The 121,896-nt window shown below is 46.4% G+C and overlaps 1 protein-coding gene across 2 annotated transcripts; it reads left to right on the top strand.

Moving 5' to 3' along the window:
• The first annotated feature begins 7,786 nt into the window (after positions 1 to 7,786).
• On the top strand, positions 7,787 to 95,343 carry ufl1 (UFM1-specific ligase 1). Of its 2 annotated transcripts, none has more exons than XM_038799552.1 (19): positions 7,787 to 7,956; positions 12,476 to 12,621; positions 14,433 to 14,461; positions 15,110 to 15,207; positions 26,063 to 26,177; positions 28,861 to 28,991; positions 29,998 to 30,056; positions 34,418 to 34,564; positions 55,253 to 55,428; positions 57,805 to 57,984; positions 68,787 to 68,910; positions 73,311 to 73,427; positions 74,874 to 74,994; positions 83,678 to 83,844; positions 87,066 to 87,196; positions 87,671 to 87,751; positions 91,207 to 91,292; positions 92,361 to 92,541; positions 93,447 to 95,343. In XM_038799552.1, exons 1-19 carry the CDS (start codon positions 7,880 to 7,882, stop codon positions 93,669 to 93,671), a joined length of 2,391 nt encoding a protein of 796 aa, XP_038655480.1. In that variant the 5' UTR covers positions 7,787 to 7,879; the 3' UTR covers positions 93,672 to 95,343. The 2 variants fall into 2 exon arrangements, with proteins under 2 accessions (XP_038655480.1, XP_038655481.1); XM_038799553.1 differs by having other exon boundaries at positions 68,796 to 68,910; positions 93,447 to 93,671.
• Positions 95,344 to 121,896: the final 26,553 nt, after the last annotated feature.

The following is a 121,896-nucleotide window of genomic DNA, read 5'->3' as shown; positions in this document are numbered from 1 at the left end:
AATCTCCAGTTAACTTCTCTTCTGCTGATAACAAACGCGAGTAGTCCAATGAACATTGAAGGCTTCAGACGTCTGCGGTAATTTACAACAGGGCCTTCATGCATTCTCTGTGACCAGCTCACCCAATGTTAGCTCATTCGTCTAAAATCCCAAGACACATATCAAATGGCACTTAGGAATTGTCCCATGATGTACTAACCCTAACAGCCCATGATACGTTTAGTCCAAATTATATATTCTTCACTACACCAAACTAAAACTATTCATGCAAGATCAATTTCCCTACACCCCTCCCCAGCCCTTGAGAAAATGGCAAAGTGCAGAATGGCAGCTACTCCATTACAGAGTACTGTGCATCATTTGGTAGAACTCATCCCATGCCAGTTTCGTAGATACCCAGCTCAACTCAACGGTGCACATCATCTGAGGTACTCTCTGATCAACTCAAATCCCCTGACTTCCAATTCTGATCAACATCACCCCCTCACATAAGGAGGGACATTGGAACAAGAATGCTCCTGGGAAATTTACATCAAGCCCACCTCTACACAAGGACCTCACCAATTTATCTGTTTGCTTCCCATCACACTAGCCTGTATGGCTAAGACCACCATTCCAAGGAGATAACAGCCCTTCTAAAGTCATGGATTGAATAACAGTTTGGAGGTAATCATATGTCTGCTCCCTGATAACAGAGACTGCAGCTCCCATGTTCACCTCCACTTTCAATGAATAACCGTTTACCAGCAGTTCCACGATTATTGGGACGACCTTGATTGTAATAATGTGGCTTAGTAGCATAGTCCGTTTCTGGTACTGGGTATACCTGCATGGTGTGGACCATACTGGCCTTGATTTTTTAAAACTGAACAGTATGCATCTTGCCTATTCCTATAACTTTGTCTTGGTTGTGCCCTTTGGCAGTGCTTGTAATAGTCTATCTTTTGCCATCCACAAACCTTCAAAGCATGTTCCCTAGTATTTTTGGAGGGGGGGATCATTGCATTTCCTTGGCTGCCAGGGTTGTGCTCCGATATTATAATTAATAATTTGACATTTTACTTGCAGTTGAGGAATGGTCAGTGTTACATGAGGCCCCTTCCCCTAGCCAGAAGATATTGCTGTCCGATTTGCAGCTCCTTTTTCTGCATTTTCCAGAGAAAGAGGTATTTTGATGGCTTGTTTAAAAACCCAGATTGAGTTCTGGCAAGACTTTTTTGGGGTTGTCAACTTGTTTATTCCGCATATCAATTTGTCTTGCAACCTTTTGTTCAGGGATGGTCCAAATTCACAATATTCTTCAATTTTCATAATCTGGTCAAAGATTCAGTGACAGGTTCCCCCAGGGTTCTCCCTGCTGTGTTGAAGCTATGTCTCTGGAGTATAACAGAGTGCTTCGGATCATAGTGTTTTTTTTTACCAAGTCTACTAACTCGTTAAAAGTCTTCGAGTCACGGACATCAAGAGAGGTCAGACATTTTATCCCTTTATGATCCCTTTCTGTTTTTCATCTCCATCGATATTCAGTAACACACACGCTCTGTGTATTGGGCCCAGTCTTCTCTGCTTGCATCGTAAGGTTCAAGTTTACCAAAGGAAGCATTTATTTTCTTACCAGAGAAGCTGCTTGCTCTCGACAATGAAGGTTGTTCAGAGAGAAAAAAAAACTTGTTTACTCCTCGTCGTCAATGTAATAATGTCGCCAAGACCAGTCTTCTGACACCATACCCATTTAGTTACATAATGGATAAGGTCGCAGCCATGACTTACATCACACAAGTTTCAATGCCTGGGGACCTACAGAATATTAGCCGTTAGAGCTGTGGGTTTTAAACCCTCGCTGTTTGTTTCCCATTGGGCGAGCCTCCGCCCACTCAATAGGAAAGTTCACACTCCGTGAGATCTATTGATGATCACCTTTATCCTTTTTGGCCACCATATCACTATAGATGTTCAAAATCATGAGGAAGTTGGACAGCGTAAATAGGGAGAAACTCTCCCGCTCATAAAAGGATCAAGAATGAGGGGATCTATTAAAAGTGATTAGCAAAAGAAGCAAATTTAGGTGAGAAAAAAACTTTTCACAACAAGTGGTTGGGTCTGGACTGCACAGCCTGAGAGTGTGGTGGAGGCAAATTCAATTGCGATGTTCAAAAGCAAATTAGATGATTATTTGAATAGAAACAATGTCCAGGGATATGGAAAATAACAGGCAGGAGAATGGCACTAAACCACGATCCTACAATGCTTGTTTACATGTAGAAAATAGGAGGAGGCCATTCGGCCCTTTAAGCCTGCTCTGTCATTTGTTATGATCATGGCTGATTATCAAGTTCAATACCCTGATCTCACCTTCACCATATACCACTTGATCCCTTTAGACCCAAGGGGCAGGATTCTCTGACCCCCCCCCCCCCCCCCCCGCCGGGTTGGTGAATCGCCGGGGGTCGGCGTGAATCTCGCCCCGCCGGCTGCCAAATTCTCCAGCCCCACAAATTGCCGTTGACGTGAATGGCGAGGACCGGCGCGACGGTATGAACCCCTGCTCAAATTCTCCCGGCCGGATGGGCCGAAGTCCCGCCGACGTGACCCGTAAATTAAACCACCTATTTAACGGCGTCAACCAGTTGTGATGGTTGACGCCGGCCAGGGCGGAGGTAGGTCTCAGCATGGGGTGACTTCAGAAGAAGTGACGGCGCGGCCGCAGTTGGTGGGGAGGGGGGTGTGTGTGTGTGTGTGTGTGTGGGTGGAGTGAAGGGGGCGAGTGGAGCGGGGGGTGAGCGGGGGCGAGTGGAGTGGGGGGGGTGAGTGGAGTGGGGGTGGAGCGTGTGGAGTGGGGGTGGAGCGTGTGGAGTGGGGGGTAGAGCGTGTGGAGTGGGGGGGTGGGCGTGTGGAGTGAGGGGGGGGTGGAGAGGAGAGGCCGGTGAGGGGGCAAAGTGCTGTGGTGGGGAGGAGAGGGGAGTGCTGGGGGAGGGGGGGGGCGAGTGCCGGGGAGGGGGCGGGCGAGGATGTTGTCCGCCGGCCAGGTGCCATTTTCCAACAGTCAAACAGTCGCGACCATGCAGCCCATGGCACCTGTCGGTGGGGGGGGGGGGGGGCGTTACGGGCAGTGATGACGTGTCGTCTATCCCTCCCCAACCCCCCACTCCCTGCGGGCTGGTATGTTTGCTCATCACCCAGCGATATTGGCCTCAATGGCGGGTGCCGCACTTCTACATGTTGCCCTGGGGGAGCTAGAGCAGGAGCGTGCCAGGGAGGCGGCGGAGACGCCCGATGAGGCCCCGTGTGTATCGGCCCCGCTCATCGTTCCAGGGCCTCACGGACGGGGCATGCAGGAGACTCCGGATGAGCCAGGAAACTGTCGCCTATATCTGCCACCTGATGGCACACCTGAAATCAAATGAATGAAAATCGCTTATTGTCACGAGTAGGCTTCAATGAAGTTACTGTGAAAAGCCCCTAGTCGCCACATTCCGGCGCCTGTCCGGGAAGGCTGGTACGGGAATCGAACCGTGCTACTGGCCTGCTTGGTCTGCTTTAAAAGCCAGCGATTTAGCCGAGTGAGCTAAACCAGCCCCTTGGCACCGCATAGCACTGGGGGAGGACACCCTCTCCCCGTGGCCCTGGATGGGTGGCGGGTGAAGGTGGTTGGTGGTGCGTGGGTGGGGGGGGTGGGGGGGGGGGAGGCCAGCACTGGAGTTGTCTGACATCTCGTAGGCATCAGTGCAGTGACAAGATGCCCTATATGCCATTGCAGACCGCTACATCCAGTTCCCTGTGCACCGGGCGAGCCAGGATGCCCGGGCAGCGGGCTTTGCTGCGGCGGCCAGGATGCCCATGGTCCAGGGCGCGATCGATGGGATGCACGTCGCCGTGCAGCCACCTGCAGATAACAGGGCCGTGTTCACCAATAGGAAGGAGACCTATTTCATGAACATCCAGGTGGTCTGTGACCACCGCATGATCCTGCTCATCTGCGCCCGATACCCGGGCAGTGTACATGACTTATTCGTACTGGCGCAATCTTTCATCCCCAGCATGTTTGAGGGACACACCCCCCCCACCCCCAGCTGAGGGGCTGGCTGCTGGGCGACAGGGGTTACCCGTTGTGGCTGATGATGCCTCTACGGAGGCCACAGACTGACCTGGAGAACCGCTACAACAATGCCCATGCAGCAACCAGGGGTGTAATAGGTGCTTTGGGCTGCTGTAAATGCGTTTCAGGTGCCTGGAACGCTCTGGAGGGGCCCTCCAGTACCCGCCAGATAGGGTCGGCCGCATCGTTGTGGTCTGCTGCATCCTGCACAACATAGCCCAGCAGAGGGGCGATGTGCTGCAGGCAGAGGAGGGGGAAGGTGAGGAGCAGCAAGACGAGGCGCAGTCTTTCCCAGATTAGGAGAATAGGGGCAATGGTCAGGAAAGATGAGCTGGACATGGACGTGAGGCTTCCCACTGTTACCGGCTGGGCCAGCGGGCAATGGACAGGCTGATAGCCGCCCGGTTCACTGACTGGAGAGCGGGGGTGGCGGGGGGGGGGGGGGGGGGGGGAGGAGTGGGAATCGCCGAGCATGGGCACAGACTGCACACCACGGCACCAGCCGACCACCCGCATCCTCCCCCCCTACCCGCGCACCACCAACCACCTTCACCCGCCACCCATCCACCTCCCCCACCCACCCACCAATCTCCCTCACCCCCCCACCCACCCACCACTAACCACCCTCACCCGACCCATATGCATACCACCAACCACCCTCACCCCACCCACATGCATACCACCCCTCCATTGCACATCCACCTGCGGCACAACGGGCCGGGCTCACACGGTCGCCGGTGGAAGGGTGTCTATTGCAGGCCATGGAGGATGATGACAAGCCGCTCTACAATGAGCTCTGGGCTCTACATCGTTGGACAATGTCTGACCCATGGCCACAGTATCACCCGCAACCCGGACCATCCCTGCATGCGGCCGTGACACTGCAGCGCACGGTCCCGTCCTCTGCCCCGGGGGATGGCGAGGGTGACCCGGGGGGAGGGGGGGCATACTCACCTGAGGCCGATGTTCTATCACCCATCACACACACACACACTGGCGCTCACCTCACAGCACACCCCTGCACGCATTGGACAGAGCACAAAGGCAGCTTCTGTAGGTGTGAAAGTGATTTTAATAACAAACAGTTCATACACGTGCCCTAGCCCCTATAACTCATTTGTGCCCTGCACCCGTGCCAACTTACTCAGTGTCTAATTGATTGGCCTTACGAGCCCATTGACTATGTCTAGGTGGTTCCCCAGATGGTACAACAGAACTGGAGGTGGACTCCTGTGATTCCTGCCCTGTGACTTGGGATCCCTTTGGCGGCCGTTTCCTGAGGCGGCCTGGCCGAGATGGGCCAGGCTGCGGCTCAGGCAACTGGGATGGCGATCTGCCAGCCTGTCCTTCCCGTTGCTCACCAGATGCATCTGGGACGGAATGGGGCGCGGGAGTTCCAGATATCGCGATGTTCCGGGACCTCCCCTACTGGGGGACCCGGAACAGGCCTCAGCACCTCCTCCTCCCCACTTGGAATGCCCGATGGCCCCTGGGCCTCTACATGGGTTGGGGATGCGAACGGACCGATCATCTGACGGCCTCCCGACACCTGGCGCTGCCAGTCCGGGAGGCCCACACTGGTACCAAAAAGTGTCTGCCAGTTTGCAGCCGTGGAGCTAAGGGAGTTGGCCATCCCTGTCTGTGTCTGGGCGATGCCGGCCAGCACCTGGGCAATGGCACCGATGCCCTCAGTATAGGCCTGCTAAGACTGGGCCACTGCCTGCAGAGACTGGGCCACTGCGATCTGCCGCTGGCTCTGGCTCATGGCTGCCTGTGAGAGGGCAGCCATATCCTAGGCCACAGACGCCGCCTGCACGGAAAGCCCCAGGCCTTGCATACTGCGACCCATGTCTGACACCGTCACCACCATTGCCTCTACCGCGGACGCCACCCTTGCGGTTTAATCCTGGGTGGCACGTATGACCGGCACCACTCCCTGCTCCTGCACGTGGGTGGACTCCTCCACCTTCGTCTGCAGCTGCCGCAAGCTGGCCATCACCCTCTTCGATTGTCCCTTGGTCCGTGACTGCATCGGGTCTATGGGTGGGGGTGGTAACTCCAGGAAACGTCTAGGCGGCAGATGGTTGCTCGTGCCGGGATGCCCTCTGACCTCCCGGCCCCTCGTCTGCTCCTGCCTCCACCTGCTGTACCGGGACGGCTGTGTTGTCCACACCAGTTAGTGTCCCACAAGCCTCATCGCGAAACTGCCCAACCGAGATGAATGTCTCTGCGATGGCACAGTGGCGTAGTGTCGTGCTCCTCATCCTACCCAAAATCCCCTTGAGTGGTGGTTCTTGTCCACCCGTCCCCTGTGTGTCAGTGTCCTGGGTCGGGGTGTCCTGGGTCAGCTGCAACGGGGTCTGTGGCTGTCTCCCTCGTCGCTGGGTGTGGCCCACCGGCGTTGCCGCACTTGCATGAGATGGGGGCGCCGTCTCCCGGGTGCTACGGATCTGTCCCTGGCTCGTGGCCGCCCTGGATCGTCCTGGGGATGTCATATGACTGATGGGCTGGGTCTGTCCCTGGCTCGTGGCCGCCCTGGATCGTACTGGGGGCGGTCAGCATCCGCAGGGACGGGTGCCTCGACGTTTGGTCCTGCAATACACAATACAGCATGTGTGGTTAGACACACAGACGGGGATCCGTGGCAAGGGGGATATGGGGGGGGGGGGCAGGCCTTGGGGGATCTCACAAGGTGGTGTGCCCCGACCTTTGCACCCGCAACGTCCTGGTCCTCGGGTCCGCCTGCAAGTTTCAGGGCCCTCTCTGGGGGGCGGGTGGGTGGCAGGAATAAAGGGCAACAGTGTTAGGCAGAGATGTACATGCGGACCAGCAGTAAGAAGTCTTACAACAGCAGGTTAAAGTCCAACAGTTTCAAACACTAGCTTTCGGAGCACTGCTCCTTCCTCAGGTGAATAAAGAAGTTTGTTCCAGAACCATATATATAGACAAATTCAAAGATGCCAGACAATGCTCAGAATGTGAGCATTTGCAGGTAATTGAATCTTTACAGATCCAGAGATAGGGGTAACCCCAGGTTAAAAAGGTGTGAATTGTCTCAAGCCAGGACAGTCAGTAGGATTTCGCAAGCCCAGGCCTGATGGGGGATGAATGTAATGCGACATGAATCCCAGTTCCCGGTTGAGGCTGTACTCATGTGTGCGGAACTTGGCTATAAGTTTCTGCTCAACTATTCTGCGTTGTCGCCTTGGAGAACGTTTACAGATCAGAGGCTGAATGGCCTTGACTGCTGAAGTGTTCCCCGACTGGAAGTGAACATTCCTGCCTGGTGATTGTCGCGCAATGTCCGTTCATTCGTCGTCGCAGCGTCTGCATGGTCTCGCCAATGTACCAATATATTGCCCCAGTTTTTCCTACATGCGCAGTATATTATCCCGGTAGCTCCAAATATAACCCCACAGTACCTCCAAATATAACCCCACAGTACCTCCAAATGTAACCCCACAGTACCTCCAAGTATAATCCCACAGTACCTCCAAACACACCCCACAGTACTTCCAAATATAATCCCACAGTACCTCCAAATAATCCCTACAGTATTTTGATAACTACAATTGTTCTGCTTTTCTATCTCAAGATTTGGAACACCGAGTCGGTCCACACGGCCAATCGGAATGTTGGCCCATCATAACACAGAGAACAGCCAATCAAAATGCAGAGCGAACGGCCAATCAGAGCAGCGGGAGGTTGTGCCGGTGACGCAGCAGCGCAATGTGTTGACGTGTGGTTGTGACCCAGCTGGCAGCCCGAGTGTAGGCCGCAGTCATGGCCACAGACTGGGAGGAAATCAGGCGCTTGGCAGCCGATTTCCAGAGAGCGCAGTTCGCAAGCACCGTGCAGAGGTACCGCTGTGCATCTTCCATTCGTCCCCCACTCCTGATTGTACCTGTTTTCCAGGTTAACCCCTCGCCAGTACCCGGAGACTCCCTGTCGGCACGGAATGACCAGCGCTCCCTTTCCAGAATTAAACTGGGCCTGAACACCTCCCTCTCTCGGAAGGGGATGCGTGATTGTTTTTAGGCCTCGGCGACACTTCTGCTGTGTGTGTGAAGTTTGTTTTCTTAGTTATAACGCACGGCCTGTCGTTGTTTATGTCTATTGACCAGTGTGGAAAGTTAAACGCGACTGCAGCATTTACAATTCGCACAAACATTTCCATTGACAGATGGCACAGAGCATTCAGCTTGTCATTTTGTATTAGCAAACCTTGCAAATGGAGAAAAAATAGAAATTTAGCTTAAATTATTTTGGAGGTTGTGGCTGCAACCATATGTTTGGAGAAGTTGCAGTATTTAAAAGTTCTTGGGTACACTAACAGCAGTTTGTGTTTATGTAGGGGCTTTAATATAAGAACGTGTCCTAACCTGAAGGACTTCGGGAGCATGACGAAAAGCAATATGATACACGTCAGAAAAGGATTTTAAGTGACTTCAAGGAGGATAATGAGATGGAGAAGCGGTTAGGTGGAAGGAGCTGAGCAATTTTAAATTGAGGATGCTCAAGAGTTTGTAATTAAGGATTGTGTAACTGACAAAGATCATAAAAAGAGGTGAATGGGTAGAAGAATTTTAAAACAAGGATAAGAACTTTAAAATCAAGATATTGCTTAACAGGAGTGGGTGTGAAGCAAGGGGGTGATAGATGAATGGAACGTGGTGTGATTAAGGCTCTGGGCCGCAGAGTTTTGAATTACTCCAAATTTATAGTAGACTAGTCTAGAGGTAACAAAGACATAGGTTTCAGTAACACAAATTGAGGCAGAGTAGAAATGGGCAATCTTACCAATGGAGCAGGGGTTGGAAGCTCATCTTGGGATCAGATACAATACCAAGGCTGTGAATGGCCTTGTTCAACATCAGAGAGGGATGAAATTGGTGGCAAGGAGCAGTATTTGTTTTGGGGATTGAAGACAATGGCTTCAGACTTCCAGTATTCAATTGGAGGAAATGTCTGATCATACAGATCCTGAGCAAGCAGTCTGTGATTTTTTTTAAAGTGGAGGACTTGAGAGAGAGTAGAGGGTGACGTAGAGTTGGGTGTCTTCAGTATATATGTGTAAACAGCTGTGTTTATAATGCATTGATGTCAAACCTCACTTAAGCTTGCAATTTACAACTCTGTCTTTGGATCTGGAATATGTCCAACTGTCTAAGCCTGAGCTACAAAGTAAATCAAATTCAGCATTTTAGATTGTGATCTGAGTTCTCTCCATGGTCACAACTGGGAAAGATGGATCCAAAAGTCCCTCATTATTGGTACACATTTTACCGACTTCAAGTTATTCTTGCGTACCTTACCAATCTAATTAGACAAGACTGGAATTTAAAATGAAAATAAATGTGGTTAACAAATCAGATCCCAAGGAAAACTCTTAACAGATAATTTATAGAATCACTACAGTGCAGAAGAAGGCCATTTGGCCCATCAAGTCTGTACCGACTCTCCAAAAGAGCACCCTATCTACATCCATTCCCCTGTAACCATACAGCTCCAACTAACCTTTGGAAGCTTGGGGCAATTTAGCATGGCCAATCCACCTAACCTGCACATCTTTGGACTGTGGGATGAAACCGGAGCACTCAGACAAAACCCACGCAGATAGCGGGAGTATGTAAAAACTCCACACAGACGGTCATCCAAGGCTGGAATCGAGCTCAGGTCCCTGGTGCTGTGCGGCAGCAATACTAACGACTGTGCCTTTTCTTTAATTCAAAACCTTTCAATTTCAGCTCTTTCAACCATCATGCATGCACAGGATGGACAGACAGAAATATAACAGTAGGACAGTAGGCCATTTAGCCTTAAACCATTGTTTAACTACAATTTATCAATCTCACATTTACAATTTAACAGTTGATCTCGCATCAGTTGTCATTTACGGATATAACACCATTTATATGTAGAAGTGCTCATTAACTTACCTCCTGAACGACCGCTCTCATAATGTTTAGGCTGTGTCCCTTAGCCCTAAGCTTTTTTCTCCAAATTGAATATGAAGAAACTCTCAACTTTCTTCAATTCTTGAAAACTTGTAACAAATCTCCCCTTAACCATCAAAATTTCACAAACACTAGTTTGTGTAATCTTTCCTCTAATTTAACTCTTAGGGCCCGGATGTCATTCTGGTAAATTTACTCTGCACTCCTTCCAAAGTCAGTGTACTATACAGGATTATTGTGGGACACTACTGGTCACATCCTGCTAATTTGAATACCACCTCTTTATCTCTACTCTATTCCCTGCCCTCAGCCAATTTCCAAACTTGCTCATCATTTGACTTCAAATCCGTGAGTTCCATCTTGGCTAACAATCATTAGAGATTGGACTTGACCAGATGCTTTCAGGAAGTCCATCTAAAATACTTTAGTCCCCTTTTTATATAAAAAAAGTAAGGCTTGTTGGATTGGATTTGGGTTTATTGTCACATGTACCGAGGTACAGTGAAAAGTATTGTTCTGCATACATTCCAGACAGATCATTCCATACATTTAAAAAAAACATACTTAAATACACAATGTAAAGACAGACACCTACATCGGTTGAAGCATATGGAGTGTAGCATTAGTCAATAGAGAAGATGCATGGAGAGATCAGTTCGGTCCATTAGAGGGTCATTCAGGAGCCTGGTAACGGGAGGGGGAGGGGGGGGGGAGAAGAAGCTGCTTTTGAATCTGTTAATGCGTGTTCTCAGACTCTTGGAAGAGAGAATAACCTGTGTGGGAAGGGTCTTTGATTCTGTTGCCCACTTTCCCGAGGCATTGGGATGTGTCGACAGTCAATGGATGGGAGGTGGTTTTGTGTGATGGACTGGGCTGCATTCACAACTCTCTGTAGTTTCCATTTGAAATGGAACGATCATAACCTACCCTTTGCAAATCCAAGTTGACATGTTCTGATCAGCAAAAAATTTTCAAGATGTTTAGTCACCCAACTGGAATCAAAGAGTTCAGTAATTTCATGACAGCAGATGTGAAATTAACTGATTCTGGTTTCCATCTCCCATCTTTCTCAAAGAGCAGAGTGACATGTGCAGTTTACAATCTAATAAACAGTTTTTGAATCAAGAGAACTTTGTAAGTTTGTAGTTGGTTCTTCAGCAACGCTCCAGCCACTTCCTTGGAGGACCATTTGGACCTGTACTGACTCATACAAGCACCGTTGCAACATGCAACAAGAGTTGAGTGTATAACCAGCTTCATTTTTATTAATTCAAGGGATATGGGCTTCACTGGCGAGCCCAGAATTTAATGCCCATCCCTCATTGCCCTTGAGAGGTGATGGTGAGCTGCCACCTTGAATCTCTGTACATATTGTGCAGGTACACCCACAGTGCTGTTGGGGAGGGAGCTCCAGGATCTTGGCCCAGTGACAGTGAACGAACAGCGATATATTTCCCCAAGTCAGGATGATGAGTGGTTAGAAGTGAAATTTCAGATGATGGTATTCCCATTTATCTGCTGCCCTTGCCTTTCTAGATGGCAGCACTTGTGGGTTTAGAAAGTACTGTCTGCATCTTGCAGGTCAATAAAGACTGCTGCTACAGGGCTTTGGTGGTGGAGAGATTGAATGTTTGTGCAGGGGTTGCCAATCAACAGGCTGCTTTGTCCTGGATGGTGTTAAGCATCTGAGTATTGTTGGAACTGTACTCATTCAGGCAAGTAGGGAATATTCCATCACATTCCTGATTTGTGCCTTGTTGATGGTGGTCAGTCTTTGGGAGTCAGGAGGTAAGTTACTTGCCACTGGATCCCTAGCCTCTGATCTGCAATTGCTGCCTCAGTATTTATATGGCTGGTCCAGTTCATTTTCTAGTCAATGATAACCCACAGAATGTTTGATAGTAGGGGATTATGCAATGATAATGCCATTCAATGTCAAGTACATTTCTTGTTAAATGATGGTTTGTTGATAATATCCCATCCAAGTGAAGAGCTTGCCGAATAGAAGAAAAGAAAATCATGGCAGGTTGTGAAAATTGTAGTTATACTGTAGTGATACTTTTCAGCAAAGTTCCACAATCCTTTAAGTCATGTAATTGTGCCAGGTTACATATGTCTTGGCATGTGAATACGGAGGAAAATTCCGGCAACCATTTCAAATGGAAACAAACAAAATCTCATGAAAAGTTGTAACATAATTCTGGTGACAAAATATATCTTTTTAAGAATACCTATGCTAAATTATGGAAGTTGTGTGGCATCCTTAACATTTATTTCAGGGCTTACTGATACAAACCATAGCCCTATTTATTTTATGGTTGCCATAGCTAAATTCTATATGTTTCATAAACATACTCTTGAGAACTGTGTGTAATTACACGGCATATACTTGATTCTTGTATTTCACATTTTATTTCTGCAGGTTGTCTGAACGAAATTGTATTGAAATTGTTGCTAAATTGATAGCAGAGAAACAACTGGATGTGGTACACACACTGGATGGAAAGGAGTACATCACTCCTGCTCAAATTGCCAGGGAGATACGAGATGAACTATATGTTAATGGAGGTGAGTGTTGGATACAAACTTGACCCGAGTTGACCTTAAAAGAGATTGTGTAAGATCTACATGAAGTTAAGTGTAAAAACTACAATTGGGTTGGCCATAAAACCCTGGTTATTTTATTACCAGTCTTAAGCTTGTTGGGCATTGTTAAAACAAAAAAGAATTTGAAAGCATTTAGCAAAATTGCTGATTATTGATGAAGCTATTTGTATTATTAAATGTGTTACATTTGCTCTGTTCCATTGAGGACATCTTTGTCAATCTGCATTTAATAGGAAGTTCCCCTGAAAATGAATCCACATTTTACTGCAATATACAAGATAGGAAATTCAATGTTGAAAACCTTGCCTTCGCATTACTCCCGTCTCACAATATTTACTGTTGTAGGAGGTGTCCTCCAGTGTACTTTTAATGTATTTTCATGGTGTGGGTGTCACTGGCTAGGCCAGCATTTATTGCCCATCCCTAATTACTCTTGAGAAGATAGCGGTGAGCTGCCTTCTCCAACTACTGCATTCCATGTGGTGCAGGTATACCCACTGTGCTGTTTGGGAGGGAGTTCCAGAATTTTGGTCCAGTGACAGTGAAGGAATGGTTATTGCCTGGCACTTGTGTGGTACAAATGTTACTTACCACTTGTCAGCCCAAACTTGGATATTGTCCGGGTCTTGCTGCATTTTGATATGGGCTGTCCATATCTTTCCATTTCCCAAATCATTGCTCTCTAATTTTTTTTTGCCATTTTTCTTCTCAGTAATTAATATTTCTTTGATCCAGTGTCATAATTCAGAAAATTAGATATTTTGTAATAACTACCATAAATACTGATTGAATTGTCATTTCTGTATTTTATTACCTTCGTTAAAATACATTGACCAGAAACTGAACTGGGCAAGTGCATAAATACCGTGGATACCAGCGCAGGTCAAATGCTAGGAATTCTGAGGCGAGTTACTTGCCTCCTGACCCGCCCCCAAAGCCTGTTCACCATCTACAAGGCACAAGTTAGGAGTGTAATGGAATACTCTCCACTTGCCTGGATGAATGCAATTCCAACAACACTTGAGGAACTCGCCACCACCCAGGATGAAGCAGCCCGCTTGATTGCTACACCTTCCACAAACATTCAATCCCTCCACCACCGACCAACAGTGGCAGCCATGTGTACCGTCTACAAGATGCACTGCAGTAACTCACCAAGGTTCCTTCGACAGCACCTTCCAAACCCATGATCACTGCCATCTAGAAGGACAAGCGCATTGATACCAGGGAATCCCACCACCTGGAGGTTCCCCTCCAAGTCACTAATCACCCCGACTTGGAAATATATCGCTGTTCCTTCACTGGCGCTGGGTCAAAATCCGAAACTCCCTCCCTAACAGCACAGTGGGTGTACCTGCACCTCAGGGACTGCTGGTATTCAAGAAGGCAACTCACCACCACCTTCTGAAGGGCATTTAGGGATGGGCAATAAATGGACATAGTCAGAGACGGCCACGTCCCATAAATTAATTTTTAAAACTTTTACATGAAGGTCACAGTCCTTTGCTTGAACTTGATATTTTTGTCCTGAACTAAGAATTGAATTTAGGATGTACCAGCACTGCATATGGAATATTTTCTATAGTTAGTTTCTAGCAATTTATGCATAGTTATTTTTCAAAATTATATATTTTTTAAAAAGAAAAGCTAGCGGACAGATTTCAAAAGTTATGCCTGGATAAATATTTTTTAAAGACTGAGTTGAGCTTATTTTAATAGCTTTTATGGCACAGTTATAAATTCCCCATATAGATACTTCCTTTATATTTCAGGGAGGATAAATATCGTGGATCTGCAGCATGTGAGTATGTTTATTAGGAACATTTTTATTAAGTTTTATATCTACTTTTGACTGCTTGAAGGATACAAACATTAGTATGGTAACATCAAAATACAATCTTAAAAATAATGTTGATTATTAGTAATTGAAACATTGCTGCACTGTGAAACACGCCTGTTTTACAGTTCAGATGGACCCTAAATGTGATATAAAATCTTTAAAAGGTCTTGATTCCCTGGTTCTGTCTTCAGTAACCAAAAGCTGGGGATACTTTCGAACCAGGACCTTCACCTGAAAACTTCAGTGCCTAAGGAAATTTAAGGGTGAACTCACAATATCCCATGTAAGAGCACTAGTTACTAATAGGTTTGTAAATAGTCGCTACACTTCTTGTAATTCACTTATGTTTTTCAAAGGGATTATGCACCAAAGGTTATCTCTGCAATTTTCTATGGCAAGTGATAGCTAACACGCATTTCAGTAAATACTTAGAAGGGCAAAACTGAATAAATGTTAAATGATTGCATATTATTTCATGTAAACAAATCTACAAACCTTTTCCATTCAAATGATGCAATTTCCCCCAAATACTTGTGTTTTATTCTTCATTGATTTGTACAGTCCAAAACTAAAAATCTTAAAAGAATTTTTTTTAAAACATTTTCTCAGATTCTTAATGTGGATCTAACTCACATTGAGAGCAAAGCAAGTGATATTGTCAAATCAGACCGAAGTATCCAGCTTGTTTTGGGCCAGCTGATTGATGAGTAAGTATTGGCAATCTCTTAATTCTAGTCGGCATTTTCTTTTTCCAAAAACAATCTGAGGATTTTCGTCAAGTAAAAGTGATGGTGATAGGATTTCAAAATTATAGCGACCTCTGCTTCTTTCGTTTGAAATCTAGACTCTCAAGTTCTTAAGCCTTCCAGATACCCATTTCCTTCATATTGCACACTGTCTCCTTTACCTGCCGGAAACGCCCTCCCATCCCACCTTCCCAGTTTTCTTCAAATTAATTTTGTCACCAAGCCTACTTCCTCATCATCCCCACTGTTAATTATGAGCCATTGACGTGCCTCTACTACGCATCTGCAAGTTCTCTTACTGAACTCCTGGGGTACATCAGCTCCCAATTATACTCGCACCTTTTTACCTCTCCCTCCTGAAAACTATCCAGTTGGATGCCAACTTGTTCAGCATACTTAGAATGTACCCATAGCATTCCATTCACATGTGACCATTGTTTGTTGTTCATTCTTGCCCTTCCTGTCAGCTTCAGCACTTGTCCTCTATAAATAGCTCCCCTCTACTGTCTGTATTCAAGACACTGCTCTTGTAGCTCAATTTGTTTCAACAAAGGTGCCTCATCTCTTCCAGTGCCAACCCGTCCCAATCATGCATGGTCAGTTACTGCAAACAATTTGTATGGTGGCATAGGAAAGGTATTTCCAATAGTTAAAGGAGAAAATATATATGCATGCTGGGTTAATAATGGAGAGTCTAATTATTTATTTGGACAGTAATGTGAATTTGATGAACCTTTTGAAGGGGGAAAACTAAATAAAGCAAGTGAGGGGTTCAAGAAAGGAATTTGAGAAGGATGGTCCAGCCACATGAAAGCACAACTGCCAGTGGGAGAGGCAAAGATGGGCAGATTGACAAGAGGGAGAGTCAGAGAACAAAATCTGGGAAACCAGATGCTTGTGTGATTGGAGGAGGCTGCAGAAAGATGCCAAGGCCATCATGGGATTCAAACAGAAGGATGTCAATTTTTAAAACGTTTGGCATTGGCAATGGGAGCCGATGTTCATCAGCACAGGCAAGGTGATGGGTAAGTGGGACTTGATGTGAAATTAGGTAAGAGCAGTAAAATATTGGATTAGCTTAAATGGATCAATGGGTGGCTTATCTGGGCGTGTTGTTTGATTAGCAGATGGGCAATGGAAAAGGTAGAAATGGATAATGTTAAGGAGATAGAAGTCAAAAGTATTTAAGATGTGCACTTCCGGTGGCGGCTGTGAAGGAGTAAGTCGCACATTTGGTGGCTCCCGCTCAGGTTGGGCTTTTGGACCTTTTCCCCTGATTTTTCTTTACCGGACTTGATTTGAAAAATCGATGATAGAGACAATTTTGTACTAGATTCCCACATCGGTGCATGGAGAGGAGGACTAGAAGTGCTCGCAAAGGCAGAAACAGACGGACAGAGAAGGCTTGGGCTCAAGCTGCAAGGGGAGAAAGCATGCTAGATGACCGGACCTCTGGATTGTTGACCCAGGGTCAACCGAGCAGCTGATGCAAGTTATCGAGGAGGGCTTCGCCAAGCAGAAGCGGGTCTGTTTGGAACCGATTAAAGAGTCAATTGCGCGACTGGAACTTTAGATGCCCAAGATCGGGCGATCCAGAAAGTAGAGAAGCTGCTGGCTGACCCGGAGGAACATTAAACTGCGGTGGAGCTGGAGGTGGGGATGCTGAGAGACCAGCAGAAAAGGCTCCTGGAGAAGGTGGAGGACCTAGGGAATAGGTCCCACCGGCAGAACTTGAGGATCGTTGGGCTTCCGGAGGGTTCCAAAGGAGCAGACACTGGGACATAACGTAGCGGACATGTTCGAGAAGCTGCTGGGAGATGGGGCATTCTCCCGACCCTTGAAGGTGGACAGGGCTCGCAGAGCGTTCGCGAGGAAGCCGCAAATGTGAGACCCCTCCTCTCCCCCGAGGGTAATGGTGGTGAGATTCCACAGGTATTTGGATCAGGAGCGTATTTTACAGTGGGCCAAGCAAACACGGAGCTGTAAATGGGAGAACAGTATCCTGTGGATCTATCAGGACCTGAGTGCGGAGGTGACCAGGAGAAGAGCGGGGTTTAACTAGATCAGGTCGATCCTTTAAAAGGAAACGGTGAAGTTCGGACTGCTGTATCTGGCCCGTCTCTGGGTCACGTACGGGGAGCAACATTTTAATTTTGAGTCACCTGAGGAAGCGCTGGACTTCTTGAAAGGGAAAGGACTGGTGGCAGACTGAGAACTTTTGAACTTTGCTGCAACATTCATGTTTTAAAAAGTTTTTTGTTTTGTGGACGCTATTTTTAATGCCTTCTGTATTGGTTTGGAGCCAGTTGCAGAGCTGAGTAAGTTAAAGCTTACATTTACACTGTTGGGGGATGAACGTGTGTTTGTTTAGATGCTGGATCTCTTGCTTGATCTTTTCTTTGTTTAGCATTTTATTTTCTGTCGGGCAATTGTGGTGGGATTGTTTGTCATTTGAATATGTGTCTATGATCAAGGGGGAGGGTGGGGAGGTAAAAATAGGTGGGGGAATGTCTGGCGCCAGGGTTGGGGGCCACCAAGCTAGCTGGACGGGCTAGCTCACAGAAGCATAGTTTGGGGGGGGGGGGGGGGGGGGGGTGAGCAAATAGAGATAGATAGAGAAATACAGCACAGAACAGGCCCTTCAGCCCACGATGTTGCGCCGAACTTTTGTCCTAGGTTAATCATAGAATTTTGGACAATTTTTCATGGCCAATCCACCAACCTGCACATCTTTGGACTGTGGGAGGAAACCGGAGTACCCGGAGGAAACCCACGCAGTCACGGGGAGGATGTGCAGACTCCACACAGACAGCGACCCAAGTCGAAATCGAACTTGGGACCCTGGAGCTGTGAAGCAATTGTGCTATCCACAATGCTACCGTGCTGCCCTTAAGAAGTTAACCTACACTCCATTATTCTACCCTAATCCATGTACCTATCCAATAGCCGCTTGAAGGTCCCTAACTTTTCCGACTCAACTACTTCCACAGGCAGTGCATTCCATGCCCCCACTACTCTCTGGGTAAAGAACCTACCTCTGACATCCCCTCTATATCTTCCACCATTTATCTTAAATTTATGTCCCCTTGTAATGGTGTGTTCCACCCGGGGAAAAAGTCTCTGACTGTCTACTCTATCTATTCCCCTAATCATCTTATAAACCTCTATCAAGTCGCCCCTCATCCTTCTCCGTTCTAATGAGAAAAGGCCTAGCACCCTCAACCTTTCCTCGTATGACCTACTCTCCATTCCAGGCAACATCCTGGTAAATCTCCTTTGCACCTTTTCCAAAGCTTCCACATCCTTCCTAAAATGAGGTGACCAGAACTGCACACAGTACTCCAAATGTGGCCTGACCAAGGTTTTGTACAGCTGCATCATCACCTCACGGCTCTTAAATTCAATCCCTCTGCTAATGAACGCTAACACACCATAGGCCTTCTTCACAGCTCTATCCACTTGAGTGGCAACTTTCAAAGATCTATGAACATAGACCCCAAGATCTCTCTGCTCCTCCACATTGCCAAGAACCCTACCGTTAACCCTGTATTCCGCATTCATATTTGTCCTTCCAAAATGGACAACCTCACACTTGTCAGGGTTAAACTCCATCTGCCACTTCTCAGCCCAGCTCTGCATTCTATCTATGTCTCTTTGAAACCGACAACAGCCCTCCTCACTATCCACAACTCCACCAATCTTCGTATCATCTGCAAATTTACTGACCCACCCTTCAACTCCCTCATCCAAGTCGTTAATGAAAATCGCAAACAGCAGAGGACCCAGAACTGATCCCTGCGGTACGCCACTGATAACTGGGCTCCAGGCTGAATATTTGCCATCCACCACCACTCTCTGTCTTCTATCGGTTAGCCAGTTTGTTATCCAACTGGCCAAATTTCCCCCTATCCCATGCCTCCTTACTTTCTGCATAAGCCTACCATGGGGAACCTTATCAAATGCCTTACTAAAATCCATGTACACTACATCCACTGCTTTACCTTCATCCACATGCTTGGTAACCTCCTCAAAGAAGTCAATAAGACTTGTAAGGCAAGACCTACCCCTCACAAATCCGTGCTGACTATCCCTAATCAAGCAATGCCTTTCCAGATGCTCAGAAATCCTATCCCTTAGAACCCTTTCCATTACTTTGCCTACCACCGAAGTAAGACTAACTGGCCTGTAATTCCCAGGGTTATCCCTATTCCCTTTTTTGAACAGGGGCACGACATTCGCCACTCTTCAATCCTCTGGTACCACCCCTGTTGACAGCGAGGACGAAAAGATCATTGCCAACGGCTCTGCAATTTCATTTCTTGATTCCCATAGAATCCTTGGATATATCCCGTCAGGCCCGGGGGACTTGTCTATCCTCAAGTTTTTCAAAATGCGCAACACATCTTCCTTCCTGACAAGTATCTCCTCAAGCTTATCAGTCTGCTTCACGCTGTCCTCTCCAACAATATGGCCCCTCTCGTTTGTAAATACTGAAGAAAAATACTTGTTCAAGACCTCTCCTATCTCTTCAGACTCAATACACAATCTCCCGCTACTGTCCTTAATCGGATCTACCCTCGCTCTAGTCATTCTCATATTTCTCACATATGTGTAAAAGGCCTTGGGGTTTTCCTTGATCCTACCCGCCAAAGATTTTTCATGCCCTCTCTTAGCTCTCCTAATCCCTTTCTTCAGTTCCCTCCTGGCTATCTTGTATCCCTCCAGCGCCCTGTCTGAACCTTGTTTCTTCAGCCTTACATAAGTCTCCTTCTTCCTCTTAACAAGACGTTCAACCTCTCTTGTCAACCATGGTTCCCTCACTTGACCATCTCTTCCCTGCCTGACAGGGACATACATATCAAAGACACGCAGTACCTGTTCCTTGAACAAGTTCCACATTTCACTTGTGTCCTTCCCTGACAGCCTATGTTCCCAACTTCTGCACTTCAATTCTTGTCTGACAGCATTGTATTTACCCTTCCCCAATTATAAACCTTGCCCTGTTGCACGCATCTACCCCTCTCCATAACTAAAGTGAAAGTCACAGAATTGTGGTCACTACCTCCAAAATGCTCCCCCACTAACAAATCTATCACCTGCCCTGGTTCATTACCAAGTACTAAATCCAATATGGCCTCCCCTCTGGTCGGACAATCTACATACTGTGTTAGAAAAGCTTCCTGGACACACTGCACAAACACTACCCCATCCAAACTATTTGATCTAAAGAGTTTCCACTCAATGTTTGGGAAGTTGAAGTCACCCATGACTACTACCCTGTGACTTCTGCACCTTTCCAAAATCTGTTTCCCAATCTGTTCCTCCACATCTCTGCTGCTATTGGGGGGCCTATAGAAAACTCCCAACAAGGTGACTGCTCCTTTCCTATTTCTGACTTCAACCCATATTACCTCAGTAGGCAGATCCCCCTCGAACTGCCTTTCTGCAGCTGTTAATCTCTAATTAACAATGCCACCCCCCCCCCCCCACCTCTTTTACCATCCTCCCTAATCTTGTTGAAACATCTATTACCAGTGACCTCCAACAACCATTTCTGCCCCTCTTCTATCCAAGTTTCCATGATGGCCACCACATCGTAGTCCCAAGTACCGATCCATGCCTTACGTTCACCCACCTTATTCCTGATGCTTCTTGCATTAAAGTATACACACTTCAACCCATCTCCTTGCCTGCAAGTACTCTCCTTTGTCAGTGTTACCTTCCCCACCGCATCACTATGTGCTTTGGCGTCCTGACTATCGTCTTCCTTAGTTGCTGGACTACAGATCCGGTTCCCATTCCCCTGCCAAATTAGGGAGATGTTAGGCTTATCAGAGGGGTCAATTTACATTGTGCTGCTACTAGGGGGGGAGGGGGTGAAAATGTTCTGCTGACGAGGGAGGGACTGTTGCTGAGGGACAGAGAGGAGGTCGGGGGCGGAGGCTGCCTGGGGGCGGGCCGGTGGAGGTGCTAGGTACGGGCTGGAGACTGGCCCAAGAAAGGTGATGGCTGATCGGCGAAACGGGTTGGGGGGGGGGGGGGGGGGGGGGGGGGTTGATGAGCCCCCCAACTAGGCTGATCACCTGGAATGTACGAGGGCTAAATGGGCCGGTCAAGAGGGCATGTGTTCGCGCATTTGGGAGGACTGAAGGCAGACGCGGTAATGTTGCAGGCGACACACCTTAGAGTAGCTGACCAGATTAGATTCAGGGAATGTTGGGTCGGATATGTCTTTCACTCGGGACTAGACTCGAAGACTAGAGGAGTCGCGATCCTGATCAATAAGCAGGTGGTGTTTGAGGCAGGAAGAATAGTCTTGGATGTGGGAGGCAGGTACATTATTGTCAGTGGGAAATTGGAGGGGGTGCAGGTGGTACTAGTAGATATGTATGCACCAAATTGGGATGATGTGGAGTTTAGAAAGAGGATGCTGGGGAAGATACCGGACCTGGATTTGCATAAGTTGGTCATGGGAGGGGACTTCAACACAGTTATTGACCCTGGTTTAGACCGGTCAAGATCAAAAACGGGCAGCAATGGCAAAGGAACTAAAAGGGTTCATGGAGCAGATGGGGGGGGGGTGTGGACCCATGGAGATTTGGGCAGCCGAGGGTGAAGGCGTTTTCCTTCTACTCACACGTGCATAAAGTGTACTCCCGGACTGATTTCTTTATTCTAAGCAGGGCTTTACTGACGGGGATGGTGGACACGGGGTACTCAGTGATCTCAGACCATGCCCTGCACTGTGTTGACCTACAGGTTAGTAAAGACAGTAACCAACGCCTGCACTGGAGGTTGGACATGGGTCTTTTAGCTGACGAAGAGGTGTTTGTGCGGCTGAGGAAATGTATTCAGAACTACTTGGAAGTCAACAACACGGGGGAAATTTTGGCAGCGGTGGTCTGGGAAGCATTGAAGGCGGAGGTTAGAGGGGAGCTGATACAGGCCCACAGGGAGAAGGTAGACAGGGCAGAGACGGACCGACTGGTAAAGGAGGTATTACAGGTCGACAGGAGGTATGCGGAGACCCCAGAGGCAGGGCTTTTAACGGAACGGCGGAGGCTACAGGCGGAGTTCGGCTTGTTAACCATAGGGTGGGCGGTGGAGCAGCTGAGAAAGGCGAGGGGGCGATTTATGAGCATGGAGAGAAGGCCAGCAGAATGCTTGCACAGCAGCTTAGAAAGAGGGAGGCAGCGAGGGAGATAGGGAAAGTAAAGGATGGGGATGGGAACCTGGTTGGAGACTCAGCAGGGGTGAAGAAGGTGTTTAAGGAGTTTTATAGTCGGCTGTATGGGTCCGAACCCCCAACAGGGCCGGAGGGGATGAGGCACTTCCAAGGGGGCTGAATTTCCTGAAGGTGGACGGGAAGTTGGTAGAAGAGCTGAGGGCCCCCATCGGGATGGAAGTGATAGCGGAGGGCCTGAAGGCCATTCAGTCGGGTAAAGCCCCGAGGCCCAGTGGAGTTCTATAAAACGTTCTCTGGGATATTGGGGCCGTTGTTGATGACGACTTTCAATGAGGCAAGGGAGAGAGGGGTGCTTCCCCCGACGATGTCACAGGCCACGGTTTCGCTGATCCTGAAGCGGGACAAGAACCTGAAGCTATGCGGGTCCTACAGGCCGATATCCCGATTGAATGTGGACGCCAAACTGCTGGCCAAAATTTTGTCCTCTAGGATTGAGGATTGTGTTCCGGGCTTTATTAGGGTGGACCAGATGGGGTTTGTTAAGGGAAGGCAGTTGGTGGCCAATGTAAGAAGGCTGTTAAACATGATTCCCCCGGAAGGTAGGGAGGTGGACGTAGTGGTCGCAATGGACGCAGAGAAGGTCTTTGTTCGAGTAGAATGGGAATATCCGTGGGAGGTACTGGGACGGTTCAGATTTGGGTGGGGCTTTATTGACTGGGTCAGGTTGCTGTATTAGGCTCCTGTGGCATGCGTACGGACGAATAGGAAAACATCGGACTATTTTAGGCTGCATCGGGGGACGAGACAGGGATGCTCCCTCTTTCCACTGTTGTTAGCCATAGAGCCGCTGGCAATTGCACTGAGAACCTCAGGGGTCTCGAGGGGGCTGGTCCGAGGGGGAGTGGGGGCTGTTTGACCACACAGTCTTGCTTTGCGTAGACGACATGCTCCTGTACATATTGGACCCAGTAGAGGGGATGGAAGAAATCATGAGGATTTTGGGGGAATTTGGCCGGTTTACGGGGTATAAACTAAATATGGCGAAAAGTGAGATGTTTGCCGTCCAACCGAGGGGACAGGAGAGGCGACTCGGGGAGCTGTCATTTAGGGTGGTAGGGGAAGCTTTCGGTATCTAGGCAACCAAGTGACGCGGGAATGGGAACAGCTTCACAAACTAAATCTGGCCCGACTAGTCGACCAAATGAAGGACAATTTTCGGAGGTGGGACACGCTCCCGTTGTCACTAACTGGGAGGGTGCAGACGGTGAAGATGGCGATCCTCCCAAGATTCCTGTTTCTGTTTCAGTGTCTCCCCATCTTTATTCCGTGGTCATTTTTTAAACGGGTCAACAAAATGATCACTGGCTTTGTATGGGCACCCCGCGAGTAAAGAGGGGGATGCTTGAGCGGAGCCAGGGAGAGGGCGGGCTGGCACTGCCAAACTTCAGTAACTACTATTGGGCGGTGAATATAGCCATGATCAGGAAGTGGGTAGTGGGGGGAGGGTCGGCTTCATGTAAGGGCACCAGCTTAGGGGCATTCATAATGGCGCCTCTGCTGTTCCCGCCGGCACGGTACTCTACCAGCCCCGTGGTGGTGGCAGCCCTGAGAGTCTGGGGGCAATGGAGGAGACATGTGGGAGCGGGGGGAACATCGGTTTGGTCTCCAATCTGTAATAATCACCAGTTTGCTCCGGGAGGGATAGATGGAGGGTTTCGGAGAGAGCAGGGATTGAGAGGATGGGGGATATGTTTACAGAGGGGAGCTTTCCTAGCTTGAAGAAGCTAGAGGAGAAATTTGGATTGGTGAGGGGAAATGAATTCAGGTACCTTCAGGCGTGGGACTTCCTATGTAGGCAGGTTCCAACCTTCCCGCTCCTGCCACCTAGGGGGATACAGGACAGGGTATTTTCCAGAGGGTGGGTGGGAGAAGGGAGGGTCTCTGACATTTACAAGGAACTTATGGGGTCAGGGGAGATGCAGACTGAGGAGCTGAAGCGCAATTGGGAAGAGGAGTTAGGAGGAGAGCTAGAGGATGGTCTATGGGGGATGCGTTGAGTAGAGTCAACACGTCCACAACATGTGCCAGGCTCAGCCTGACACAATTCAAGGCCGTTCACTGGGTTCTCACATGGCAGTGGCCTGGATGAGCAGGTTCTTTGGGGTAGAAGATAGGTGTACATAGTGTGCGGGTGGGCCAGCGAACCATGTCCACATGTTCTGGACATGTCCAAAGCTTGGGGGATTCTGGCAGGGTTTGCAGATGTCATGTCCTCGGTGTTAAAAACAAGGGTGACACCGAATCCAGAGGTGGCGATTTTCGGGATGTCGGAAGATCCAGGAATCCAGGCGGAGAAAGAGGCAGACATTCTGGCCTTTGCTTCCCTGGTAGCTTGGAGACGGATATTATTAGCTTGGAGGGACTCAAAGCCCCCGAAGTCAAAGACCTGGCTAACGGACATGGCTAGCTTTCTCTGTTTGGAGAAAATCAAGTTCGCCTTGAGAGGGTCACTGTTAGGGTTTGCCCGGAGGTGGCAACCGTTTGTCGACTTCTTCGCAGAGAATCGTCAGCAGAAGTGGGGGGGTTAGTTTAGCTTAGCGTAGGGGGTTAATAAAGGTGGGACCTGTAAGAGAGAAAGATGGCTTTTGCACTATGTTTATAGATTCATGTACATTGTTTATTTTGTTGTTGTTGTCAAACCAAAAAATACCTCAATAAAATGTTTATTTTTAAAAAAAAGTATTTAAGATGTAAAGGATATGTGGTTGGCAGCTCAGCTCAAAGTCAAACAAAATGTCGAATTTACAAACATTCTAATTTAACCTGAGACTGTGGCTGGGTATGAGGATTGAATCTGTGTTGAAGTTATGGAGTTTATCATAGACGCTAATGGCATCAGTCTTTCCAATGTTTACTTCAGTGGGAGCGAAAATTAGTCGGGGTGCAAATTGGTAGCGAGTTCACTACAGGCCGAGTGTCCTTTTACCTGTAATTCCAAAAAACACACTTTTTTGAACCTCATTGGCTTTCATCACACGCGGGAAGTCTAGTTGTTTGTCTGCACTACCTTGCTGCTTTTTGTGGAGAACATGTAAAAAGGTAACTTATTAATGTACCCTGTATTGCTTCATCAGTTATACATGTTACTTTTCTTACCATTTACTTTAGACCACAGCTAGCCTAGTCTATTGTAGTAAGCTTAGACCACAGATAGCCTAGCCTATTGTAGTAAGTTTATATGCTGTTTCCAAAAACGGAAGTTACCTGAGATCTAAAATGCAGTCGGCCCCGAGGGTTTTGAACAAAGGATACTCGATTTGTAATACCTGTTTATAAGTGATAAAGCTAAAATAACCACAACAAATCTTTTTTTCTTCAACCTTTTACCCCAAATAAATTAAACATTATGAACAACTGGATCTGAGGAAAACTGACAAGTATTTAATAACTAACCATGCAGTTCTCACAGCATTTTGAAAAGTTTAATTTTGCAATATGACACTGGTGCATATTCATAATCATTGTAAAAATCTATGCTTGTTTGAAGTATGTGTTAATCTGCAGTCAAATGAGTATGTTAATAAGCTCAAAACATAAAGACAGAATGTAATATTTCTGTCACTTACTCAGAACCTACCTGGATCAGATGGCTGAAGAGGTAAATGACCGACTGCAGGAAGCTGGACAGGTGACTCTAGCAGAGCTTTGTAAATTGTATGACCTTCCAGCTGACTTTCTAACAGAGGTGAGTAGATACTATTCCATACATTGCAATTAAAATTTTTGGGATAGCTAATGTACAGTAGTAAGGAAAGGATCAAGCAGTAAATGCTTCACTGACTATTTCTAACGATTTAATTTTAATTACCTCCAATTTCCCAGGTAATAAAACTGGCATGGTGTGTTACTAAGATCGGTAGCCTTGAGTAATCAGTTGCAGTGGGACCACAAGTGTTGATAAATTGGAATTCTTATATATGGACTATAAGAGATGAAGGGCTTGTTAATGAGTAATGTTAAAAACTGATGATGCTGGATAACCTATCCTGTGGCCCTTTATGGGTTCCTTTGAGGTTGTATGCTATGTACCAAGAATGCTGTACACATGAGATGCTCAGTGTGTACAATGGAGAAGGATCAAGGTCCATTCAGCTTTTCTTCTATCATTCTGGTAATAGCATGAAATGTGCTTCGATAAGCTGACCATAAACTTTAGAGAGAGGTGAGTTCATTTCAGTCCCACGAAGTTTGCACTGCATTTGATGAACAGAGGTCGTAAAGCTTCTGCAATCTTTTCCCAACACCTCCCCTTCCCCTGGACACGGGATCCTATAAAAGAAAACCCATAAGTATTGAAAATCTGAAATATCAGTCAACAAAGCAAAATGTGCAGCGAGTCAGCCTATGAAAGAAAGCTAGGTTATCTTTATTCTGAGGGTTTCAGGGTTAACTTTATTCTGAAGAAAGGCTGCATCTAAACTCATGAAATATCTCCACTTTCCTGAGATAGTATAGCTCCAACAACACTTGAAGCTTAAAACCCATCCAGAACAGGTAGTTTGCTTGAGTGGTACCTAATTCAGCTGCTTAAACGTGCACTCTGTGCACCCGATACACAGTAGCAACAGCGCATACCACCTACAAGGTGCACTGCAGCAAACAAGGTTCCTTTGACAACCTGTTCCAAACATGATTTCTACCAGGCAGAACAACAGTTTCCCACTCCCCTCCCCCAAGTTATGCAATATCAGAGCGTGAAACTATGTCATCATTATGTTGCGAATCAAAATCCCTCCTTTGCTGTAGCTATATCACATGGACTGCAAATGTTGAAGAAGGTGGGTCACCACCACCTTTTCCAACAGAAATTAGGAACATTAGCCTCACCAGTTACACTAGTGTCCCAGAAAGAATTGAAGAAACAACTGCTGCCTCTCAAAAGCCAGCGCATTATCGACTGCCGATCTTGCCCCTAACGGCACAGTGACACAGTGTTTATCACTGCTGCCTTACAGCTCAAGGATCCCGTGTTTAATTCCCGCCTCGGGTGACTGTCTGTGTGGAGTTTGCACTTTGTTCCCATGTCTGCTTGGGTTTCTTCCGGGTGCTCCGGTTTCCTCCCACAGTCCAAAGATGTGCAGGTTAAGTGGATTGCACATACTAAATTGTCCCTTAGTGCCAAACGTTAGGCGGAGTTATGGAGATAGGGTGGAAGTGTGGGCTTAAGCTTAAGTAGGATGCTCTTTCCAAAGGCCAGTGCAAACACGATGGGTCAAATGGTCTCCTTGGGCAGCGTAAATTCTATGACTATACACTTGCAGCCTTTTGAGAGCCGTTATCAAATGAAAAAAGGAAAATTGCTTATTGTCACAAGTAGGCTTCAAATGAAGTTACTGTGAAAAGCCCCTAGTCGCCACATTCCGGTGCCTGTTCGGGGAGGCTGTTACGGGAATTGAACCGTGCTGCTGCCCTACCTTGGTCTGCTTTCAAAGCCAGCGATTTAGCCCTTTGATACCGCAACAGGCTATTGTGGATCATAATTTCTCCCCAAACTTTCAGGACAACATACATCTCTACATCTGCTAATGGACGTTCCTGTCCGAAGGTTTCCAGCCAATTAAAAACCTGGAAAGAACTTGAGGTGCCTGAAGGATTATGGAGCTCTGCATCACATCCATAGGCGTAGTAGAAAGGAAAGATGGTCAAGGCAAATGGGCAGGGGAAATCAGGGAGAAAGAGAAAGGAAGGCAACAAGTGAGTTGTATGTGACCGAGAAATGGAAATTGAAAGAGGGAGAATAATCATTTGAGAAAGAGGATAGCAATGGTGTAAATAATGGTTGAAAGTGAAATAAGACCGGAGGGAAAACTGGAGCTATCGAGAGATGGATGGAGAGATAAATGGAGACGAGAAGAGTGATGAAATCACAAATCCAGGCCGTGAGATCAGTAACGAGCAGCATGTGGGTAGCAAAGCAGTTAAAAACATTCCTGTGGGCTTAAGAGCAACAGAATTTGATGGGTCGAATTTTCCATGCAACCCGCCACGTGTTTTGCGGAGCTGGCCCACCATTTGCCGGTGGCGGGATCTTCTGGTCCCACCATTGTTAACGGGGTTTCCCGTTTAATGCCACCAAAAACCAACGGTCGGGATGTACCATTGGCAAGACTGGAATGTCCCACCGACCATGAGCGGCTGGAAAACTTCAGCCTATAACTTGAACAGGACGTTCAGCCTCACTTCAGGAAGGGAACACAAATCAATTTTGCAGTATAATATTTCTATGTTTATGAAATGACACATCCTTTGACTTAACCGGGGCAGATAAACTGCTAAATTGTTCACTTTCCAAAATGCATTCAACATACAAAATCTGAATTGCTTCTGTGCATCCTTAGCATTTACATTTTTTAATTTAATTTTTAAAGGTATTGTCACAGCGCCTAGGCAACATTATAAATGGACAAATGGACACTTATGACCGCGGAGTCATCTTCACTGATGCTTTTGTTGCTCAACATAAGGCACGGGTTCGTGGGCTTTTCAGTGCAATAACCAGGTCAGATTTAAGGCATTATACTTTATTATCCACACAATTAAGGAGAAAAGTGAATAAATTCATGTTCAAGTTGATACTTGCAGTAAGACTGTACGACATGAACTAATAGATCTAAAATGTGTATATTCCAATTTATTCTAATAATAATCGCTTATTTTCACAAGTAGGCTTCAATGAAGTTATTGTGAAAAGCCCATAGTCGCCACATTCCGGCATCTGTTCTGGGAGGCCGGTACGGGAATTTCTATTAGTAAAATATTTTGTATGAATGTGATCGAACCCTGCTCACAACATGAATACCTGTAATTTCCACTTTACTATTATCCTCGAAGTCTGCTCTTTTCAATAGATAGCTATTCATTTTAGACCTGTAATTTTGTATTATCAACTGCATTTGTTAACTTACATTATGTACACTTGATTCTGACTGTATTTTTTCCCTGCACTGTTCAGGATGAATTCTAGATTATCAGCATAATCACTGTTTATTTTGTACTGATTGTGTGCTAGAGTGAATTCCTCTTGCTGCTTTGTTGGTCCAGTGGTAAAGGAATCTGCTTTGTGAGGGGGAAAAACAGTTCTCTTTCAGCCTTTTCAGGTTATCAATTACACAAACATTTATATGCCAACTATATTACATTGCCAGTTATAACAATAATTCAAATCCGCTTTTAAAATCGTATTTGTCCCTGTGATATTTGCAGTCTGTTGCATCATTTTGGAGGAGATCTGTTTTTGCTGATAACGTAACTTTCTTCTTTGAAACTTAAAGGACGTTTTGGTCTGGTTTTATTTATCCTTTTGTAATTATTTACATATTCAATTAATTGACAATTCTGTAAATGTGAGATTATCAGCTGTTTTGATTGGGAAAACTATACATTAATCAAACAATTCTTGGCGGTTAGTATGTTGAGCTTGAATTCGGAGGGAAACATGAGTCTGTGTGTTGCACTTAAAATGTAGTACATTTTTAAATGGGCTTTTTAATGTTCTTTGTCAACAGGCCAACACCAATAAGCTCTTTGATAACTCAATATAAATTTCAGGAACATCTTCTTTACTGTAAGTTGGCAATGGAATTATACAATGTTACAAAAAGAGAATTTGTACTGAAATGCAGTTAAGTAAAAAAGTAAAGTAAATTAAGTCACCATAGTCCCAGATGACCATAGGCTGCTTTAGCCTTTTGACAGGGAGCGCTGACTGGTCGTGAGTTAACCTGAGGATCAGCACACCTTGGGCGAGGGACAAGGTTGAAAAGGCAGGGCCTTTATGAATAACCTCAGGTTATTGAACCCCCTCTGTTGGCCTTGCTGTGCGTGGCAAACCAGCTGTCCTGCCAAATGAACTAAATTGTTGGCTGGGCAGCTGGTTTGTGATGCAGAGCGAGTAGTGAAGTAGGCAACACTTATTTATATGCAGAAGTAATCTTGCAGCGTAAGGCTTGAAGTAACACTGTTCAATTAGGAATGTTGCGCCTCAAGTATAATAACCTATTAAAACCATTCCCAGTGAAATCTATTTTATTTAGTTGTCTGCATACAGAGAAATAAACCACAGCACAATGAGAAACTCTATAGTATCTTGATAAAAATACAGTCACTGCATTGTTTTTGTATTGAGCTCAGATTCCATGTTTTGACTCTAATAAAGTGTGGGTTATTTGAGTATAAGCAGTAGTTGTATAACAAAGAGCTACTGCTGAAACTAAAGCCATGAAGCATATTGATTTTACAAATGAATGTTTCTCTCTTCTCCAGCATTGTCTTCCTCTCTCTCAACTATCATTATCACCATCTTGCCCTTTTTTTAACTCAATCTTCTGACCTCTCTGCAGCCTTTGGCATGATCTACACTATCCTCCAAGTACAAATCAGTGGAACTACCTTCATTTGGTTCCACTTTTACCTACCCAATCTTAGCCAGAGCGTCTCCACCATGACTTCTCTCCCACTGTGGCACCAACACCTCAGGAGTTCCCCGAGGATCCATCTTTGGTGATCTTCTTTTAATTATTAACATACTACCCCTTCATTACATCATCCCCCTTTCCATCTCCTGTCTCGATTCCTCCACCACTAGTGTGTTGTCGCAGTTTGCACAATGTCCTGGCTTGGATATATTTCAGTTTCCTCCATTTAAATATTGGCAAGATCACAGAATGCTGTAGTGCAGAAGAGGCCTTTCGGCCCATCGAGTTTTCCCCGATGCGTGAAAGGCCTTGACCTGCCAACCTAATCCCACTTGCCAACACTTGGCTCATAGCCTCGAATGTTATGGTGAGCCAAGTACTCATCCAGGTAAAGGATGTGAGGCATCCCGCCACTACCACCCTCCCTTCCAGACCGTCGCCACTCTGGGTAAAAAGGTTTTTCCTCAAATCTCCCCTAAACCTCCTTACTTTGAACTTGTGTCCTCTCATAACTGGCCCTTCAACTAAGGGGAATAGCTGCTCCCTATCCAGCCTGAACATGCAACACAGAATCCTGTACACCTCAATCAGGTCACCCCTCCGTCTTCTCAACTCCAGAGAAAACAACTTAAACCTATCCAACCTCTCTTTCTAACTTAAATGTTCCATCCCAGGCAACATTCCGGTGAATCTACTCTGCACTCCCTCCAGTGCAATTAAATTCTTCCTATAATGTGGCATATAGAATTGCACACAATACTCCAGCTGTGGCCTCACCAAAGTTTTATACAGCTCTATCATGACCTCCCTGTTTTTGTAATCGATGCCCCGATTGATAAAAGGGAGTGTCACGTATGCCTTTTTCACCACCCTGTTAACCTGCCCTTCTGCCTTCAGAGCTCTATGGACAAACGCACCAAGGTCCCTTTGTTCTTCGGAACTTCCCAGTGTCAGACCTTTCATAGTATACTTCCTTGTCAAATTATTCCTTCCAAAGTGTAACACCCTCATTTTTCAGGGTTAATTCCATCTGCCTCTTATCTGCACATTTGACCATCCCACCTATATCTTCCTGTAACCCAAGACACTCCGTCTCACTGCTAACCACCTGGCCAATCTTTGAGTCATCCGCCGACTTTCTAATTCTATGTCATCATAAACCCTTGACACTGATTCTATCCCCCTTCTCAGGAACCTGGGACAGACCTTTCACAACCTCAGCATTCAGTGTGGTCTTGAGTTGAGCTTCTGACTCCATATCCTCTCATAGAACATAGAACAGTACAGCACAGAACAGGCCCTTCGGCCCTCGATGTTGTGCCGAGCCATGATCACCCTACTTAAACCCACGTAACCCGTATACCCGTAACCCAACAATCCCCCCATTAACCTTACACTACGGGCAATTTAGCATGGCCAATCCACCTAACCCGCACATCTTTTGGACTTCTCCATAAAGGCTGCCTATTTTCACCTCCATAGCATTGCTTGCCACCTCTCCTGCCTCAGCCCACCTACTGGTGAAACCGTCACTCCTTCCTTTGTCACTCCAAGATTCAACTATTTCAATACAGAAGGAAAATACTGCAGGTGCTGAAAATTAGAAATGTAAAAAGAAAAGAAAATGCTGGAGACATTCTGAGGATGTGTCACTGGAATGAAATAGAGTTAATGATTCGGGTCGTAGATGCTGCCCGAGTTGCTGAGTATTTCCAACATTTATCTTTTTTGTTGAAATTATTGCAATGCTTCCTGACCTCTCTTGATTATCTTGTTCCAAAACTCTGCTCCCCATAGCCAAATCGACACCACCCTGTTCGTCTTATTAGTTCATCCCTAGTCTAGTCTATATTGGCTGCTATTTCCCCCAGCTTGAAATTCTTATTCATGTTTTAAAATTCCTTCTTGACTTTTCCTGCTCTATACTCCTCTTCTGCATGTATCAAATGCTAGGAATCCTGCAGCGAGTAACTCCCCTCCTGACGACTGTCTACAAGGCACAAGTCAGGAGTGTAATGGAATACTCTCCACTTGCCTGGGTGAGTGCAGCTGCACCAACACTCAAGAAGCTCAACACCATCCAGAACAAAGCAGACTGATTGATTTCTTCCCCTTCCACAAACATTCAAATCTTCCACCACCAACGAACAATGGCAGTTGTGTGTACCATCTACAAGATGCACTACAGTAACTCACCAAGGTTTCTTAGACACCACCTTCCAAACCCATGATGACTACAACTAGAAGGGCAAGAGCAACAGATTTCTGGGAACCCCACCATCTGGTGGTTCCCCTCCAAGTCACTTACCACCCTGACTTGGAAATATGTCGCCGTTCCTTCACTGTCGCTGAGGCAACATCCTGGAACTTCCTCACTAACAGCACAGTTGGTGGACATACACCTCAAGAACTGCAGCAGTTCAAGAAGGTAACACACCACCACCTTCTGTAGGGTAACTAGGGATGGGTAATAAATGCTGGCCTAACCAGCGATGCCCACATCCCCTAAATGATTTTTTTTTAAAAGCTGCTTTCGTTCAGCATTTATTTCTGATTGCAGCTCCTTAAAGCACCATGCTCTTGTCCTTCTGGATTGTAGGTCTATTTCCCCATGTTAAAAAGCATCATACTCTTATTGAGTTCTTGTGTAAGTTCTTAATTACCTCCTCTTACGGTGATTGTTCCTCATAATTCTTGAGTTAGGTGAGGGATCCACTGTGGAGCACCAACACAATATTTTTCAATGCTCAGTGCCGAGGAAGAAGAATTACAGACTAGACCAGCAATATAAAATAAGTGCTATTTCACTTTCTAGGTGACTCAGCAGGCAGTCTATTCCTCCTGGACCTTGCTTCCTGACCTCCAGGCACTACACTTTCAAAGGAGGCATGCTCCATATTCTTAAGAGAGAAAAATGGTGTTGGTGTAGGAACACCAAGCCTCTAACATTCTCGTCCGTGACGGAATGGTGCTCAGGGCAAGAAATTCCCCCATAACCTCTGGGGAAAGTGAAAAAAAAATGAAAATCGCTTATTGTCACGAGTAGGCTTCAATGAAGTTACTGTGAAAAGCCCCTAGTCGCCACATTCCGGCGCCTGTCCGGGGAGGCTGGTACGGGAATCGAACCGTGCTGCTGGCCTGCTTGGTCTGCTTTATAAGCCAGCGATTTAGCCTTGTGAGCTAAACCAGAAAGTAGTGCCAAAGCCGTAAATAAAGACCGAAGGCAGGTACACCTGGTGCTGGCCTTGTGCAGGAATTTCTGCTTGACTTTTCTTGTTGGGTGGAGTCTCAGTCCCCTTTTGCTGGACTCCTGGCTTGGCGCCAGACTCAAAGACATTTCAAGAAAAGGGAAGCCCGCATTACTGATCTAATATGGGCAGTTTTCTTCGAGGTCAGCAGCGAATTATGTTACTTCATTGTCTGGGTTGGAGCTTTTTATTCTTGAGGCTGAAATCATGAAATATTTGAGCATTTCTTACAATCACTCTGCATGGATTATTATTTTTTGCAGATTTCCTTGAAGAGTTTATAAGCAGTGGCCGTTTGAATGGAGCAGTGATTGGTGGCAGACAAGATAAGGCTGTTTATATTCCTGACATCTACTCGAGAACACAAAATAACTGGGTGGATTCCTTTTTCAAACAAAATGGCTATTTGGGTAACTATTTTTAACACTTGGTGTCACAATTATTTGTAAACCTTATTGAAGTTAAGATCTTGAAATTATGGGTGATCATTTTGTGATGTATAGAAACATAGAAAATAGGAGCAGGAGGAGGATATTTGGCCGTTGATCATGGCTGATCATCCAACTCAATAGCCTAATCCTGCTTTTCCCCCATTTCCATTGATCCTCTTCGCCTCAAGTGCCAGTAGATGCCAGGACATTTCTCTTCTGGAATTTACTTGACTCACCACGCCTCGCGAGATCTAAAGCGATCTCGTGAGATGTCATTAATGTGAATCCTATCCATTTTGGGTGGGATCACTTCTTAGCAAATCTTTATATTTGGAATCAGACAGCTAGTCTCACTTTGATATACGTTCCCACGATCTACCCAAGGTGTGCTATCAAACTGGCATCTTGATGGTCTTGGGTGAGTGCCGTTCAGTGCTGGTCTCCACAAACGGCAGCCAGATGGAATGGCACTTGTTGGAGCCTGCCAGGGGATTGGAAGCCCCCAGATGCTTGTCCTCTGGGCAGGGCAGAACCCTGGCATGGCTGGTGCAAGCCTGACACCCTAGCACTGGCAGCTGGCAGGGCCAAGATGCCAAACTGGCATTTTTCCTGTGACAGGGATTAGGATCAGGGTGCCCTGTGCGGGTGCAGAGGGTTCGGGGGTCGCATCAGGGGAGCGGGAGATTGGGATGTCATTTTTAGTGGTGTCCCAATCTCCTTCTGCACTGAGTGAGAGAGGCTCCTCGGTACAGAAAATGGGACAAGTGCGGCCTCGCCGGGACGTTCCATGCTGAGGTCCCTGTATCTTCCCAAATGGGTGTTCAATAGCATGGTGTGTCTCGGCACTCCAAGCACTGGGAAATACCCGGCTAAACTCGCTCATTATGGGATTCTGTTCCCATTCGGGTAGATCACCCTCACAATCTGTTGGCTCCACTACTTCCTGTGGTAACGAGTTCAACAGGCCCACCACTCAGGGTGAAGAAATTTCTCCTCATCTCGGTCTTAAACATCCATCCCATAACCTCGGATGGTGGCCCCTGGTTCTGGACACCCCCACCATCGGGAGCATCGCTCTTGCATTGTGTCTACCCTGTCTAGTCCGGTTAGAATTTTAGAGGTTTCTATGCGATCCTCCCTCATTCTTCTGAACTCTAGAAAATACAACCCTAACTGACTCCTAAGTCAGTCTCGTCATCCCAGGAATACTTCTGATAAACCTTTGCTGCACTCACTCTAGAGCAAGAACACCCTTCCTCCGATCAGGAGACCAAAATTGAACACCATACTTCATCGAAGGACACACTCAGTCCAACTTAGACTTCAAATTCAAACCGACTAGTATTCATCATGGCCAAATTTGAAGTAGAGGTTGGAAATCACCATCTAGATGCGTGTATGGAATAAAATGTGAATCTGCCAAGAGTAGCTTGCAGTTTGGTTTGGTCTACCTTGGCCAAAGAGCTTCTAGTCTGCCATTATCTTGATAATGTGTTGCTGAGCAGTTTTTTGTTAAAGATGTGCCACAACTTTATTGGAAGATAAAATTCCTCCCGTTTGCCTTGACCCTTTACCTAGTTTATAAAGTTTGTCTTATTGCCAACTTTTTTCTCTTTTTTATTTTCCTTTTTCACAAGATAGAAAATATAAAACATTGAACATGCAGAATGCCAGCCAGAAAGCCCATAACGTAAAAGTTTGAAAATAATAAAGTTCAGGCTCTTATTTCATTGGCCTTTATCTTTTCTAAGCTTAGTTTTTTAAAATCTATCTATATAATTAGTAGTTGTGTGCCCAGTATAAAGCATAGCTTTAAAAAGGGCCTTGCAAACATTTCCAATGTCAATAGGGCACAAAGAAAATCTTAATATTCTTCTACCTGTCAGAGTTGAATTGAATAAATATAAATGAAAACTAAGAGTTGAGTCTTTCAAAAACAGGTGTCACAAGAGCAAACCAATCAACTTGATGCTGTTTTCAGTCATTGCGCACAAACAAACGGAAAAGTTTAGAAGTGCAATTTATGGCGAGTTGTGCTGGGAGTTTCCCGCTGGCTGTGCCTGCAAGTTCCCCACCGTTACCTAACTGCACTTAAAGTCACTTTTTTGGGACATTTTTAAAAAATTTGCTCATGGGATATGGGCGTTGCAGGCTGTGCCAGCATTTATTGCCCATAACTAACTGCCCCTTCAAGGGCAATTAAGAGTCAACCACATTGCTGTTGGTCTGGCGTCACATGTAGGCCAGACCAGGTACGGGCAACAGATTTAATTCCCAAAAGAACATTAGTGAACCAGATGGATTTTTTACTAAAATCGACAATGGTTTCATGGTCATTATTAGACTTTTTTATTCCAAATTTTTTAATTGAATTCCAATTTCACCATCTGTGGCAGGATTTCAACTTGGGTCCCCAGAGCATTAATCTGGGTCTCTGGTTTACTAGTCCAGTGACAATACCACTACACCACTGCCTCCCCTGGGGAGCTTCTCACCCGTTTTGCCCACACTTAGAATTATTTTCATCACGGGAAGCTGAACTCACTGGCCAGGCCGGCTCCTAGAGTTCGGGCCGCCATTTTGATACAGTGCCCCAGTCTATAAGCGAGTACCCACGGGCAATCTCACCCCCAAACACATGGGCAGTACTCCACAACCCCCCAAGTGAGAACATCTCTCTATGGGGTCGGTCAGTGCCTCCCCTCCTTTATCAGGTCTTCCCATGCCCCCTTTTGGTTGGTTGGAACCCCACCCTTCACTCTTTTCCCTCCCCCCCCCCCAAAACCTTCTGGAGGCCCCTTCATATCCACCCTCCAGAGTGGCAGCGCCAAGGTGTCCACATTCCAGGAGCAAGGTTAGAGGCGACACCCTCCACTATCCCCAGCCACCAAGGGCCAGGAGAACCCCTGGGTGCCTTTCTGCGTAGTCCATGTTTGTGTGATGTGGAGATGCTGACGGACTGGAGTGGGCACAGTAGAAGTCTTGCAACACCAGGTTAAAGTCCAGCAGGTTTGTTTTGAATCAATAGCTTTCGGAGCGCAGCTCCTTCCTCAGGTGAATGAAGAGGTGTGTTCCACAAACACATATATAGAAAAATTGAATGATGCAAGATGATACTTTGAATGCGAGCCTTTGCAGGTAAATAAGCCTTTACAGGTCCAAACGACTGGAGAGAGGGATAATCACAGGTTAAAGAGGTGGGAATTGTCTCAAGCCAGGACAGTTGGCAGGATTTTGCAAACCCAGGCCAGATGGTGGGTAAAGTCATGTAATGAGTCATGACTTTAACCTGGTGTTGTAAGACTTCTTACCATGTTTGTGTAGACCAGTACTGAACAGTGCCCAGCTCGGCACTCCCTGGGGAGGCCATTAAATATCACAAGACCGGTAGATCCCGTGTGAGTATGTGTTTAAAACCTACTTAAGTGAGCGCTGCTTGGTCCTGCCCGTTGTGGGCCGGATTCTAGTTGCGCTGCCTTGTTGCGCTGCCTTGTGGGATTGAGTAGATCCCATGAGGCAAAGTGGCTGCCGGGAAGCCCACCACAGGAGGGTTCACCCGGCATCTACCACCACTTTGCACTCCTGGTTGGGCGTGACGTGGCCAGTCGATCGCCCCCATTATTTTTGTGTATAGTTTTGTGTTGCTGAGGGTGACAAATGAGATGAGGAAAGAGCGCAAGGTATTCATATGGAAAATGATAAACAGTCTATCACAGAGAGAGATGAGAGTACAAACGAAGAGGGAATCAGCAGATGAACGCTATAGTTACAAAGGTCACAGGACAAAAGGCTCTGTATCTAAATGCACATAGCATTGAAAACAAAATAGATGAACAGATAGCGCAAATAGAAATTAGTAAAAACCAGCTGTTAGCCATTACAGAGACATAGCTGTAGGATGATGTAAGCATGTTTTTAAGGCAAAGATAGATAGACTTTTGAAAAGTCAAGGAATTAAGGCTTATGGTGAGCGGGAGGGTAACTGGAGCTGAGTCCACAAAAAGATCAGCCATGATTTTATTGAATGGCAGAGCAGGCTCGAGGGGCCAGATTACCTACTCCTGCTCATAGTTCTTGTAATCTTATGTTCATATGTACATTGGAACCTGAATACTGAAGAGCACATGATATTTATCAAGGTCAAGAAACTGGGAAAAGGGTGCTCTATTAAATCATAGTATTAGCACAGTACAGAAGGGTTGCCTAAGTTCAGTAAACCAGGATGACCAGGCAGTTTGGGTCGAGATGAGAAATGATAATTTCAAGAAATCACTTTGAGTGGTGTACACAGTACCCACAGGCTTGGACGGAGCATAAAGGAAGAAATTATGATAAATTGTCAGAAAGATATCTGATAATCATGAGGAATTTTAATCAACATATAGATCAGATGGGCAAAAGCAGAGATGAGTCATTCATAGAATGTTATCAAGATAATTACTTAGGACAGCACATTCTGGAATCAGCCAGAGAGCAGGCTATACAAGACCTTGGATTGTGCAATGAGATAGGATTAATTAATGACCTCATAGGGAAAGCATCCTGAGGCAGCCGTGATTAAAATATTCAATTCAACATAGCATTTGAGGGGAGAGAAGAGTGGTTCCAAGACTGGTATATTGAACTTAAATCAGGACAATTAGAAATCATGAAAACAGCTAGCAAAAGTGAATTGGCAAATTAGGTTAAGGGATAGGTCAATAAAGATGCACTGCAGATATTTCAAAATACACAGAATAGATACATTCCGATGAGCGAGAGAAATTTCAAGGGGGGAACCCAGCATCCGTGGTGAACTAAAAAAATTAAAGATGGTATCAAACTTAAAAAGAAAAAGCACATGGATGGGTGACAGGTCAGAAGATTGGACAGGGTATAAAAAAAGCAATGAATGACTAAAAGATGATCAAATAGAGTAAGTGAGAAAGCTAGCTAGAAATATAAAATGGGTAAGCGTTTCTATAAATATTTCAAGAAAAAAAAAGTTAACAAATGTGAATGTAAGTTCTGTTAAAAAGTGTGTACTGGGAATTAATAATGGAAAATATGGAGATGGCAGATGAATTGAGCAGGTATTTTGCATTACTCTTCGCTATAGTGGATACAAGTAACATGCCAAAAATAGTTGTAAATTAGAAAATGGATGAGAGGGAGGAGCTAAAAAGAAATTGCATCATCAGAGAAATGGTACTGAGTAAATTGTTGTAGGTGTGTACAGGCAAGTCCATGGGCCCTGGTGCAGTTCATGCTAGTGCCTTGAAAGAAGTGACTAGTGAAATCATTGCTGCATTGGTTTTATTTATCTAAAATTCATTAGATTCGGGAAAGCTTCCATTAGATTGGAAAAGAGCGAATGTAATTCCTTTATTCACTGAGAGGGAGACAAAAAGTAGGAAACTACAGACAATTAGCTTAACATCTGTCACAAGAAAAATGGGAGAAATTATTAAAGACTTTACAGCTGGGCACTTGTAAAAATTCAAGGTAATTGAACAGTCAACATGGCTTTGTGAAAGGGAATTCCTGTTTAACCAATTTATTGGAGTTCTTTGAAGAATTAATATGTACTGTGGGTAAAGGGGACTGGTGGATGTAGTGTACTTGGATTTCCAGAAGGCATTTGATAAGGTGCCACATCAAAGGGTATTGAGGAAAATAAAAGCTCATGGTGTTGGAGTAGCATATTGGCATGGACCGAAAATTGGCGAACTAACAGGAAACAGGAGTTTCGCATAAATTGGTCTTTTTCTGGTTGGCAGGATGTGACGAGTGGTGTGCCGCAGGAATCAGTGCTGGGGCGTCAACATTTTACAATTTATTTAAATGACTTGGATGAAGGGACCGAAGGCACGGTTGCTAAATTTGCTGATGACACAAAGATAGGTTGGAAAGTAAGTTGTAAAGAGGACGAGGCTACGAAAGGATATAGATGGCGGCGTGGTAGCACAGTGGTTAGTACTGTTGCTTCACAACGTCAGGGTCCCAGGTTCGATTCTAGGCTTGGGTCACTGTCTGTGCGGAGTCTGCACACTCTCCCCATATCTGCATGAGTTTCCTCCGGGCGCTCCGGTTTCCTCCCACAAATCCAGAAAGATGTACTGTTGGGTCATTTGGACATTCTGAATTCTCCCTCTGTATACCCGAACAGGCGCCGGAATGTGGCGACTAGAGGCTTTTCACAGTATCGTCATTGCAGTGTTAATGTAAGCCTACTTGTGACAATAAAGATTATTATTATTAATGGTGAATGGGCAGACTTGACAAATGGAGTACAATGGGGGAAAATGTGAAATTGTCCACTTTGGCAGGATGAATAAAAAAAGAGACATTTTATATAAATGATGAGAGAATGATGCAGAGGGATCTGGGCGTCCTAGTGCATGAATCACAAAAGCTTGGCATGCAGGTACAGCAAGCAATTAGGAAAGTTAATTAAATGTTATGTTGTGAGATAAATTGGACACAAAAATAGGGAGGGTATGCTTCAGTTATGTAGGGCATTGGTGAGACCACCTGGAGTACTGTGTACAGTATTGGCTTCCTTATTTAAGGATGGATGTGAACGCTTTGGAAATAGTTCAGAGGAGGGTTGTCTTTTGAGGGAAGACTAAGCAGGCTAAGCTTGCATCTGTTGGAATTTAGAATAATAAGATGCAACTGAATGAAACATAGCATATCCGGAAGGGTCTTGACGGGGTGGATGTGGAGAGGATGTTTCCTTTTGTGGTAGAATCTAGAACTGGGGCACCTTAAAAATTAGGGGTCCCTTATTTTTTCTGACAGTTGTGAATCTTTGGCAGTCTCTTCCTCAAAAGGCAGTGGAAGCAGAGTCTTTGAATATTTTTAAGGCAGTGCTCGAAAGATTCTTGATGAGCAAGGAAGTGAATGGTTAGTGGGGTAGGTGGCAGTGTGGAGCTAGGTTAAAGCCAGATCTGTCACAATCGTATTGAATGGTGGAGCAGGCTCAAGGGGCCAAATGACCTACTCCTAATTCATATGGTGGTGCATGGGTAGAGGGAGATGGTTGCAAAAGGTTTTGATGCTGACCTTGAATAGGATGGGGCAATAAATGCTGGCCTAGCAAGCAATGCCCACGCTCCGTAAATGAATTTTTAAAAACACTGCGTCAGTTAGACATAGATTGGTAGAATGTTAAAAGACAGAACAAGGGCATTTCATTGATCAGCCCAAGAGCTGCCTGGCCTGATCACGTTTTCCTTCTCATTCCCCATATCCTTTAATAATCCTCTCCTTCAAACAACTTTCCAATTATTTTTTTTAAAGCAAATCCAAATCTACTTGCAAATAGAATAACGGGCCAAGAATTTCCTTGGAGCTGTTTGCACTCTGAGGTTGTAACTTTTGTCAGAAGCATGGTATTAATAGGTTTTTCATCAAACTTCCAAATCGGCTGTGGGAGGACTTCTGAGAAAATTCTGGGCTGTAGAATAGAGTACTGAGCAGGTCATTTGCATCTATCAAGTCTGTGTCCCTGATTTTCTCCTCATGTGCCACCTTGTACAATTGGGCTCAGTTATCCTTTTAACAGTACACTTTGTAATCTCGATCCCTTTTTTAAAAAAATGAAGGCTCTGCTTCAGTAAGATTTTGTGGCTGTTGGTTCCACTCTCCTATTCAAAGAACTTTCTCTTAACTTTCAAAATAATTCTTGCGATCATTTCAAATGTGTGTTACCATGTTTTTCTCTGCTGAAAATAATGTGTCATTATTTGTTTTTAATTTCTGTTTGTTATCTTGGAACTCTCTGTCACATCTTGACTTTACCGCATCTAGTAATGAAAAGTCCTAACTCTAGCCTTGCGTCCCTGGTTATGTGCTAATATATCTTCTCTGCCCTTTTCCCACTACTTTTATTTCCTTGCTACAATGAAACACCCAAACTATTTACCATAGTAAATAGATTTAACTAAAATCTTGTACAAAATCCAATTAGTTCCTTGCTTTTGTATTATATGCCTAGAAATAAAAACCAAAGATGCCATTTGCCTTTTTTTACCGTATTAAACGAGCGGTTTTCTTATGAGGAAAGGGTGAGCAGATCAGAGCCATACCAATTGGTTCATTTAGAAGAATGAGAAGTAATCCTATTGAAACATGTTAGATCCTGAGGGGACTGACGGATGAATGCTGAGAGGATGTTCCCCTGTATGGGATAGTCCTGAACTTGGGGACACAGTTTAAAAATCAGGGTTCTCCCAATTAAGACTGGGATGAGGGAAATTATTTCCTCCGAGTGTCATTAACCTGTGGGGTTTTCGTCGTCTGAGAGGCTGGGTCATTGAATATAAACAATACGGAGTTCTTTTTTTGATCGTCAAGGGTTATGAGAGGCAGTCAGGAAAGTCAGGCCACAATCTGATCAGCTATGATCTTGTCAAATAGTGGAGCTGACTCAATGGGGGTCACCTCCCAGTTCTGCACACAATACACCACTTGTGGCCTCACCAAAGACCTATATAATTGCAGCAACACATCCCTGCTTCTATATTCGAAACCTCTCGCAATGAAGGCCAACATACCATTAGCCTTCTTTACCGCCTGCTGCACCTGCATGCTTACCTTCAGCGACTGTGCACAAGCACAAGGACACCCAGATCCTGCTGCATACTCCCCTCTCCCAATTTACAACCGTTCTGGTAGTAATCTGCCTTCCTGTTTTTTCTTCCAAAGTGAATAACCTCACACTGCATCTGCCCACTCGCCTAACCTGTCCAGATCATGCTGTTGGATCCCTGCATCCCTGTCAAAATTCACCCTCCCACCTAACTTGGTATCATCTGCAAACTTTGAGATGTTACATTTTGTTTCCTCATCCAAATCATTAATATATATTGTGAATAGCTGGATCCCTATGGTACTGCCAATTTGAAAAGACCCATTAATCCTACTCGTTGTTTCCTCTCTGACAACCAGTTTTCTATCCACCTCAATGCATTTCCCCCAATCCCATGCGGTTTAATTTTGCACAATAATCTCTTATGCGGCACTTTATCAAACACCTTCTGAAAGATGGATGAAAGAAATATGAAAGATGAAAAATGGCTCCCCCTTGTCAACTGTACTGGTTACATCTTCAAAGAATTGCAACAGATTTGTCAAGCATTATTTTCCTTTCATTAATCCATGCTGACTCTGACTGATCCTGCCACTGTTTTCTAAATGTTCCGCTATAAAGTCCTTGATAATGGATTCAAGAATTTTCCCCACTACTGATGTTAGGCTTACTGGTCTATAATTCCCTACTTTCTCTCTACCTCCCTTTTGGAATATGAGCTACCCTCCAATCTGCAGGGACAGTTCCAGAGTCTATAGAATCCCGGAAGATGACCACCAATGCATCCACTATTTCCAGAGCCACAAATGTGGCTCGAGTGTTATGATGTGCCAAGTACTCATCCAGGTACTTTTCAAAGGCTGTGAGGCATCCTGCCTCTACCACCCTCCTAGGCAGTGCATTCCAGACCATCGCCACTCTCTGGGTAAAAAGAAGTTTATCCCGACTGTGTCTCCTGTCCATTAGCCAGTCTTCTATCCAAGTTAATAAATTACTCTAATCCCATCTGATCTCACCATGTGAATTAACCATCTGTGTGGCACCTTCCGGAATTCCAGATATACTACATCTACAGGATCTCTATTATCCACTTTGCTTGTTATATGTTACAAGAACGCTAGCAAATTAGTTAAACATGATTAGTTAAACATGATTTGCCCTTTATAAAATAATGATGACTCTGATGGATAGCACTTTGGCATTCCAAATGTCTTGATATTCGTCCTTGACCCTTTCTTTTTTTATAAATTTAGAATACCCAATTATTATTTTTACAATCAAAGGTCAATTTAGCGAGTCCAATCCACCTACCCTGCACATCTATGGGTTGTGGGAGTGAAACGCAAGCAGACACGGGGAGAATCTGCAAATGTCCTTGATAATCGATTGTAACAATTTTCCAACAACAGATGTTAAACTGACTGATCTTTAATTTCCCACATTCTGCCTCCCTCCCTTTTTAATAAGGGTGTTACATTAGCATTTTTCCAATCCACGGGAATCTTTCCCGCATCCAGGAAATTTTGGATTTTTTTTTAACCAATGGATCCACTATCTCTGCTGCCACTTTCTTTAACACCCTAGGAAATAGGCCATCAGGTCTGGGGGTCTTGTCTGCCCTCAATCCCAAGAGTTTGTTGAGTACCGTTTCGCTATTGATGCGGATTGTTCCAAGTTCCACCCTTACTATTATCTCTGAATTCTTCCACTGTGAAAACTGAGGCAAAGTATTGATTTAGCAACTTTGCCATTTCTATGTTCCTCACTATTAACTCACTGGTTTTATCTTCTAAGGGACCAACATTCACCTTAGCGACTCTTCTCTTTTATGTACCTGTAGAAGCTTTTGTTATCCTATCTGATACTCTGTGCTAGTTTTTATTTTCTAATTTACCTTGGCTCTTTTATTACTTTTTTAGCATTCCTTTGTTTGTGTTGGAAAGTTTCCCAATCTTCCAGCCTACCAATGACCTTTGTAATATGATATACCTTTATTTTTGTCTTTAGAATGTCCTTGATCTTGTTTAGCCATGGATGTTTTTTACCCCTCTTGCCATCTTTCTTCCTCACTGGGATATATTTTAGTTGTGAGGAATCGAGTATCTCCTTAAACAACTGCGATGTTCATCAGCTGTCCTACCTTTCAGCCTTCCTGTCCAATCTATTCAGACCAAATCTGCCTACCTTTGTTTAATTCCAGAACACTAGTGTGGGACTCTACTTTCTCGCCCCAAACTGAATCTCGAATTCTACCATACTATGGTCACTACTCACAGATTCACAGAATACTACAGTTCAGGAGAGGCCCTTCGGCCCATCAAGTCTGCACCAAAGCATGAAAGGCCCTGACCGGCCCACCTAATCCCACTTGGCAGCACTTGGCCTACAGCCTCGAATGTTATGATATGCCAAGTACTCATCCAGGTACTTTTTAAAGGATGTGAGGCACCCTGCCTCTACCACTGTCCCAGGCAGTGCATTCCTGACTGTCACCACTCTCTGGGTTAAAAAAAAAAGTTTTTCCTCAAACCTCTAATCCTCGCACCCCTCAATTTGAACTTGTTTCCCCTCGTAACTGAGACCTTCATTAAGGGGAACTGCTGCTCCCTATCCACTCTGTCCTTGCTCCTCATAATCTTGTACACCTCAATCAGATCACCCCTTAGTCTTCACTGCTACAGAGGAAACAACCCAAACCTATCCAACTACTCTTTATAACTTAAATGTTCCATCCCGGGCAACATTCTGGTGAAATCTTTTCTGCACCCACTCCAGGGCAATTACATCCTTCCTATAATGTGGCAACCAAAATGCACACAGTACTCCAGCTATGGCCTCACCAAAGCTCTATATAGCTCCATCATGACCTCCCTAGTGGATCCTTACCTATGAAGCCATTAATTAATCCCTCCTAATTACAGAATATCAAATCCAGAGTAGCCTGCTCCCTGGTTGGTTCCCCAATATACTGTTCCAGGAAACAATCTTTAATGCATTCAATGAACTCTGCCTCCAGGCTACCTTGCCAATTTGATTCAGCCAGTCTATGTGCATATTAAAATCACCCATTATTATTACCGTACCCTTCTTGCAAGCGTCCAGTATTTCCTGGTTTATCCTGTGCCTCACTGTTAACTACTGTTTGAGGATCAATAGATTACTCTTACCGAAGGCTTCTTCCCTTCATTATTTCTTATTTCTACCCAGACTGATTCCACATCCTGATCTCCAGTGCTTATGTAATTTCTCATTACAGCACTGATCCCTTTCCTCATCAGCAGGGCGATGCCACCTCCTTTTCCTTTCAGTCTGTCTTTCCAAAATACTCTGACCCTTGGATATTCAATTCCCAGACCTGGGGCGAAATTCTCCCCTACCCGGCGGGGCGGGGGGGTCCCGGCGTAGTGGAGTGGCGCCAACCACTCCGGCGTCGGACCTCCCCAAAGGCACGGAATTCTCTGCACCTTTAGGGACTAGGCCCGCGCCGGAGTGGTTCCTGCTCCGCCGACTGGCGCCAATGGCCTTGGGCGCCACGCCGACCGGCATCGGGGCTGGCTGAAAGGCCTTCGCCGATCGGCGTGAGTCCGCGCATGCGCCGGAGCGTCAGCAGCCGCTGACGCATCACCGGCGCTTTCCCGGTGGAAGGGGTCTCTTCCGTCTCCGCCATGGTGGAGGCCGTGGCGGCGACGGAAGAAAAAGAGTGCCCCCACGGCACAGGCCCGCCCGCCGATTGGTGGGCCCCGATCGTGGGCCAGGCCACCATGGGGCACCCCCCGGGGCCCGCTCGCGCCGCCTGCTCCCGCCAGCACAGAGGTGGTTTAAACCACATCGGCGGGAGAGGCCTGACAACGGCGAGACTTCGGCCCATTGCGGGCCGGAGAATCGCCGCGGGGGGCCCACCGATTGGCAGGGCGCGATTCCTGTCCCCGCCGATTCCCGTGTGGCGTAGAATTCTGGCCACGGCAGGGGCAAGATTGACACCGGCCCCGGGCAATTCCCGGACCCTCCGGGGGTCGGAGAATTCTGCCCCTGGTCTCCCTGTAACCACGTTTCAGTAATCCCCACCAAGTCATAACCTTTTGTTTCTATTTGCGCCGTGAGCTCATTATGTTTGTTACGAATGCTTCCTGCATTTAGATACAAAGCTTTTAAATTTGTTTTAATGTCAAATTTCCCTACTCTTTTATAGCTCCTTGGAGCACACAGTCATTCACCTTTTCTGTCCCTCAATTTTATTTTCTGGTAACCATCCACCACATTTTCTGGTAACCCCCCCCCCCCCCATTTAGTTTAAAGCCCTAGTTACGCGATTTGCTAGGACTCTGGTCCCAGCATGATTAAGATGAAGAACGTCCTTTCGGAAGAGGCCTCCTCATCCCATGTACTGGTGCCAATGTCCCATGAACTCAAACCCATTTCTCCCCCCCACCATTATTTGAGCCACACATTTACTTGTTTAATTTATTGACTCTGTGCCAATTAGTTCTATTTCGTGGCTCCAGAGATTATTACCTTTTTGGTTCTGCTTTTTAATTTAGCTCCTAGCTGTTCATATTCCCTTAGCAGAACCTCTGTCCTTGTACTAACTATATCGTTGATATCTATGTGGACCACGACAACTGGATCTTTGCCCTCCATTTCAAGTTCCTCTGTGACCCAGATGCGATATCCTGAACCTGAGCACCTGGCAAGCAACACAACCGTCGGAATTCTTGATCTTGGTCACAGAGAATAGTATCAGTGCCCCTAATGAGACAATCCCTGATTACGACTACATTTCCTTTCTCTCTCTTCCCCTGCCCCACTTGAATGGCTCCCAGTACCATGCTGTGTGGTCAGTTTGTTCATCCTCTCTGCAATCTCTGTTCCAGTCCACACAGGGAGCAGATTTCTCAAACCCGTTGGATAAGAATAAAGGCTGAGGCTCCTGCAAACCAACCTCCTGGGTCCCTTTACATCAGGGGTGGGCAAACTTTTCCGTGCAAGGGCCACATTCAGAAATTCACAATTTTAAAGGGCCGCATAGTATATTAATTAATAGTCCCGGTTGTAACCAATTAGCGTGCGGCATATACCTCAGCGCTTCCCCCGGCGGCATCCTGCCTTTAGCCCTCTTTTTCTCTACTTTTCAAAAATGGCGCTTCACCCGGTTATGATTCTGGGAGCCTCATATAGAACATAGAACAGTACAGCACAGAACAGGCCCTTCGGCCCTCGATGTTGTGCCGAGCAATGATCACCCTACTCAAGTCAACGTATCCACCCTATACCAGTAACCCAACAGCCCCGCCCCCCCCCCCATTAACCTTATAAAAAATATATAAAAAATTAAAAAAAAAAAACATTTTCTTGGTGGGCCGCATAAAGACCTTTGGCGGCCCGCGGGCCGTAGTTTGCCCACCCCTGCTTTACATAATTCACTCACAGCCACATCTTCCTGTCCCTGACCACTGGCTGAATTCAAGTTAGTTAGCCTAAGGGGTGTGACTGCCTCCTGGAACACAGTGTCCAGCCAGCCCTCTCCCTCGTGTGTTGCAGTGTCCGAAGCTCAGACTCTAGATCAGCGGTGGGCAAACTACGGCCCACGGGCCGCATGCGGCCCGCCAAAGGTATTTCTGCGGCCCACCAAGTCATTAAAAAAAAAATTAATTTTTTTTTAAGGTTAATTGGGGGGGGGGGGGGGGGGGGGGGCTGTTGGGTTACTTACTGGTATAGGGTGGATACGTTGACTTGAGTAGGGTGATCATTGCTCGGCACAACGTCGAGGGCCGAAGGGCCTGTTCTGTGCTGTACTGTTCTATGTTCTATATGAGGCGCCCAGAATCATAACCGGGTGAAGTAATTATTTTACTTAATATACTATGCGGCCCTTTGTGAATTGTGAATTTCTGAATGTGGCCCTTGCACGGAAAAGTTTGCCCACCCCTGCTCTAGATCATCAACGGATTTGAGAAGTCTGCTCCCTGTGTGGACCCACAGCACTTAAGCGTTCTCGGGGATGGGCAACAAATGCTGGCCCAGCCAGCAATGCCCACATCCCATGAATGAATAAAAAAAAGAAATGTTTTTTCCAGGGATTTATAACACCTCCGAGGTAATGTGAATGAGAATTGGCTTGTTATTATGAATTGTTTGGTTTTCTTGAATTTTTTGTGTTCCAGATGTTATTTTTAATCGCTAACTTGAATTTTTCACCTACCCGACAGCCAACCACACCAGATTAATTTAGTGATTCGAATCACTCCTTCCTATTACTTGCCAGTTTGTGATCTGTTTTGGCCCTCTGTTCCAATTGAAGAATATTTTTGCGTTTTCATTCACCTTTGGTCTTATCAACCAAACTGCTTTTGACTTACACACATGTAATCAATCAGATATTTGATCAGCCTTTGGTGTGATCAGTTATAACATTTTGCCATTCTGTGGCATGACACGACAGATCGGACCGCAACAAGATTTTATTTTAACTAGATTGGCCTAGCCAGTTTATTTCTAGTTACTTGGACTGACTTTCACTTTGTTTTGATATTACTGGCTGTTATATCCGTGGTGGTGCTGAAATTAATATAGCTGTAAGTTTTTGAATACTCGTGGATAAGGACAAGAGCTGTCCTCGAGTGAGGGTGCTAAATTGAGGGAAGGTTAACTACATAACAGAATTCGGCAAGAGTTGAAGAATGTGGATTGGGAGCGGCTATTTGAGGGTAAATCCATATTTTATATGTGGGAGTCCTTTCGAGACCAGTCGATTGAGTGCAGGATAGGCATGTCCCTGTGAAAATGAAGGACACAAATGGCAGGATTAGGGAACCATGGATGACAGCGGAAATTTTGAGACCAGTCCAAAAGAAAAAGGAAGCATACATAAGGTCTAGCATATTTACAGACAAAGCTTTTAAAGAATACAGGGAAAGTAGGGACAAACTCAAACTGGGAGTTAGGAGGGCTAAAAGAGACCTTGAAATGTCATTGGAAAGCAAGGGCAACATCTCAAGGCCTTTTATACATGTTTAACGAGCAAGAGGGTAGCGAGGGAAAGAGTAGGCCCACTCGAGGACAAAGGAGGGAAGTTCAGCATGGGGCCGGAGGAAATGGGCAAGATCCTTAATGAGTACTTTGCATCTATATTCACCAAGGAGAGGGACATGACGGATGTTGAGGTTAAGGATGGGTGTGTGAATACTCTAGGACATATCAGCATAATGAAGGAGGAAGTGTTGGATATCTTAAAATGCATTAAGGTAAACAAGTACCCTGGGCCGGATGGGATATATAGGCTACTGTGGGAGGCATTAGAGGAAATAGCTAGGGCCCTGACAGATATCTTTGCATCATTTTTGACCGCAGGTGAGGTTGCAGAGGACTGGAGAATAGCCAATGTTGTCTCTTTGTTTAAGAAGGAAAGCAGGGATAATCCAGGTAATTATAGGACAGGGAGTTTGACGTCAGTGGTGGGGAAGCTGTTGGAGATGATATTGAGGGACAGGATGTATTCACATTTGGAAGCAAATGGACTTGTTAGTGATCGGCAACATGGCTTTGTGTGGGGAAGGTTATGTCTTACCAAATTGCTGAGGTTTTTGGGGAGGTGACAAAATTAATTGATGAGGGAAAGGCTGTGGATGTTGTCTATATGGACTTTAGTAAGGTGTTTGACAAGGTCCCTCATGGCAGACTGGTACAGAGGGTAAAGTCGCATGGGATTCGGGGTGTGCTAACTAGATGGATAAAGTAAGAAGTCTTACAACACCATCCACACCATAGATGGATAGATGGCTTGGCAACAGGAGATAGAGTAACAGTGGAAGGGAGCTTTTCAGAATGGAGTTCTGTAACTAGTGATGTTCCACAGGGATCAGTGCTGGTACAACCTATATTTGTGATATATAAAAATCATCTGGAGGAAATTGTCTGATTAGCAAGTTTGCAGATGACACTAAGACAGGTGGAATTTCAGTTGGTGAAGAGGACTTTTTGTTTAAGAAGGAAAGCAGGGATAATCCAGGTAATTATAGGACAGGGAGTTTGATGTCAGTGGTGGGGAAGCTGTTGGAGGAGATATTGAGGGACAGGAGAATACAGCTAGATTGGAGAGTTGAGCAGAGAAATAGCAGATGGAGTTCAATCCGGACAAATGTGAGGTGATGCATTTTGGAAGATCAAATTCAGGTGTGAATTGTACAGTAAATGGCAAAACCCATAGGAGCATCAACATACAAAGGGATCTAGGTGTTAAGGTCCATAATTCCATGAAAGTGGCAATGCAGGTGGATAAGGTGGTCAAGAAGGCATACGGCATATTTTCCTTCATCGGCTGGGGCATTGAGTACAAGAATTAGCAGGTCATGTTACAGTCCAAAGATGTGCAGGTTAGGTAGATTGGCCATGCTAAATTGCCCTTAGGGTCCAAATTGCCCTTAGTGTTAGGTTGGGTTACTGGGTTATGGGGATAGGGTGGAGGTATGGGCTTGGGTGGGGTGTTCTTTCCAAGAGCCGGTGCAGACTCGATGGGCCGAATGGCCTCCTTCTGCACTGTAAATTTTTGGAAAAAAAAGTTGTGTAAAACTTTATTTAGTTGGAATATTGCGTGCAGTTGTGGTACAACACTACCAGAAGGACAATAGATACTTTGGAGAAAGTGCAAAGAAGGTTTACCAGGTAGTTGCCTGATCTGGAGGGTGTTAGCTATGAGGAGCGGTTGCATAAACTCAGATTGTTTTCCTTGGAAAGATGGAGGCTGAGGGGAGACCTGATGAGAGGTATAGACAGGATGAATAGTCAAAAGCTTTTTCCCAGGGTTGACGGCTCGATTATAAGGCGGCGCAGGTTCAAGGTGAGAGGGAGAAAGTTTAGGGGAGTTGTGTGTGGAACGTTTTTCATGCAGAGAGTAGTGGGTGCCTGGAAAGTGTTGCCAGTGGAGGTGGTGGAGGCGGGCACGGTAGCAACATTTAAGATTTATCTTGATCGACACGTGAGCGGGCGGGGAATGGGGGGCTTACAGATCGTCTGGGCAATAAGTAGTAGGTCTAAATAAGGAATCTGGATCGGCACAGGCTTGGTGGGCCGAAGGGACTGTTCCTGTCCTGTAATGTTCTTTGTTTTCTGTTCTTTTTGAACTGATATTGATGAGAATAAAATTGCTGTACTTGTCGTATTTAATATTAGGATCATGTGGTTTCACTTTACTCCATTTTTCAATTTAAAATGAAAAAACTTCGGTGAAAGAAATAAATTCCAGGTTTGTAAGACAAACGTGACCACTGGAAATACATAGAAACATACATAGTCAATAGAAGCCACAGGAGGCTGTTTGGCCCTTTGAGCCTTCTCCGCCGTTCAGTATGATCTTGGCTGATCATCAAGTTCAATACCCTGATCCCACCCTCTCCCCATATCCCTTGATACTTTTAGCCCCAAGAGTTTTGTCTAGTTCCTTCTTGAAATTACTCAACGTTTTCACCTCAACTACGTTCATTGGTAGTGAATTCTACAGATTTTCCACTCTCTGGGTGAAGACATTTCTCCTCACCTCAGTCCTCAAACTATGACCCCCCCCCCCCCCCCCCAACCATCGGGAACATTATTTCTAAATCTACCCTGTCTAATCCTGTTAGAATTTAATAAGTTTCGATGAGATCCTCTCCCTCTCCTAAACTCCAATTAATATAATCCTAACCGACTTAGCCTCTCCTCACATGTCAGTCCTGCCATCTCAGAAATTGGCCTGGTAAACCTTTTTACACTCCCTCCATAATAAGAACAAAGATCTGTAGAGGGACAGGTAGTATTAAGGAAGCAGGGGGGCTGCAGAAGGATTTGGACAGGCTCGGAGAGGCAAAGAAGTGGCAGATGGAATACAATGTGGAAAAGTGTGAGGTTATGAAATGAATGAAATGAAATGAAAATCCCTTATTGTCACGAGTAGGCTTCAATGAAGTTACTGTGAAAAGCCCCTAGTCGCCACATTCCGGCGCCTGTCCGGGGAGGCTGGTACGGGAATCGAACCGTGCTGCTGGCCTGCTTGGTCTGCTTTATAAGCCAGCGATTTAGCCTTGTGAGCTAAACCAGCACTTTGCACTTTGCAAAGGTTATGCACTTTGGAAGGAGAATGGAGGCATAGACTATTTTCTAAATGGGGAAATGCTTAGGAAATCAGGAGCACAAAGGGACTTGGGAGTCCTTGTTCACAATTCTCTAAAGGTTAACGTGCAGGTTCAGTTGGCAGTTCGGAAGGCAAATGCAATGTTAGCATTCATGTCGAGAGGGCTAGAATAGAAGACCAGGGATGTACTTCTGAGGCTGTTTAAAGCTCTGGTCAGACAGCCATTTGGAGTATTGTGAGCAGTTTTGGGCCCCATATCTAAGGCAGGATGTGTTGGCCTTGTAAAGGGTCCAGAGGAGTTTCGCAAGAATGATCCCTGGAATGAAGAGCTTGTCGTATGAGGAACGGTTGAGGACTCTGGGTCTGTACTCAGTGTTTAGAAGGATGAAGGGAGGTCTTATTAAAACTTACAGGATACTGTGAGGCCTGGATAAAGTCGATGTGGAGAGGATGTTTCCACTTGCCGGAAAAACTAGAAGCAGAGGACACAATCTCAGACGAAAGGGACAATCCTTTAAAACAGATGAGAAGAAATCTCTTCAGCCAGAGGGTGGTGAATCTGTGGAACCCTTTACCGCAGAAGGAGGCCAAATCACTGAGTGTCTTTAAGACAGAGATAGATAGGTTCTTGATTAATAAGGGAATCCGTGGTTATGGGGAGAAGGCAAGAGAATGGGGATGAGAAAAATATCAGCAATGATTTAATGGCGGAGCAGACTTGATGGGCAGAGTGGCCTAATTCTGCTCCTATGTCTTATGGTCTTATTCTTCCTCCGGTAAGGACAGCAAAATTGCACAAAATACTCCAGGTGTGGCCTCACCAATGGCCTATACAATTGCAGTTAAACTCTGGGCGCGATTCTCCCATATGGGGAGAAATCGTAAGGCTGGCGTCAAATCCGGGCGGGTTTGACGCCAGCCCCCCCCCCTTCCCGACCGGGAACCGATTCTGGTCCCCGGTCGGGGCTAGCATGCCGACGCCGTAAACTCCGGCATCGCGGGCTTAACGAATTTCGTTAAGCCCGCTTGCCAGAGTTAGCGCTGGCTGACGCGTCATATGACGTCAGCCGCGCATGCGCGGATTGGAAGACTCCAACCCGCGCATACACGGATGACGTCATCGCGCATTTGCGCGAAACCCGCGCATGCGCGGGCTGGGATGCCCCTCAGCCGCCCCGCGAAGTGATACAGCGGGGCGGCGGAGGGACAAAGAGTGCGCGGGCATCGGGCCCGCTGCCCACGATCGGTGCCCACCGATCGCGGGCCCATGGCACCCTTGGCACGGCCGTGGTACTGCCGTGCCAATCGGTGCCATGGTTTTAAAGATCGAGAGTTTACGGCCGTTTTTACGAACGGCCAGACCAGGTGTGTTTGCCGTTCGTAAAAACAGCCGTAAAGGGCTGGGAACTCGGCCCATCGATCAGCTGAGAATCGCTGCCGGCCGTAAAAAAACGGCGGCAGCGATTCGTATCGGGAGTCGGGTGGGGGGGGGGGGGGGGAGAATAGCGGGAGGGCGTTGGAACAGCGTGGCCGTAAAATTTTACGAGCCACGCTATTCTCCGCACCGTCGGGAGTGCGGAGAATCGCGCCCTCTATTCCTGTACTCAAGTCCTCTCGCTATGAAGGCCAATATACCCTGTTGTAAAGCTTGGGATTCTGAACCTCAGTTAATGAGTTCATACATTTGTCACTGAATAGACCAATGTTTTTAAACCCAAACTATAACTAATTCCAGCACACACACATTACAGCCTAGTGAGTTTTATTGACCTATATTTTTTCAGGAATTATGTTGCTGAGCTTGAAAAACTTCTTGGATGTGATTATTTACCCACATTTTTGAAGAATATCATTGTTACTGTGTGAGAATGATATAGTGGTATATCTGCATTCATGGAATGTAATCAGGAGTTATTGGTAATTGTTGGAGGGCAGGTAGCATTTAGACACCACCTTTTTAAGGCAATTTATCTTTTTTCCTCTGTTCTAGAATTTGACACTTTGTGCAGACTGGGAATCCCAGACCCTGTGAATTACATAAAGAAGCGATACAAATCTGCATCGTTGACCACCTTGAAGGCCGTTTGTGTTGGACGAACTATTGTAGATCAAGTAGAAGCTTCAGTAGAAGAAGCTATCCGATCAGGCACCTGGATGGATGTACAGGTACTGCTTTTATGACACACTCTCATTAAGTAAGCTTTCTAATTTCTGGCTCTACAATAAAGGAACAAAATCTAATTTTATAAAGAAAATAGACGATATGCACTTTCACAACATTTTGAACTGTAATTCGTCAGATTTGGCAATGGAATGTCAATTTTTAAAAAAGTTTTGTGAAGGCATTTATTATTTCTTTGTTCATAAAATGGAATTGGAACACTATCAGTCTTTTTATGAACTTGCGTTCCTAGTACTAAGTGTATATCAACACATTTGAGCTGTTGCTCCCTAACTCACCCCAAACGTCTTCTAAAATTATCCTACTGTGTTGTATGTGCCAAGAAAGAGTGTGATACTGCATGTATTGTTCCTGGGTCAAACCACAATAGCCTTGTTCAATAAAGCTACTGTACCTAATTGCATTTATAACAGATGTATGCTGTGGTGTTGTGTTCAACATTTTCAAGAAGAATCTGTTAAAAATATTAATTACAAAAAGTATTAACTTTTTTTTGTTAAATTTAGTTATTTTTTTTCCAATTAAGGGGCAATTTAACGTGGCCAATCCACCTAACATGCACATCTTTGGGTTATGGGGGTGAAACCCACGCAGACACGGGGAGAATGTGCAAACTCCACATGGATAGTGACCCAGGTTCGGGATTCGAACGGATCCTCAGCGCCTTAGTCCCAGTGCTAATCACTGCACCGCGTGCTGCCCTAAAAATTATTAACATAATTTAATTGTGACGCCTCCCCCAAATGGAAAATGAGGAGAACTGTCATGGTTTGCAGTAATGAGCAGTTCCTAATACCATCTGTGGATGGTACCATGGGCAGCATGGTAGCACAATGATTAGCACTGTCACTTCACAGCTCCAGGGTCCCAGGTTTGATCCCGGCTGGGTCACTGTCTTGTGCGGAGTCTGCACGTTCTCCCTGTGTCTGCGTGGGTTTACTCCGGGTGCTCCTGTTTCCTCCCACAGATCCAAAGATGTGCAGATCAGGTGGATTGGCCATGTTAAATTGCTGTTAGTGTCCAAAAATGTTGGGTGGGGGTTATTGGGTTGTGGGGATAGGGTGGAGGTGTGGGCTTAAGTAGGATGCTCTTTCCAAGGGCTGGTGCAGACTCGATGGACCGAATGGCCTCCTTCTCCACTGTAAATTCTATGAAATCTATGATGCCATATACTTAATGTTACTAACTACTTTTCACAATGAAACACCAGTCTTCCTTACCTCTAGAAAAACATTCTTTCATGATATAATCAGGATTTTTTTTTCAGATGATAGATAGAGAAATACAGCACAGAACAGGCCCTTCGGCCCACGATGTTGTGCCGAACTTTTGTCCTAGGTTAATCATAGAATTTTGGACACTAAGGGCAATTTTTCATGGCCAATCCACCCAACCTGCACATCTTTGGACTTGGGTTCAGATGAGTTCAGTTAAGGAAAATGGTGGGTGCAGTTCTCCCCCCAACCCCACCACGCCGGGTGGGAGAATCGCTGGGGTGCTGGGCGAGTCCCATCACGCCGCCCCGGCAGCCACACATGATTCTCCCACCCACCCCCAAACCAGCGCGGCGTGATTTACGACTGGCCCCTCGGAGAATCGCAGCTTGCCGTTTGTAACGGGCGAGCGCCGATTCTCTGGCCCGGATGAGCCGAGCGGCCTGCCCAATACAGCGTGTTCCCGCTGGCGCCGTCCACACCTGGTCGCTGCCAGCGGGAACAGCGCGGGAACGCTGGGGGGGAGGGGGGCGGCCTGTGGGGGTGGGGGGGGGGGGGGAAATCCAGCACCGGCGGGGGTGCGGGGCTCAAAAGGGGTCTGGCCCGCGATCGGTGCCCACCGATAGGCGGGCCGGCCCCGCAAGGTCACTCCAACATTTCTTGCGGGGCACCCGCGGGGAGGACTGCAACCGCACATGCGCGGGTTGGCGCCGGCCAACCTGCGCATGCACGGGTGACGTTATTTACGTGGCACTGGCCACGTAATTTACGTGCGCCGCTTTTATGCGGCGCCAAGGCCCGGCGCATGTAAATGACGCGGCGCCGCTCCTAGCCCCCCGGGGGTGGGAGAATAGGGGCGAGGAGCGGCCTCCGACGCCGGAGTGAAACACTCCAGTTTCCACTCCCGCGTCGGGACTTAGTCTCCTGATGGGAGAATCTAGCCCGGTATTTTTCAGTTCTAGTGTAACAAAATGTACCCAATACCAAGTTTAGGAATTTTCAACCCAGATAAATGTGGGAGCAGCAAGAGGAGAAAAGTATCGGATTAAGTTTAAAGTTTGCTGGCTACTTCTGCAGTAAAAATTGTCCAAATCTTGATACTTTGAGGCCCACCAACATGATTTGAATACTTTGCTTTGTGTACAGCCTCTGTTGCCTAGTTCATTCTCTGTGGAAGATGCCTCCATTTTACTCCAGCAAATGATGAGGACAATGCAAAAGCATTCTGCCCCCAGGATTTTCGGGGACACTATCGTAGTCAGCGAGCAGTTCATCGGCAGCTGTGTATCTCTCTTTGAACAGATGATGCAACACAAGGCTGAAAAGGTAAAGAAGCCCAGATTCAAATCCTATTCAACTTTGCAGCAGTAGAAACAAGGCCAATGGTGAAAGGTATTTTATAACTAAAAATTAGCACAGTGAGCTGAATGAATTTTGATATTGTCATTCAATGTTCTCAATGCGATTTGTTGTTTGGAACTTCAAGATATGCTTTTTTGTTCTTGGCACTCTTTCCATTTAACATTTGATGGTAGAGCATTTCAATCTGTCTCGCCCCGAGTCTGAAGTTACCTACCTCAGTCTATCTTTCTCAGTTCCATCCTTCCTGTCTCTTAAAATCCTCCACAAGGCCATACTTTTTCACATTTTTGTTCAGGTATCCAAATCCTTTCCTGTTTACCATCTCTTTCCCCTTGTAAAAGAGCTTGGGAGGTTTGTCACAGGAAGGGCCTGAAATAAGTGCCAGTAATTACTGCGAGAGATTTAAAGAACCAACATTCATGCAGAATTATCCCGTCACAGGACCTATGCTGAACTGGCGATTGTGGGAGCTTTCACTAGTGAGTGCAATCACAGAATTGTTGCAGCACAGAAGGAGACTTTTACGTTCATTGCACTGGCTCTCTGTCGGAACAAAGTGCCATTCCATTGCCTTCTTGCCATAGTCTTGTGTTTTCTTCCTTTTAGGAATTAGTAGCAGAAATTGACAATTCATTCCTTCGAGCCTACTCCTGCTTCCTTAATCCAGTTGAGTCCATGCCATTCTCCAATACAAGTTTAACATAACCTCCTTGCTCTTGTACTCCATACCTCTTTAATAAATCTATAGTACGCTTTATTAACCGCTCCCTCAACCTGTCCTACCACCTTCAATGATTTATGTGCATACATACCCAGGTACCTCTACTCCTGCATCCCCTTCAAGTTGTACCCTTTATTTTATATAGTCTTTGCACTCTTTGTAGCAAAATTAATCACTTCCCAGTTCTCATTTGCCATATGTTAATCCATTCTGCCAACCTGTCTGTGCCCTTTTTGAAGTTCTAAACTATCTTCCTCACCGTTCCCAATGTGTCCAAGTTTCATATCATCTGAAAATTTTGAAGTTGTACACCAGGATTTAGATCATAGGCGAAGTGCAAGGGCCCCAACACGGATCCATGGACAACACGCTGCGAACCTTCCTCCAATCTGAAAGACATCCATTAACCACTATGTTTATATCACTGTTCATCCGCTGTCAAAATCCTGGGACACCATTCCTAACAGCACTGTGGCTGTATCTGTACCACATGGTCTGCAGTGGTTCAAGAAGTCAGCTCATCACCATCACCTCCAGGGCAATTAGGGATGTGCAATAAATAGTGGCCTAACCAGTGAAGCCCACATCCCTTGAATGAATTTTTAAAAACTGGATTTTAATTCCAGATTTTTTAAATAAATGTAATTTAAATTCTATTAGCTGCTGTGATAGGATTTGAACCCTTATCCCCGGACATTAACCTGGGCCTCTGAATTACCACTGGACCACCATTTCCCCCGGTAAGCCTTCTGTTATTGTGGGAGCGGGGGGAGGGTGCTGACACATGTTTGGGGAGTCCTCCCAGAATTGACTGCAATGAATGCGGCATGTGCGGGACCTGATGTGACTGTGACATATAGTCTAACCACAATTCCTTCAAGGAACCTTTGTGGGCTGCTATGAAAATGTAATTTAAAATAATTACTTTCCTAAATAAGAAGCTGAGAGAAATACAGGCATCCCTGATGTCCCAAAGGATTGTTACCAGTCCTTCTAGTCCTTGCTTAGCCCGTCTTGTGATCACTCTCGCCTCTGCCCCACCACCACCGCACATAGCACCTTCCCCACCCCCTCACTCTCAGGACTTTAAGCGGTGCAATTAAATGTTTGCAATTTTTCTCTTACAAGGAATATATCTTGTAAGCATACTCATTTGCACAGATTGCTTCAATACAGGTTTCTTCAATCTATAGATGACAATTCAAGAAATAATCCTAGATCAGTCACATATTCCTGAGTGTTCGAAATAAAACTCATGTTTTTTTCTTCAGCATGAAATAATTGGATCTGGTCCATTTTTGTTTTGTGTGGTGCTCACAGATTGTGCCCCAGAGGCCTGTCCATTATTGTCCACCAAGGTGTGTGTCTCTGCACTGGTGGAGGATGGGATGACAGCCATGAAGCATCGATGGTGGCAACCTCTGAGCTCTCCTCTTGAGGTGTTCTCATGGGGGCGGGGGGGGGGGATATGCCAGCGCCATTGGATGGAGGTTCTGCAGGAGAATGGACATGTGGTCAGTCGGAGGGAAGGACCATCATCCTGGCAGAAACCATTCACCTCTGCGGTGCAGGCCAATCTCTGTCGGTGACCGAACTATCTTCGGTCACCCCAACAATCTCCAAGGTCCGTTCCTCATAGAGGGTGAGGACCCTGAAGTCTGGCACACCGCCTGCTAGGGGCATCAAAGACCACTGGACGTGGTCAACAGTAGGGTGTCCACACCTCTGATGTGCATCCTGGGGCAACACCTAGACATGGTGGCAGAGCACGGAGGGCTAAGCAGTTAGAGGATGAGAGGATCACTGAGAGGGTACGGGCGGTGGGCGTGCAGCGGCACCATCAGGAGTAAGGGATAGTTGTACAACATGAAAACACGTCACACCCAATACATCTGAAGCTTCACGTTATTCTGCACTGCGGACCGCCCTGCACCCCTGGTCTCAGCCCCACCGACAGGAGTCAGACAATGGCATAGACTGAGGAGCACCTCACAGCTGGTTATTATCTCCCTCCTGCCTTGTATATAGACAGTGCAGACATAGGCCCAGCACTGGAATAATGTAACTCAGACCCTGGGAAGGTGGAACAGGGTGATTGGTGGTGGTGTGAGGGGGTGGGTAATAGGTGGTTGGATGGGGGAATGATCAGCGAAGGGTGGGATAGTGTGAGGTGGACCGGGTTTGGGGCAGAGAGGTGGGTGGGGGGACTGTGGGTCAGAAGGGGAGAGATGGCAGACAAAGCCATGTCCTGAGAAGTAGGCGAGAATGAGGGCTTCCTAGTCCTCGAGATATGCCGGACCTTCACTGCCCCAGCCTGGCCTCCACCAGTTGGTCCTACGGGTCCCCCTAGGCTGATCCTCCAGCCCTCCTGGTCTTGCTCCTCCTCGGAGGTGGCGTGCATTGTTCCTCCTCCAGCACGTCGCTGCTGTGCCGGGTTGTGGAGAGCACAGCAAACCACCACAAAGCAGGTGATCGTCCAGAGTGTGTACTGCAGTGCACCACCAGAGTGGTTGAGGAATTGGAACTGCCTTTTAATAAATCTGATGCGCCGCTTAATGACAGGCCACATAGACCTTGTTATATCGGGTCTGTATTAGGATCTGGCCTCTGTACTGGCACCATTAGCCAGGAGCCAGGTCCTATTCCCCACCAAGTGGTAGCCAGTTACCCTGGGGTGTCACTGGAAGATGCTGGGAATCTCCGACTGCCCCAGGATAGAACATAGGACATACATAGAACATACCGTGCAGAAGATAGAACATACAGTGCAGAAGGAGGCCATTTGGCCCATCAAGTCTGCACCGACCCACTTAAGGCATCACTTCCACTCTATCCCCGTAACCCAATAACCCCTCCTCACATTTTAGGACACTAAGGGCAATTTAGCATGGCCAATCCACCTAAACTGCACGTCTTTGGACTGTGGGAGGAAACCGGAGTACCCGGAGAAAACCCACGCAGACTGGGAGAACGTGCAGACTCCGCACAGACAGTGACCCAGCGTGGAAACAAACCTGGGACCTTGGCGCTGTGAAGCCGCAGTGCTATCCACTTGTGCTGCCGTGCTGCTGTCCTTACTCCCAAGGATGCGTGCGCACACATGCGTAATCTTGAGATGGTGGTCGCACACAAGTTGGCGTTTAATAGTAACATTATGGTGGGGCAGACAATAAATAAGGGATGCATGTAGAAATGGTACAGCAGTTATCATGGGTGATTTTAATCAACATGTTGATTAGTTTAACCAGGTCGGTCATGGCAGCCTTGAGGAGGAGTTTATAGAATGTATCCGTGATAGTTTCCTAGAACAGTATGTAATGGAACCTACAAGAGAACAAGCAGTCCTAGATCTTGTCCTGTGTAATGAGACAGGATTGATTCATGATCTCATAGTTACGGATCCTCTCGGAAGGAGCGATCACAATATGGTGGCATTTAAAATACAGATCGAGGGTGAGAAGGTAAAATCAGATACTAATGTTTTGTGCTTAAACAAAGGAGATTACAATGGGATGAGAGAAGAACTAGCTAAGGTCGACTGGGAGCAAAGACTTTATGATAGAACAGTTGAGGAACAGTGGAGAACCTTCCAAGCAATTTTTCACAGTGCTCAGCAAAGGTTTATACCAACAAAAAGGAAGGACGGTAGAAAGAGGGAAAATCGACCGTGGATATCTAAGGAAATAAGGGAGAGTATCAAATTGAAGGAAAAAGCATACAAAGTGGCAAAGATTAGTGGGAGACTAGAGGACTGGGAAATCTTTAGGGGGCAACAGAAAGCTACTAAAAAAGCTATAAAGAAGAGTAAGATAGATTATGAGAGTCAACTTGCTCAGAATATAAAAACAGATAGTAAAAGTTTCTACAAATATATAAAACAAAAGAGTGGCTAAGGTAAATATTGGTCCTTTAGAGGATGAGAAGGGAGTTTTAATAATGGGAGATGAGGAAATGGCTGAGGAACTGAACAGGTTTTTTTGGGTCGGTCTTCACAGTGGAAGACACAAATAACATGCCAGTGACTGATAGAAATGAGGCTATGACAGGTGAGGACCCTGAGAGGATTGTTATCACTAAGGAGGGAGTGATGGGCAAGCTAATGGGGCTAAAGGTAGACAAGTCTCCTGGCCCTGATGGAATGCACCCCAGAGTGCTAAAAGAGATGGCTAGGGAAATTGCAAATGCACTAGTGATAATTTACCGAAATTCACTAGACTCTGGGGTGGTCCCGGTGGATTGGAAATTAGCAAACGTGACGCCACTGTTTAAAAAAGGAGGTAGGCAGAGAGCAGGAACTTATAGGCCAGTGAGCTTAACTTCGATAGTAGGGAAGATGCTAGAATCTATCATCAAGGAAGAAATAGCGAGGCATCTGGATAGAAATTGTCACATTGGGCAGACGCAGCATAGGTTCATAAAGGGCAGGTCGTGCCTAACTAATTTAGTGGAAATTTTTGAGGACATTACCAGTGCGGTCGATAACTGGGAGCCAATGGATGTGGTATATCTGGATTTCCAGAAAGCCTTTGACAAGGTGCCACACAAAAGGTTGCTGCATGAGATAAAGATGCATGGCATTAGGGTAGAGTAGTAGCATGGATAGAGGATTGGTTAATTAATAGAAAGCAAAGAGTGGGGATTAATAGGTGTTTCTCTGGTTGGCAATCAGTATCTAATGGTGTCCCTCAGGGATCAGTGTTGGGCCCACAATTGTTCACAATTTACATAAATGATTTGGAGTTGGGGACCAAGGGCAATGGGCGGAATTCTTCGCTGGGTCCAAAAATCGCGGAGGCCGTCGTGAACTCGGCCGAGGTTCGCGACGGCCTCGGGGCCTGCTCCCCGCACCTAATTCACCCCCACCCGGGGGGGGGCTAGGAGCGGGCCCCCGTCGTTCCCGGCCGCGACCTCGTCGTGCCGGAAATGACGCCCTAACGGCGCATCTCTGATGTCATGCGCGGGTTGCCGGTTCCAACTCGCGATCACATCAGCGCGCAAGACGGCACGAACCCGCGCATGTGCGGTGCCATCTTTCTCCACCGCCGCCCGGCAAGACGTGGCGGCTTGACCGTGCCGGGCGGCGGAGGGGATAGAGTGTGTCCGTTTTAGACACAGGCCCGACGATCGGTGGGCACCGATCGCGGGCCTGTCCCCTCCCGAGCACAGTCGCGGTGCTCCCGTCCAAATCGGGCCCCTGGATGCCCCAAACGGGCATCTGGCACCCGTTTCACGAATGCAGCGACCAGGTGTGGTTGCTGCCGTGGTGAAACGGATGTGAAGTGCCGGCCCATCGGGCTCGGAGAATCGCTGTTCGCCGTGAAAAACGGCGAGCGGCGATTTTTCCAAGCGGGGGGAAGAATCGCTGGGGGGCGTAAAAAATGTCGGGAGGCCCTCCCACGATTCTCCCACGCCACGTGGGGAGCGGAGAATTCCGACCAATGTGTCCAAGTTTGCAGATTACGCTAAAATGAGTGGTAAAGCGAAAAGTGCCGAGGATACTGGAAGTCTGCAGAGGGATTTGGTTAGGTTAAGTGAATGGGCTGGGGTCTGGCAGATGGAATACAATGTTGACAAATGTGAGGTTATCCATTTTGGTAGGAATAACAACAAATGGGATTATTATTTAAATGAAAAAAATATTAAAACATGCTGCTGTGCTGAGAGACCTTGGTGTTCTAGTGCATGAGTCGCAAAAAGTTGGTTTACAGGTGCAACAGGTGATTAAGAAGGCGAATGGAATTTTGTCCTTCATTGCTAGAGGGATGGAGTTTAAGACTAGGGAGGTTATGTTGCAATTGTATAAGGTGTTAGTGAGGCCACACCTGGAGTATTATGTTCAGTTTTGGTCTCATTACTTGAGAAAGGACGGACTGGCACTGGGAGGGTGTGCAGAGGAGATTCACTAGGTTTATCCCAGAGCTGAAGGGGTTGGATTACGAGGAGAGATTGAGTAGACTGGGTCTGTACTCGTTGGAATTTAGAAGGATGAGAGGGTATCTTATAGAAACATAAAATTATGAAGGGAATAGATAGGATAGATGCGGGCAGGTTGTTTCCACTGGCAGGTGAAAGCAGAACTAGGGGCATAGCCTCAAAATAAGGGGAAGTAAATTTAGGACTGAGTTTAGGAGGAACTTCTTCACCCAAAGGGTTGTGAATCTATGGAATTCCTTGCCCAGTGAAGTAGTTGAGGCACCTCTTTAAATGTTTCTAAGGTAAAGATAGATAGTATTTTGAAGAATAAAGGGATTAAGGGTTATGGTGTTCGGGCCAGAAAGTGGAGCTAAGTCCACAAAAGATCAGCCATGATCTCATTAAATGGTGGAGCAGGCTCGAGGGGCCTGATGGCCTTCTCCTGCTCCTAGTTCTTATGTTCAGGGAGTGGAACTCTTTCCTGTTAATGAAAGGCGCTCCCAGACTGCCCGGTGCCCAAGTTATGGGTTCATGTGATCTGGAGGATGGTATGGTGGACCCGTGGGCACTGAGCCATCTCGATCCCCAGCCCAGGGGCGGACTCCCCCCAACGCTGGCATCTCCCGAGCACTGGGGCTGACTGCTCGATTTCAAAGGAGGCTCTCTCCCCCTCTGATCTCCACAGCTGTCATTGTGTTAGCTTCACTGTTATACAATATACTAAATGGCACCCACGTGACCGCTCACTGGGGAGCCGGTTAGATCACGGGAGGCCGTTCGATACGGGGTCCTTCCCATTAATGGGATGGAGATTTTTCTTGACTGGTAATTATTGGTTTCTTGACACGCCGAGGCGGATCCAGATCTCCGCAATGGGAGCAGGCCGGTTAGATCGGAAACCGATTAGCGCCCAGTGTGGTTCCCGGTTTCAACCTCTCCTGCCATTACCCGGCCCGCTCATTTCCGTGACCATCGCGGCACAGCTGGGAGACTGAATCCTGTGTTTCCTCAATTAACATAATGATGATTGACTTATAAATGAGATAAATGTTGACTTTCCTTGATTAATTCGTTGGTGCAGCATGGTGGCACAGTCGTTAGCACTGTTGCCTCTCAGCACCAGAGATCCGGGTTCAATTCTGGCCTTGGGTGGCTATCTGTATGCAGTTTGCACATGGGTGCTGTGGTTTCCTTCCACAGTCCAAAGATGTGCAGGTTAGGTGGATTGGCCATGCTAAATTGACCCTTGGTATCCAGGTTAGGTGGAGTTACGGGGTAGGTCAGGGGAGTGGAACTAGATAGGGTGCTCTATTGGAGTCTCGGAACATACTCGATGGGCCGAATAGCCTCCTACATGTAGGAATTCAATGATTTTCTGGCTGACCATTCAGGATTCCAACAAACCTGTAATGGGTGGCACAGTAGCACAGTGATTAGCACTGTTGCTTCACAGCACCAGGCTCCCAGATTCGGTTCCTGCTTTGGTTTGTGCAGAGTCTGCACGTTCTCCCCGTGTCTGCGTGGGTTTCCTGGGGTTCTCCGGTTTCTTCCCACAAGTCCCAAAAGAAATGAAAATCGCTTATTGTCACAAGTAGGCTTCAAATGAAATCACTGTGAAAAGCCTCTAGTCCCCACATTCCGGAGCCTGAACGGGAAGGCTGGTATGGGAATTGAACCCATGCTGCTGGCCTGCCATGGTCTGCTTTAAAAGCCAGCTATTTAACCCTGTGCTAAACCAGACCCTATAGATGTGCTTGTTAGGTGAATTGGACATTGTGAATTCTCCCTCAGACGCCAAAGTGGGACTCGGGGGTTTTCACAGTAACTTTGTTGCAGTGTTAATGTAAGCCGAATTGTGACACTAATAAAGATTATTATTATGAGTGAATTTAAAAACGGGAATTGAGTTTCGGACCACTCCAACTTTCGCACTGGTTCATTTGATTGATAAAGTTGATATATAGGGACTCTCCTCGAGTTTTATAAAGGTAGGACTTTGAATATGCATTGAATTTGTTGATAGTTAAAAGTTGGCACAGTTGAACCACACTTCCTCCTATTCTGATATATTCTGTAGCAACAGGGCAGTTCTACATTGTTCAGCTATATTTAGTGTTTTTGTAAATCCACCACTCTTCTCTTAGAATTCCCCCTATACCAAAAAGGGCCGATATTCCAAATGGTGAACAGGGATTCTCACTCCCTGACTCCGATGCAGGCTTCGGTGGGTGCTATTCAGGTCAAACTATATTTCCAAGTTATTTCCCGGTATAACCCATACCTTCACCAAAGAATTTTACCTACTTACCCCTTAATAGCATCGATGTCCTGGGTCCTGCGTTATTAAGGAAGTGAAGTAAGCTAATAACCACTTTTTCAGGTTAAGTTATTTTATTATTATACTTTTTTTTCCTTTAAGTTGCAAACACTTTCTTTACAGAAAGGAAAAACGATTAGTGATTCTGGATGCTGCTGGTTTGTTGTAGGGACCTTCAGACTCTCTCTCTCTCTCTCTCTTTTAGTTCTCCTCCCCTTCTCTCTTGTTGCTGTTTCTCTCTCTCTCTCTTTTAGTTCTCCTCCCCTTCTCTCCTGTTGCTGTTTCTCTCTCTCTCTCTTTTAGTTCTCCTCCCCTTCTCTCCTGTTGCTGTTTCTCTCTCTCTCTCTCTCTCTTTTAGTTCTCCTCCTCATTCTTGCTGGCGTTGATCTTCGAGCCTTCCACCTCCTTGAGGGGAGCGGAGCTCCCCCGGGCCGTGCCCCGGCCACCAGCTGTTGCTGCTCTCGCGTTCTGCTGCTCTCTGCTCCTGCCTTGCGCGTGGGGGGAGGGGGAGGAGCGAGGGGAGCCCGCGCTTAGTGCTTTTTGGCGGGAGAGATCGGGACCTCCGATAGGGGATGGGCTATGGGGCTTAAAGGGGCATGGTGGGACACAACCAGGCCAATGGGTCCCCCTCTATTCAGTACATCACAGTGCTTCAACACAGCACAAAGAAATCTATGCAAACTCTCTTTTTCTTTTTCCCTTTCTCCTGCTGCAGGTTGTAATAACAATTCTGACAGACTGAAATTGACTGCATTTTTGACAGAAGAGCTGGCCACAGTTTCTGCTCTTTTCAGCTGCCACCAACCTCTTGTGGGATCTTTCCCTGAACTCTCCCAGACCAGATATTGGCAGACTTCTATGTTTCAAATGACACAATCTGTATTTTCCAGAACATTAGTTAACCCTAACTCTTGAGGAGCTTTTCTCTTTCTGTTTATGTAGAAGGAAATTCTGGTCACGTGTGAAAAGATTAAAGATGACGGGTGGAACCTTAGCAGAATTTGCCAAGTGGCAGGCTCGGACAGAAAACTGGCATGTAACTCTCCACCTGTTGCAGAGATCTCTCCGAATCTTGATCCTCTTAGACCAAAAGAAATGAGTGGGTGTGATTTACACCATCGCTGTGGCGGGGTGGGGCATCATAGACTGGCTCATAGATCTGCTCCCAGCTCCAAATTGATCGAAGAACGCCCCATTCAATGTTGCAGCCTAACAAGTCCTCAGCCCCCCATCACGGGGGTTTAGGGGATCCCCCGGACAATCCTCTGGATTCTGTTCCCTCTTCTCTCTCTCTTTGCCCCTCCCACGACCGCCTCGCGTCTAACCAAAGGTGCTGTTAAGCTCACCGACGTGAAGTCATATGACGGGGCGAGTGCTAACAATATATAAATTAATCCAAACCTGTTAAAATGAGATTTAGCCCTTTTGTGGGTGCAAATCTTGTGATGTCAACGGCAAAGGAAATCGGAAAACTTGATCTCTGGCAAGAATCCATTCCCTGATTCTTGTGAGATTTTTCTGCCCGTGTCGCCGATCCCGCAGATGGTGAACGCGAGCTCAAAATCTCAATTTTATTTTCATTTCATTTTCATCCTATGTCCTTCAGGTGATCGTTTTTTAACTCCATTATCTGCCATTTGATATTGTTCTGTTTTTATTTTTGCTGCTTGGAATTTGCGTGTCATCCTTGTCTATGACTATTGGGTTTGTACATTCTTTGCATAGAATCTTTAAAATCCTATTTTTGTCTTTATTTTTAATTTGAGCTGTGTTCACATATTGTATTTATCCATTGCCAGTTTGCCTTTTTCTTAGGAGGTACAGAACAACCATGCCCATGTGTTAACAGAGGAGGATCTAAAACAGGCTGCTATTATTGCAGAAAGTATGATTTCAGTTAAAAAGGACAGGCGGGAGGACAGGAAGAAAAGAGCATCAGGTGGGTTTATAAATACTGGAAACATGCTCTTGTATGTGTCCTTTAACTCATTTTGTTGAACAGCTTTTAAAGTCCGGATAGATTCACAAATGTTCAAAACTATTATTTTCCCCATGGATATTTAAACGCTGGTGTTATCTTGAATTTTTTTTTAACCAGTAATCAGAGAAGCGATCTGCCAGCTCCGCTGAACCCGAAAAGCAACGTGTCGCAGCGCGACGTGGACAAGAAATGATGGTAGACCCCGCTTCCGGGATCTACCCTAGCTTGCTATGCCTTACAAGATCTTAACGCAATCTTGCGAGACGTCACGATGTGAAGCCCGGCCATTGTGGACAGGATCACCTTTTGGCAAATCTGAAAATAAGGTCGCAACAGCTAGTCCCACTCTAATATGCATTCCCTGAGGTAACCAAGGCTTTGGGATCTATCCCTTTTGCTTTGGAGACCTGGAACGAGTACCGTTCAGTACTCATCTCAACATATCCACATACAGGGACCAGATGGAACAGCACTCATGCAGGTCTCCCAGGGAATCAGAGGGCCAGGTGCTTAACCTCTGGGCAGGGTTCCACCTGGGCACCCTCTTAGTGAGTTGAGGCTTGGAGGATTCGGGGGGTTGCGTCAAGGGCTCAAGAGATTGAAGCTTCTCAGTGCAGACAACGGGGTTGAGTACAGCCTCGGCTGCGTGTTCCTTGCACCGGATGGGCATTAGATAGCGGGGGGAAAAGAGACATTTTCTGTCTCAGCTTTTCATCGTGCACATATCAGGATATTTCACAATTCAAATCAAAGGGAAATTACAAATTTATACTGCAAGAGAGTAGAATACAGATTGGTTGGCAAGTCATTAGTCGATGGTGACTGACAATTAACTGCCAAGCATTATTTGAAATTCAAATCAGGCAGCTTGACTCTGGTCAAGGTAGTGCCCTGAGGAATGAACCAGAAAATGGCTGTCACGTATTTGTTTTAGATGTAACAGGTGTAATATGTGTACATGTTCTCTGTCTGCAAAGAGCCCTCTGTATTAATATATGTTGCTTACAGTACATGCAAATGCACCACACTGTGAGCCTGACTGCGGATCTTAAATTGGTTATCAGCATAAAGCACACTGCAAGTTATTTGGCAAGACTTGTCCAATCATGGAACCACATCTACTTTTGAACTCTGTTTTGAGTTTTGACATATTATTTTAGTTATGGGTCCAACAAGTGCCATTTGACCTAAAATTTCAAAATTATCAAATTTGCTTAAAGATGGGTTTTTAAATTAGAGAAACAACTGACCTTTCAGAAATTTGTACAAATTTTGGTATCAGAAAGCATTCTGCCATTAATTGCATCACTTATAATGTGATGCAATTAATCTTTACACTTAAAATAAAACACCCTGTCTTATTTAATTATTCATTTTATTAGCTTTAAATAAATTATATGGTTAAGGTACAGTATAATAAATATAAAACATTTGTATGATTAAAAAAGATTAACCAAAGCACAAATTATGGTTGTAAGCTTTAAAAAAAATATTATAAACAGAGTTTACAACGTAAAGACTGGACACAAAAAAAATGGTTTCCCCATCCTACTTAAAACGCACACTGTGCCTGTGTAGCACGAGTGCAAAAGCTTCCTGGTTAATTTAAACAGTTTTAACATTTAAAAATAACACTAATCTACAAAAATAGTAAAGAATCTCTCAAGAAATCTTTAACTTACCTGTGATTCATTGATGATTTCCAAACCGCAGCGTAAGTAAACGGAAGAACAAGGTCAAACGCGGGACACAATGCGGTCTCATTCACAAATTTTAAAACTGTAGTAGTTCACGTGTTCTTACCTTGCGCACGTGGTAGGTCCATCCGGGTGCTGTGGAATCAGGTGATTTTTCCATTTGTTAATTTCGCCGGTAGTGTCTTTGCCATGATCAAACATGGCAGACGTAAAGTTTTCTGGGACATCATTTAACATCATCAAAAAGGTCATTGCAATTTTTTTTGTTAAAAATGTGGGCTATATTTAATGTTTTATGTTGTAATGTGTGCTGCTAATGTATGTTTATTTTATACTGACAAGACTGACTTGCCAACGGAGTTTTAAAAAAATTTACGTACCTTTTAAATTCGAGATCCAACGTAAATAACTGGGCAATAAAATTTACGAAATTTGCATTTTATTCCAGCACAAAAATGATAGACAACATTTAAAATAAGGAAATTTAATACTTTCCAGAATTAACCATTATTGATAAAATTGTGATAAACAGCAAAATCACTCAAATTCATTAATGAGAATGAATTATACAGCCTTAAGAACAAAGAGAGTTTCCATGTCTCTAAAAAAAATGTGAAAATGTGGGGGACACGAATGATTAAGTTATAAATTTGAATAAAATCATCTTCTGTTTTTCTTTGACCCGAGTACATTTGAATACCCAAGTATAATCCTCATAATAAAATTAATTTGGGTGGTGTGTGTGTACATGAATTTAGCATAAAATATGTATGAAATGTGAATACCCTTTAAAACCACTCTTGGCCTCCAAAAAAAAAATAACTAGCCTTTTACAAGCATGGGCTGGTCGGGTACGGCCTGTACTTTTCTCATTGTGCACAGTGGAAGAGACAGTCTGTTTGATATGATCTGCCAGTCTTTAGCACAGTGGGCTAAACAGCTGGCCTGTAATGCAGAACAGTGCCAGCAGCGCGGGTTCAATTCCCATACCAGCCTCCCCGAACAGGTGCCAGAATGTGGCGATTAGGGGCTTTTCACAGTAACTTCATTGAAGCCTACTTGTGACAATAAGCTAGTTTTATTATTATTATACCTAACATCATATTCCACATTACTCAAATGTGTAATAAGCAGAATATCTTTTTGGCTTGATGGCACCATCCTGTTAATAGTGAATACCACTCTTGTTGTTACTGCAGAGTAACAGCGTGAAACAACTAGCTTTACCTGTTGCTCATTTTTTTTTAAGATGCCTTGCCTTTCCAGGATAACCTGAGGTGGACTGGGCTCTTCTTGGGGCCAAAAGTGATGGTTTTAGACCTGTTCATAAGTTTACACAATATACACCGCAAAACGACCTGATGAAGGTAGCCATTATCCTAGAGGAAGATACAGTCCACACCCAGCCAACTCATGCTTGCAAAATTTAAAACAGCATGTTAAAAACAGATTCCTGCCCTCGAGGAACCCAAACTGAGCATCATTGAGCAGGTTATTGCCAAGCAAGTGTCGCTTGATAGCACTGTTGCTGACCCCTTCCACTTTACTGATGATTGAGAAAGACTGATTGGCTAGGTTGGAGTTCTTGCAGCAAAACTACTGCTAATGCCTTCCATTCAGCATTGCATATTTTCATAGTCTTAAATTTTATCTCCACAAAAACATAATGGCCGCTAGTATTTTGGCCCTTAGAAAAATGTCACTGCCTGGATATACATACTGTGACCCTTACCACCAACTTGTGCCTTGGCCTCTTCCTCCTACCCTTTCTCCCTGAAAAAAACCTTGCCTCACTGTTACCTTCCCACCCAAGATTCATCCTGAGATATCCTCCATGTTGTTCACAGCCTCAGTCTACCCTGAGTGACTGTTCATCTTTGGTGATTTCAAATTCTATCACAGCTCCCCTTGTCTCCTATTCTTTGGATTCACTGTCCTGTTCCCCTTCCATAGAAACTTTCCTTCCTGTAATCGTGGCCACCCTTCAATCACCCTATTTCCTCCTCTTCTCCCACACTCACTGACAAGACTGTCTCTGGCCACTTCCTTGTATCCTTCCTCCAACTCATTTCTTTATTGCCACACCAGGCCAAATTCAGCCAAGTTACTTACAAGCATACATTCAAACTTCCAAAATATGGCCCTTGATTGGACATCGCAGTACCTCCAACTGTCCAGGTGGCATGATGTAAAATTTTCCTCCCTAAATCTCTCTGCTTCTCCTCCTCTCTGTGACACTCTTTAAAGCCCAGCCCTTTGACAGGGTTTTTTTTGTCACTTCTCATAGTTTTTCCTCCTTTGGCTCACTAATATATACCTCAGAGTACCTTGAGATGCTCTTTTGTGGTTAAGATGCTATATAACACAACCGCCTCACGGCGCTGAGGTCCCAGGTTCGATCCCGGCTCTGGGTCACTGTCCGTGTGGAGTTTGCACATTCTCCCCGTGTCTGCGTGGGTTTCGCCCCCACAACCCAAAAATGTGCAGAGTAGGTGGATTGGACACGCTAAAATTGCCCCTTAATTGGAAAAAAATAATTGGCTAATCTAAATTTATAAAAATAAAAAAAAAATAAAAAAAGATGCTATATAAATACAAGCTTGTTTAGCAGCGAGAGTTGGGTGCAAATTCAGTACCTGCGTTTTACATTTCCTCCATTAGATGGTGCTGGAAGTCTCCGAGCAGGAGGTGGCGGTAATGCTCGAGAAATCAAGATCAGAAAAAACAAGAAGAAGGGAAAGCGAGATGATGATAGTGACGAAGAGACGTCAGCTACAAGTATGTTATGAGAAAACCAGGATTAATTATCAATAATTTTTCTTTGACCTTCAATCTAGTAAAGTAATACATTCAGTGTGTTTTGGCTGCTAATGTAACATTGCTCACAATATTGTACAGCAATGATATATTCTATATGTTGAAACGTTTTTTAAAAAAAGTAAATATTCAAGATTATTGATGTATAATTCAGTTTTCTGTTCAGTAACAATAGAAACATGAATTAAAATTGTTCAGTTAGATTTCTAGGTCATGGATTTCCATGTCAGTGGGTGATATGATTTTACTGCTGTATCATATCATTTAAGATATAAATTAGGAACAGGAATAGGCTATTCGTCTCCTTGAACCTCCATATGCTCAGATCATGGCTGATCTTATTATGGCCCAACTCCACATTGATCCACATTGATATTTTCTCAAGTTGCCTTTTATGTTATGTGGCTGTATCCACCACTACCACATAAAACATTAGCTAGCTTTGAAAAGCTCCTATTGTATGTATCCTTAACCTTCTCTGTTGAAAAACTTTTTTGTTAGAATTAGAAACCCTGGTGTTATGTTGGTGAACCTTCACCGTAATTATACCTTACTTTAATAATTCTCTAATAATTGGATGGCTATAACTACATGATATTTCAACCTTTGGCTGAACCAGTATCTTACAGGAAATCAATATAACTTTTTTTATGTTCAGATGTTGCTGTATCTGAAATCCAGAATCCCATTTGGTTTTTTTTAATGACCTTTACTGGCTGCATCCCCACTTTTAAACATCTTTGAATTGGCTCGCTTTATCAATCTGTACTTCCCACTGTTAAAAACGTTAGTGTTAGGGCATATTTTTACAGTCCCTCCCAGAATACACCACATTCCATTTATCTTCATTGATCTGTATTTGTCACCTGTATGCCCAGTCTACCAATGTGACTTTGACCTCCTGAAATTAAATGTGTTCTTTTCTTAACCATTTGCTATCCCCCTTAACATGATATCAAAAAAACGTAATATTATTTCTCTTGCGCTTTTGTTTAAATTCAGTAAATAAAGGAAAAAAGCACTCCATATCTGGGGAATTCAGTTATCTGTATCCTGTAATCTCAAAATGCCCATTTATCCCTGAGTGGAACTGAGATCTACTTCTAAATAACCTATTTACCAGCAGAAATGAGCATTATCAGGTCGTGAGCTAGTTTTCTTTATATTTAGAAATATGTTTATGTTACATTGATACTGGGCAAATGTTATTTGTTTGTGCCTGGGAGTGTGCTATGATTTCAGTGCTATTGTTGTGCCATAACCCAGAGACGAAGAGTGTATCTGTAAACCTAAATCACTGAAAGAAGGGAACTGAAAGTACAACTATGTCATGAAAGAGTTCGGAACCAAAGATATTACTACGGCTTTGGGATGATGCTTTAAAGTTTTATTCTCTGCCTTTGTTAGGTAAACACAAACAAAAGGAGATACTATTCATGGCACAAGAAGAAATTGAAGGCATTTTGAGAAATCAGCTTCAAGAGTGTCCCGAGGAACTGATAAGTGAACTTGCGGAACATTTAATCAGGTGAAGTCAATCATGTAGCATCTTTCACCATCTTAGGACATCTCAAAGCATGTAACTAAGTACTTTTGAAGTGATTGTTCTAATATAGGGAAATATGGCAGCTAATACCCCACAAACAGCAATGAGATAAATGACCAAATAATCTGAAATGAGACAAGAACAGAAGACGCTGGAAAAACTCAGTAGGCCTTGTCATAATATACACCAGTATATCATGGTGCAGACTCACACTGATGGACACACACAGGGACCAATCAACATGTACAAACACCGCAGCCAATCACCAGTTAGAATACACACACTATAAAGGCAGAGGGCACCACGGTTCCTGCTCATTCTGGGTGCTGCCTCTCAGTGTAACAAGAACGCATCCAGTCCAGCACAGACTTCCAAAACGTGCTGAGAGAATCAACTGGTTCGGACAAGGCTTGGGTCTCTAGTTGAAGTTAGCATCGTTTAGACCCACAGTCATCGTGTGTTAGTTAGTTAGAAGTAGTTAATAAAATTCAGTTGAACCTTCATCAGTGTTGGAAGTGTCTGTTCATCTCTCAAGTCTACACTAGCCAACACTTCATTATACCAGGAGTTGAGGGATGCTCGCACTTCTGAGACCTACCTTTCAGTGATCTGCCTTCCACAGTCTCACGCCATCCTACAGAATGGACTCCGTTCGCCCGCCGCCGCCTCTCTGCATTGCAGGGAATCTGGGCTCGAACTGGAAACTTTTCAAACAGCGCTTCCAGCTGTACCTCGAGGCCAGGGACCTGGAAGCTGCCTCGGACGCACGGAAGATTGCTCTCTTCCTCTTCACAGCTGGTGACCACGCTCTGCACATTTACAACTCGCTCACCTTCGATGAGGGAGAGGACAAATCGAAGTTCAAGACTATGATTCTGAAGTTCGACAGCCACTGTGCGGTCGAGGTCAACGAGAGCTTCGAGAGATACATGTTTCAGCAGCGAATTCGGGGTAAGGACGAGCCTTTCCAGTCCTTTATTACCCACCTCCGCGTCTTTGCGCAGTCCTGCAACTACGGGTCCACCTCTGACTCCATGCTCCGTAACCAGATTGTTTTTGATGTTCAATCTGAGCCCCTGCGCCAGCACCTACTAAAAGTAAAGCAGCTCACACTTTCCACGGCCATTGAGATCTGTGTACTTCATGAACATGCCTCCACGCGCTACTCCTGCATCCAGGCTGCTGAAATGACGCGGCAAGCCCCTTATGAGGCAGAACGGGTCCAAATGATTAATTCTTTTCAGGCTCTGGATCTGAACGATGGCGGCCATTTCGCGTGCTTTTCGCGGAGTCTCGCGCTTACACGCAGCGAGCGCGCTGACGTCACTGACCGCTTCGCGCAGATGCGCGCTACGCTGGATCGCCCCGTGCATGCGTGGTGGCGCATCGAACGTCCGGATGCTCCGCCGTGCGGCAACTGCGGCTCCGCCCACTTAAAGCGGCAATGTACCGCGAAGTCCCGATGCTGCCTGCAGTGTGGCAAACGAGGGCACTACGCTGCAATGTGCAGATCATCCATGTTTTTCGAAGGTCCACCCAGCCCCACAGAGACATCAGGGCTATCCAGCCTGCCATCAATGAACCTACTGTAGACCTTGATTCCAACTGTGCCTGCAATGACCCACAGATCCCGTTCCAAATCGGCGTCATTATTACGAACAGGATGTCCCCCAAACGTGACACTGAAATTGTCCACGTCCACAGCGTCAGCCAGAATGATGAGTGGTGTGCCACCCTTACGGTCAACCGGTCCCCTATCGGGTTCCGCCTGGCCACTGCCGCTTCTGCCAATCTCATTGCGTCGTCTGATTTTCGCAAGCTCTGCGTACAACCTGCTGTCCTGCCATCTGCCTGTAAATTGCTGGACTACAATGGCAATGCCATTGCCGCCAGCACCTCCTGCCGCCTTGAGGTGACACATCGTGCTCACAGTCATTCTCCCGTTCGAGATTGTTGCTGCCTCAAAAGCCTCCTTGCTTGGCGCGCAGGCATGCAAGCTGCTCCACTTAGTGCAGAAAGTACACTCTCTCTCTTCAAGCGATGTGTCTGCATCCTCTGACACAGACTTAGGGGCGCAACTCGACTCCATCATCCAGCAATATCATGATGTTTTTGAAGGCATGGGCACGCTCCCCTACACGTACAAAATCTTACTCAAGCCCAACTTCACGCCTGTCGTTCACGCACCTCGCAGAGTCCCAGCGCCCCTCCAGGACCGCCTCAAGCAACAGTTCCAGGACCTCCAGGACCAAGGAGTCATTTCTAGGGTCACGGAACCCACAGACTGGGTAAGCTCCATGGTCTGCGTCAAGAAGCCGTCCAGCGAGCTGCAGATCTGTATTGATCCTAAAGATCTGAATCAGAATATCATGCGGGAGCACTACCCGATTCTGAAACGTGAGGAGCTCACATCCGAGATGGCCCACGCCAAACTATTAGGAATCGAGAAGTGCCACCGCAGGGCCAGAGAAGCCGTATACTGGCCGGGCATCAATGATGACATCGCCAATGAGGTGCTCAACTGCTCTACCTGCCAGCGTTTTCAGCCCGTCCAACCACGGGAGACCCTGATGCCCCATGAGCTCGTCACATCGCCTTGGACCAAAGTGAGCATCGACTTGTTCCATGCATTGGGCAGGGACTACATCATCATCGACTACTTCTCCAGTTACCCAGAGGTCATCAGGCTGCACAATCTCACATCCTCGGCTGTGATCAGGGCTTGTAAGGAGGCATTTGCCCGACATGGCATTCCGCTGACGATCATGTCAGACAGTGGCTCCTGTTTCGCAAGCCAGGAATGGGCCGGCTTCGCCCGACACTACCACTTCGAGCACGTTACGTCCAGTCCCCTATACCCCCAATCCAATGGGAAGACGGAATCGTTAAACGGCTCCTCAGCATGGCTGCCGATGCTGGCTCAGATTTCCATCTTGCTCTGCTGGCCTATCGCTCCGCCCCGCTCTCCACCGGCCTGTCGCCTGCTCAGCTGCTAATGAACTGCACCCTCAGAACGACGGCTCCCAACCTCGATTATGTCCCAGTGCTCCACCGCATGCACATGTCTCAACTACAGCAGAAAACTTCCTACGACTCGGGCTGCTGACCTTCCCGACATCCATCCACGCGACAAGGTTCGCATCCACCTCCCGGATGGTGGCTGGTCTGCGCCTGCTGTCATTCTAAGGCAGGTGGCCGCCCGCTCCTTCCTGGTCCGCTTACCGGATGGATCCATTCGGCGCGGCAACAGGCGTGCTGTTCGCCTGGTTCCAGGGTCGGCATGGGATCCTCCGACCAGCTCTTCTACTGATCCCGCCATGGACTGTGTGGCACTTCCGGTCACTCTGCCTGCCCCTCCCGGCTCCTGAGGCGCCAGCCATTGCCCCACCCTTGAGGCGGTCAACCAGAGTTCGTCGCCCACCTCAGAGACTGAACTTATGAACTCTACACATGTGGACTCTCTGAAATGTTTTTTTTTCCCTATATCCTTTATTGTTGCATTTGTTATCCAGTGATTTGTAAATAGATTTGTTGGTTGTTCCAGTTCATGGTAGTAATCTGCACCAGGCACCTTCCTCTGTAAATAGTCTTGTTCCCTGTATATAGCTTTGTACATATGTCTTTGCACCTCACACATAGCTAGGTACATTCTCCACATACCCACACTATTTATTATCACATGCCTATATCAACATTTGTTTTATAAAAGGGGGGGGGGTGTCATTATATACACCAGTATATCATGGTGCAGACATACACACTGATGGACACACACAGAGACCAATCAACATGAACAAACACCGCAGCCAATCACCAGTTCGAATACACACACTATAAAAACAGAGGGCACCACGGTTCACGCTCATTCTGGGTGCTGCCTCTGAGTGTAACAAGAACTCATCCAGCCCAGCACAGACTTCCAACACGTGTTGAGAGAATCAGCTGGTTCGGACAAGGCTTAGGTCTCTAGTTGAAGTTAGCATCATTTAGACCCACAGTCATTGTGTGTTAGTTAGTTAGAAGTAGTTAATAAAATTGAGTTGAACCTTCATCAGTGTTGGAAGTGTCTGTTCATCTTTCAAGTCTACACTAGCCAACACTTCAGGTCTGCCATTATATACTAGGAGAGAAACAGAGTTAATATTTCAAGAACTTAGACTCTTCGTCAGAACTGAAGGGAGGGAGAATGTGTTAGAACTGTAGAAACTAAATTAAAAGTAGCAACTTTCACGAATAAAAAGGCACGTGGCCTGGTGTGAGAAGGGGAAGGGGGTTTGCATTGAGGCAATGCATGTCTAGGATATTAAAAAATGGGAGACGAGAGAAGAGTGGAAATTGGAAACAAAATTGATGAAACTTTCCAGGTCGAGACGGGAGCATGAAGCGGTACCAATACAGTCATTTGGTCTATTGTATTTGCTGCTCCAAATGCAGTCTCCTCTGCAAAAGGGAGATTAATTGCCGGTTGAGTGACCACTTTGCAGAACACCTTCGCAGTCCGTAAGCATGATCTCAACCTTTCTCTAGCTTACCATTTTGACCTTACTCTCATTCCCACATGTCCATCCTTGGCCTGCTACAATGTTCCAGTGAAGCCCAGCACAAGCTGGAGCCGCAGCATCGCATTTTCCGATTGGGCACATTGCAGTCCTTGGGACTCTTTGAGTTTGGCAACTTTAGATTTTGATCTTTCTCTTCCAGCTTAAATCCACCCCCCCCCCCCCTTTTTTTTATGTTCCATACATGCATTGCTTCAGTGCAAACCCCACTCTCTCACCAGGCTTTTGTTCTTAAATTTGCTGCTTTTTGTTACAGCTTCATTTGCTCTAATACATCCTCCCTTCACTTCTGACAAAGAGTCAAAGGACTCAAAACGTTAACTCTATTTCTCTCATAATAGATGCCTGCAGACCTGGATTTTTCCTGTGCCCTCTGTCTTTGTTTCAAATTCCAGCATCCACAGTATTTTGCTTATTTTAATCTTAAGTGATCTTGGGTGAAGAATTAGTATTCAACAAGACACTGCAAGAACTCCTCTGCAACTCTTCAAATAGCATGTTTAATATTTATAATTTACTGTTATTTATAACCACAGTGGAACATTTATGTTGTAAACATTTACAATAGAGATCCTGACGAGTTGAGGAGAAGTAGATTATGCAATAGAATTGCTAACTGAAGGAGTTTCATTTTTAACATCTTAATGAAATGCAATATTCCTTTCCAATTTATAGCAGTGTATTTGGTGGACAGTAACAGATTTGTTTTTCATAGAACTGGTTGATTCGCACAAACATAGATGTTCACCAATACCTTCAAATATCAATTTATAATTATATACTATGTATCCTCAAGGGCTCATGAGGACAGATGATCTTACTTGCATTGAGGCACAAGGAGTTGACACTTCAAACCAGTTAATCAATCATTGTCCAAAGAGAAAATGCTGGAAAATCTCAGCAGATCTGACATCTGTAGGGAGAGAAAAGAGCTAACGTTTCGAGTTCAGATGAAGACAAAGGGTCATCTGGACTTGAAACGTTAACTCTTTTCTCTCCCTACAGATGCTCTCAGACCTGCTGAGATTTTCCGGCATTTTCTCTTTGGTTTCAGATTCCAGCATCCACAGTAATTTGCTTTTAATCAATCATTGTGTTCGCCTTCCCTGATCAAATCTAGTGTACCAACTACCTAATCATTTTACGTTGACGAGATATTTATTGTATTTCACCCTTTACTTAAAAAGACAGTGCAGTCTTGGTTATACAGGTAAATACAGTGTACAAATTGCTCCAAAGATATCTTTACCTGTAGTTGTCCTATGAGTGATGCTCCATAATAAATGCTCACGTTCAGATTAATCTCTCCATTCCAATGTCTTGTTTTGTCTCCTTCATTTTTCCCTGTAACCTCCATCTGTATATCAGTAGATCATCATTAATGGTGATGGTCCTGGGGCTGCACTTTCTGATGGTTGCTGCTGCCCTCATGCAACCCAAGTTTGACAGATTTTACTTCAGTAAAATACCACATTTCCCTCTATTATAGCAATTACTTCACCTCAAAAAAAAAACAGCTGTGTAAAGGTACAAATGCTGGATAGTTTATTGTAGCTGAGCACTGCTGTTTCTGACAGATGGGTTAGTTGTAAATGCTCTTTACCTACCAGTTTTATTTCTAAAAAATTAAGGAAACTAGACCTTCCCTCCCAAAAATCCATTGTTTCTCCCAGAATAGCGGAAAATAAATGTGTGATGGCAATGGGAGGTAACTCTAGGAAAAAGTGGGGATAAGTTTGAAAAAACCCAAAAGATTCAGACCAGTCCTGGAATTAGGCATAATGTCGGTAAGACAGGATGAGTCCAGAAACCTCTGGATTCGATCAATAGGGCCAATGTTAAAGAAACAGATTTGATTCCCAATATTGGGTTCTGAAGAAAGATTTCAACCCCAAGTATCAACCCAACTCCCTTCTCAAGGCAGATCCTGCATTCGGAGTGCCCTATATTGTAGGATGTAGCTAAAACTTGAGGTTACTATAATGTTCGGCCGGAGGGCTACAGAAGCTTAAATAGAAATTCCGATAATAAGGAATGATCCAGGTTTCACGCAACTTCCAATTTGCAGCTTAATCTGCTTTTGTTCTAACTTTTTAAGATATACCATTTGGCTTGTAGTAGGTAAGCTACACCACAGCAGTCTTTATGTTTACTGTTACTTGCAAGTTTGCCAGCCCTCTGACTCGCTATATCACTGATTCAATGCAGGCCTTGTGTCCAATTCCACCTTCCATTCAGTTCCCATTTCAGCAGCTTTCTATCTATGTTCCCCAGTCCTGGGTGACATATTAATTTATATACAGAGAGAGAGAAAAATCATCAGAAATCAAAGCAAAGATACAGATGGGAATTCTACAGGCAAAGTAGGGTGAGGGGTGTAGTTTAGCATGTAACCAGCCTTTCTGGAAGGAGCAGCTAAAGGCTTAACCCATTTTAACAGCTAGGCCTAAATAATAAGATATTGAGTGACTTTGACCTAAAATGGAAGGGAAGCAGAAGAAAGCCAGAAGGTCTCGAGGTTGTCTGTTAGGTTCAAGGTGAGTGCAGGAATGGAGATTCTGGAGCAGTGAGTGAAATGGGGTGAGAGTTCCAGACAGGGGAAACGTGGCTTTGTCCCTGGACATCAGAGGAGTGACTGTGCTCCTCTTTATATACACGCACACATCCCTCCCAACAGCAAAGGTTGAATTTATACAACCTAGTTAATGTAGTAAAACACAGAAGCATTAACAAGCACAATTTAGTAACCAGCCATATTAGGACATATAGTGCCTATATGGTTTTAAGGAGTATCTGAAAGGAGGGAGAGGTTTATAAAGGAAGTTCCAACGCTTATGCTGAATACACGGCTGCCAATGGTGGAGAGATGGAAATTGAGGATGTTCAAGAAGCCAGAATTGGAGGAGCACAGAGATTATGGAGGGCTGTAGGGCTGCGGGACTTCAAGCTAGAGGGAGGCAAGGCCACGGAGGGATTTTAAAAATAATTTTTTTTTGAAAGAACTGACCGTGAGCCAATGAAGGTCAGCAAACACTGGCTCCAAAGAAAGGGCTTGTTGTCGGGCCAGCTTGTAGCTGCCAGTGCAGCAGCTGTGGCTGTGGTTAATGTGCATTGGGGTCCTACGTAGGACCTTAATTTGGATACACATATATTAACGAGGCCTCCTCCTATTCCTGAAAATTCAGAGATTTTCATATCATGACAGATCAAGAAACAGGTGGATTTTTCATTTCATTTTAACACCACCCTCACACCCCCACCCCTCTCCCCACAACGCCCTGGCTTGGTAGAAATTTACTCCAGGTGGTGGGTACATAGGGAGTTAGAATTTCCATCAAAGAATGTGACTTTGAAATTTGGTGAGTGCTGTAGAACATGTTCGTCACCAAAATATTGGAACTTGCGTCTTACATTGTTGTAGAATGAACTGGAGAATCATATGTGATATTTGAGTCTGTGACTCGAATACTGCTTCTTCTGCCTCATTGCTTATCTCCAGAGCCCGAGCTGACTGCCAGGATTCAGGACAGGGAAGGGGTGAGCGAGAACATTTGAATGAAAACATGTTATAACTGCCCCACTCTGCATTTCTGCACCACTTTCACAATTCTGGTTCTCCGGCATCGGAGCTGGGTCATAGAATAGGATCGCAGTTTCAGGAGAGGGAAATGGTGATAGGGTGAGTCAGAAAGCGTGAGGTTGTGTCAGGCACAGGGAGAGAGCGCAAGCCGGAGGTCAGGGAGGGGAAGGATCTGCAGCAACCTGAAGGATCAGGGAGTAGAAGGTTCAGGAAGCAAAATGGAGGAAGCAGGGATAGTATAAATAGAAAATTACATTTGAAATAAAATTAGTTTAAAAGTATAACTAAGTTAACTCATTTACCAATGTAGAAAGTTAGCAATGTCTTTCAACTATCGGATATAATTATTTTTTCTGGTGAAGAAGACGCTGCAGAACCTAACTCCAGTTTTAACATTGATTCTATGGGAACATGTTTCTCCTTCAAATTACCAATTTTCAGGAATGCAAACACAATTTTAAGTGTGGACCTGCAAGGTGTACTGCTTTTTGTCGAAAGAGGTTTATAATTTTTCTTCTTTTAATAGACCTTTGAATGAAAGCTATCGGGAAGTGTTGCATTCAGTGTTCGTGTCCACTGCCACTTCAGCCTCTGGTGTCAACAGGAAAAAGACTGTAAAAGAACTGCAGGAGGAGGTCTTGAACTTTCATAACAATGTAAGATTGTTCGAAAAAGGAGCCAAACTCTTTCCAGGTAAAAACCGCACTCTGTAATACTGTGAAGAATTCCCTAGTGGGCAGTATGGTTGCACAACGGTCAACACTGCTACCTCAGAATGCCAGGGACCTGGTTCAATTCCGGCCTTGGGTGATTGTGTGGAGTTTGCATGTTCTCCCTGTCTCTGCGTGAGTTTCCTCCCAAGGTCCAAAGATGTGCCGGTTAGATGTGGTGTCGGGGATAGGGTGCATGAAAAGGTCCTTGCTCACGTCCCCGTACAGCTCTTGCCCAAAATCTTACCCTGTATCACCTATATCTATGGGAACAGATTTATCAGATCTCCCCACAATCTCTTTTGCTCCCACAAGGGAAAAACACTTTCTCAAGCCTTACCTTGTAGCTAAAATCCCTCATCACTGAAACTATTTTTGTAAATCTTCATTGCAGCCCCTCAAGAACTCTGACGTCTTTCCTAAAGTGTGGTGACTGGAACTAGGCGTTATACTCTAGTTATTGCCTAACCAGAGCTTTATAAAAGTTGAGCATAATTTCCCTTCTTTTGCACATACCTCAATGAAGTCTAAGGTCCCATATACTTTGCTTAACTATTCTTTCAAAATGTCCTGCCCCCTTCGTAGACCAATGCACATGCACCCCTCGATCGTTCTGTTCCTGCACACTCTTTGGAAGTATACCATTTAGACTTTGTTGCCTCTCTGATTCTTTCTATCAAAATGCATCACCCCTTACTTCTCTGTAATGCTTTCCATCTGCCAATTGCCAGTCTACTCCAGTTTACCCGAACAGGTGCCGGAATGTGGCGACTAGGGGCTTTTCACAGTAACTTCATACTTGTGACAATAAAAGGTTATTATTACCCTGATAGCCTATTATAAAGTCCTGTTGCAGTCGATTGGTATCATCATCATTGTCTGCCCTACCACCAAGTTCGTATTAAAAGTAAATTTTAAAATTATACTCTCTATTTCAATATCCATGTCATTTGTAGAAAAAGCACAGAACCTAGCACAGAACCTTGAAGAAAGCTACTTGTCTAGCGCCTTCCAGTCTGAAAAACAACCACTAACTTGCAGTTTTCTATTCTTCAGCTAGTTCTTTTATCCGGTTTATTCTTTAACGGTAAGGTCAAGTCGCCATAGTCTCAGATGGCCATAGTCTGCTTTCCCCTTTGAGGGGCAAAGCTGACTGGTGATGATTTAACCTGAGGACCACCACACCTCAAGGTTGAGAAGGCTAGGCCTTCATGAATAACCTCCGCTGGTACAGGAATTGAACCCATGCTGGTGGCCTTGCTCTGCATCACAAGCCAACCAACTGAGCTAAACCGGCCCCAATGTTTATAAACATTGAAACTGATTCCCACACCCTCCAATTCCATGAGGCTCGATTTTGTTAAATAGCCTACTTGGTACTTTTCAAAGGTAAAATCCATATAAACAACATCTATTGTTTTCCTTTCCTCAACCTTCTCTATTGTTTCATCAAAAAATCAACAAGGTTAGTGAAGCACAATCTGCCTTTTACAAATTCAAGTTGGCACTCCTTAATTAACACGACCCTCTCCAAGTACTTGTTGTTTTGTTTCCCCTGATTGTTATCTTTTTCAACTTTACCCACTATGCTGTTAAACTGACTGGCGTGTAGCTACTATCAATGTCCTTTCTTGAAAAAGGTTGTTGCATTTGCCACTTTTCAATCCACTGGCAGCTGTCCCGCATCTAGGCATCTAGAATTATGGCATGTTCTTCCCTATCTCCACTCCAGCTTCCTTTAGCAACCTAGGATGCAAGCCATTGGCACCTAAAAGCACAATCAGCCTTTCTTGTATATCCTTTTTATCAATTTTCAACTCATCCATTACTTCTACTACGTCTGCTCCTATTGATATTTTATCCTCATGCTCTTTAGGCGTACTCATTAATTATTCTAGCCTTGCTCTGCACATCTATGCATATATCTTCCTCTTTGTCCCTAAAAGGCTCCATCCCACCTCTTAATTACCCATTTACTATTTACATGTCGATAGAAGATTTTGGGCTTACTTTTTATGTTAATTGTCATTCTTTTCCCATGTTCTCTCTTTACCAGTCATAATTTCCTCTTAATTTCATCTCTGAGTCTATTGTAATCTGCCTAGTTCTTGCTTGAAGAATTCACTTGACATGCATCCTATACCTGTTTATTTTGTTTCATCTATTTTCTACCTCCCTCAACAACTGAGGAGCTCTATCTTTGGTTCTGTTTACCTCTTCCCCCTTGTTGAAATGTACCTAACCTGGATTGAAGCACTCCTTAAAGATCATTGTTACAAGTTTTCCTCCATTTTATCCTGGCCAGATTCCTCCTTGTCCCATTGAAACTGGACTTGTTAACAAAATTTAATACTCATGGGATTACAGGGGCTGTGGTTGTGTGGATAAAAAGTTGATAAATAGTTGCTTTTCAGATTGGAGGGAAGTAAACAGTGGTCCATCGTTTTTTTGCCTTGCACAGTCACCCCTTTTGTCATTCAATATCTCCTTCCTTCCACCATATCACAAACTTTGTTCTTGTTCTCTTCTCTTTCCCTCCCAACCCCACCCTGTTTCCACTCCTATTTCCCAACAATATACTTTAAAATGTGTTGCAGCTCTTTGCAGCTCTGACAAAACTGGCATGTTGGCCAGGATCCTCGATCACCAGTGGGGTCAGGAAGGAATGTGTGCATGATGCAAAGATCACATTCCCAGAGGGTGTCACTGGATCCTACTGTCTCAAAAGCAATTTTCAAATTGAGGGGGGAAATCGGGAAACTCTCTCCCCTCCGGTTACATTTCAAGAAAGCACTGCAGGGTTGGGACCCAGCAATCGTCGGATCCTGATTTGGAAATTCTGTTCCTCTCCAAAAAATTCTGTCTGACATTCAGACATTTCTTTCAGATTTTCAGCTTTTGTATACAGTGGAAATGATGTGTGATCTTTATGGGAATTATTGTATTTATGGATCAAGCTTATCTGTGTACTTGGCATTTCACTAACTGTAAACCTCATCAACAGCCTATTTACTGCAAACGTTTACTATGTATTAGTGCAGTGACCATTACACTGTGCATCCAGGAAGTGCAGTTGTTTGCCTACTGTGATGTGCTGAGAATTTGTCAATGAGTCAACATATGCTTGATGATCACACCTGCCTAATGGTGTTTCCCTTTGATAATTATGCCACACAAAGTAAATAATGTTCTTGGATATTTTAGATGATGCGCACATTCAACTAGAAAAACATTTATTGAAGACCATGTGTACCGACATTTCCAACCTTCTTTTCAACTTCTTGGCTGGAGACTTAATGATGGCAGTGGAAACCTACACTACAATAACACCCGAGGTAGGGAGAGCTGAGTCACTGTGTGTGGGGAAAAGTTTCAATTATCCCTAATGTATTATTTTGTCATCATCAGTTGTGGAGATTTGTCCATAATTGTGGTGTTTGCACCTGTTTTCGATCTGCAACGTAAAAAGTTTCTCTATTCTCGAGATAACCCTGGGTCAAGGGTGTGAAGATCGTGTGATTGTTTATTTCAGACTAAAGCACAAAGATTAAATAAGTGAGCAACACATGCTTTACAAGTCAATGCTATTACTAGTGCAAGGGAGGAAAGACAGCTTGTATCCTCCAGCATTATTGATCTTTAGAAAACTATTTCCATTGCAGTATATTTTGCCTCACTGTGGCAGGATCTGGTGATTCCAGGATGGTTACAAAGTAGTGTTTGCAAGTGAAGCATCTCTTAGTATATCGGTTTATATTTATGTAAATGCTAATTGTTGGAATTAAGAATTTTTTTTTTTAAATGTTCAGCTTAGGTTGAAAATGTTGGCGAAACTACCTGAGGAAACCAGAGGTCCTCTCACAAAGCTCCATAATGCTCTGAGTGGCAAAGTAAGTTTTGACTTTTCAGCTATTGTTCCGTAAAGTATAATTAACCTTGACTAATGGAGACAGAATTGTAAACAATCTGTGCTGTGTCATTGTGTGCAAGCTGACTAGTGTAGTTAAAATTTCCTAGTGGATAGGGATCAGTCCTTTATGTAAGCTGTACCATCAAGATTGCCTTCTTGTAGGCTTCGGATACAAGCTCTCCATCTTGTAAACTGTTTCTACCGCTATCCAATCCCTTGCTCGTGCTCCCTTGTACTAGAATCACTGCAGTACAGAAGGAGGCCTTTCAGCCCATAATCTACACAGGCCCAAGCCCCCATCTTGTAACCCAGTAATCCCACCTAACCTATTGGAAACCGAGGAGCAATTTAGCATGGACAATCCACCTAACCTGCTCATCTTTGGACTGTGGGAGGAAACCAGAGTACCCAGAGGAAACCCAAGCAGACATTGGGCGATCACCCATGGTCACAATCGAAGCTGGGTTCTTGGCGCTATGAGGCAGCAGTGCTAACCATTGTGCTGCCCTAGCTCTCAATGAGTCTCCCGATGCCGAACCATCCAGTTTATACAGTGAAAAAATATATGCCCCCCCCCCCAACATGAGTGCCTATTGAAAACAGCTGTACTTTGTCATGCATATTGTGCATGTATATTTCATTGAGAAGATAAGAGTGTACGAATCATGTAGGATGCAATCCCAAACTGTGCTGTATCCTGACTCAATCCGTCCCAACACAGATATATTTCCAAGTCAGGATGGAAAGTGACTTGAAGGCGAACTGCCCAGGTGGTGGTGGTCTTCCCACGTATCTGCTGCCCTTGTCCTTCTGGATAGTAACAGCCGTGGGTTTGGAAGGTGTTCAAGTTCATATTGAAGCTCCAAAACCTAGGACTTGGCTCCTCTCTCTGTAACTGGATCCTCGAGTTCCTGACCGATAGACCACAATCAATCAGTAAGGATAAAGAACAACACCTCCTCCACGGTGGTCATCAATACCAGGGCCCTACAAGGCTGTGTACTTAGCCCCCTACAATATTCCCAAACATACATGACTGTGTGGCAAAATTTAGCTCCAACTCCATCTACATGTTTGCTGATGACATGACCGGAGTGGGTCGGATCTCAAACAACGATGTATCAAGAGTACAGGAGGGGGATAGAGAACCTAGTAGAGTGGTGTAACGACAACAATCTCTCCCTCAATGTCAGCAAAACTAAAGAGCTGGTCATTGACTTCAGGAAGCTAGGAATCCCTGTCTGCATTAATGGTGCTGAGATGATGGTTGACAGCTTCAAATTCCTATGTGTGCACATCATCAATAATCTGTCCTGGTCCACCCACATCGGCGCTCAAGAAAGCTCAACAGCGCCTATACTTCCTCAGGAAATTAAGGAAATTCGGCATGACCACATTCACTCTTCCAACTTTTACAGATGCCCCATAGAAAACATTCTATCTAGCTGCATCACAGCCTGGTATGGCAACTGCTCGGCCCAAGACTGTAAGAAACTGCAGAGAGTTGTGAACACAGCCCAGTCCATCACACAAACCCGCCCCCATACGCTGTGCAATCATCGGCCAACAAACCCACTTATGACCTTATGATGGAAGGAAGGTCACTGATGAAGCAGCTGAAGATGGTTGTGTCTCGAATGAGACCCAGGAAGGTTTGTTAATGCTAGAGCAGAAAGTAATGGGTGATCTCCAATGGGTATCCTGCCTCAGCAACGCTGGTGAAGTCACAAAAGCTGTTCTGGAATTACAGTCAGATCTATAGTGTGCTATTAACTGATGCTGAGCAGCTTGTCTAATGACCTTGCTGCTGCCTAGTGGGAAGAGAACATTCCTTCTGAACTCCTTTACCAATGTCTCCAGAGCAATGTCCTCGAACCACAGGAGCTTTGCTTAATCCTTTTTCCTTTTATGGTTAGAAACCTTCAGTAACGATCATCTGCAGCTGGGCGGTATGTGACGCAGTGGTTAGCCCTGGGACTGCGACGCTGAGGAACCGGGTTCGAATCCCGGCCCTGGTCACTGTCCGTATGGAGTTTGCACATTCTCCCCATGCCTATGTGGGTTTCACCTCCACAACCCAAAGATGTGCTGGTTAGGTGGATTAGCCACGCTAAATTGTCCCTTAATTGGAAAAGAAAAATATTTGACTACTCTAAATTTATTTTTAAAAAACAATCTTCTGCAGCCAAATGTAACTTCCTTTAAGAAATGTCAGTTGTCTTTAAATGGTGTCGAGGACATCATCTCCCTTTAGCAGAACGATTATCAATAGAACTAGTAATGGTGGCAGCCTGCCTGAAAATATAGCTTCTGACCAATTTCAATTCCTTGTTATTCTCACTTGATTTGACACTGCCACCTACACAGCCTATTCCACAATCGGATTGAACTTCTACTCTTCATCAGTCACTCGTTCTGATGTCTTGTATTGTTGAACCATGTTAGAAATCAGCTTAATTTTGAGACTTTTCACGATATCAGATGTGATAAATTTCAAAGAGGGCAGTGTTTTAGGGTTGATCCTGACTTGGGCAACTCTACCCAATATTCAAGTGTTTTTATGGGGGAACAACAAAATGTTCACCCAGGATGCCTCCTAATGGAAGTTTTCTGAACACAGAGCAGACTTTAAAGTTAAACAGATGTCGCAAAGCTGTTCCATACTTTCTGAAAAAAGATCAAAAACCCAGGTGAACTTTATCTTTTCCAGCCTGAGAAACTCCACCAGGTCACTCACCCACACCCTCGGTTTTGGAGGCCCCGAGTCCCTCCATTCTAATAATATCCGCCTGCGGACTACCAGGGAGGCCAAGGCCAAAACATCGGCCTCTCTCTCCCCTCTGGACTCCCGGATCTTCTGACACCTGAAAGATCGTCACTTCTGGACTCGAGACCACCTTCGCCTTCAGGACCTCTGACATAACATCGGCAAACCCCTGCCAGAATCCCCCAAGCTTCAGACAGGCCCAAAACATATGGACACAATTTGCTGGCCCATCCACGCACCACCCATGCCTATCCCCCACCCCTTCAAAAAATCTACTCCTCCTTGCCACAGTCATGTGTCTCCTGTGGACCACCTTAAACTGAATAAGGCAAAGCCTAGCACACATCGAGGATGCATCCGCCCTCCTCAGAGCCTCCTCTCACAGCCCAGCATTCAATTCCCTACCTAACTCTTCCTCCCACTTGCGCTTCACTACCGCTATCGGGGCTCCCTCCCAATCCATCAACTCCTTGTAAATTTCTGACACTTTACCCAGCTCAGTAATTTTAAACCTGCACTTGTGCATGGTGAAGCATCAACGTCCATAAGCAATAAGTAGAAAATAGGGCAATGTATTTAAAACAGAATTAACTCTTTTGAGGAAATATTCCCTCTGAGTCAATAGGGGCTTTTCGTTTACTGGCTGTTTTTCTTTGTTTTCCATCAAGAGTATAGAAGAATTCCTTACCACATTAGATGGTGTAGCAGAAGTCTGTGGAATTATGCTCAAAAAGGGAGATAAGAAGAAAGAAAGGTAAAACTCATGAACTAGAAAATTTACATCAGAAAATTAATCATCAGCTCGTGGAATTAATATTATTGTGATTCTGGACGTGTGGTTCATGTGGATAACTGATTATTCTGGTGAAAAGTCATTGCCCTGAAACACTAACTCGGTTCCTGTCTCTGTATTGCTGCTAGACCTGCTAAGTGATTTATGTTTTTATTTCCAAAGTTTCTTTTGTTTTCAAGACTCAATGATATAATGAGCAACGTCACTTTTTTTCTCAAATGTCTTTAACAGTCATTTGAATTGCTGTGAGGTAGTTTATTTCAAAGGATAATTAATTATTTTGCAACCTTTCCAAATATTCTTATTGATGAGCAAGTAAAAATAGAAATTGCAGGACATCCATATCAGATCGGGCTGCATCTGTGGAGAGAGAGAAACAAAGTTAACGTTTTGGATCGTTGGCTCTTGGTCGCTAATTTTTAATTTGGTCATTTCTCGTATCCACGATAGAATAATAAAAGATTGTTGTCTGCAGTATTACCATTGAGCCATGTAGATCTGTTTTTCTTTCACTCTTGAGATGGGAGCTGACGAGGACAATTATTGCCCTTCCCTAATTACCCGTGAGAAGGTGGTGGTGACCCTACTTCTTGAACCCCATGCAGCCCATGTGATGTAGATAAGCCGACAGTGCAGTTGAAGAGGGAGCACCAGGGTTTTGATCCAGCAACAGTGAAAGAACAGCAACACATTTCCAAGTAAGGATGGTGTGTGACTTGGAGGGGAGCCTGCAAATGTACATTGCCTTTGTTGTTCTAGCTGGTAGAGGTCATGGGTTTGGAAGGTGCTCTTAAAGGAGCCTTCATGAGTTGCAGCAGTGTATCTTGTACGTAGTACAGACTGCTGCCACTGTGCACCACTGGTTGAGGGAGGGGATGTTTAAAGTAGGGGATGGGGTGCCAATCGAGTGGGCTGCTTTGTCCTGGAATTTGATGAGCTTCAGGAAAGTTATTGGAGCTGTACTTATCCTTGTCTTAAAATGACTTTGTCCACACAGGCTGACTGATCCAAAATTATCTCTTGTCCTAGGCAAGTCATTTTCCAGCACAGACAGGCATTACTTGAGCAAGTTAGGGGCACTGAGGACCCAGCACTCGTTTTGCATCTGACATCAGTTCTGCTGTTCCAGCTGTCGACACACCACATGCTTCACGCACCTGGCAGATGTGTACCACAGATTATTACTTTCCTTATCACCAAGATTCCTGAGGTAACTTGTAATCTTAAACACAACTGTTCAGTGTTAAAAGAAACAGTTTATTTTTAGTGTATACCAACATCAAATGCCATGTACCTGTTTTATATAAAAATATAAATCGCGTGATTTATCAAACCAGTGCTAATTTTCCTAATGGTTCTCAGCAGCATCAAATGCTAGATGATTATTTTTATAATGCTTGTAATCTTCAGGGGCCAGTGAGTATTTGTGCAGAATTTCCTTTGCAAAATTAAATAGATAGGGTAAATCGTACAGGATTAGTCCAGTGAGCATGCTTGCTAAACCCAAATAGCTTTTCTCATTCCATGGCTCGTTGATGTTGAAGCAGCATAAATGAGCGAGAGCCATTGGGTATTTAAGTTACATTGTTTGCCTTTATTAACATATTGCAATGATCTTGCCCCTCCTTGTGGGAGTTTCTTGCATCTTTGAATGGCCACCATAAATTCATGTCAACCACAAAATGAGAGAATTTCAACATCATTGCCAATCTTTCGGATCTATTATGTCTCTTTTGTGCCAATTTATGGGCCACAATAGATTTAGAAACCAGTGCCACAATAATACCGCCCGAGTTCTGATCCGACTGCTTGCATTGTTGATTCAAAATGTGCAGCAGTCACGGACCTGGGTGGCAGAAATAAATGTTTTTGACTAATTCAACCCCAAAGATGTGTGAATGTGGATTGTTCTGATCAGACTGCTGTTCTTATGACATGACTTTAACTAAGAATTTGAACCTTTCCCACAATGATATGCAAATTTTATTTGAGAAAGTATTCTTGTTTTAAAATCCATGACCATATATATCACATCTTTGGCGTTCAGTTGCAAGAAGTAACTGTTACTGGTGACGGGAAAAGCTATTTAAGTTGGAGCCTTGTTCTTTTCCTCAGGATCAGTACAAACTCCTACTGAAGTATCAAGGTCTAGTGGTGAAACAACTCGTAGGTCAACACAACAAAGCAGGCCAAGGAGATGATGACCTGGGCGAGTGCAACAGCATTGAGAAAAAGGGTGAATCTGACCTAGAGACAGTTCGAAAGGAGCTACAGGAATTAACACCATTCGTCAAAGATCTTGTACTGAAACCCAGAAAAACATCTCTGACCGAAGAGTGAAATACCAGTTGAGGGATCTTTGTGGAATGGCCTAAGCCTACAAAGAAACTTATGCTTTAAACAGTTATAATGGCATATCAAAAAAATTCCACCTGTATCAGAAACGCAAGCAACTGCTTCACTAAAATACATTTTATTGATTAAATATGTGACATAAAGATTACAGCCAGTAATTTTATTAAAATTAATCAATCTACCAGTCTCTTTCATTTCAAATTGTAACAAAGGACATTTTAGTAGGTGGAGATAGCAGTGTTTTTTGTTTCTTTATTTTTGATTACATTTGAGATATAGATACATGTAAAATTTCGACGAGATGTGCTTGAATGCCAACTTACTGACCTATTTGGACTGCCACTTACACTTTGTTTTTCCCCAAAGGGGACTGTTTTCATTCAACTGTAAGGAGAAAGAACTGTTGGTGCGAAAATTCCCTTTGCACTGTGCTCAAACATTAAAAATTCTAAAGGAAAGAGAGAAGTCCTAATGGGGGCTTCATTCACACATTCCAAACCCATGACCGTGACCGCGTAGAAGCACAAGGACAGCAAATGCATGGAAACACCCCCACTTCTAAGTTCCCTTCCAAGCCACGCACCGTCCTGTTTTGAAACTGTGCCTTTAGTATTCTCACTGTAGGAAAATCCTGGAACTCCCTCCTACCAGCATTGTGGGTGTGTAGCTGTACAACATAGATAGCAGAGGTTCAAGAATTAGGGATGGACAGTAAATACGATTCCATGAAAGAATTTTTAAAATGCTATCAGTATACCTGCGCTGAATCACAGAAGTGGGCTGCACATGCTATTTTCTTCATCAGCCTGCATTCAGGGTATGTCAAGTACATTGCATTTTTTCACCACACCATTGTCCTATCAGCCTCTGTTGGTCTAAATGGAGCAGATTTAAATTATTGTGGAATGAAGGGGTGGAGGCAAATATGGGTAAGAAAAAGTGGAGAAGTCTTTAAAGCTTTATGTCAACTGCTGCAACAGTGGATGGGATGTTCTGCCTGTCCCTGCACCATTCGCCGTCGGTGGGATCAGTGGAAACAATCCCTTAGTATCTACCCTATCCAGTCCCTTCAGAATCCTGTACATTTCAATGAGATTGTCTCTCATTCTTCTAAACTCCAGGGAAAATAAACTTAATTTACTTAGCCTCTCATTGGGTAACTCCCTCATTCCAGGGGATCAATTTAGTGAACCCTGGCTATGCCACCTCAAATGCAAGTGTACCACCTTAAATGGGGGGGACATAGAAATTGCACATTCTCCAGATGTGACCTCACCACAGCTCCATACAAAGACGTGTTCCTGTGTACGGATCCCCTTGCCAATAATGGCCAAACAAATGCACCATGTGCTGTTGCTACTCTGTAGATAGTACTTTGAACATGCATTTTGTGTAAATGTGGACAATCTGCCCAGTTACTACAGTTGACTCTTAATTAAAAATTGTCCAGTTTACATCACAGGCTTTTTGAGCGCTTCCCTCACCAGGATTTTCTTGAGAGTGAGTTTGAGGGTCTTGTGTTTGAGGCAGGAGGGAAGCAGTAAGAGGAAGGGGATTGTGCATGATTGACTAAAGGAATACAACAACTGATGCCATCAGATCTGTGTACACAGCTTGGCCCATTGTATTTTGTTAACCAATAAAGGTATAGAGAGATGATTGTTATGAATTAAATTCATTATGTTCTCTTTAGCTACATCGTTTAGATTTACGTTTAAATAAAAATAAGCTAAGCAAAGTGCTTTGACAAAGTCATTCAGACTCGAAACGTTAGCTCCATTCTCTCTCCAGTAATTTGCTTTGTTTATTGGATGCTTAACAATATATAAAAACATTTTCTAAGGCTCCATACCATTTTGAGGCCTTGCAAAATTGATCTTAAAACATAATAAATGGGATTTGGATTTGTTTATTGTGTACCGAGGTATAGTGAAAAGTATTGTTCTGCATATAGTCCAGACAGATCATTCCATACATGAAAAAAAACATAGGGCAAACGTAAATACATAATGTAAATACATAGACACAGAGATTGGGTGAAGCATACAGGAGTGTAGTACTACTCAGTAGGGAAGATATGTGAAGAGAACAGATCAGTCTATAAGAGGGTCATTTAGGAGTCTGGTGACAGCGGGGAAGAAACTGTTTTTGAATTTGTTAATGTGTGTTCTCAGACTTTTGTATCTCCTGCCTGATGGAAGAAGTTGGAAAAGTGAATAACAAGGGTGGGAGGGGTCTTTGATTATGCTGCCTGCTTTCCCAAGGCAGTGGGAGGTGTAAACAGAGTCAATAGATGGGAGGTGGGTTTGTGTGTTGGACTGGGCTGTGTTCACGACTCTGAAGTTTCTTGCGGTCTTGGGCCGAGCAGTTGCCATACCAGGCTGTGATGCAGCCAGATGGGATGCTTTCTATGCTGCATCTATAAAAATTGTTAAGTTTCAACGTGGACATGCCGAATTTCCTTATTTTCCTGCAAACGTATGGGCGCTGTTGTGCTTCCTTAGTCGTAGCATCAACGTGTGTGGACCAGAACAGATTGTTGGCGATGTGCACATCTAGGAATTTGAAGCTGTCAACCATCTCCACCTCAGCACCATTGATGCAGGCAGGGGTGTGTATGATACTTTGTTTCCTGAAGTCAATGATCAGCTCTTTAGTTTTGCTGACATGGAGGGAGAGATTGTTGTCGTTACACCACTCCACTAGGTTCTCTGTCTCCCTCCTGTATTCTGACTCATCGTTGTTCGGGGTTCGACCCACGACAGTCGTGCCATCAGCAAACTTGTGATGGAGTTGGAGCTAAATTTTGCCACACAGTTGTGTGTGTTTGGGAGTATAGTAAGGGGCTAAGTACACAGCCTTATGGGCCCCGGTATAGAGGATTATTGTGGAGGAGTTTTTGTTATTTATCCTTATTGATTGTGGTCTATGGGTCAGAAAGCCGAGGAAGCAGTTACAGGGGTGGAGAGAAGTCCTGGTTTTGGAGATTTGATGAGCTTGGCTGGGATTATGGTGTTGAAGGCAGAGTGTCGTCAATGAATAGGAGTCTGACGTGGGAGTCCTTGTTGTCAAGATACTCCAGGTATGAGTGTAGGGCCAGGGAGATGGCATCTGCTGTGGACCGGTTGTGGCGGTGTGCGAATTGCAGTGGATCAAAGCATTCTGGGAGTATGGAGTTGATGTGCCTCATGCCCAACCTCTCGAAGCACTTCATAATGATTAATGCCACTGTACGATAGTCGTTGAGGCACGCTTCTTCATTCCTCTTTGGCACCAATATGATGGTTGTCTTATTGGAGAAAAATGGTGACCTCGGACTGGAGTAGGGAGAGGTTGAAGATGTCCATGAACACATCTGCCAGCTGGTCCGCACAGGATCTGAGTATACAACCAGGGACCGGCAGGACTTGTCGTGTTCCGAGTGTTATAAGTATATCGTGGTACATTGTCATAACATTGAAATAGGTTATCAAAAAGAACCTATAAAATTAACTAGAATAAAAATAGAAAGCTACAGCAGGTTCGTCAGCATCTGGAAAAGAATAGTAATATTTCATTTATAACCCTTCTTTCATGCGTCGCTGAAGGGCTTTTTCTGGGAACCACTCTTGCAGAATTGGGATGTGAAAAATAAACCTCTAGAGCAACAACAAAAGGGTATGGGTGGAATCACGTTGGATTTTTAAAAAATATATATTTTTCAAGGCATTTTCAATTTTTATACAAAGCAAATTTACAAAAAAACTCCTGTTTTAAACTCTACCTGCCTTGAGTTGTAATTATTCTGTAAATAATATAAAATACAGACCCACCCCCATATAGGCCACTCCCTCCCCCTGCTGACGCTTACCAATCTTTAAAGGAGATGAACAGCCTCCACCTCAAGTGGAAACCCTCCTCTGATCCTCTAATGGAAAACTTTATCTTTTCCAAATGTAGAAACTCTGCCAAATCACTCGCGCATCTCACTGCCTAAGGCGGATTCGGAACTCCCCATCCTAACAAGATCCTCCTCCGAGCTATCAGGGATGCAAAGGCTAACACATCAGGCCTCTCTTCCCACCTGCACTCGGATCCTCCGAGATTCCCACGGGTTTGGTGCTACTTTCAGCCCTAAAATCTCTGACATAGTCCTCGCAAAGGATTCCCAAAACTCCACCAGTTTTGGGCAGGACCAAAAAATATGATTGTGGGCTGCCGGCTCTCCGGAGCATCGCCCACATTTATCCTCCAGCTCCAGGAAACACCGACATATGCGCGACTTTGTTATGTGCACTCTATGCGCAACCTTAACTTGGATTAAACTTAATCTTGCAGATGTGGAAGTTGAACTAGTCCTTCTCAGGGCCTCACTCCAAATGTCCCACTTAGCTGCTCCTTCCACTTCCTCATTATCTGCTCCAACGAGGCCTTCTCCCTTTCCATTAGCTGTACATAGATGTTAGAGACCTTGCCCTCTCCAATCTCGTCCTCAGACACAATGGGCGTGACTCACCGGAAAAATTTCCCAAGTACTGTAGCGAGCGGGAATTGTCGCATGTTTCCTGGTACTTGGCCCGGTGAGGTGGGCAATGCTCTTTAACTTTAATTGGTCCACTTAATGAGGCCTGATGGGCTTCCCGCCCCGAATGCTGGTTTGCCAGCTGATTCACGCTCGCCAGCCCCTTGCTAACAAGTTTGAACAGCACTTGGGCTTCACTTGCTCAGCCAACCCCAGCGACAATGGAGCTGAGGCGACCAGCCCCAAGATTTGGGGATGGTGATCTGTAGAGGCTCCTGGATGTAGTGAAAACCAGGAGGGATGTCCTGTTCCTCCCCCCCACCCCCCCCCCCCCCCCCCCCCCCGGGCCCGGAGGGTGAGTACGAGGCAGCCAGTGTTGACTGGGATGAGGTGAGGTGGCGGCAGCAGTCAGCTCGGGCACTGTGATCAGGAAGGCTGGCCTTCAGTATTAGAAGGTCAATGACCCACACCCGGCAGCCAGAGTGAGTAGACCCCAATGACCCAACCCCTCCAAGGAAGCATCCCCCAGGCAACCCCCAACCGTCCCTCCATTTCCCTTACCCTTCAGCACTCCCTCCCTTTACCCCCCCTACCCACAACTGTGAACCATGCGTGTAGCTAACAATGTCCCCTCAGGAAAAGCTCTCCCATAATCGGCGGGAGAGGGCCTAGACTGGCGGTTGGGTGCCAGACCTAAGAATCCTCAACTTCCTTTTAGGAGTGGGCCCTGGAGGTGACCGGTGTGACCGAGGTCAGGGTGGTCACCCAAGCGGAGGCTGGCTGATGCCTCAGAGGTGAGGAACCACTGGGCCCCACCAGAGGACCTGTCAAACGTGAGTAGTGATTGCCTCACTGACTGATTCATCCCTACCCCTGGCCACATGTCCATTCTATAGCAGGTCCTCCAGCCGACGGTGCTGGCCCATCCTGGGCGGCCCCCTCCCCTGACTCTGAGGAGCACACCTTGAAGGAGAGCTCCGAGGATGCAACTGTTATAGTCGCGACACAGCTGTCATCCCCACCCTCCACCAGCGCAGATACACGCACTTCGGTGGGAAACGTTAGTGGACAGGCTTCTGGGGCACAATCTGATGAATGTCACACTGCTGCTGATGTACATCAGGTGGAGGCAGGAACCCTCAGGTGAGACAGCAGTCAGAGGTCTGCTGGATCCCTGAATACAGCTGGGTACCAGCCTGATGCTGCACCCCTGACATCCCGGACTTGATGGAGACGATAGGGAGCGGCTGGGACGTTCAGAAGGACATGTCAGCATCGCTCCAGCTGATCCATTGCCAATTGGAGTTCCAGAGGCTACAGGCAAAGGAGGTGGCGCCAGCAATTAGTGGCACCGAGGCCAACACTTCTAGAGTGGCGACTGCCGTGGAGAGCCCGTGCACGACCTCGGCAGCATTAGTGAAGGTGTCGAAGGCGTCACGCAATCGGTGACGGCCATGGCTGAGGGTCTCAGCAGTATGTCCACCACACTGGGGGATGTCACCCAATACCATGCCGACCTTGATGGGGTTCTGCGGGACATGACCCACACTCAGACCGGAATGGCTGAGGGGCTGTGGAGCTTGTCCAAGTCGCAGGTGGGCATGGCCGAGGCGCTGAAGAGCATAGCCTGGTCACTGGGGGATGTGTCCCAGTCATTACCGAGCATCGCCGACGGCATCGACACAATGGTGCGGACCATGGGGAACCACCAGGGCTGGCAGAGCCAGATGATGCAGGGGCAGCCGGAGCTCGAACCAGCTGCCCCTCCATCCCAAGTTGAACCCCAGGGCCCTGTGGCATCGACAGGGAGGAGGGGCGCTGAGTGCCAACCTGGGGCCGTCCCATGGGGCAGCGAGAGTGGCTACCAGCACTCCAGAGTTCCACCCCTCTGATGAGGACATGTCTCAGGGTCAGCACACGGGACAGGGTGGCACAGTGGTGCTTATGCCACCTGACGAGTGAACCAAGGCCCTCCAGCCCACAGAGGGTGCTCACCAGGGGCATCGAAAGTCATGGGACAAGTGAAGCAGCTGGCTCCCCCACCTGAGATATGCTTCCTGGGGAAACACCAAGATCGAGGAGGGCCAAGCACTTTGAGCATCACTGAGAGCACCAGGGTAGGGGTTAGGTAGGGGGTGGGGTTGGAGGTTGGGGGGGGGGGGCAGCCCTATCAGGAATGGGATATTTGTACAGCACATCAAACAACTCTTTGCACAAACATTATGGTGCCTCTGTCACTTTCTTCCGTAATGCGGGCTGACCCCCGGACCCTTTGCCTGTATCGGCAGGCAACCCCCCCCCCCCCCCCCCCCCCCCAGCCCATGGCAGCAACCCAACCTCCAGCCTTGGGTCGTCTCCTAGGAGCTGTGTCCCATCCTCTGAGTGGCCGGATGTTGGCTGCTGCATATGTGATGTTGACCCCCGCAGTGTCCAGGCATCAAGGTGCAATCGGAATGCTAGGCAATGGCTCCCAGATACTACATGGCCTGCCTACCCAATGGAACCACACTTGCCAGTTCCCTATTAGCGATTGCCTTTAGCCAAGGAGCCAGAGGACTCAGCAGTCAGTGTGGGTTATGGCTGATCGGTGGGGCAGACAGGCAGGGACAGATGTTGCCCCCAGCATGGGGTTTGGGTCCAAGGGTTGGAATGGTGTGTCGCAAGCAATTGTCCCTCCGGTGCTCTCTTTCCCCCCCCCCCCCCAACCCTCTGATGGCGGACCACCGTTGTGGAGGGTCCCCCACCTCCAGCCAAGGGTCCCCAACCCCCGTCGAGCACTGGGTTGGCAAGGCCAGTACCCCTGATCTGTTTTCCTGTAAGCAATGATGGCTACTCAGCTCCCCACAGAAGACCTTCAGCCAGGTTCACATTTTTAAAATGGAGTACGAAGCGGCGCCTCCGTGAGCACTTGCTGGGGAGGCCAGTGAATGACAGGAGGCCGTTGGATGACAGATGGTTCTCGTTAATTGTATGGATGTGAAGCTTAAGTGGTGATAATTGGTTTCTTGCCACGCTACAGCGAGATTCCGAATTCTCCTACGGGAGCGGGGCAATTGCATCGCAAACTGTTTAACGCCTGGTGCGATTCCCGTTTTTGGCCTCTCCCGCTATTCATCGGCCGCGTTATGCTTGAGGGCGAGCGTAACGAGTCTAGAAGATCGCGCCCAGTCTTTTCGGTCAAGCAGGGGGATGGCAACCGCAGAAATCGGCAACTTTTTTTTCAGAAAATCTCTGATCTGCAGGTACTGAAACATATTCCCCCTGGCCGATGAAATTTCTCCATTAGCTCCCCCAATTCTGCAAATGCCCTTTCCATGAAAAGATCTCAAAACCACTCTATCCCCTCTCGTCCCCACAGCCTGTATGTTGAATCCAACCCTGCTGAGATAAATCTATGAATATCACAAATCGGTGCCCACAACGACATGCCCTCTATCTTAACATGTTGCCTGAACTAGTTCCTGATCCTTAATATGGCAACCGCCACTGGACTTGTGGAGTATTTTGCTGGTGAGAATGGAAGAGGTGCCCTCAGCCTTGTCCCACCGCATGAAGCCTCCTCCCTCCGTCCCCACACTGATCCTTACCATCCACTTTCGAACCTTCTCCATTTCGTTTCCCAGTAATAATTTAGCAACAACCCGACCGCCTGTCCAAGAGGTCTCTTACACAAACACCATGGGCAGGATTTTCCGTCGGCTGATGCCAAAATGGGGAAACGCAATTGGGCAGTGAACCGGTTCTAACACCAAAATGGTGGCGGGCACCGATCTGATGCCAAATCACAATTCTCCGTCGCTTCGACAGCGTCGCCATTGCATTCCGGAATGCACGTACAGTAAACACTATTTGCATATCATTAGCAGGCCTGACCTGGTATTCTCCGGGGCCTCCGTGATTCTCTGCTACCAATGCGCCAAAGCCCCGATAGCTCAGTTAATTTATGCTTTTAAAAATCTGGAAACGGCGTGGTGGCTGATTAGGGAGAGTGAGGAGGTAGAACATGAGAGGCACGACTGGGCTGCCGAGCCGGACACTAGCTGGGGAGGGTGGGACGCCTGCCGGAGCCTGGGAGGTGATGGGGGAATAGGCCAAGTGGCTGGGGTGACCCCCACGGGACGGGGGGGCTACCGAGTCATGGACCACCAATACCGTGGCTGCGCATCCCACTGACCACCCACCTTAGCCCCTTCTTCTGCAGTGACAACTGGCATATGGGTGCCCCAAACCCCATCCTCACACCTAGCTTCCACTACCACACAGGTCACCGGCCCACTCAAGGGCAACATCCACTGTAGCCCCTAAAGAGGATGCCGGGTGGGGGCCGTGGAGCATGCCGTTGGCAAGGGCAGCACCAGCCGGCGACGCCGAGCCGGTGTCCCGAGGGCTTTGGCAGCTTGACCACCACAATCGTGTTCACCAAACCATGCTTGCCCCTAGGTATCAGAGATGAGCGCCAGGGCCAGAGGCTCCCACATGACGTCGGGCACCGATGGGGCCAGGGATGCGGAGGTGCGTGGGGCATGCGGTTGCAGAGCTCGCAGTGCCAACCAGGGGCATTGTGTAGCCCATTGGAACTGGTTGGACACGGGGTACACACCATGCTAACATGTCGGCCTATTACCCCCTGCAGACAATGGACATTGAAATACAACCAGCAATGGTGGCCTTCCTCCCAGTAGCCACAGCCCTGGGTGATGCCCTGCAGCTGTACGAGCTGGACTGCTCGAGGAGAATGAAGCTGCAGCAGCGGAACAGGAGGCATCCGCCCAGGATGGGGAACCTGCTGTCCAACAGGCCGAGGAGGAGGAGGTGCAAAGGAGGCACGGCATGAGGCCTTGTGTGGACCGGCAGCGCCTGTCATTCGGGCAGCTGCCCGTCGAACACTCAGGCTGAGCAGAGAGACAGTGCAACACCATGGGGAATAGGGGAGGACACCAGCTCCCGGTAGCCATCAAGATGACGGTTTATGCCACAGGGTCTCTCACTGAGTGGGGACCTGACCAGGATCTCACAGAGCTCAGTGCACAGGTGCAGCCACCCCACCACGGAGGCTCTATATGCCCAGTTGGCACAATACATCAATTCAATGTCGACCAAGCCAACGAAGATGCCCGGGCAGTGGGGTTCGCTGCCACCGCCGACATGACCCTGGTCCAAAGGGGTGATTGATGGGATGTATGCCCCCCTACAAGCACCTGCAAATGACAGGCCGCTCGTCACAAACCGAAAGGGGTTCCACTCGATGAACGTGCAGCTCATGTGTGACCATGAGCTGTGCATCATGCACTTTTGTGCCCGATACCCGGCAGTGTGTTCAATGCCTTCATCCTGGCAAACTCAACGATTCCTGACATGTTTGAGACACAGCCCTAGCTTTGGCATTGGCTCCTGGCGACAAGGGTTAATCTGCTGCGGTCATGGTTAATGATGTCTGTCTGGAGGCGACAGTCCGACGCAGAGACCCGCTACAACAACTTTCATACAAAACCAGGAATGTGATCAAGTGGTGCTTTGACCTCCTGAAGATGCAGTTCAGGTGCCTGGACCGCTCTGGAGGCGTCCTCCAGTCTGACGCTGAGAGGGTCTCTTGCATTGTGGCAGCCTGCTGCATCCTCCACAACATCGCACAGCAGAAGGGCGATGTGCTAGAAGAGGAGGTAGGATACCAATCCTCATCCGACGAGGATTGAGGGAGCGAAGACGGACAGGACATGGAGCCCAGGCAGGCATGGTAGGCCGCACGACGTGTGCACCAGGGCCAATGTGCACGGGACACTCTAATCACATCCAGGTTCACAAGTAGGGGCGGGCGAGAAACTGGCCGGGGGCACGGACACCGCATCCCACCTACACAAACCCCCCCCCCGGCCACTCCCCCCACACCCCCTGCCTGCAATCCCCTCCGTGACACATACCTGCCGCACTACAGGGTGTGGGCCCTGGGTTGGCAGTAACATCGGGTCTGGTCCATGGGTTGGAGGATGATGACAACCCGCTCTGCGATGAGATCTGGTTCTCCACATTGTTTGACTACATCTGACTCCTGCCCACAGTAGCACTTTCCACTGTCACCTGGGTGATCCCTGATGGGAGCTGGCTATTCCATCACATGCTCCCATCGGACCCTTGGGGTGGCGGACGGGTGGGTGGTGGACAGTGGGGAGCTCAGCCTCCCCCTCCTCCCCCCCTCGATGCATCTCCCCTCTGGCCAACAGGTTGTAACAGTGTTAACAGGTGTTTTATGTGCACAATTATGCGCACCTATAACTAAACTGTGCCCTGCACTCATACCAACTTAACTGATGTCTAACTTTCTGTCCTTACAAGCCCTAACACTACGTCTATGAGGATCCCCAGGTGGCACAGCAGGAGTGGAGGCGGCCTGCTGTGATGCCCGCCCTGCTGTCATGTTTTGTCTTATCAAATGGCTTCAGTGATGTCATTGTGTGGGTGGTTCTGGGCTATGGCCCTGAGTTTTACTTTCGTTTTGAGCTGAGAGCTGTTCTGTGGCTCTGAGATTTTCTGATTTTGTTTTCACATTTTGGATGCTGTATTCAGACAGACAAGGATCTTGGAGTCTCTCGTCATTTTAAAATCTGTCTCCAGATCACTTGATAATTTAAAAGTGATAACTGTTTTCTGGAAAGATTTCAAACCTGCTGTTTTGGTAAAAGGGTTTTCTGGTTTACGGGATCTTGTTATTAAATTGGAAACAGTTTAAGAGGGAATTTATTAAGGGTTATATGTAGAGTGCTGCAGCTGTGTGGGGTATCAATGTTTGTAGTTGATAAGAATGCTTACTGTATGTGTTTATAAAAATGTTAACTGAATTCATAGAATAAACCTTTTTGATTAAAAGTGCTTAAGGCCTCTGTTGAATAACACCAGAAAGGTAGGCCCTTGTGCGCCTCGTAACCAAAATCTATAAACAGTTGTGGGTCAACTCCATGATATACTTTGGAGTTTTCTAAACCCTGGCCCATAACACTGCAACCTGGGTCCCCGTTGGTATGCGTTTTCTGAGGCGACTGGGCCTGGATGAGCCTGGCTGCTGCTTGTATATCCCAGGTGGCATGTGCCGACCTGTTCTGCCTACTACCCACCCAATTCACCAGGGACAGGGGTGGGGGAGAGCGGCTGGGAGTCTGAGGTGCTGTGGTATTTCGCCACCTCTCCAGCGGGAGTCACCGCACTGGCCCCATCACCTCTTCCTCCCTCGTGTACTCGATGATCCCCAGACAACTCCATGGAACGGGGGTGCGAGCGGAGCTATCCCTTGATACTCCCCCATCACTTGGCGCTGCCCATCTTGGAGGCCTGCTCTGGTCTCGACCAGGGTCTGTATGCTGGCGGCCTTGGAGCACAGGGAATGGACCATCACCATCTGGGACTGCGCCGTATCTGGGACTGCACCACATCATCCATTGACTGTGCCACCACCTTCTGAGTCCGTGTCACATCAACCAGTAACTGCGCCGTCTCCCATTAGGACTGGGCCACCTTCCTCTGTGTCTGTGCCACATCGGCCAGTGCCTGGGCAATGCCGGCAACGTTCCCAGCTATGGCCTGCTGTGACTGGGCCATGATGAGGAGCACCTTCGCAATTTCCAGGTGGCTCTGGCACATGGCTGCCTGTGAGAGGGCAGCCCTGTCCTGGACCTCGGCCAGTGCCTGCAGAGAATGCCCCAGGCCAAGGACATGCTGATCCACAATCACAACCTCCAATGCCTCCAATGTGTGGTGTTGGCACCACCTCCTGCTCGAGGTTGGACTCCACCTGCGCCTGCAGACTGGACGTTCCAGAAGCCTGAAATTCAACTGGATGGCAGCTCAGAAGTTCATACCTCCACCTGATGTACCGCATCAGCTGTTGGTGAGCACCAGATAGTGTCCCAGGAACCATTTCATTAAAGTGCCCAACCGAGGTGAGCGTCTCTGGGATGGTGGAGACAGCTGTGACGGGAAATCCGTGTCATCCCCGGAGTCGAGCTCCGGGGTGTCTTGGATCTCAGGTCCATGGCTCGTGTGGGTGCTGCTCTCCTCATCCCTGCTCGGCACCCTGGGCTCCGGCTGTGGCACTGGCTGGAGGCGGAGGCACCAGTTGGAGTCACTCATCACCAGCAGGTCCTTCAAAACTCAAGTCAAGATGTCTGACTGGACCACGGGCTGAGAGGGTGTGGGGTTGAGGATGAGGGGGAGTGAGGGTGGAGGGTGATGGTGAGGGTGGTGTGGGGCGAAGCTGGTGTGGGGGTAAGGGTGCTGTGCGGGTGATGGCGAGTGTAGGTGGAGTGGGGGTGAGTGTGGGTCGGGGTGAGGATGATGTGGGAGTGATGTGGGGGTGAGGGTGGTGTGGGGGTGAGGGTGGTGTGGGGGTGATGGCGAGGTTTAGTGGTGTGGGGGTGAGGGTGGATGGAGTTGAGGGTGATGTGAGAGTGATGTGGGGGTGAGGGTGGTGTGGGGGTGAGGGTGGTGTGGGGGTGATGGCGAGGGTTAGTGGTGTGGGGGTGAGGGTGGATGGAGTTGAGGGTGATGTGGGGGTGAGGGTGGTGTGGGGGTAATAGCGAGGGTTAGTGGTGTGGGGGTAAGGGTGGTGTGGGGGTGAGAGTGATGTGGGGGTGAGGGTGATGTGGGGGTGAGGGTGATGTGGCGGTAAGGGTGATGTGGGGGTGAGGGTGATGTGGCGGTGAGGGTGATGTGGGGGTGAGGGTGATGTGGGGGTGAGGATGATGTGGGGGTGAGGGTGATGTGGGGGTGAGGGTGGTGTGGGGATGATGGCGAGGGTAGGTGGTGTGGGGGTGAGGGTGATGTGGGGGTGAGGGTGGTGTGGGGGTGATGGCGAGGGTAGGTGGTGTGGGGTGAGGGTGATGTGGGAGTGAGGGTGGTGGGGATAATGGCGAGGGTAGGTGGTGTGGGGGTGAGGCTGATGTGGGGGTGAGGGTGGTGTGGGGGTGATGGCGAGGGTAGGTGGTGTGGGGGTGAGGATGATGTGGGGGTGAGGGTGGTGTGGGGGTGATGGCGAGAGTAGGTGGTGTGGGGGTGAGGATGATTTGGGGGTGAGGGTGGTGTGGGGTGAGGGTGATGTGGGCGTGAGGGTGGTGTGGGGTGAGGGTGATGTGGGGGTTTCCATTGATTCAGCAAGGGTAAGGCGCCAATCACTTAGGATTAAGGTGAGAAATTCCTTCACTTAGAGGTTTGTGAATCTTTGGAATTCTCTACCTCAGACAATTCTGGATGTTCCATCACTCAATACATTTAAGGCAGGGATAAATAGGCTTTTGATCTCTCAGGGAATTCAGGGATACGGGGAGCAGGCAGAAAATTGATTAAAGTCCAAGGTCAGTTATGATCATATTGAATAGCGGAGTAGGTTTGATGGGACATGTGGTCCACTCCTGCTCCTGTTTACTGTGTTCTTGTGTTCCCATCCCTTGTTACATCCTCAGGGGTGTACAGTCGAGCTGCTCTGATCCAACCTGGGCGCTCCAAATGAAATTCCTTTGACGGACGCAGGTGGGTTGTGATTGGTCAGGGAAATAAAAAGAAGTTTCTCTTGCCACGTAAGGAAGCAGAGGTTGAGATGTTTCCTTTTCTGACCAAGGGAATCTGATTAAGGGCATCAACAAATGAATCCAATCTCAGGCTAGTTGCTGCTATAGCACTGGGTCAGTCCAGAATGAGCTCTCTGATAACTCAAATATTTTTAGGGTTGCCCTACTGGTAAATCCTTGAAGTCTTTGTTTCTCCTATTAATAGCAAATCTACAAAATTACAAAACGATTACAAATCTATGTTCTATGTACTATTTATTACCAGAATTGCAAAATGTTGCAGGGCAGAAAAAATAGGTCATTTGTTCCATCATGTGAATGGCAGTATGTTTCTTCTTGTAGCTATTTAGTCTAATATTTGCTGGCTCTCTGTATCTTTTAATTGTTCCCCTGCATCTTGCAAATACCTAACTTCCATTTAAAAGAATTTATGAATTCTGCTACAACAGTGTTTCGGCAGCAAATTCCACATTCTCTAAATAGTTTCTTTGTGATCTCCTGTTTGATTTTTTGTGATTTAAAAAAAATGTCTGCCTTCTCACTGGCCTGTGTAAACAATGTATTATAGAATCATGGAATTTACAGTGCAGAAGGAGGCCATTTGGCCCATCGAGTCTGCACCGGCTCTTGGAAAGAGCACCCTACCCAAGCCAACACCTCCACACTATCCCTGTAACCCCACTTAACCTTTTTTGGACACAAAGGGCAATTTAGCATGGCCAATCCACCTAATCTGCACATCTTTACTGTGGGAGGAAACCGGAGCAGCCAGAGGAAACCCACGCAGACACGGGAGAACGTGCATACTCCGCACAGACAGTGTCCCAGTGGGGAATCGAACCTGGGACCCTGGCACTGTGAAGCCACTTGTGCTACCGTGCTGCTCTAGATGCTGAGGGAAGGTACTGGAATCTATCATCAAGGAAAAAATAGCAAGGCACCTGGATGGGAATTGTCCCATTGGACAGACACAGCATCGGTTCATAAAGGGCAGGTTGTGCCTAACTAATTTAGTGGAATTGAGTGCAGTAAACAATGGGGAGTTAATGGATGTGGTATATCTGGATTTCCAGAAAGCCTTTGACATAGTGCAATACAAAAGGTTGCTGCATGAGATAAAGATGCATGGCATTAAGGGTAAAGTAGTAGCATGAATAGAGGATTGGTTAATTAATAGAAAGCAAAGAGTGGGGATTAATGGGTGTTTCTCTGGTTGGCAATCCGTAGCTAATGGTGTCCCTCAGGGATCAGTGTTCGGCCCACAACTGTTCACGATTTACATAGATGGTTTGGAGTTGGGGACCAAGTGCAATGTGTCCAAGTTTGCAGCATAAGATGAGTGGTGAAGCAAAAAGTGCAGCGGATACTGGAAGTCTGCAGAGGGATTTGGATAGTTTAAGTGAATGGACTAGGGTCTGGCAGATGGAATACAATGTTGACAAATGTGGGGTTATCCATTTTGGTAGGAATAACAGCAAAAGGGATTATTATTTAAATGATAAAATATTACAACATGCTGCTGTGCAGAGGGACCTGGGTGTGTTAATGCATGAGTCGCAAAAGGTTGGTTTACAGGTGCAACAGGTGATTAAGAAGGTGAATGGAGTTTTGTCCTTCATTGCTAGAGGGATGGAGTTTAAGACTAGGGAGGTTATGTTGCAATTGTATACGGTGTTAGTGCGGCCACACCTGGAGTATTGTGTTCAGTTTTAGTCTCCTTACCTGAGAAAGGACGTACTGGCGCTGGAGGGTGTGCAGAGGAAATTCACTAGGTTAATCCCAGAGCTGAAGGGGTTGGATTACGAGGAGAGGTTTAGTAGACTGGAACTGTACTCATTGGAATTTAGAAGGATGCGGGAGGATCTTATAGAAGCATACAAAATTATGAAGGGAATAGATAGGATAGATGCGGCGAGGTTGTTTCCGCTGGCGGGTGACAGCAGAACTAGGGGGCATAGCCTCAAAATAGATTTAGATAGAAGTAGATTTAGGACTGAGTTTAGGAGAAACTTCTTCACCCAAAGGGTTGTGAATCTATGGAATTCCCTGCCCAGTGAAACAGTTGAGGCTCCTTCATTAAATGTTTTCAAGATAAAGATAGATAGCTTTTTGACGAATAAAGGACTAAAGGGTTATGGTGTTCGGGCGGGAAAGTGGAACTGAGTTCACAAATATCAGCCATGATCTCATTGAATGGCAGAGCAGGCTCGAAGGGCCAGATGGCCTACTCCTGCTCCTAGTTCTTATGTTCTTATAATTGATTGATTTAACACCGGCACTAGACCTATTCGAGGATTGCCCTCCGGAATTGTCCTGTGTACACAACGGCAAATATACTCTGTCAAAAATCCAATTAAAAACATTTATAAAAAAATTACTCATTAAAAAATAATTGAAGGGGGATGAAGTCCTAAATGCAGACGTTAAGGAGTTAGGAAATAAATGAAAAAGCAAGGGGCTCAATTCTCCGCCCCGCGACGCAAGCAATCCGGATCACGATTGGCTGGAGAATCGGTAATCCCGCCAAAATCGAGGATTGCATCGGCCGCCGAACCTACTGCTGTGCTCCGGTCCCCCACTGAGGGGTTCCCACCTGTGCGCATCAGAGGATGATGGCCCACACCAGATTATCCAGGTCCTCGTAATTCTCTGGTTCTCTGAGCCGGGAGTCAGGTGGGCAGGGATTACTACAGGTATCAGCAAACATGAAACTGATGTGGAGGCCCTCGCGGTGGGCCACAGAATAACTCCCAAAGGGAGTTGCCCCCAAAGTCTTTCCAAGGGCCACCCCCAATGCACCACCTGCCCACCCCTCCCCTATCAGATCCCTACCCCCATTGCCCACCCCCTCCTTAAAATAGGAGACACCTCTCAGGGACTCCTTAAAATGGAAGACCCACCCCAGGGACCCCCTAAATAGGGTGACTTCCCAGAAATGCCGAAATAGGGAGACCCCACCACAGAGCACCCCTGTATAGGGAGAGCCACTCTCAGGAACCCCCTAAATAGGGAGAAGCCCCAGGGACCTCCTAAATAGGCAGACCTCCCACAGGGCCCCCTATATAGGAAGAGCCACCCCCAGGGACACCCTGAATAGGGAGACCCCGCCACAGAGCACCCCTGTATAGGGAGAGCCACTCCCAGGAACCCCCTAAATAGGGTGACCCCCCAGGAAACCCTTAAATATGGAGACACCACTCAGGGACCTCCTAAATAGGGAGACCCGCACAGGGACCCCCTAACTAAAGTGACTCCCTCAGAGACTCCCGAACTAAAGGGAGCCCCCCCACCACAGACACCCAAGGTCTGGATCCCACTTAAAAAGGTGATGGGGATACACCCCGCCAAAACTGGCCAAAACGACACAGTCATTGTTTGGGTGAATCACATCCGTGACAATGATAAGCCCATGATTTCATGAGTACGACTTATGTCAGGCTGTTGCTTGACTATTCTGTGGTACAGCCCTCTCAATTTTGGAACAAACTCCCAGATGTTAGTAAGGAGGATTGTGAAGATCAACAGGGCTGGTTGGGCCATTGTTGTTTCCAATGGCTGGGCTGATGCCTGGTTTTCTATTTGGAGAAGAGATTTGATCGATGTATTCAAAATCACGAGTGGTCTGGACATATAGATAGGGAGGAACTGTTCCCATTGGTGGAAGAATCAAGAACGTGATTTAAGGTGATTGACAGAAAAAGCAATGTCGACCTGAGGAAAAACCTTTTTACTGAGAGAGTGCTTAGGATCCAGAATTTGTTGCCTGAGAGTGTGATGGGGGCAGGGTCACCTGAGGCTGTGAAAGGGAATTGGATCATTTTCTGAAAGGGAAAGATTTGCCGGGCTAGAGAGAAAAGGCAGGGGAGCGGCAATATGACTTGACCCTTCTTAGGACCAGAACAGACATGACATGGCCTCCTTCTGTGCCGTCGTCATTCGATGAAAAATAACCAATCGGGATTGATTGCATACTGAACTAGGCTATTCTGAATGAAATTTCCATTGACTGAAGCCAGTTTTCTTTTCATATCATATTAGTTTTTCAAGATCAAGATATTTAATTATGTTCACATGTCTTACTCAGACAACCACCGTCACTGAATTTTGTATATTTATCTTCCATTCCAGACATATCCCTCCTCTTTGGCATTCTTTAAAGCCAGTTTATTGGTTTTTTGCCAAACACAGGAAGGTTGTTCTTCCTGATCTGCTCCATAGTTCACTGTAAACCTTTTTTTTTGGTCAAGAGGGAATTGTTAATGCCCGAATACAAAGTTTATTTTCCTCATACATTCAGTCAGAACAAACCATTGGCTGGTAAAAGTATGAATGGAATTAGAAAGCTTTCCTTTGACCTTCTGTAAATGGACACAGATGTAAATGTCACATTTTATTGGCTGCTCGTTCCTGGTTCTTTCAGATTTACTAGAGAATCTGGTAGACAGCTAACACATTTGTGTGACTCATTTGGATTCCTGATCCAAAGGTAGAGCTTGTGAGTACACTAACAATGTTTTTATCTTTTCAAAGAATATTTGCCTTGTACTTTTTTTAAAAAGTTTGATAACTTTTTGAGGGGAATGCTAAAGGTTTATGAATCGCTCAGAAAGTAAGTAGTTGATAGCCGTGAATACTATTTTTAACGACCGTATTCTCTGTTAGGTATTACAGATCAGATCCATAATGATTGCTAAATGAATGTCACAATGTTTTAACGTAATTGTTGTATTGCATATATTAAAGTCCCAGACGAAAATTAGATTTTGTGTGCACCAATCAATGTCAACTTTAAAGCATATTGTACATCAATCAAGGAGTGATTAAGAAAATATGTGTGAAGACTGACTACCCGTGGTTAATTATTCAAATCATTAGCTTAGAAACTGCAATGTGATCAATGGTGGTTTTCTAATGCTAAAGCAGAAATATGTGGGCACACACAAGAGTATTTTTGCATCTGGAAAATGAATGTGGCCAGGAAATTATAGCTTTTGAAGTTGCAAATATATGCAAATACAAGCAAGTAAATACCTTGAGAGACAGCAATAGTCTCCATTGTGGCATCAGCAAAGTACTTGGTACTGTTACAGAGATCACAGGAAAGAAATGCCCCAGTCTGTTGGATTCTAAATTTTATTCTTGGAAGAATTTATTCTGGAATTAATGTTAATTAAACCAGTTGGGCTTGTGATCCAACAAATATCTTTGTTATTTTTACTGAATTCCATGGACTGGATTCTCCCAAAATGGGGCTATGTCCCTACGGCGGTGTAAAAACGCTGGCGTTTCACTCCCCAGTTTCCTGCAAAAAAAAGGTGATTCACTTATCTTCTGGGGGCTAGCCGGGACCCGGGGAGCTTCACGCAGCTTTGGCTGCGGATACGGGACCCCTGCACATCCGGTTCCGAGGCACCGCATGCGCACGGCGGAGGCCTTCAGCATCTGCGACGGGAGCCATGGCGGACTCGGACCGTGGACCAACACCAACAATCTCAGCCCTCCCCCTATCAGCCGTGCGCCCGAGGATCCTTCCAGCCTGATCGTTCTCCTGGCCGCCCATATGGCCCTCACCCCCGGTGCTCAAACAGCCCGCCCCCACCCCCCCCCCCCCCCCTCCCCCCCAACCAGGGCGGCCGTGGACTGAGTTTGCAGCCACCGCGCGAGAGCCCCGCCCAGCCATACCACATTAGTTCCACGCCATCAGGAACTTGACCGGTTGGGAGCTGAGTATCACTGGGTGGGCCTCTGTCAATGGTCCCCCAGCCACGCGGCATCAATCGCGGACCCGCCGATTTGGCCGGGACTTCGATTCTCTGTCCCTGCGCCAAACATGTTTCCAGCCCCATATCTGAGAGCTAAACCTGCCAAGATGATCAGTTTCAATTAATTAGGGAATTACCATTAAAGCCTTTCAGACACCACTTTTCTTCCGGCTGAGAGAGGTTTATGGAAATAGAACTCCTACAGTGTAGAAGGAGGGCATTCAGCCCATCGGTTCTGCACCAACCCTCCCAAAGAGCACCTTTGAAGGTGTTGGGCATCTTAAAAAGCATTAAAGTAGATTAATCCCTAGGGCCTGATGGGATCAACCCAGAATACTGAGGGAGGCAAGGGAGGAAGTTGCTGGGGCCTGGACAGTAATCTTTATATCCTCATTGGCTACAGGTGAAGTTCCAGACGACTGGAGATTAGCCAATGTTATTCCATTGTTTAAGAAGGGCAGCAGGGATAATCCAGGAAATTATAGACTGATGAGCCTTACGTCAGTGGTAAGGAAAGTATTGGAAAAGATTCTTTTTTTTTTAATAAATATTTTATTGAGGTATCTTTTGGTTCTACAACAACAACAAAACAAACAATGCACATGAATCTACAAGCATAGTGCAAAAGCCGTCTGCCTCCCTTACAGGTCCCACCTTTATTAACCCCCTACTCGAAGTTAAACTAACCCCTCCCACTTCTGCTGATGATTAATTTTGGCGAACGGTTGCTACCTCCGGGCGAACCCTAACAGTGATCCTCTCAAAACAAACTTGATTTTCTCCAAACAGATAAAGCTAGCCATATCAGATAGCCAGGTCTCCGACTTCGGGGGCTTTGAGTCCCTTCAAGCTAATAATATCCATCTCCAGGCTCCAAGCAAAGACCAGAACGTCTGCTTCTTTCTCCTCCTGGATTCCCGGATCTTCCGACATCCCGAAAATCGCCATCTCTGGACTCAGAGCCATCCTTGTTCTTAACACCGTGGACATGACATCTGCAAACCCCTGCCAGAATCCCCTAAGCTTTGGACATGTCCAGAACATGTGGACATGGTTCGCTGGTCCTCCCGCACACTATGCACACCTATCTTCTACCCCAAAGAACCTGCTCATCCAGGTCACTGTCATGTGAGCCCGGTGAACGACCCTGAATTGTATCAGGCTGAGCCTGGCACATGTTGTGGACGTGTTGACTCTACTCCAAACACTATCCTCTATCTCTCCTCCCAACTCCTCCTCCCACTTGTGCTTCAGCTCCTCAGTCTGCATCTCCCCTGACCCCATAAGTTCCTTGTAAATGTCAGAGACCCTCCCTTCTCCCACCCACCCTCTGGAAACGACCCTGTCCTGTATCCCCCTTGGTGGTAGGAGCGGGAAGGTTGAAACCTGCCTGCGTAGGAAGACCCGCACCTGCAGGTACCTGAATTTGTTTCCCCTCACCAATCCAAATTTCTCCTCCAGCTCCCTCAAGCTAGAAAAGCTCCCCTCTTGTGAATGTCGCTTAGTAATTCACACTGTATTTACCAATACTATTGTAAGCGCAGTAGCGTTATCCGACCACTAGGGGTGTAGCTCTGGAAATGCTCAGGAGTTTGTACAGGGCTCCACCCTTGGCTCCGCCCACGACTCCTCCCCCTAGACTGCTGTATAAATAACCGTGTCCAGAGCCAGCCTGAGTTCATCGAGAGTTCAACGGGTAATAGGCTGGCTCTGAAGTAAGTAGATTAAAACCACTGTTCATATCTGAAAGCACGTGTCTCGTGAATTGATGGTTCCATCACCTCTATAAACATAGCCCCCATCCTCTCAATCCCTGCTCTCTGCCATCTCTGAAACCCCCTGTCCATCCTTCCCGGGGCAAACCGGTGATTATTACAGATTGGAGACGAAACCGATGCTCGCTATGCTCTCACATGTCTCCTCCATTGCTCCCAGACTCTCAGGGGCACCACCACCACAGAGCTGGTGGAGTACCGTGCCGGCGGGAACGGCAGATGCGCCATTACCAACGCCCCCAGACTGGTGCCCTTACATGAAGCCGCCTCCATACGCTCCCATGCTGACCCTCCCCGCACCATCCACTTCCTGATCATGCCTCTATTCGCTGCCCAATAGTAGTTACTGGAGTTTAGCAGCGCCAGCCTGCCCTCTCCCTGCTCCGCTCAAGCATCCCCCTCTTTATTCGCGGGGTCTTGCCTGCCCATACAAAGCCAGTGATCGCTTTGTTGACCCGTTTAAAAAAGGACAGCGGAATAAAGATGGGGAGACACTGAAACACAAAAGAGAATCTCTGGAGGACCGTCATCTACACCGTCTGCACCCTCCCAGCTAATGACAATGGAAGAACGTCCCATCTCCGAAAATCTTCCTTCGTTTGGTCTACTAGTCGGGCCAGATTTAGTTTGTGCAGCCGTTCCCATTTCCGCGCCACATGGATGCCTAGATACCTAAAACTTCCCCCTACCACCCTAAACGGCAGCTTCCCCCAGTCGCCTCTCCTGGACCGCAAACATCTCACTTTTCCTCACATTCAGTTTATACCCCGAAAACCGGCAAATTCGCCCAGAATCCTCATGATTTCTTCCATCCCCTCTGCTGGGTCCGATACACACAGAAGCAGGCCAGTCAAGGACAGTGGTGGGAAGTTGTGTGTGGAGGCTGAGGAGATAAGCGAGATACTAAATGAATACTTTTCGTCAGTATTCACTCAAGAAAAAGATAATATTGTGGAGGAGAATGCTGAGACCCAGGCTAGTGGAATAGATGGCATTGAGGTGCGTAGGGAAGAAGTGTTGGCAATTCTGGACAAGGTGAAAATAGATAAGTCCCCGGGGCCGGATGGGATTTATCCTAGGATTCTCTGGGAAGCCAGGGAAGAGATTGCTGAGCCTTTGGCTTTGATTTTTAGGTCATCATTGGCTACAGGAATAGTGCCAGAGGACTGGAGGATAGCAAATGTGGTCCCTTTGTTCAAGAAGGGGAGTAGAGATAACCCCGGTAACTATAGGCCGGTGAGCCTAACGTCTGTGGTGGGTAAAGTCTTGGAGAGGATTATAAAAGATACGATTTATAATCATCTAGATAGGAATAATATGATTAGGGACAGTCAGCATGGTTTTTGTGAAGGGTAGGTCATGCCTCACAAACCTTATCGAGTTTTTTGAGAAGGTGACTGAACAGGTAGACGAGGGTAGAGGGTGGTGTATATGGATTTCAGTAAAGCGTTTGATAAGGTTCCCCACGGTCGTCTATTGCAGAAAATACGGAGGCTGGGGATTGAGGGTGATTTAGAGATGTGGATCAGAAATTGGCTAGTTGAAAGAAGACAGAGAGTGGTAGTTGATGGGAAATGTTCAGAATGGAGTTCAGTTACGAGTGGCGTACCACAAGGATCTGTTCTGGGGCCGTTGCTGTTTGTCATTTTTATAAATGACCTAGAGGAGGGCGCAGAAGGATGGGTGAGTAAATTTGCAGACGACACTAAAGTCGGTGGAGTTGTAGACAGTGCGGAAGGATGTTGCAGGTTACAGAGGGACATAGATAAGCTGCAGAGCTGGGCTGAGAGGTGGCAAATGGAGTTTAATGTGGAGAAGTGTGAGGTGATTCACTTTGGAAAGAATAACAGAAATGCGGAATATTTGGCTAATGGTAAAATTCTTGGTAGTGTGGATGAGCAGAGGGATCTCGGTGTCCATGTACATAGATCCCTGAAAGTTGCCACCCAGGTTGATAGGGTTGTGAAGAAGGCCTATGGTGTGTTGGCCTTTATTGGTAGAGGGATTGAGTTCCGGAGCCATGAGGTCATGTTGCAGTTGTACAAAACTCTAGTACGGCCGCATTTGGAGTATTGCGTACAGTTCTGGTCGCCTCATTATAGGAAGGACGTGGAAGCTTTGGAACGGGTGCAGAGGAGATTTACCAGGATGTTGCCTGGTATGGAGGGAAAATCTTATGAGGAAAGGCTGATGGACTTGAGGTTGTTTTCGTTAGAGAGAAGAAGGTTAAGAGGTGACTTAATAGAGGCATACAAAATGATCAGAGGGTTAGATAGGGTGGACAGCGAGAGCCTTCTCGGTGATGGAGGTGGCTAGCACGAGGGGACATAGCCTTAAATTGAGGGGTAATAGATATAGGACAGATGTCAGGGGTGGGTTTTTTACGCAAAGAGTGGTGAGGCCGTGAATGCCCTACCTGCAACAGTAGTGAACACGCCAACATTGAGGGCATTAAAAAATTTATTGGATAAGCATATGGATGATAAGGGCATAGTGTAGGTTAGATGGCCTTTAGATTTTTTCCATGTCGGTGCAACATCGAGGGCCGAAGGGCCTGTACTGCGCTGTATCGTTCTATGTTCTATGTTCTATGTCTGCGCAAAGTGAGACTCTGTGCTCCAGCCCCCGTCTCCCCCCCCCCCCCCCCCCCTCCCCCAGACCAGCCCCTTGAGGCTCTCAAGCAATTGTCAGCGGCTCTATGGCTAATGCGAACAACAGTGGGGAGAGGGGGCACCCCATCTCGTCCCCATTGCAGCCTAAAATAGTCCGATGTTGTCCTATTCATCCGTACGCTCACCAGGAGCCTGATACAGCAACCTGACCCAGTCAACAAAGCCCCACCCAAATCGAACCATCCCAGTACCTCCCACAGATAATCCCATTCTACTCGATCAAAGACCTTCTCTGCATCCATTACGACCACTACCTCCACCCTCCTACCTTCCGGGGGCACCATGATCACATTTAACAGCCTTCTTACATTGGCCACCAACTGCCTTCCCTTAACAAACCTCCTCTGGTCCTCCCCAATTACGTCCAGAACACAATCCTCAATCCTAGAGGACAAAACTTTGGCCAGCAGTTTGGCGTCCACATTCAATCGGGATATCGGCCTGTAGGACCCTCATAGCTCCGGGTTCTTGTCCCTCTTCATGATCAGCGAAACTGTGGCCTGTGACATCGTCGGGGGAAGCACCCACCTCTCACTTGCCTCATTGAAAGCCCTCATCAACAACGGCCCCAATCTCCCAGAGAACATTTTATGGAACTCCACTGCGTACCCGTCCGGCCCCGGGGCTTTACCCGACTGCATGGCCTTCAGACCCTCCGCTATCTCTTCCATCGCGATCGGGGCCCCAGCCCTTCTACCAGCTCCCCGTCCACCTTCGAGAAATTCAGCCCCCCTTCGAAGTGTCTCATCCCCTCCGGCCCAGTTGGGGCTTCCGACACATACAGCCGACTGCAAAACTCCTTAAACGCCTTATTCACCCCTGCTGAGTCTCCAACCAGGTTCCAATCTCCATCCTTTACTTTCCCTATCTCCCTGGCTGCCTCCCTCTTTCTAAGCTGCTGTGCAAGCATTCTGCTGGCCTTCTCTCCGTGCTCATAAATCGCCCCCCTGGCCTTTCTCAGCTGCTCCACCCCCCTCCCTGTGCTTAACAAGCTGAACTCCGCCTGTAGCCTCTGCCGTTCCCTAAAAAGTCCTGCCTCTGGGGTCTCTGCATTCCTCTGCATATCTCCTTTACCAGTGAGTTTGTCTCTGCCTTGTCTACCTTCTCCCTGTGGGCCTGTATTGAGATCAGCTCTCCTCTAATCACCGCCTTCAATGCTTCCCAGACCACTGCTCCAGAAATTTTCCCCGTGTCGTTGACTTCCAGGTAGTTCTGAATACATTTCCTCAGCCGCACAAACACCTCTTTGTCAGCTAGAAGACCCACGTCTAACCTCCAATGCAGGCGCTGGTTACTGACTTTCCTAACCTGTAGGTCAACCCAGTGCGGGGCCTGGCGTGAGATTGTGATCGCCGAGTACCCTGTGTCCACCAACCCCGTCAGTAAGGCCCTGCTCAGAATAAAATATTCAATCCGGGAGTACACTTTATCCATGTGTGAGTAGAAGGAGAACTCCTTCACCCTCAGCTGCCCAAATCTCCATGGATCCGCCCTTCCCCATCTGCTCCATGAACCCTTTTAGTTCCTTTGCCTTTGTTGGCACCCTGCCCGTTTTTGAGTTTGACCGGTCTAAACCAGGGTCAATAACTGTGTTGAAGACCACCTCCCATGACCAACTATGCAAATCCAGGTCCTTTATGAACTCCACATCGTTCTAATTTGGCGCATACACATTTACTAGTACCACATACATCCCCTCCAATTTCCCACTGACCATAATGTACTGGCCTCCCACATCCAAAACTATTCTTCCCGCCTCAAATACCGCCCGCTTGTTGATCAGGATCGCGACCCCTCTAGTCTTCAAGTCCAGTCCTGAGTGAAAAACCTGTCCGGCCCAACCTTTCCTTAATCTAATCTGGTCAGCTACTCGAAGGTACGTCTCCTGCAGCATTACCACATCCGCCTTCAGTCCTCTCAAATGCATGAACACACATGTCCTCTTGACCGGTCCATTTAGCCTTCATACATTCCAGGTGCTCAGCCTAGTTGGGGGGCTCATCGGCCCCACCCCCCTCGCCGATCAGCCATCACCTTTCTTGGGCCAGTCTCCAGCCCGTGCCCCGCACCCCCACCGGCCCGCCCCCAGGCAGCCTCCGCCCCCGACCTCCTCTCTGTCCCTCAGCAACAGTCCCTCCCTCGTCAGCAGAACATTTTCCCCCCCTCCCCACCTAGTAACAGCACAATATAAATCAACCCCTTTGATAAACCTAACATCTGTTCACCCCCCCACTACGCTTCCGTGAGCTCGCCCGTCCAGCTAACTTGGTGGCCCCCACCCCTGGCACCAGACATTCTCCCACCTATTTTTACCTCCCCACCCTCCCCCCTGCTCATACACACATATTCAAATGACAAACAATCCCAACACAATTGTCCGACAGAAAAAAAATGCTAAACAAAGAAAAGATCAAGCAAGAGATGCAGCATCTAAACAAGCACACCTCCATCCCCCAACAGTATAAATGTAAACTTTAACTCACTCAGCTCTGCAACTGGTCCCAAATCAATACAGGAGGCATTACAAATAGCGTCCACAAAATAAAAAAACGAGAAACTTTTTTAAACATGAACGTTGCAGTAAAGTTCAAAAGTTCTCAGTCCGCCACCAGTCCTTTCCTTTTTGCGAAGTCCAGCGCTTCCTCAGGTGACTCAAAATAAAAATGTTGCTCCTCGTATGTGACCCAGAGACGGGCTGGATACAGCAGTCTGAACTTCACCTTTTTCTTAAAAAATGTTGACCTGATCTGGCTAAACCCTGCTCTTCTCCTGGCCGCCTCCACACTCATGTCCTGAAGATCCGCAGGAGACTGTTCTCCCAGTTGCTGCTCCGTGTCTGCTTGGCCCACTGTAAAATACTTTCCTTATCCAAATACCTGTGGACTCTCACCACCATTGCCCTCGGCGGAGGGGAGTCTCCCATTCGCGGCTTCCTTGCGAGCGCTCTGTGAGCCCTGTCCACCTCCAAGGGCCGGGAGAATGCCCCATCCCCCAGCAGCTTCTTGAACATGTCCACTATGTATGTCCCAGCGTCTGCTCCTTCAGACCCCTGCGGAAACCCAATGATCCTCAAGTTCTGCCAGCAGGACCTATTCTCTAGGTCCTCCACCTTCTCCAGGAGCCTTTTCTGCTGATCTCTCAGCAACCCCACCTCCAGCTCCACCGCCATTTGTTGTTCCTCCTGGTCAGCCAGCGCCTTCTCTACTTTCTGGATTGCCTGATCTTGGGCATCCAATCTAAGCTCCAGCCGCGCAATTGACTCTTTAATCGGATCCAAGCAATCCTGCTTCTGCTTGGCGAAGCCCTCCTGGATAAATTGCATCAGCTGCTCCATTGACCGCTGGCTCGACAAGCCAGAGGCCCGGTCATCCGCCATGCTTTCTCCCACTGCAGCTTCAGCCCAAGCCTTCTCTATCTGTCTGTTTCTGCCTTTGCGAGCACTTCTAGTCCTTCTCTCCATGCACCGATGTGGGAATCCAGTACTCAATTGCCTCTGTCATCGATTTTTCGAAACAAGTCTGCTAAAAAATCGGGGGAAAAGGTCCAAAAGTCTGACCCGAGCGGGAGTCACCAAATGTGCGACTTACTCCTTCATAGCCGCCAACGGAAGTCCAGGAAAAGATTCTTAAAGATAGGATTTACTCACATTTGGAAACAAATGGACTTATTAGTGATGAACAGCATGGTTTTGTGAAGGGGAGTTCGTGCCTCACTAATTCGATCGGATGTTTCGAGGAAGTGACAAAGATGATAGATGAGGGAAAGGCAGTTGATGTTGTACACATGGTTTTCAGTAACGCCTTTTACAAGGTGCCTCATGTTAGACTGATGCAAATTGTGAAGTCACATGGGATCAGAGGAGAGCTGACAAGTTGGATACAAAACATTCTTGGACACATAAGACAGAAGGTAACAGTAGAAGGGTGCTTTTCTGAATGGAAGGCTGTGA

Source organism: Scyliorhinus canicula, chromosome 6 (assembly GCF_902713615.1).
Source record: "Scyliorhinus canicula chromosome 6, sScyCan1.1, whole genome shotgun sequence".
NCBI lineage: Eukaryota > Metazoa > Chordata > Chondrichthyes > Carcharhiniformes > Scyliorhinidae > Scyliorhinus > Scyliorhinus canicula.
The sequence above is the reverse complement of the archived record's forward strand: the minus strand, read 5'-3'. Positions and strand labels throughout refer to the sequence as shown.

Bases quoted from the DNA above. Each gene is read 5' to 3' on its own strand.
- ufl1 (XM_038799552.1), top strand. From the start codon at position 7,880: ATGGCCACAGACTGGGAGGAAATCAGGCGCTTGGCAGCCGATTTCCAG. The intron at 28,992-29,997 runs GTCAGATTTAAG...CTTTGTCAACAG, and splicing joins CTTTTCAGTGCAATAACCAG to GCCAACACCAATAAGCTCTT. The intron at 92,542-93,446 runs GTAACTTGTAAT...TCTTTTCCTCAG, and splicing joins TTATCACCAAGATTCCTGAG to GATCAGTACAAACTCCTACT.